Below are 125350 nucleotides of genomic sequence, written 5' to 3'. Positions count from 1 at the left end.
CCTAGCGCCATAACCTGGAATGGCGCCACAGGACACCTTGCGCCATAACCTGGGATGGTGCCACAGGACACCTTGCGCCATAACCTGGGATGGTGCCACAGGACACCTACCGCCATAACCTGGGATGGCGCCACAGGGCACCCACCACCATAACCTGGGATGGCGCCACAGGACACCTAGCCCCATAACCGGGGATGGTGCCACACGACACCTACCGCCATAACCTAGGATGGCGCCACTGGACACCTAGCGCCATAACCTGGGATGGCGCCACAGGGCACCCACCACCATAACCTGGGATGGCGCCACAGGACACCTAGCGCCATAACCGGGGATGGTGCCACACGACCCCTACCGCCATAACCTAGGATGGCGCCACAGGACACCTACCGCCATAACCTGGGATGGTGCCACAGGGCACCCACCGCCATAACCTGGGATGGCGGCACAGGACACCTAGCGCCATAACCTGGGATGGTGCCACAGGGCACCCACCGCCATAACCTTGGATGGCGGCACAGGACACCTTGCGCCATAACCTGGGATGGTGCCACAGGACACCTACAGCCATAACCAGGGATGGTGCCACAGGGCACCCACCGCCATAACCTGGGATGGCGACACAGGACACCTAGCGCCATAACCTGGGATGGCGCCACAGGACACCTTGCGCCATAACCTGGGATGGCGCCACAGGACACCTTGCGCCATAACCTGGGATGGTGCCACAGGACACCTACCGCCATAACCTGGGATGGCGCCACTGGACACCTAGCGCCATAACCTGGGATGGCGCCACAGGGCACCCACCACCATAACCTGGGATGGCGCCACAGGACACCTAGCCCCATAACCGGGGATGGTGCCACACGACACCTACCGCCATAACCTAGGATGGCGCCACAGGACACCTACCGCCATAACCTAGGATGGCGCCACTGGACACCTAACGCCATAACCTGGGATGGCGCCACAGGACACCTAGCGCCATAACCTGGGATGGCGCCACAGGGCACCCACCACCATAACCTGGGAAGGCGCCACAGGACACCTAGCGCCATAACCGGGGATGGTGCCACACGACACCTACCGCCATAACCTAGGATGGCGCCACAGGACACCTACCGCCATAACCTGGGATGGTGCCACAGGGCACCCACCGCCATAACCTTGGATGGCGGCACAGGACACCTAGCGCCATAACCTGGGATGGTGCCACAGGGCACCCACCGCCATAACCTTGGATGGCGGCACAGGACACCTTGCGCCATAACCTGGGATGGTGCCACAGGGCACCCACCGCCATAACCTTGGATGGCGGCACAGGACACCTTGCGCCATAACCTGGGATGGTGCCACAGGACACCTACAGCCATAACCAGGGATGGTGCCACAGGGCACCCACCGCCATAACCTTGGATGGCGGCACAGGACACCTAGCGCCATAACCTGGGATGGTGCCACAGGGCACCCACCGCCATAACCTTGGATGGTGGCACAGGACACCTTGCGCCATAACCTGGGATGGTGCCACAGGACACCTACAGCCATAACCAGGGATGGTGCCACAGGGCACCCACCGCCATAACCTGGGATGGCGACACAGGACACCTAGCGCCATAACCTGGGATGGCGCCACAGGACACCTTGCGCCATAACCTGGGATGGCGCCACAGGACACCTTGCGCCATAACCTGGGATGGTGCCACAGGACACCTACCGCCATAACCTGGGATGGCGCCACTGGACACCTAGCGCCATAACCTGGGATGGCGCCACAGGGCACCCACCACCATAACCTGGGAAGGCGCCACAGGACACCTAGCGCCATAACCGGGGATGGTGCCACACGACACCTACCGCCATAACCTAGGATGGCGCCACAGGACACCTACCGCCATAACCTGGGATGGTGCCACAGGGCACCCACCGCCATAACCTTGGATGGCGGCACAGGACACCTTGCACCATAACCTGGGATGGTGCCACAGGACACCTACCGCCATAACCTGGGATGGTGCCACAGGGCACCCACCGCCATAACCTGGGATGGCGACACAGGACACCTAGCGCCATAACCTGGGATGGCGCAACAGGACACCTTGCGCCATAACCTGGGATGGCGCCACAGGACACCTTGCGCCATAACCTGGGATGGTGCCACAGGACACCTACCGCCATAACCTGGGATGGCGCCACTGGACACCTAGCGCCATAACCTGGGATGGCGCCACAGGGCACCCACCGCCATAACCTGGGATGGCGCCACAGGACACCTAGCCCCATAACCGGGGATGGTGCCACACGACACCTACCGCCATAACCTAGGATGGCGCCACAGGACACCTACCGCCATAACCTAGGATGGCGCCACTGGACACCTAGCGCCATAACCTGGGATGGCGCCACAGGACACCTAGCGCCATAACCTGGGATGGCGCCACAGGGCACCCACCACCATAACCTGGGAAGGCGCCACAGGACACAGCGCCATAACCGGGGATGGTGCCACACGACACCTACCGCCATAACCTAGGATGGCGCCACAGGACACCTACCGCCATAACCTGGGATGGTGCCACAGGGCACCCACCGCCATAACCTGGGATGGCGGCACAGGACACCTAGCGCCATAACCGGGGATGGTGCCACACGACACCTACCGCCATAACCTAGGATGGCGCCACAAAACCCCTACCGCCATAACCTGGTATGGCGCCACAGGACACCTTACGCCATAACCTGGGATGGTGCCAACGGGACACATGGCACGTGCTATGTAACCTGATAGAACCATATCCTAAGGATATTGATCATACATTGAATATTCTCAGGAGATATGGAGTACCTGAGAGGTAAGCAGACCAGAGTTACTCTGTAATACTGAGTATGAGATGGGATCCTGAAAATTGAGACTATCCTACCGGTTCAGGTATACTTGGGAGGTGCGCTATAATACTAAGTATGAGATGGGATCCTGAAAATTCAGACTATCCTACTGGTTCAAGTACACTTGGGAGGTGCGCTGTAATACTGAGTATGAGATTGGATCCTGAAAATTGAGACTATCCTACTTACAATTGTCCTTCACACGTGACGGGGAAGGCAGTACCCGAACTAGTTAGCCTGAAAATTGAGACTATCCTACGGGTACAGGTACACTTGGAAGGTACGCTGTAATACTGAGTATGAGATGGGATCCTGAAAATTGAGACTATCCTACCGGTTTAGGTACACTTGGGAGGTACGCTGTAATACTAAGTATGAGATGGGATCCTGAAAATTGACACTATCCTACCGGTACAGGTACACTTGGAAGGTAGGCTGTAATACTAAGTATGAGATGGGATCCTGAAAATTGAGACTATCCTACCGGTTCCGGTACACTTGGGAGGTGCGCTAAAATACTAAGTATGAGATGGGATCCTGAAAATTCAGACTATCCTACCGGTTCAGGTACACTTGGGAGGTGCGCTGTAATACTGAGTATGAGATGGGATCTTGAAAATTCAGACTATCCTACCGGTTTAGGAACACTTGGGAGGTACGCTGTAATACTGAGTATGAGATGGGATCTTGAAAATTCAGACTATCCTACCGGTTTAGGAACACTTGGGAGATACGCTGTAATACTGAGTATGAGATTGGATCCTGAAAATTGACACTATCCTACCGGTTTAAGTACACTTGGGAGGTACGCTGTAATACTGAGTATGAGATGGGATCCTGAAAATTCAGACTATCCTACCGGTTCAGGTACACTTGGAAGGTAGGCTGTAATACTAAGTATGAGATGGGATCCTGAAAATTGAGACTATCCTACCAGTTCAGGTACACTTGGGAGGTACGCTGTAATACTGAGTATGAGATTGGATCCTAAAAATTTTAAAAGGGACAGTCGTACATTGTATAGGTTTTTAAGCCAGTGAAAGCCGGGTACCCAGTGTCTTATGTCTTTAAAGAAACACTATAGTGTTAGGAATACAGACATGGATCCCTAACACTAAAGTGATCGGCTAACTAGTTCGGGTACTGCCTTCCCCGTCACGTGTGAAGGACAATTGTGAGTTTACTTACCTTTTTTCCTTTGCCACGGTAACTTCTCTGCAGGCAGCCCTGCCTCCTTGGCTGAGGTCATCAATCTTGATGATCTCAGTGGATCCAATGCTTTCCATGACAACGACTAGAGGCATTTAAACCCTGCACTATGAACATTGCCGTTCCTGCAGGCTTAAAATTACAGGGACATGGCACATCGATTACTTAATTGAGATGACGTGGTCTGGGCATCTATAGCGTCCCTTTTAATATATAAATCATACTCTTTATGTCACATATCACCAGTGACGTTGTTTCCTCATTACCGGCATCATCAAAACCTTTTGCTAAATAATATTGTTAACCCCTTAAGACCGGAGGGCGTACAATTACGTCCTTTTTAAAGCGTCTCTAAACGCAGCAGGACGTAATTGTACGCCCTCCGTTTTTTTGTTACTTACCCGGTCGCCGGCGATCCCACGCCGGCGATCGCGGTTGGGGGGACTCCCAGGGAGCCCCCCGCGGCACCTCCGTCCTCTTCAGCCCCCCCGGGCCATGTGAGAGTGAGGTCCTTGCGAGGACCTCACAATCACATGGCCGGGATAGCTGGCTGCAGCAATGCCAGCAGGGGGACTAACTGTAATGACATTTAGTCCCCCTGCTGGCTGGAAATCAAATTAAAATAAGTTAAAATAAGTGTAAAAAAAATATATATATACTTAGATCATATATATATTATATATATATGATCTAAGTATATATATACACACACACACACATACACTGTCTAGGTGTATATTAATATATATATAATTATATATATATATTAATATCAACTTACACGTAGATTGATACTGATTAAATATATATATAATTATTGTTAAATATATATTTATATATAATATAAAAAAATATGTAAATACGTAAACAAATACAATTTAAAAAAAATTAAAAATAAAATATTAAAAAATATATAGATGTGTTTTATTTCGTTCTAACTGTATTGTGATATTAATATATATATATTTATATCAAAATACACGTAGAACGAAATAATATATATATCTATATACATAAATATATACGTATATATCACTATATATATTCCTATATATAAATAAAAATATTTTAAAAAAATTATATATATATATATATATACGTATATATACACATACGTATATATATGTACATATATTAATTCTACACATATATTTATGTAATATTTTTACATAATTAGGTATCCTAATTAATTACAATTAGCGTGACCTGCCTGACAACCCATGCCAAAAGTATAGGGAATTTAATTTGCTAGCACTATATTTAACCCTGTAACTTTCCAAGACACCATAAAACCTGTACATGGGGGGGTACTGTTTTACTCGGGAGACTTCGCTGAACACAAATATTAGTGTATCAGAACAGTAAAATGTATTACAACGATGATATCGCCAGTAAAAGTGACGGTTTTTGCATTTTTCACGCACAAACAGCACTTACACGGACGATATTATTGCTGCAATACTTTTTACTGTTTTGAAACACAAATATTTGTGTTCAGCGAAGTCTCCCGAGTACAACAGTACCCCTCATGTACAGGTTTTATGGTGTTTTCAAAAATGACAGCGTCAAATATAAGGCTTGTGTTTCATTTTTTTCACATTAAAATTCGCCAGATTGCTTACGTTGCCTTTATGACCCTATAGTAGCCCAAGAAAGAAAATTACCCCTATGATGGCATACTATTTGCAATAGTAGACAACCCAAGGTATTGCAAATGGGGTATGTCCAGTCTTTTTTAGTAGCCACTTAGTCACAAACACTGGCCAAAATTGGCGTTGTTTGCATTTTTCACACACAAACAAATACTAACGCTAACTTTGGCCAGTGTTTGTGACCAAATGGCTACTAAAAAAGACTGGACATACCCCATTTGCAATACCTTGGGTTGTCTACTATTGCAAATGGTATGCCATTATGGATGTAAATTTATTTCCTGGGCTACTATACAGTCTCAAAGGCAACGTAACCAATCTGGCGAATTTCAATTTCAAATGTAACACACTATATTTAACCCTGTAACTTCCCAAAACACCATAAAACCTGTACATAGCGGGTACTGTTTTACACGTGAGACTTTGCTGAATACAAATATGTGTATTTTATTGCAGTAAAAGCAAACAGTATTATGACATTGACAGTTAAAATGTCACGTAGAACTAAAAAAATTTAAAAAATCTTATTTTTTCCCATTTTTTTATATTTTTTTCATATTAAATTATGTTTCATAGCTAAATATTTGATATTAAATGAAAGCCCTGTTTCCCCTGAATAAAATGATATATAATAAGGGGGGGTGCATTTAATATGAAAGAGGTGAATTACGGTTGGACAGACATATAGCGCAAATGCCAGGTTCTGTTTCGTTCACAACTTGTACATGTGGCTGCGGTCTTAACCCCTTAAGACCGCAACCAAATGTACAAGTTGTGATCCAAAAAAAACGTAAACAAAACCTGGCATTTGCGCTATATGTCTGTCCAACCGTAATTCACCTCTTTCATATAAAATGCACCCACACTTATTATATATCATTTTATTCAGGGGAAACAGGGCTTTCATTTAACATCAAATATTTAGGTATGGAACATAACTTAATATGAATACAATATAAAAAATATGAGAGAAAATAAGATTTTTTTTACATTTTCTCAGTTCTATGTGACATTCTAACTGTGAATGTCATAATACTGTTTGCTTTTACTGCAATAAAATACACATATTTGTATTCAGCGATGTCTCACGTGTAAAACAGTACCCCCTATGTACAGGTTTTATGGTGTTTTGGGAAGTTACAGGGTCAAATAAAGCATGGTACACTTTTCAGTTTTTTCACATTGAAATTTGCCAGTTTGGTTACGTTGCCTTTGAGACTGTATGGTAGCCCAGGAATGAGAATTACCCCCATGATTGCATACCATTTGCAAAAGTAGACAACCCAAGGTATTGCAAATGGGGTATGTCCAGTCTTTTTTAGTAGCCACTTATTATTATTATTATTATTATTATTGCCATTTATATAGCGCCAACAGATTCCGTAGCGCTTTACAATATTTTGAGAGGGGGGGATGTAACAATAAATAAGACAATTACAAGAAAACTTACAGGAATAATAGGTTGAAGAGGACCCTGCTCAAATGAGCTTACAGTCTATAGGAGGTGGGGTATTAGAAACATTAGGATAGGAAATATCAAGTAGGAGTGAAGCAGAGCTGGAGGAGAGAGCAAAGCACTATCCCATAGGGACAGGTATGTAAGGGAGAGATTACTCTGGGAGGCCATACGCTTTCCTGAAGAGATGGGATTTAAGGCCCTTCTTAAATGATTGAAGACTAGGGGAGAGTCTGATGGCAGTAGGCAAGTTATTCCATAGGAGAGGAGCCGCCCGTGAGAAGTCCTGCAAGCGTGAGTTGGCCGTACGGGTGCGAGCAGCGGTCAGGAGGTGGTCGCGGGCAGAGCGGAGGGTACGAGGAGGGGCATACCTCTGGATCAGTGAAGAGATATAAGAGGGGCTGGAATTGTTCAGTGCTTTAAATGTATGGGTTAGCACTTTGAATTGACTCCTATAGGATACAGGGAGCCAATGTAAGGACTGGCAGAGGGGCGAGGTGTGAGAGGACCGACTGGATAGGAAAATCAGTCTAGCTGCAGCATTCATTACAGACTGTAGCGGGGCAGTACGGCTTTTGGGGAGACCAATCAGGAGAGGGTTACAGTAATCCATGCGGGAAATTACTAGAGCATGGACAAGCTCCTTGGTAGCATCTTGCGTAAGAAAGGGGCGGATGCGGGCTATGTTTTTGAGTTGGAACCTACAGGACTTGGCAACAAGCTGGATGTGAGACTCAAAGGTGAGACCAGAGTCAAGTATGACGCCAAGACAGCGCGCTTGTAGGGATGGACTTATGTGGATATCACTGACTTGAAGGGAGAGTGAGAGAGGAGGATCAGTATTAGGAGGAGGAAAGACAAGGAGTTCAGTTTTAGAGAGGTTAAGTTTGAGAAAGCGTGACGACATCCAGTCAGAGATGGAAGAGAGGCAAGCAGTGACACGTTGCAGGACGGCCGGGGAGAGGTCCGGTGAGGAGAGGTATATCTGAGTGTCATCAGCGTACAGGTGGTAGTTGAATCCAAAAGAGGCAACAAGTTTTCCAAGAGAGGCAGTATAAAGAGAAAATAGAAGGGGACCAAGGACAGAGCCTTGGGGAACTCCAACCGAGACAGGGCGAGGGGAGGAGGTATCCTTGGAAAAGGAGACACTAAATGAGCGTTGGGAGAGATAGGAGGAAAACCAAGAGAGGACAGAGTCACAGAGACCGAGTGATTGAAGAGTTTGAAGGAGGAGAGAATGATCAACTGTGTCAAAGGCAGCAGAGAGGTCAAGGAGAATTAATATGGAGTAGTGACCTTTGGATTTAGCGGAGATTAGGTCATTAGTCACTTTGATAAGAGCGGTCTCAGTAGAGTGGAGAGGGCGGAAGCCAGACTGAAGAGGGTCAAGGAGAGAGTTGGAATTAAGGAAGTGAGACACACGGGTAAAGACAAGTCTTTCCAAAAGCTTTGATGAGTAAGGGAGCAGGGATATGGGACGATAGTTAGAGGGGGAGGACGGGTCAAGAGATGGTTTTTTCAGGATAGGTATTACAGTGGCATGTTTAAGGTCAGCAGGAACAGTGCCAGAAGAGAGAGAGCAGTTAAAGATGTGTGTTAGGATAGGCACAAGACAAGGGGAGAGAGATCTGATGAGGTGAGATGGGACAGGATCAAGTGGGCAAGTGGTGGGGCGAGAGGAATGGAGAAGTGCAGCCACCTCTTGTTCAGTAGCTGGGGAGAAAGTCTGAAGGGTAGGGAAAGCATGATTTATGTGTGGTTGAGAAAGAGAACGGCAAGGAGGGGAGAATTGTTTCCTTAGCTGTTCAATCTTGTCAGTAAAGTAATATGCAAAGCTATCAGCTGTAAGGTTAGTTTGGGGGGTGGCCACAGCAGGGCGGAGAAGGGAATTAAAAGTGTCAAAGAGACGTCTGGGATTGCGGGAGCATGAACTAATGAGAGAGGAAAAGTAGGACTGTTTGGCGAGGGCAAGGGCTGCGCTGTACGAAAGCAACATGAATCTATAATGAAGATAGTCTGCCTGGGTGCGGGACTTCCTCCAGGAGCGTTCAGCACAGCGGGAGCAACTCTGCAGATAGCGTGTTGATTTATTATGCCAAGGTTGGGGTCGTGTTCTCCTCGTGGTGCATGTTTGGAGTGGGGCTGCAGTGTTCAAGGCAGATGTGAGGGTAGTGTTATATGTGGAGATGGCCAGTGAGGGACAGGAGAGGGAAGGGATGGATAGCAGTTGTGAATCAATGTCAGCCGACAGCTGCTGGAGGTCAATAGAGTTAAGGTTCCTCCTGAGCTGAGGGGGGTTAGGCTGAGGTTGTTGGGTGAGGGGGTAATTGAGAGCAAACGATAAGAGGTGGTGATCAGAGAGAGGAAATGGAGTATTGCAGATATTAGATAATGTACATGAATAGGAGAAAATAAGGTCGAGGGTATTGCCAGCTACATGAGTGGGAGAATTAGCCCACTGCAATAGTCCAAGGGAGGAAGTAATTGAAAGTAGTTTAGAGGCTGCTGGGGTTAAAGGTGGGTTAATGGGAATATTGAAGTCTCCAAGAATTAGGGATGGAATGTTGGAAGAGAGGAAGTAGGGTAGCCAGGCAGCAAAGTGGTCAAGGAAGAGGAGAGGGGAACCAGGGGGACGATAGATGACGGCAATGTTATCAGAGAAGGGTTTGAAAAGGCGAATTGAATGAATTTCGAATGATGGGAAAGAGAGGGAAGGGGGGGTGGGCAGGGTTTTAAAGGAGCAGTGGGGTGAGAGAAGAAAACCTACACCGCCACCTTTAATCTCCGCTTGTCTTGGATTGTGGGTAAAGTGAAGACCACCAAAGGACAGTGAGGCAGGGGTAGCAGTATCCGAGGGAGAGAGCCATGTTTCTGTTAGTGCAAGTAGGTTTAGGGAGTGTGAGATAAATAGGTCATGGATGGAAGTAGATTTAAAGGTGCTGCACACAGAGCGTGCATTCCAGAGGGCAGCTTTAAAAGAGGAATTAGAGTGAGAATTACATGGAATGGGTATTAGGTTGTAGTGGTTTCTGGTGTTTGAACCAGGTGGCTGAGTAGTGGAGGGACCAGGGTTTGGAGAGACATCACCTGCTGCTAGGAGTAGTAGGATGGAAAGGAAGAGAAGGTGCGAGTAAGATTTAAATGTTGGGGATGAGAGCTTGTATTTGAGGGATTTAGGAGGGGTGTGTGGAGAAAGGCTGGATAAATATGAGTAAAGTGCATGTGATGAATACAGAGATGAGGGGAGCAGAGAGGGAGCACTTGGTCACAAACACTAGCCAAAGTTAACGTTAATATTTGTTTGTGTGTGAAAAATGCAAGAAACTAATTTGAAAGCCAATTTTGGCCAGTGTTTGTGACTAAGTGGCTACTAAAAAAAACTGAACATACCCCATTTGCAATACCTTGGGTTGTCTACTTTTGCAAATGGTATGCCATTATGGAGGTAATTCTTATTTCTGGGCTACTATACGGTCTCAAAGCCAACGTAACCAATCTGGCGAATTTCATTGTGAAAAAACTTAAACGCAAGCCTTATGTTTGACTCTGTAACGTTTGAAAACACCCTAAAACCTGTACATGAGGGGTACTGTTATACTCAGGAGACTTTGCTGAACACAAATATTTGTGTTTCAAAACAGTAAAAAGTATTACAGCAAAAATATCGTCAGTGTAAGTGCCGTTTGTGTGCGAAAAATGCAATAAATTTCACTTTCCCTGACGATATCATTGTTGTAATACATTTTACGGTTTTGAAACACAAATATTTGTGTTCAGCGATGTCTCCCGAGTAAAACAGTACCCCCCATGTACAGGTTTTATGGTGTCTTGGAAAGTTATAGGGTTAAATATAGTGCTAGCAAATTAAATTCCCTATACTTTCGGCCTGGGTTGTTAGGCAGGTCCCGCTAATTGTAATTAATTAGGATACCTAATTATGTAAAATTATTACATAAATATATATGTAAAATTATTATATATCCACGTGTGTGGATATATATATGTATATATATATGTATATCATTTTTTTACAATTATTTTTATTTATATATAGGTATACATATAGTGATGTATACGTATATACTTAGGTATATACATATATATTATTTCGTTCTATGTGTATTTTGATATCAATATATATATATTAATATCAAAATACAGTTAGAACGAAATTACACACATATATATATTTTTAATTATTTTTTTTTATTTATTTTTTTAACGTATTTATATATTTTTTTATTATAAAATATATATATATAATTATAATTATGTATATATTTAATCAATATCCTTCTACGTGTATTTTGATATTAATATATATATATATAATTATATATATAAATATTAAAATACACTTAGTGTATGTGTAAATGTGTGTGTCTATATATATATATATATATATATATAAATGATCTATGTATATTTGATGTGTAACTGTAATTTATTTTATTTTTAACTTTAAGGGGTTAAGAGGGGAGCAGAGGGGCAGAGACAGTGTCAGCCAGTGATTTTACATCACTGGCTGACACACAGGATCAGTGATCACAGTGACAGGCTGTCACTGTGATCACCTCCTGCAGATCACGGTAATTGGCCACAGGGGGAGTGCCTGGGTGGCCAGGCATGCCCCCCACCGTGATCTGCAGGGGGATCCTGCCTGCAGTTACTATGGGTCAGCCAATAGGCTGACACATAGTAACCTCTGATCGCAGTGACAGGCGTTCACTGCGATCAGATCGCAGGGAGAGGCTGTCTCTGCATTCAGATCGCAGAGACAGCCTCTCCCTGCGATCATACTCTGCAGATCGCGGTCACTGACCGCAGGGGGACTGCCTGGGGGGCCAGGCATGTCCCCCGACCGCGATCTGCAGATTGAAAATGCCGCGGCTCCATGTGTCAGCCGATTTTAAAATCGGCTGACACATGGTAAATACCGATCGCAGTGACAGCCTGTCACTGCGATCGGAAGCTGCAGACCGCGGTCCCCAGGCACAGGGGGGCTGCCTGGGGGGCCAGGCATGCCCCCCGACCGCGATCTGCAGCGGCCATGTGCCGCCGGCCACGTGGGGGGTAAGACCGCCCAGGACGTACTATGCCGTCCTGCGGCGTTTAGAGCCGCCCAAATAAGGACGGCATAGTACGTCCTGCGGTCTTAAGGGGTTAAGGACCAAACTTCTGGAAGAAAAGGGAATCATGACATGTCACACACGTCATGTGTCCTTAAGGGGTTAAGGGGTTCAACTGAATAACACAGCAACAACAAGCAGGTTTGGAGTAAAAGATGGGAGTTCACCTTTAATACCGTTTGGTAACAGCAGCATTTTCTATGCAGATTTCACTAAACATGAATGCACATACATTTTAATCCTAAATTCATGTGTATTGTACTGAATGCTGTAAATTGGATTAAAAAATAAATACTCGAAGATCTTTCTTGGATATCATCAAAAGTGTCAAATCGCAGTAATTGTGTATCAGCCTTGCATTTCTTTTTTTTGTATTCATTGAAATAAGAGTTGTTTTTTAATGCTTAACCCCTTCAGGACGGAGTCAATAGTGCACGTTCTGATCAAAACAAAACGTAAACAAAAACTGGAATTTGCGCTATATGTCTGTTCACCCGTAGTTCCCCTCTTTCATATTAAATGCACCCACACTTATTATATATCATTTTGTTCAGGAGAAACAGGGCTTTAATTTCATATCAAATATTTAGCTATGAAACAATTTATTATAAATAAAATAAAAAAAAACTGTGAGAATTATTTTTTTATTTTTTTTATTTGTATTTCCGTCTGACATTTTAGCTGTGAATGTCATAATACTGTTAGGTTTTACTGCAACAAAATGCACATATTTGTAATCAGCGATGTCTCACGAGTACAACAGTACCCCCCATTAACAGGTTTTATGGTGTTTTTTGGAAAGTTACAGGGTCAAATATAGAACGTTCCATTTTCAAATTGAAATTTGCCAGATTAGCAATGTTACCTTTGAGACGGTGTGGTAGCCAGGAATGAGAATTACCCCCATAATGGCATACCATTTGAAAAAGTAGACAACCCAAGGTATTGAACGTGGGGTATGTTTAGTCTTTTTTAGTAGCCACTTAGTCACAAACACTGGCCAAAGTTAGCGTTCATATTTGTTTTTGTGTGAAAAAAGCAAAAAACTAATATTTGGCCAGTGTTTGTGACTATTATATATATAATATAATATACATATTATATATATGTAACATCATTCTAAGTGTATTTTAATACTAATATATATACTAATATTAATATTAAAATACATTATGTATGACGTTACATATATATAATATGTATATATATTATATATATAATATATATACATATATTATATATATATAAATACTTTTATTTTAACATGTGTATTTAATTTTGTTTTATACTTTCCTACCAGCAGGGGGACTGTCTAATATTTTAGACAGTCCCCCTGCTGGCAGATCCATAGCCAGCTATAGGGGGCCATGTGATCGCTCTTTGAGAGCGATCACATGGCCCCCGGGGGCCTCATTTGCCGGAGGGGGGCTGAACGCCGTAACAGCGTTAAGGGGTTAAAATATACTGTCAACAAAAAGTCTTAAAAATCTGTCTGTCTTCTTTTATGTCAGTGTGTTCAACCTGCCCAGGTAAGGGAGAGGCTAACAGCGCCCCCTGTCTGTGTCACTGTGTCACCCTGCAGGGGGAGGGACAGACTCATAGCTCCTTCTGTCTGTGTCACTGTGTCACCCTGCAGGGGGAGGGACAGACTCATAGCTCCTTCTGTCTGTGTCACTGAGTCACCCTGCAGGGGGAGGGACAGACTCATAGCTCCTTCTGTCTGTGTCACTGTGTCACCCTGCAGGGGGAGGGACAGACTCATAGCTCCTTCTGTCTGTGTCACTGTGTCACCCTGCAGGGGGAGGGGCAGACTCATAGCTCCTTCTGTCTGTGTCACTGTGTCACCCTGCAGGGAGAGGGACAGACTCCTAGCTCCTTCTGTCTGTGCAATCCCACGATTCTTCCATGTCTATTTATCTGGTTGGTAAAATTATATGGGTGTCTTTTCTTTCCCCATTCTTCCGGCTCGTTATATTTTGAGTTGAGCTCCAAGAAATTGATTATATACGTCGAGCTTGTTTCTTTCTTCTTATAAATGTCCAAGTGAGCGGTAATGGACAGTCCAAGATGACAGTAACCGACAAATACCATCGGCATCCAGACCATGCCGCGGAAGGGTGAACACAGTAAGATAGGGTGGGCTCATTCATTTTATTTTAAAAGGTACAGTCCAAGAAAACAGTATTAAAGAATGAAACCCTCTACAGTCGGACCATACCAAGGAAGGTGGACGAGCCATTGGGATCCACGCTGGCATTGTATCTGGGGATGTAAAGGCTGATAATATCTTCCTTCTCCAGCTGGAACACTCCTAGTGGAAACATAACAGAATCAGGAAGCATACTGTACAGCCAGAGTTCTACTTACTAGACATGTAAACCCGACATCTACTCCGTACAGAGAAGCTAGCCACCATCAAGTGCTCAATTTAGGATCAAGTACTCAATTTAGGATCAAGTACTCAATTTAGGATCAAGTACTCAATTTAGGACAACACCTATGGGGTGTGATTTGTTAATTGTTGAAATTGTAAAACCAAACCAAGAATTTGCCCTGTGTTTATTTTACAGTAATTTAAGGGTTTCTCTTCAAGTACATACTATACTTGTATTTTTTAAAGGAGAGAAGGGACTTTATTTTGCTATGCTATATGTATACCTACCTAGCATTACTTTAGTTATGAAAAAATGGGGGTTATTTATTTTATTTTATTTTCGGTTCAATCCACACATCATTGTACCAATACATATAGACAATAATACATAGTGTATACAATATTATTATACGTTCAGATAAGGAAGGTAAATATGCATTGTGCAAGTTAATCGATTCATTGAAATTTTTTTGTTATTTTAACATTAACTGTGAACAGAATAAGATATACAGTATCTGGAACGACTCTAAGTAAATTCCATACTATATAGACAGCTTGCCTTTTAATGTAAAAATAGAATTGAAAGAGCTAATCACAGCAAGTCCTGACTAAAAACAAGGAAAAATGGGGTCTATCCTCTAAATATCGCTCTAAAACAAGTCAAGGTGTCACCATCGCAGGCCATCTCATACAATTAAAATACAAATAACATCAGTAAAACTGATAAAACGGACCGTAGCTGATATGATAGATAACAAAACAAAAATAGGAAAATTAAATGAAAAACCAAATGCAATATAGCATTAATGGACTATAGAAGCACTGTGGGAAGATTTGCCAACGTGATACAAAGTGAATGTATACTGTAGCAATGATAAAAGCACCTCTTGCTAAATATTCTAGTACTTTGTATAAGAAATGTAACAAAATAGTACATACAATCCAATCCAATGAATGAAGGAATACACTTTAAAGCATATGATATATAGTGACTTTTAAAGGGACACTGTAGGCACCAAAACATATTTAGCTTAATGAAGCAGTTTAGCTGTATAGATCATGTCCCCTCAGTCTCATTGCTTAAAGGGACACTATAGTCACCTGAACAACTTTAGCTTAATGAAGCAGTTTTGGTGTATAGAACATGCCCCTGCAGCCTCACTGCTCAATCCTCTGCCATTTAGGAGTTAAATCCCTTTGTTTATGATCCCTAGTCACACCTCCCTGCATGTGACTTGCACAGCCTTCCATAAACACTTCCTGTAAAGATAGCCCTATTTAGGATTTCTTTATTGCAAGTTCTGTTTAATTAAGATTTACTTATCCCCTGCTATGTTAATAGCTTGCTAGACCCTGCAAGAGCCTCCTGTATGTGATTAAAGTTCAATTTAGAGATTGAAATACAATTATTTAAGGTAAATTACATCTGTTTGAAAGTGAAACCAGTTTTTTTTTTCATGCAGGCTCTGTCAATCATAGCCAGTGGAGGTGTGGCTAGGGCTGCATAAACAGAAACAACGTGATTTAACTCCTAAATGGCAGTGAATTGAGCAGTGAAATTGCAAGGGAATGATCTATACACTAAAACTGCTTTATTTAGCTAAAGTAATTTAGGTGACTATAGTGTTCCTTTAATCCTTTACCATCTATGAGTTAAATCACTTTTTTTCATGCAGCCCTGTACACATCGATCCAGGCATGGGACTTACGCAGCCTTCCTAAACACTTCCTGTAAAGAGTCATCTAATGTTTACACTTACTTTATTGCAGATTCTGTTTAATTTAGAGTTTCTTATCTCCTGCCCTGTTAATAGCTTCCTAGACCATGCAGGAGCCTCCCGCATGTAATTCAATTTCAATTTGCAGAGCAGGAGATACAAACTTTTAAAGTAAGTTACATCTGATTGAAAATGGAACCATTTTTCATGCAGGCTGTGTCAGTCACATCTAGGGGAGGTGTGGCTAGGTAGAAACATACCTAAATAATATTATATAAAAGGAAAATAATATTCTCTGTAGCAACAATAATTTATTGATGGTAAGAATAAAAATACACTCACAAGTGTAGAAAACAATATCACATTGCAGGGAATGCTGTTTTTTTTCCCCCGAATGCTGTTTTTTCGGCCCATCTAGTCTGCCCAATTTTCGAAATACTTTCATTAGTCCCTGGCCTTATCTTATATATAGAATAGCCTTATGCCTATCCCACGCATGCTTTAACTCCCTCATTGTATTAACCTCTACCACTTCAGCTGGAAGGCTATTCCATGCATCCACTACCTTCTCCTTAAAGTGATACTTCCTGATATTATTTTTAAAACTTTGCCCGTCTAATTTAAGACTATGCCCTCTTGTTGTGGTGACTCCCTAACTCACAAACAATGGAGCATTAACCCTATACACAAACAATGACATATTACAGGGCCTCAGAGTGTCTGGACTTAAGTGTATAGTAAAGGTTAGAGAATACTCAGACAGGCCAAGGTCAGGGTTGGAGACAGATTAAACCAAAGAACTAAGGATAATCGAAATAAAAAGCTAAAATCAGATACCAGAAAACTAACAATACAGAATGCACTCTCGGGCTACTAAGACCACGACAGAGCAAGGAGGTGATGTCACGGAGAGGTATAAATAGGCATAGGTGTGTGGTGACCGGCTAGGGAACGAGGCACAGTGTCGTGTGAGAACGCCCCCTAGCGTGCATCCGCGTGCGCGCGAACCCTTGATGTCAGCTGAATTTAAGGACGCAGCATGAGAGGAGAGCCAGCGTAGGGTGAGGCACGAGGACTGGAGTGGCGCTGGCTGAGAGGAGGTATGACAGCTGTCCCTTAAAAAAAATTCTCCCACCATGCCGGCTTGATCTATAAAAATGGGATGGAGGGTCCGTAAACTCCTATTTTAAGATAATTAAATTGTAAAAGTTTTTTTAATGTAATATTTACAAACATTTGTGCAATATGAAATGTGTGTAATATACATGATCCTTTGCTTTTGGTGTTTTATTGCACTAAGTGTGAAACATAACTTAGGTGTGTAGAGGAGGAGCTTTATGCAAATTATTATGCAAAATAGATTGGCGTCTTTAGCACTGCGACTATGGATGGATCTGCATACCGCTCGGATCCATCTTTTTCGTTCTGCAACCATTCTTACATTTATGTAAGCACTTTCAATTCTTGTTTAAATAAATTGATACCATTTACTACAATGTTGTTTTCTATCCTAATCTTGTCGCCTTGAGTGTGTTAATAACTACCAAAAATCAGTTTAGATCAGATATACATGAAGCATTTTTCAAGCAGGACTGATATATGAATCTATATTGAGTCATTTTTCTTTATTTGGAATTCATGTGTAAAAAGTGATCAAAGCAAAACTGTGATTAAAAAAGAAAATTTGGGGTAGACGTCAAGCTTCTGAGGCAGATGGACAAACTAACTGAGAGCTATGCACTGAACTGTTTAACTCACCTCTCTTTTGGGCTCTGTAACCCGATCTGGGTGATTAGTGGCATACATTTAGGTCTGTAGAAGCAATATGGGTTATCAGACCAAAAAAAAAAAGCTTTGCAAGCCACGGATGGGCTTGAACATCAGAGAGCTCCTGAGGCAAGCGAATGGCGTGATTGGACCCAAGATGGTCTCTTAGTCTGAGGCCTACTCTGAATTTCTGATGACCTGTCTCTTGGGGGTGAAGAAGATGACATATCTGTCATACCGACTCCAGGGCTGGCACCAACGGGTCTGGATGCTTCCCCCAGTGACAACAGCAGTTCTGAAAGAACTTTTGGAGGACCTCAAGAAAAATATATGGCAACACTTCACACAGATTTGCTTGACAGACCGACAGAGTTTTGGAGATTACCTCCAGTGACTAAGCTCACCAACTTGCCTTATTACAACAGATGGTACAGGGGTTACAGCAGCAACATGAAACATATGACCATCGCTTTGCGGCACTGGAGGATATGCAGCAAAGAAATAACTTAAAGATAGGAGCATCCAGTGGCAGAACTACTGCATCTATTATGACGCCTCCTATTCACCCTACCACCGCCAGGCTAAAACTGTGGGGCTGGATGCTTTCTTCCGAATTCCTAAGTTGCCCGGGACTCCAGCTACAGTGCCACAGGACTTGGTGGTCCTTTTCCAGGGCAACAGAAATAAGTTGCAGTATTGGCTACCATCAAGGAGCAAATGCCCTATAATTTCGAATTGATGTCACTTACCTTTTATGCAGACCTCTCTGGAGGTATACTAGTGGCAAAGGTTCCTTCTACCATTTACATCCCTCCTCAGAAAACACAGCATTCAATATGGCTGGTGAATGCCTCGCACACTTCTGGTCTTTAAGGGTGACACCAAGCATATGGTTTATGATCTTCAAGCACCACTAGGACTTCCTAAACCATAACAGGCTCCGAATGGCCAATTCTGTACTCCACCGTTTAGATCTGGCGACTGTAGACACATGTTTTGCCTCAAGACAGTCCACACCGGACTTATTTGACATGGGCAATTCGTTTTGGTCCAAATTTAAATTCGGACAAATTTCAGCAATTCGGAAATTCGGATGCTTCCGAATTGCCGAAGTGCCAAATTTTGGAAGTGCTGAACCGAACCAAAATGCCAAATTGCAGAAGTCCCGAAGTGCTGAATTTTGGAATTGTCGAAACAAACTGAATTGCAGTGGTGATGAATTTCGGAAGTGCTTTGGATTTCCGAAAAGTGGCAAAACAAGAGAGGAAGGGAAAATTAAGGGAATGATGACAGGAATCTAACCCTACTCCAAACCCTAACCCTTACCCCAACCTTCCTCTTACCCTACCCCTAACTCTACCTCTAATCCAAACCCTAACCCTACGCCTAACCCTTACCCCAACCTTCTTTTTACCCTAACCCTTACCCCAACCTTCCTCTAAATCTAACCCTACCTCTAACCCTGGCATGGGGAGGATAATACACAACGGCAATGACCCCCTCCCAGGGTCCTCCCCCTCCCGGGGGTCGCACAACGGTACAGGAATCCCAGTCCCTTTGTCTCCTGTTCCCGCCACTCAGTGCCCCCTACCAGGGTCCTCCCCCTCCCAGGGGCCTGTACGTGTGACAGGAACTCCAGTCCCTTTGTGCCAAGTTTCCACCACCCATCCTCATGGTTTCCCACCTCTGGAGACCATGGGTCTTCATCCCATGAGCCTCTGTACCTTCGAGTCCCAGCGCGGGATAGCTTCCCGCCTCTGTGACTCCCAGCCACAGAAATCCAGCCAAACCGCCATTGTTCCCAAGGGATGTCCCCACCATTCTCAGGGACCCCCAGAACAGTAATTGGCATGAACAGCCACCGTTCGCAGGGTCCCTGGATGAAACCAGGCAAGGGAAGCATCTCCTTTCGGGACACGAATGCTCCCCCTTGCCAACGTTCGTCTATACGAACGGCGGCCACCCAGGGAAGCACTCATTAATTACTTCACACTTATGTTGCAAGTTGCCTACGTTCTAATTGATTGGTGCGAACATTCCAAAGGGGTACTGGGGAGACAGAATTAGACGAGAAGCAATTTAATAACATAAAAGTAACATAAAAGTAAATAAAATGTCTATGGTCCTACTTACAATTGATAGAGCTTGACCTAGCTCTAGTCTGAATGGCATACAGTGGTACAATCCCCAATTATATGATATGTGAGACAGTGTAGGTAGGCAGATGTATCATCGGTATGAAGATCATAAAAAATATAAAAGAGACAGCAATAGTGCTCACAGTATAAAAGGTACCAGGAGTACCAGAATAGGTACTCACATTTAATTGGGCAGACTAACTGCTCAATGTGTAGGTGTAAGTGGTATAATACCCACCATGGATTCTTATGGAGTAGTCCTCACTGGAACTTAAAATCGGATGCCAGGTAGAAAATAATAAAAGGTAAAATGGCACACTCACAGTGGAAAGAGGCCAAAATATCTTTATTAAAATACAATGTAAAACAAAAAGTTAAAATATCCACAACGCGTTTCACCAAGCTGGCTTTCTCAAGTGGAGGTAGAAACCTTTCTAACTCTAAAGTGTGCCATTTTACCTTTTATTATTGTCTACCTGGCATCCGATTGTAAGTTCCAGTGAGGACTACTCCAAAAGAATCCACGGTGGGGATTATACCACTTACGCCTACACATTGAGCAGTTAGTTGTTTGTTTGTTTGTAGATATTGATGTATTTTGTTCTTACTTTTGGGTCAGAAACGTCAGATGGCAAATGTTAGTAAATTCGCTTAATTTTGCTTGTCTTTGGGCTACGGACTGAAACTTTATAACTTTGTGAGAAAAATAACATTCCGATGGGGCGGTGGGGAATAGCTAGAATGGAATCAGTGATTTGGAACTTTTCAGAGACATACACTCCTTATAATAACAGTTTAATTAAAGGCATACCATCACATGAAAAGTATCACTGGTAGATTTGTGGCCGGTATAGCTTTGGTATGTACAGTAGAGACGTGGTATCTCACCAGCACTATAGCATGTGTTATAAGCCAGAGTTTTGTTTGATGGCATACTCTGCAAGCAGCGAAGGAGAATCTCTCCGATACCAGGGTCACTGTCTGCTCTCCGTGTCACCAGCTGACCCATGACAAACCTGATGTCTGTGTACAGAACCTGGCAAAAAAAAGCAATAAATTGAGTGTCTAATAGGCAGGAGCTATGTATTGTACAGAGAGCAGCAAAAATGAATAACTTCTGTATATTGTATATTATATAGAGAGGAGCAGAGCGAGAGATAGCTGTGTATATTATATAGAGAGGAGCAGAGCGAGAGATAGCTGTGTATATTATATAGAGAGGAGCAGAGCGAGAGATAGCTGTGTATATTATATAGAGAGGAGCAGAGCGAGAGATAGCTGTGTATATTATATAGAGAGGAGCAGAGCGAGAGATAGCTGTGTATATTATATAGAGAGGAGCAGAGCGAGAGATAGCTGTGTATATTATATAGAGAGGAGCAGAGCGAGAGATAGCTGTGTATATTATATAGAGAGGAGCAGAGCGAGAGATAGCTGTGTATATTATATAGAGAGGAGCAGAGCGAGAGATAGCTGTGTATATTATATAGAGAGGAGCAGAGCGAGAGATAGCTGTGTATATTATATAGAGAGGAGCAGAGCGAGAGATAGCTGTGTATATTATATAGAGAGGAGCAGAGCGAGAGATAGCTGTGTATATTATATAGAGAGGAGCAGAGCGAGAGATAGCTGTGTATATTATATAGAGAGGAGCAGAGTGAGAGATAGCTGTGTATATTATATAGAGAGGAGCAGAGTGAGAGATAGCTGTGTATATTATATATAAAAGAGCAGAGTGAGAGATAGCTGTGTATATTATATAGAGAGGAGCAGGGTGAGAGATAGCTGTGTATATTATATAGAGAGGAGCAGAGTGAGAGATAGCTGTGTATATGATATAGAGAGGAGCAGAGTGAGAGATAGCTGTGTATATTATATAGAGAGGAGCAGAGTGAGAGATAGCTGTGTATATTACAGAGAGGAGCAGGGTGATAGATAGCTGTGTATATTATATAGAGAGGAGCAGAGTGATAGATAGCTGTGTATATTATATAGAGAGTGGCAGAGTGAGAGATAGCTGTGTATATTATATAGAGAGGAACAGAGTGAGAGATAGCTGTGTATATTATATAGAGAGGAGCAGAGTGATAGATAGCTGTGTATATTATATAGAGAGTGGCAGAGTGAGAGATAGCTGTGTATATTATATAGAGAGGAGCAGAGTGAGAGATAGCTGTGTATATTATATAGAGAGGAGCAGAGTGAGAGATAGCTGTGTATATTATATAGAGAGGAGCAGAATGAGAGATAGCTGTGTATATTATATATAAAAGAGCAGAGTGAGAGACAGCTGTGTATATTATATAGAGAGGAGCAGAGCGAGAGATAGCTGTGTATATTATATAGAGAGGAGCAGAGTGAGAGATAGCTGTGTATATTATATAGAGAGGAGCAGAGTGAGAGATAGCTGTGTATATTATATAGAGAGGAGCAGAGTGAGAGATAGCTGTGTATATTATATAGAGAGGAGCAGAGTGAGAGATAGCTGTGTATATTATATAGAGGAGCAGAGCGAGAGATAGCTGTGTATATTATATAGAGAGGAGCAGAGTGAGAGATAGCTGTGTATATTATATAGAGAGGAGCAGAGCGAGAGATAGCTGTGTATATTATATAGAGAGGAGCAGAGCGAGAGATAGCTGTGTATATTATATAGAGAGGAGCAGAGTGAGAGATAGCTGTGTATATTATATACAGAGGAGCAGAGTGAGAGATAGCTGTGTATATTATATAGAGAGGAGCAGAGTGAGAGATAGCTGTGTATATTATATAGAGAGGAGCAGAGTGAGAGATAGCTGTGTATATTATATAGAGAGGAGCAGAGTGAGAGATAGCTGTGTATATTATATAGAGAGGAGCAGAGTGAGAGATAGCTGTGTATATTATATAGAGAGGAGCAGAGTGAGAGATAGCTGTGTATATTATATAGAGAGGAGCAGAGTGAGAGATAGCTGTGTATATTATACAGAGAGGAGCAGAGCGAGAGATAGCTGTGTATATTATATAGAGAGGAGCAGAGTGAGAGATAGCTGTGTATATTATATAGAGAGGAGCAGAGTGAGAGATAGCTGTGTATATTATATAGAGAGGAGCAGAATGAGAGATAGCTGTGTATATTATATAGAGAGGAGCAGAGGGAGAGATAGCTGTGTATATTATATAGAGAGGAGCAGAGTGAGAGATAGCTGTGTATATTATACAGAGAGGAGCAGAGTGAGAGATAGCTGTGTATATTATATAGAGAGGAGCAGAGGGAGAGATAGCTGTGTATATTATATAGAGAGGAGCAGGGTGAGAGATAGCTGTGTATATTATATATAAAAGAGCAGAGTGAGAGATAGCTGTGTATATTATACAGAGAGGAGCAGAGCGAGAGATAGCTGTGTATATGATATAGAGAGGAGCAGAGCGAGAGATAGCTGTGTATATTATATAGAGAGGAGCAGAGAGAGAGATAGCTGTGTATATTATATAGAGAGGAGCAGAGCGAGAGATAGCTGTGTATATTATATATAAAAGAGCAGAGTGAGAGATAGCTGTGTATATTATACAGAGAGGAGCAGAGCGAGAGATAGCTGTGTATATTATATAGAGAGGAGCAGAGTGAGAGATAGCTGTTTATATTATATAGAGAGGAGCAGAGTGAGAGATAGCTGTGTATATTATATAGAGAGGAGCAGAATGAGAGATAGCTGTGTATATTATATAGAGAGTAGCAGAGTGAGAGATAGCTGTGTATATTATATAGAGAGGAGCAGAGTGAGAGATAGCTGTGTATATTATACAGAGAGGAGCAGAGTGAGAGATAGCTGTGTATATTATATAGAGAGAACCAGAGTGAGAGATAGCTGTGTATATTATATAGAGAGGAGCAGAGTGAGAGATAGCTGTGTATATTATATATAAAAGAGCAGAGTGAGAGATAGCTGTGTATATTATATAGAGAGGAGCAGAGTAAGAGATAGCTGTGTATATTATATAGAGAGGAGCAGAGCGAGAGATAGCTGTGTATATTATATAGAGAGGAGCAGAGTGAGAGATAGCTGTGTATATTATATAGAGAGGAGCAGAATGAGAGATAGCTGTGTATATTATATAGAGAGGAGCAGAGCGAGAGATAGCTGTGTATATTATATAGAGAGGAGCAGAATGAGAGATAGCTGTGTATATTATATAGAGCGTAGCAGAGTGAGAGATAGCTGTGTATATTATATAGAGAGGAGCAGAGTGAGAGATAGCTGTGTATATTATATAGAGAGGAGCAGAGTGAGAGATAGCTGTGTATAGTATATAGAGAGGAGCAGAGTGAGAGATAGCTGTGTATATTATATAGAGAGAACCAGAGTGAGAGATAGCTGTGTATATTATATAGAGAGGAGCAGAGTGAGAGATAGCTGTGTATATTATATAGAGAGGAGCAGAGTGAGAGATAGCTGTGTATATTATATAGAGATGAGCAGAGTGAGAGATAGCTGTGTATATTATATAGAGAGGAGCAGAGTGAGAGATAGCTGTGTATATTATATAGAGAGGAGCAGAGTGAGAGATAGCTGTGTATATTATATAGAGAGGAGCAGAGTGAGAGATAGCTGTGTATATTAAATAGAGAGGAGCTGTGTACATCATATAGTTATATAGATAGGAGCAGAGTGAGAGATAGCTGTTTGTAGGGTGAGAGATAGGAGAGTATGAGTTCTGTGTATCTTTCTGAATATTATTTATCTGTATACCTGGCTGTATATGTAGTAGAAACCAGCAAACTTAATTTTCACATTTTCATTTTTGAGCTCAAACGCTTTACCCCTATGGAGTGCCGCTTTCCATGAGACACCTGTAAATTCTGTTAACTCTGAAGAAGAGAGGTTAAAGGCAAAAGAATAAGTAATTAATTAATAGTTTATTATAATTATTTTTGGCATTTATATAGCCCCAACTAATCTCGCAGCACTTTACAATATTTTAAAAAGCGGGAAATTTTACAATAAATTAGACATTTACAAAATGTTACAGGAACAATAAGTTGATGAGGACTACAATACAATATTGATGGTTAAATAAATCTGTTAATGGTTTTGCTAGTACACCACTAAGCTCTTTAAATAACTTTGGGTGTATTCCATCAGGCCCCATCGACTCATTTGTCTTTACTTTTGACAGTTGAAATAGAACCTCTTCCTCTGTAAACTCACATGTAACAAATTACTCATCAGGCCCCAGGGAGAGTGCGCAGCTCAGCGGACAAGGACACATGTATGAGTGTGGGATGGATGAAACATGACTGTTTGTTATGTGTGGGAGTATGGTGGTGACAAATCAAGCTGACCTCAGTGCCACCTAGGAGCCGGGCCAGCAACAGTTTGAAATTCCCCCTGTTGTTGGGCCTGTTGGTGATCTAGGCCTGTGGTATGGATATTGAAGACATCCTGTCAGCCCTCAGGGCTGAAGCAGCAGTGGACAGTGGCTGGCAGCTCCGCAAGCAATTTGCTCACCTTCTCCAGCCCCAGCCGTCTGGCGGTGCGGTTTCCCATCCCAGCGGTGTGGCTCCCCCTGTTATCCCTCCCGCGGCATCCTCCCTGAGTGACCGCGCTAGCACGGGTCGGCGCACCTGCCCTCCGGCTCGGCTGAGCCCTGGTTCCTCTCCTCAGGCCCACTATAGGAGCCGCAGCCCGGGCCCGAGTCTGCAACAGGTCTGTGCACCGAAGCCATGTGTCGGCCTGTCTCCCCCGCTGCCCCTGGTGTCAGGGCAGTGGCATCAAGCGGGATTGCTTATGGAGGGGTTTGTACATGGGTTCTGGATTCCCTTCTCGGAGCTCCCGCCCTCGAGGGTAGTTCGGAACTTGAAGTCGGTGCAAGACTTTCCTTTAGGTGGTCCTGGACAAGCTCCACTGGGGCGTGTGGCGGGACCATTTGATGTCCCTCTGCTGCCCAATTTGCACGTGTCCCCCTTGGGCGCGGTGCCCAAGAAGGAGGCGGGGAAATTTCGCCTCATTAAGCGAAACTCAAAGGGGTTCAGTGAATGATGATATCTCTGCGGAGCTGTGTCGGGTGTCTTATGCTTCATTCGATATTGCTGTTCACATGGTCAGGGCGTCGGGCCCTGGGGCGTTGCTGGCAAAGGAGGACGTTGAATTGGTGTTTCGCTTATTGCCCATGCACCCGGACTGCCATCACCTCTCGATGGGTTTTTCCATATCCTGTTTTTAACTTCAAATGCTTCAGCACTTTTCTCGAGTGGGTGGTGTGGCAAGAGTTGGGGATCGACTCACTGCTGCAGTACCTCAACAACTTTCTGTGTGTGGGGCTGGCGAATTTCCCGGCATGTCGCATCTTCCTCGACATGGTGGAAAGGGTGTTTGGCCGCTTCGGCGTTCCCCTAGCACATGATAAGATGGTGGGGCCGGTGACGTGCCTTAGCTTCTTCGGCATCAAAATTGATTCGGTGGCCATGGAGTCCTGTTTGTCTAAGGATAAGGTAGAAGGGCTGCACCGGGATGTGGCGGTGGCCCGGGGCTTGCAGAAGATACAGTTGTGCCAGCTGCAGTCTATTTTGGGGAAATTATCTCCAGGTACAGAAAAACACACAATTTACAAACACCCCAAAAGTACCCCCAAGATCCATGGAAACCCCACAAGAGTCCTCGGATAGCCCTGATCTGGGTGACCAACATATCCAAAAAGCACCCAGATCAGTTCAGTGGTTTGGTTTTCCATGGAAGTCACTTTTTAACATGTGTTTTTGCAGCGCCCATAATCCTGGGGCAAGAGGCTGGCAAGCAGGCCCCTACAAGTACCAGTGGCAAGGTTACTTTCGTCACAATTACACAGTCTGTAATCGTGCTATAGTACACATCTGGACATCACGCAGTCTGCCTGTAGCTTACTACTACTAGCTGTGTGCATGGGTGAGAGCTATCTCCCGAGAGTGCATGGTACTGGCTGTGTGCATGGTGCTGGCTGTGTGCATGGTGCTGGCTGTGTGCATGATACTGGCTGTGTACATGGTACTGGCAGTGTGAATGGTACCGGCTGTGAGCATGGTATTGGCGGTGTGAATGGTATATGCGGTGTGCATGGTACTGGCGGTGTGAATGGTATAGGCGGTGTGCATGGTACTGGCTGTGTGCCGCGATACTGGCAGTGTGCATGGTACTGGCTGTGTGTGCTTTTAGAATGTATGTGGACAGGGCTGATGAGGACTGTAGAAGGGGCAAGAGGAAAAGTAGACATGGTGGAGAGGTAGCACTTGGAATGAGATTGACAATAGAATGTATTGCTTCTCAGTGTAGATAAAGGTGAAATTGGAGGCCAAGTTAGGAACAGAGTTTTAAAATAGACAAGATATTTGTGAAGAACTCACCATTGGAAGAAAAAGTCACAGGTACCAGGTGAAGAAGTACTTGTTTTCCTGAAATGAGAGAGAAATACTAAATAATCCCACACTTTTTTATTGCTTTTTTATTTTATAATAACATCATGCATTTTTTTTAAAATGGAAAGAAGCTCAAATAAAACAAACAACATACAGTAAATAACATAAAGGTAAAGGATGTGCCTATTGTACACAGAAAATTGTAAAAAAAAAGTCCACATTTTTCGAGCTTTACCTGGCGATGTAACTTAAGTTGAGAAGCTATAAACCATTCTTGGTTATATTAGATTTGAAATGGGAAACCTTTTTTTCAGAATCTGTAGTTCTGCACACAATGTATTTTTTACACTTAAAAAAAAACCCAACACGACACAGAGCGAGCTGGACGCATCTGAGTAGAGCTCCGCTCCGACCACACTGTTTAAAGCTCATATTAGCGCACCAAACCCAGCAAACGAACCAACACAATGGACAAGAGACCCGCTAAGAAACCCCCAAAGAAATCCGCGGAGACGGGAGCATCTGTGGCCGACCTGTTTGCCGCCTCCCGCCAAGGCACAGCGGGTCCGCAAGATGGCGGCGGCACGGATGCAGAGGCCTCGGCCTCCCCCACGTGGCATAACACAGCACCTGGGAGAGCACCCCGTACACCGGACACGACACAAATCCTGTCAAAGCTCTCAGAGGTCAGAACCTACCTGGCAGGGGAGATCGAGTGCTCCACCCAGGTACTCCGCGGTGAAATTCAGTCGATTGGGGAGTGCACCACGAGACTAGAGCAACGCCTGGAAACAACCATGGCGGCACATAACACAGCTATTGACCACGTGAACGTACTAACAAGCAGGCTGTCAACGGCCGAACTGGCAATAGAAGATATGGCGAACAGGTCTCACCGCAACAACCTGCGACCGCGAGGCCTGCCAGAAAAATCCGGGTGAAGCCCCACAGCGGACCTGGTGACATCAGTACTGAAATCGCTCTTGCCGGACATGCCAGACCATCTCTGGCATATTGAATGCACTCACAGGGCCCTACACACGCAAAGAACAGACCTCAACTCACCTAGGGACGTGGTGATTCGCTTCTTACATGTCCAGACCAAGGAAGCCCTGTTGAAAAGAGGCAGAGACGGTCCGATTATGTATCAAGGCACAGAAATCTCCTTATACCAGGACCTAGCACCGGCTACGCTCCAGAGGCGACGGGAGTGGAAACCAATAACAGACTCCCTGAGGGAAAACAAAATCCGATATGCCTGGGGATATCCCTTTAAGTTATTGGTATTCCAGAATGGCAGAACACACGCCCTGCAACCAGGGGACAATGCGGCAGCGTACCTGACCAGCCTGGGGATCCAGGCCCCTGCAAGCCTTCCCCCCACGATGACCAGTCCGGGTACATTGCAGGGCCTACCGCGGGAGTGGCTGACAGCAGGAGAGTAAGGTACAGAGCGGTAAATGTCCTTAATGATCACACACAGTACCGCGGGGGGGCTCCCGTTGGATTTGGGGGGGGGGTGAATGGGGGCATGGGGACTCAGGGTCTATGAGGAGGCTAGCATACCACACCTCCCAAGCACCTAGGGACTGGGGACTACCTGTCCCATTAACATGGAAAACTAAGTGGCACAGTTGAGGCTTGGGCGGGGAGCGGGAACGCGACTGGGGCAGGACTCGCCGCATTACGCGGCCCACTCGCATTCAGACACTACCCACAGGACCTATGCTCACACAGCGACAGAAGGGCTTCTACCCGAGCGGCACAGTACGGTAGCTAAGGCCCGGGATAGAGAGCCACCACATCGGAACCAATGTGTTGTAGCATACGGACTAGCTGCGCTACGCATTAAACACCTGGCGTAATATTTGAGCACTGAACATAACTAAGACCCACGGAGTCACATAGACCACAGGGTCAGCCCTAGGGGCGCATGCGTGGCTACTCACAGGGCCTAGTTAATGGACATGAAAATGTTCCCAAATAAGTATATTGTTTAACTATAATAGAAGGCAACGCTTGTTCATATTGTACATATATCACAATGCTAAGTTCCAAGCAGGATACACTGATGGGAGAGAAGGGGCGGTACACGCAGTTAGTAGAGGAAGATAGTACAGGGGTAAACCCATCAGGAGACAGGGGGGAGGCATGGGGGTGGCTCAAGGGAGGGACCAACATAGTGGGTGACAGTGGGCGGGGACATGAGTAGAGGACTCCGCACAGACTGCGAGGCGAGCCGACGAGTTGACCATAGAAACACGGCCGTCCGCCGCTCACATGGAGACCCCCCCAGTGCACATGCATGCCCACCCTCCGACCCAGCGACAAAAGACAGGGGAAACGGAACATGGGAGGGCAAGGAACAGATGCTGACGAAGACCAGCCCCTATCCCCCTCAGGCGGGTAGCACGGACAGACAACACAGGGACAACGGGAGACCCAGGAGCAGGCACGGGGGTACACGCCAAAAGGGTATAACGCATTTTGGATAAGGGTACAAGACAGGGTAAACCATGGCCGTGGGATCCACTAAAAGGTCACGGGGGATATTAGAGGAGTGGTATTTAGCTATGACTTACTAACAGAAAACAGGCAGCCCTGCAGTTGCAGGGAATGTTTTGGGTATTGTTGAGGTTTACAGTTCATTCAGTTCTGTACCAACTCGTATACTAGAAACGGTGGAGTCACACCCGGCTTTATGTACTCACATATCGTCACCCCGCAGTTAGGGGACGAGACCGGAAGCTACACCCCGTTTAATTCTGGCGATCAGTAAGACCAGAAACCATTCTTATTTCTTCTACCTATACTTTACTCTCTTTTCTTTTCTCCATATCTTCCCTTACTCCTCTTCACCGGGCCTGGGGGACGGAGTGCGCCATGGGACGCGGGCAAAGAAACGGACCAAAACGTGGGGGCGCAGGACGGGACTGAAAATGCACACCTTCCAGATCAGGTCATGGCTCTGAAAGTGGTGTCGATCAACGTCAAAGGCCTGAACGCTCCTAGAAAGAGGCGATTAATGTTCAAGGAGGTGAAGAGGATGGGGGCGGATGTCGCCTTTCTTCAGGAGACACATATGACGAAAAACACAACATTCACAGTAAGTGACCGCACATATTCAACATCCCACGAAGCCATATCGCACCAGAAAAAGAATGGGGTAGCCATACTCATACGCAATACATGCCCGGTCAATATATCCACTATAGATGCAGACTCTGGGGGGAGATATATCATCCTATCAGGGACAATACACTCACACACCATCCATATGCTTAACCTATACGCCCCTAACGCCCCTGACCGTAACTTCTGGGAGACGCTGACAAACAAGATTAAGGCCCTACCACATGGCATGTTACTAGTGGGGGGCGACTTCAACGCCGTGCCGTGTCCGGCCGCAGACAGGAGCTCCAAACCGGGTCAACTGAGATCTCAGGGGAGAGAACAACAAGATAAGGCTCTGCACGACTTTATCCAAGCTACAGGCCTAGTAGACATATGGAGAGCGCAGCATCCCAACGCCATCGACTATACGTTTTACTCGGCCCCTCACGGGACATATTCAAGGATCGACTACTTTTTGGTTAATGAAATAGGCGTAGCCAGATTGACGGACACAAAGATAGGGTCCATCGCTTGGTCGGACCACGCAAATATCTCAATAACACTAGGGAACCTGAGCACTTCGCCCCCGTGAAATTGGAGACTGAGCCCCAGCCTACTCATGGATCAACAGACGCAAGAAGAGATTAGGCAGGGGATCAAAGAATACTTCCTAGACAACACAACAGAAGATCTATCACCTGGAACCATATGGGCAGCACATAAAGCAGTAATAAGGGGCACATGCATAAAACTAGCTACCAGAAAGATAAAACAAAAAACACAGCGATTAAAGCAACTCTTGGAAGCATTACGTAACATAGAGATGAAACACAAGACGACACCCACTCCTAGTCTGGCTGAGACACTCGAGAGACAAGGAGATCAATTACAGAACTATTATTAGAAGACGCAGCCAGAGATCTCACATGGTCCAGGAGAACCTATTATGAAAAAGCAAACAAGTCAGACACCTTACTAGCAAGAGCCCTACGGCCAAGACAAAGAAGACCCCACATAGGAGCAATCAAGCATAACGACCGAACCATCAAAAACAACCCAGCGGACATAGCCCAAATATTCACGGAGTACTATAGAAAACTATATAACCACACGCCCAAAAATGATAACCAACGACTAATGGCGGAAGACATCATGCTCGCCTTTCTGCGGAACCTGAACTTGCCGAAACTAACGGGCGAAGCAACACAACACCTAGCGGAAGACATAACTAGCGAGGAAATCGACAAGGCCATAGCAAGCCTCAAGAGCCACAAGGCACCGGGCCCCGATGGTTTTGACGGGGGGGTACTATAAAACGTTCCGGGAGGAACTCTCCCCCAAGCTATCACTGCTATTTAACGACTTTATGGCGGGCGTCAACCCAGACAAAGGGATGTCTTTGGCGAACATAATCCTCCTACCGAAGCCAGGCAGGGACCCCATGCTACCAGCAAACTACAGGCCTATTTCCCTGATAAATCATGACATCAAGATACTAGCTAAAGTCTTAGCAGAACGACTCAACCCCATCCTGAAAACGCTAATACACCCAGACCAAGTGGGCTTTATACCAGGCCGTCAACTTTTTGAGAACACCAGAAGGAACATAGATATCATTTGGCGACATAAAACAACCTTAGTGGTATCCCTTGACGCTGAGAAGGCGTTCGATAGAGTAGAGTGGCCTTATCTCTTCAAGCTGCTAACATACCTGGGATTCCCGGAAAACTACGTAGCCTCAATACAAGCAATGTACAGAAACGTAACAGCCCAAGTAAAAATCACAGGCACACGACCCCAACCCTTTAGCCTTGGCAACGGCACGAGACAAGGATGTCCACTGTCGCCTCTACTTTTTGTGTTATCCCTGGAATCCTTACTACAGGCGATACGGGCCAGGAATTTCTAGTGTCTGCATACACAGATGATGTTCTCCTGACAATGACAGAGCCTAAGGAATCAATGGACGCTCTCACCGAGGTCATAACTCGCTACGGAGTCTTCTCAGGATACAAAGCCAACCCGGAAAAATCCAGTGCCATTCCAGCAGGTATGTCTGCGGCTGACACGGCGGCGGTGCGGGCAGCCCACAACATGTCTATAGCACAGGGAAACATTAAGTACCTAGGGATCTACCTACCAGACGACCCGGCCAAACTATATCACCTAAACTATACTCCACTGATCAGAACACTCACCACGGATATGGAAAAATGGCTAGACAAGCCCATCTCCTGGATAGGACGCGTACACGCAATAAAAATGAAATACTGCCCCGGGTGCTATTCCTTTTCCAGGCCCTACCCATTCCAATCACTAAAGCCACCCTAGCACCGCTACAACAAGCAATAGGAAAATTTGTATGGCAAAATAGAAGGCATAGGATCACTAGGAATATCCTATACAGACAAAAACACAGAGGGGGATTGGGACTGCCACACTTATACTTTTATTACCTAGCAGCTCAACTCTCACAGGTGGAAATGTGGCACGCCCCCCTAGAAGAAAGGAGATGGGTAGATCTCGAGTCCCTGATGACGGGGGTAGATCTCCCCCAATTCCACATGTGGGTACCAAAAGAGGACAGGCTCATCTTATGCACAAATTGCCCGGCGATCTTAAACTCCCTGAGAATTTGGGACGCCACAGCCCGCAAATACAAACTGATCTCTGTCCCATCCCCGCTCACCCCCCTACTGAGAAACAGAGCTTTCCCCCCCGGGATGACAGCGAGAGACTTCGCAAACCTCGAAAAAGCCGGTCTCCAAAGGATATGCCATATGTACAAGGATGATACACTGGTGACCTTCGATCATTTGCGACAGGAGACACACCTCACCCCAACTGACTTCTTCCGATACCTACAAATTAAAGACTACATGAAACACCCACACATCCAACAGGCAGCAACAGGGCACATGTCCTTCTTTGAAAGAATGTGTCTGAACGAACGCATGCCACCAGGCCTTATCTCACAACTATACGCACACATTAGCTCGGAAACAGAGGAATGGGGCACACTCACCTACACAGACACGTGGGAGAGGGAACTGGGAGAGGTATTGGAGGGAGTAGAATGGCGGGAGATCTGGGCGTGAACACTTCAGTATCAATATGTGTGTCTCTCCAAGAACAGGCTTACAAGACACTTTTTAGGTGGTACACCACCCCTGTTAAACTGTGCTAAATGGGGAAAACCCCTACCGACGATTGTTGGAGGGGATGTGGCCTCAAAGGCACATACCTCCACATGTGGTGGGAATGCCCCAAGGTAAAACATTTTTGGAAGGAAATACACGACCTGATCGTACACATCTTTCAAAGAGCACCAGACCTAAGCCCATGGACATACATACTTAATCGACCCCTAGAGAACTGGACGAAAAGAGAACAAAAACTAATACACAAAGTGACGTTAGCCGCTAGGAGAGCGTTAGCCCAATCCTGGCTGAAAATAGAAGTACCCCCAGTGAGCTCAGTCTTGTCCAATATAAAAGATGTATGCCTTATGGATAACCGGCAAAGGTGAGGGGGTCTATGTCACGGTTTGAGAAAATATGGGAACCCTGGACCTCTAGCGATCTAGCATAATGAGCATCTTAACAGACAGGAAGAGACCGTCCTCACACCGCCCCACCACGAGTTAAGCCCCTATAGGATCCCAATTCCAAAGGGACCACACACAATTCACACAGAGGCAGCGCCGCCCCCCGGCTCGGTGAACCCCCCCCTACCCCTTTTTGATCTCCTTCCTTTTTTCATTTCCTTTCTCACTTTCTCTTGCCTGCCTCTCTGGTAAAGATTAAGCACATGGGCCGACACCAAACGTCGGGTATATACGCATACAGGACCCGTCCCAGCCCGGCGGCAGCAGGGGAGGAGACGGAGGCCAAGTGCCCAACCAGAGAGGTAGACGTCTATATAAGCTTCCATAAACACTGGCGAAAAGCTATGTTACGTAGATTAAACATGATAGTTTTTGTGTAGTATGGTGTAGCGGAACCCCTGTTTGGCTATCCCATTTATCGTTTTATTTGTTGGCACTGCTGAGGTTTTACATGCCTGGATTATACAGAGTGACTTTGCACCAGCTATAAACATACTTTGTTCGGCATACGAACAAAGTACCAAACAAGCGGACCACCCTGATGTATATTATGCATGTAATTTACCTCCCTGTTCGGTTCTTTTATTCCCTTGGTTCATACAAATGTACTGCATGTCTCCTGGGTGGCCGCCATTTCGTTAGCCGAACACGTGGTGGCGGCCATCTTAAACTCCCGAACAGCGGTGTTTGGTCGTTGAGTGTCTGGAACTCAAAACGGACACTCGACTAACCGAACACCGCTAAGACCTCCAGGACGGCAGAAAGTACCGAAAGGAACCCACGAACGGCCCGTCATTCGGTAGGATGAATCCCACGAATTAGGGGATTCATCCGGTTACCGACCCCAATGTGTGTGATATAGTATTTCGGGAGTTTTGGGGCTCGAACAGAGACCGACCGCAGGGCCAGATTTTATGGAACTATTTTCGGCATCTTTTTCCATGCGGTCGGTCGAAACTTTACCTTCCTATAACTCCCGAACCCCTGGTCTGATCTGGGTGATTTTTGGATATGTTTCTCACCCAGATCAGGGCTACCAGGGGGTACTTAAAGGTATAGCATACATATTTGGGGTACATCCAGAAAGTGGGGAAAAATATGTACAGTATAATTATATCATCTGTTAAGCCAAGGGGAGGAGATGTGTGGTAGGTAACGACTCTATGATTGGTGCAATGTGTAATTACTGTATATCCCTCCCTTGCATGGGAGAATCTCATAAAAGCAGGAATGTTGCCAATAAATGCGAGTTCTACTCCTGATACTGTGTGTTGTCCAGTTATCGGGAAAGGTGATGGGATATCTGTGGATTATATTGCTGATCGTGTTATTTGTTTTGAATATATCTTTATTGTTTTCACAATATAAACGCATATATCAAACTGGTTTGTGGTAAAGCTAGTAGTTGCCCACGCAGGGGCATATACTTCAGCAAATAAAGGTGCAAACACTTGGTCGCTTACGCAGAAGCAGATGTATCATGTCTTGTATAGCATATCATAGTCAGTGAAGGCAATCATGTGCGCCAAGAATCATGGTATGGCGTGTTATTTAACTACATAACAGAAAATAACCTAAGCCTATAGTGCTGATAAAAGGGAGGCAATATGTTCTTAGTATGAAAGCGTATGAAAAAGCATTAACTGTATATTAGTTTCAAGTGTAGTACAGCGTATGAAAAAGCATTAACTGTATATTAGTTTCAAGTGTAGTACAGTCGATGCGGTTAGACGCCTACGTTGAGGCGTGCGTTTTAAAATTGTAGTTGGCATAAGGCAAACTTATTATGGTTTCATCTGACTAGCATGCGGTTTCCTGCGTAGAGGCGTGTGGGTCAATGTATGCACTTATTCACATATATTAGGTATACATAGGCTGTTCAAGTTTAGGCATCGCAAAGGTCATGCATTATTAAAATAAGTCAGTGCATGGTCAGGTAGAATATAAGCAGTACAGTTAAAGCTACAAACCTGTAGGACACCTTGTGATAGCCTGGCTTAATGTATAGCAAAGCTATTCGGTTGTCATGTAGCTGGCAGGAATTATGTATGCAGCAATAGACAGCAGCAATCATTGGCCCCTTAGGGCATTATAGCATAAACTATGTATTCCTTTAGTATTTTAAGCTAACGTAGTAATGACCAACTTGTATCGAATAGGCAAAGCAAGTAAAAACCAAATTTACGTAAAGAACAGTTACTTAAGCAAATCATAAAACATTCTCTTCATCCTTATCTGTCCTTTGTTGTTTTATTTGTTCCTTGCTTGGGACAGTGCTCAGGTGAAGTGGACCCGTAAATCTGCAATGATTGAGTCTCTCCGCTGGAGGTGGCCCAGTAGTGCCTGGCAAAGTTGGTTGGAGCTGCACAGGCTGCTCTCTGCCGTGGCCTCTGGTACGCCAATGCCAAGGGTGCCTCTACTGGCCAAGCCAGTCGGTTGTCGCAGGGTCTCTCTATCACCCCCGGTGCATCAGTCCCCCTCTTTTCCCCTCCAGGCCTGCTCCGGCCGTGCAGCCAGGGACACTGCGGTGCTGTGGGCACTCAGGGATGTCGGCAGTCCGGCAGACTCCCACCCCTGAAAAGTCCTCGGCCCCTTGTCCCCTGCACCTCCCCAGCTCCTGCAGTTCCCCGTCGGAGCTCCAGCCCCATGGTGCCTCACCCTTCTCCGGTCTCATGCATGTCGCCGGCGCTCGCCTCCCCGGCCACCGGTTCGCCGGGGGTCCAGCTCACCCCTATGACACAGGGCTCACAAAGTTGGGGGCATCTTTCCCTGGACCACCACCAAATCCTGGGGATAGGGCCGGCTCCGCGCCGACCATTCTGCCACCTGGGGGGGTCCATCCGCAGGATCCGACTCACCAGAGGGCCCAGGAGACCCCGCGTAACTCCCTGCAGCTTTTGCATGCAGTGGCCATCTTAGCTCTTCATGAGGAGGGATTTCTCATTCCTCTTGAAGGTGGACGGCTTCCACCTTATCAGCTCCCACATCTGCTGGCTGGCAGTGCTGTATGCAGCCTTTACCAGTATAGGCGTCCAGCACGTTGCCGAGGAGGGAGCTCCCGTCACGGCGCGGGCGGCCGCCATGTGGCCGGGATAACCCCCACCGGCCGGGGGGGGGGCAGGGCCGTGCCCCGGGCCGGGAGTTGCTCTTTGTCGGAGTGCTCCCCTCTTGTGGCTGCTTCAGCCTGGGTGCCTCGGCTCAGCGCTTCCCCGCGGCCCAGGTATTGGGCGCATGCGGTCGGGCTCTCAGCCGTTGGTAGGCCGGGGATGGCCGTCTCCGCTCATCTGACAGGCGAGGAGTGACATGCGGGTAGCGGGTGAAAGCTTAGGCCATTCTCCATGCATTGGTGTCGGAGGCTTCGTCTTTCAAGCGGTCAGTAACCATATTTCGTGCTGTCTTCATGAGCTCACAGCCGGAGCTCAAGCTGATGGCCTCCAGTCGGCCCGGCCCCGCCCCCCGCTGATCGTGTTATTTATCCTGTTGGATTTGTATTTGTTCCTGCATCCTCTGGACATATTGGTGGAGTTTAGCTGTGGGAAATCAGCTCTCCGCTACAATGGCAATATAAATATTTGTCAAGCGCTTTATCCTTAAATAAAGTATTTTTTAAAAAAATTAATAAAAAAAACAACACAATGAGATGGGTCTTTCCTCCCTCAAGTGTTACTACTTCAACGTTAATGGTGCTACCATCAGCTCCACCACGCAGGCTCGCTGCCTAGGTGATCTTTTTGACTTCCGACTTCTCCTTCACCCCTCATGTTCAGTCCATCACCAAATTCTGCCGCTTCCATCTCAAAAACATAGCTTGCAGCCGCCCCTACTTAAATCCAGATGCAGCTAAGGTGCTGGTCCATGCAGCGGGAACTTTCTGTCATTTCAGATCTGGACTGCCCGGAAGGGTGGGACCAGTCTGATATGTTTCAGAGATTTTCTCTCTGTAATGGCACTAGATGAGCTAAAACCAGCTTGAGATCTGAGCGGGGACCCACCGAAGGGCAGGCTATTTCAGCTGCTGCCTGTTTTCAGTATACTCCTGCGCCCCGTTTTTTTTGCTCTATATTTATAAGAAGAAAAACTACCTCAACAAGAGGACATAGTCTTAAATTATAGGGGCAAAGGTTTAAACATAATATCAGGAAGTATTACTTTACAGAGAGGGTAGTGGATGCATGGAATAGGCTTTCAGCTGAAGTGGTAGATGATAACACATTGAGGGAGTTTAAGCATGCGTGGGATAGGCATAAGGCTATCCTAACAATAAGATAAGGCCAGGGACTAATGAAAGTATTTAGAAAATTGGGAAGACTAGATGGGCCGCATGGTTCTTATCTGCCGTCACATTCTATGTTTCTATTGGTTTTATTTTATAGGTTAAACGATCCTTTCTATCTAAAGCTTTTACAGTAGTAATAGAGTGAGCAAGCTTATTTTAAGGGTAATTTTGTTTTTAAAAAACTTATTTTTTTAACATATATGCTTGATGATTAAAATCTTTAATATGAGACCAGCATCTCCTCAAACGTAAAAACGGGCTCTTAGGGATACTACTGAACTAGGAGCCATAATGGCAACTAGATTGGTCATTGATGGTGTTAGTATGAACCTCTTTAAAAAAATGTCAGAGTATTTATTTTATTCTCGTGAATAAAAATTAGAATATCTAAAAAAAGTATTTCCTTACAATTATGTTCTGATGTTAGTATATTCCCTCAATCATTAGAATTGAAAAAGTTTTACAAATATTTCAAATATTTTTTTTTTTTTAAATCATCAATATAACGATAATAGGAGACCAGGTTCGACTTCCAAGTATGGTCACCCCACATGGCAGTGGATTTCTAATCTGCCATGAAAAGGTTAGCACAGCTAGGAGCAAACCTGGTCCCCATAGCAATACCTTGTTTCTAAAGATAAAAAGGATCTAAAAAAACGAAAAAATATTATCATTTAAAATAATTTTACTACCTTGAATGATAAAATTAATATGTGGCTCATGAATAATGGTTTCAGGAATTAAGACCTTTTTAATAGACTCACCACCCTTGTCGTGTGGGATGGTTGTGTAAAATGATTGTACAATTGAGGTGTTCAAGAACTTAGAGTATAGGACTTAATTATTTTGACAGAGGGTTGTAAGAGAATATCTAAGTATTTGGATAAGTTTGAAAGCAGGAAAAAAAACCACCAGAAACGAATGGTCGAGCTAGAGGACATTTCTAATTTTCATGTATTTGACAGTGGAAAGTATATCACAGGAATTAATTAAAAATCTCAATGTATGCTTATGTAAAATTTAAAAAATATATCTCTTATATTAAGGGTAAGTTCTTACTTAATTATTAGAATAATCTTACACAACATTAAGTCCTGCACTCAAACTCCCACTACTCATGAGTGACAGTACACATCAGCCCCAATATATACAATAAAAACAAAGAACAGAGTTATGTGTGCTCTATACCAAATCCCTATGCATATTTAAACAACTGGAGCTTTTTCATATCACTCCAATGACCATTAGGTGTAAGCCCACCTGCAACGTCAAAGCAAACCTCTTAGGTAAGGCCTACACTAATAATTCACCTTGCTTCCTTCAGCTTCAGGTAAAAATAGAAGACATTCTTTAATTTTTTTACCTGAAGCTGAAGGAAGCAAGTGAATTATTAGAGTAGGACTTACCTAAGAGGTTTGCCTTGACTGAGATGAGCTTACACCTAATGGATATTGAAGTGAAACTAAAAACCTCCAGTAATTTAACCCCTTAAGGACTGAGCCAAATGCACACGTTTGTGACCAAATGGCTACTAAAAAAGACTGGACATACCCCATTTGCAATACCTTGGGTTGTCTACTATTGCAAATGGTATGCCATCATAGGGGTAATTTTCATTCTTGGGCTACCATAGGGTCTCAAAGGCAACGTAACCAATCTGGCGAATTTTAATGTGAAAAAAATGAAACACAAGCCTTATATTTGACACTGTAACTTTTGAAAACACCATAAAACCTGTACATGAGGGGTACTGTTGTACTCTGGAGACTTCGCTGAACACAAATATTTGTGTTTCAAAACAGTAAAAAGTATCGCAGCAATAATATCGTCCGTGTAAGTGCTGTTTGTGCGTGAAAAATGCAAAACACGTCACTTTTACTGGCGATATCATCGTTGTAATACATTTTACTGTTTTGAAACACTAATATTTGTGTTCAGCGGATTCTCCCGAGTAAAACAGTACCCCCCATGTACAGGTTTTATGGTGTCTTGGAAAGTTACAGGGTTAAATATAGTGCTAGCAAATGAAATTCCCTTTACTTTCGGCATTGGTTGTCAGGCAGGTTCTGCTAATTGTAATTAATTAAGATACCTAATTACCGTATTTATCGGCGTATAACACGCACCGGCGTATAACACGCACCTCATTTTTAGAAAGAAATTCCAGGAAATTTCCCCCCCCTCCCATAGTATTCCCCCCCCCCTCATCCCATAGTATTCCCCCCTCATCCCATAGTGTTCCCCACTTCCCCCCTCATCCCATAGTGTCCCCCCTTTCCATAGTATTCCCCCCCTCCCATAGTATTCTCCCCCCCCCTCCCATAATATTCTCCCCCCCCTCCCATAGTATTCTCCCCCCCCTCCCATAGTATTCTCCCCCCCTCCCCTCCCATAGTATTCTCCCCCCCTCCCCTCCCATACTGTACTTCCCCCCCCTCCCCTCCCATAGTGTACTTCCCCCCCTCCCCTCCCATAGTGTACTTCCGCCCCCTCCCCTCCCATAGTGTACTTCCCCTCCCATAATTACTTACCTGTCCTGAAGCGTGGGCCGGCTTCACAGCGCGCACCGCGGTACAGGAACTTTAATTTCATGTTCCGGTTTCCGGCCGGAAACCGGAACATGAAATTAAAGTTCCTGTACCGCGGTGCGCGCTGTGAAGCCGGCCCACGCGTCAGGACAGGTAAGTAATTATGGGATATCGGCGTATAACACGCACCCACGATTTTCCCCCTATTTTCAGGGGAAAAAAGTGCGTGTTATACGCTGATAAATACGGTATGTAAAAATATTGCATAAATATATGTGTAGAATTAATATATGTATATATACGTATGTGTATATATATATGTATATATATATAATTTTTAAAAAAATATTTTTATTTATATATAGGTATATATATAGTGATATATACGTATATATTTATGTATATAGATATATATAATTTCGTTCTACGTGTATTTTTATATAAATATATATATATTAATATCACAATACAGTTAGAACGAAATAACACACATCTATATATTTTTTAATTATTTTTTTTATTTAATTTTTTAACGTATTTACATATTTTTTTTATATTATATATATATATTGTGACCGAAAGCAAGGAATTGTGCTGGAGGGAATCTATATACCTCCCCAGATTTGGCAAGGATCCTACTTTGTGTAATTAGCCCCAGGGAAATGTGTTATGTTATAATGAATGTTGCACTTTAAATATGTGTATATTTGGGCCCTGGGGTGGAGTACTTGGAGAGTAGGGTGGGCCAGTGCTCCACTCCACATTTTGGAAGTTGCTTGTAACCTACAGGTGAGAAGTCCAGTTCCAGAGTTTGAATCCTAATTTAACTCACCTGAAAAGGATTGCCAATTACCGGTGCTATTAAGTACTCCCCTGCCAAGGAAGGAGGGAGATTGTGTTTGGTTTCTGTGAGTGGAAACAGAGAGCTGAAAACCCTGAAACAGTAAGGTTGTTTATGTTTATGTTGGGAAATGGACAAGCCATCCAACCCAGTTAGCTGATTATTTTGTTTAGTTAGTGCTCAGAAGAGCAAGGCTTTTGTTTTATATATTTTTGTTACCTTTATACCTTACTGTGCATTTATTTTGGAACCACAATAAAAGAGCAAGTCCTTTTACCTCATCCAGCGTGTGAAGTGTCTCTAAAGCCTGAAAAGACTGTGTGTAACACCCCAATCCAGGACAAGGTACCAAGGGAAAGGAGTACTTTTGTCACATATGGTGGAGAATACGGGCAGCACACGGCAAAGTCTGTAAGTAGGAAGAAAGAGACTGCTGAGAAAATGGAGGATGTCATGAAAGCTTTGCTCCAGTCCACTGCTGATCAGCAAGAGACAAACAGGAGGACTGCAGAGACTAATGCAATACAGCAAGAGAGCATTTCAATACTGCAGCAGCTTGTACTGGCTCAAAAGGAAAATACAGATGCTTTATTCAAGCAAGTTGAAGCAACACAGGCAGCAGCTCATCAATTGCTCAGAGAGGAGCAGCAGCATGCCACATGTGTCATACAGCAGGAGATCCAGAGTCTATCACAAAGGCTGGCCAGGGATGCCACAGAATCACCACAATGTCCAAAGGTGATCAGAGTGAGTCACTACTTGCAAAAGATGGTATCCACAGATGATGTAGAGGCCTAACTGATGGCATTTGAGCGAACCGCTGAGCGAGAAGGTTGGCCTGAAGTGGAATGGGCAAGTCTGCTAGCACCATTTCTTACTGGTGAACCCCAGAAAGCATACTATGATCTGGAACCAGCGGAAGCCAGTGACTACAAGAAGCTGAAAGCAGAAATACTGGCACGCCTGGGGGTGACAACAGCCGTCCGTGCCCAGAGATTTCATTCATGGACTTACAGCCTGGATAAAGCGATTCGTTCACAGATGTTTGACTTGATAAACCTTGCCAGAAAATGGTTGCAGCCAGAGATCAACTCACCCAGCCGCATTGTGGAGCAACTGGTGATGGAAAGATTCCTAAGAGGCTTACCTATTGGACTTCGTCGGTGGGTCAGTCAGAGCAATCCCCAAACAGCAGACCAATTGGTTGAATTGGTTGAACGGTATATAGCAGCGGGAGAACTGCTTCAACCTCCTGGCCAAGAGAGACCCAAGAATCCGAAAACCTACAGCCCCAGCAAATCTGGTAAGACTGTTCCAGGGAAAAGGGGGTCTTTTGATGAGAGAACAGGGTTTTATTACCCAAGAGACATTGTTAAAAGAGAAAAAGACTTTGGGAGTTGGGAAGAGCCTACAAATGAATCAAAAAGTACTAATTATGGTATAAAATGCTTTAAATGCAGAAACTTTGGACATATTGCAAAAGACTGTCCTGAAAATGTTGAACCAATGGAGTGTAATTTTGGTAATAATTGGGAAGGAATTGCACTTTATTCACAGGTTGTATGTTCTGTGGAAAAAAATGGTTATTTGAATAGTCACCCTGGGTGTACCGTGAATGTGGAGGGAAAAAATATACAGGCATTGCTAGATTCAGGGAGTATGGTTACCCTTCTAGGCCAATCCTTATTACAGGATACTCATATTGTTAACTCTGGAAAAGTTGATATTGCTTGTGTGCACGGGGATATACATAACTACCCTACTGCAGATATACTTGTTAAAACCCAGTGTGGACTGTAAACTGCAGAGTGGGGCTGGTACCAAAACTGGCACATGAGATGATTATTGGAAGGGATTTTCCCCATTTTCTAGACCTATGGGCATGTTTTGAAAACCCATCAGGTGAACAGAATGATGAATTTCCTTTTGCAAATACTCTGGCAGATGAGAGAGATCATGATGATGAGCCTAACAATATGCAGCACTCCTCTATAAAAACATTAGTTGGTGAAAACCCAGAACAAACTAATGCGGGACCTTCTAGAAGCTCTGAACCAGATATAGAGTTAGTTGATTTAGAGGTTAGGCCTGGTAACTTCAGAAGTGCACAGTGGTCTGACCCAACATTATTGGTAGCCAGGAATAATATTTCTATAAGGAATGGATCCCCTGTCAATCCAGGGAATTCTCTTACCCTTATTTTGAAGTGGATAATGATCTGTTGTACAGAGTTGAGAAAAAAGAGTCCGTTATTACAAAGCAGCTATTGGTACCACAAGCCTATTGGCGCACTGTGTTAAACCTTGCACATAGCCATGTTTTGGGGGGTCACCTAGGGGTTGACAAAACAAGAGAGCGTGTTTTGAGGAGGTTTTATTGGCCTGGAGTAATCGCAGCTATCAAAAACTACTGTTTGTCATGCCCTTAATGTCAGGTCACTGCGCCCTTTACGGCTTACCGTAGCCCTTTAGTACCCTTGCCTGTTATTGAAGTGCCTTTTGAACGTATTGCTATGGATTTTGTGGGTCCTCTGGTAAAATCCAGTAGGGGGCATCAGTATATATTAGTAGTACTAGACTATGCTAACCGTTACCCTGAGGCAATACATATGCGCACAACCTCAGCAAAGTCCATTGCTAAAGAGTTAATGATGATGTTTAGCCGGGTTGGGATTCCCAAGGAGATCCTATCAGATCAGGGTACTCCATTCATGTCCAAGGTTACAAAGGAACTCTGCAAGCTCCTTCACATTAGACACCTCAAAACCTCTGTTTATCACCCACAAACCGATGGTTTGGTTGAGCGATTTAATAAAACGTTAAAAGCTATGCTGCGCAAAGTAACTGATAAAGATGGGAAAAACTGGGACTTTCTATTGCCCTATTTAATGTTTGCCATTAGAGAAGTACCCCAAGCTTCTACGGGTTTCTCACCTTTTGAATTATTATATGGCAGACACCCCAGGGGATTACTTGACATAGCAAAGGAAACTTGGGAACAAGAAGCTAACCCACATCGCAGTGTAATAGAACACATAACTCAGATGCAGGAACGTATTGAAGCCATTATGCCAATAGTCAGAGAACACATGCAAAAGGCTCAACAAAATCAGCAGAATAGCTATAATAAGAATGCTAGAATTCGAGTATTTCAACCAGGAGACAGAGTATTAGTCCTGGTTCCCACAGTAGAGAACAAATTCCTGGCAACTTGGCATGGGCCATATGAGATTATTGAAAGAGTAGGAGAGGTAAATTATAAAGTAAGGCAACCAGGTAGAAGAAAGGAAGTGCAAATATACCATGTCAATTTGCTAAAACCATGGAAAGAAAGGGAAGTTCTGGTTACTACAGAGGCTTCAACCTTCCCTGATAAGTGTAATATTGACCCCGAAGTAAATATCTCAGAGACCCTGTCAATACACCAGACAAGGGAAGTTAAGGAGTTTATTAGATTAAATAAAGAGGTATTCTCCCCAGTCCCAGGAAGGACTAGTGTGATTAAACATGACATTTTGACAGAACCAGGAAAAAGGGTCAATCTCAAACCATACAGAATACCCGAGGCTCGCAGAGAAGCTATCAGAGCAGAGGTTAAGAAAATGTTAGATCTTGGAGTCATTGAGGAGTCACAAAGTGACTGGAGCAGTCCAATTGTGCTGGTACCAAAGCCTGATAATACAGTACGGTTTTGTAATGATTATCGCAAACTGAATGCTATTTCTAAGTTTGATGCATACCCCATGCCTAGAGTTGATGAGCTAGTAGAACGACTTGGGAGAGCTCGGTACCTCACTACACTAGATTTAACCAAAGGTTATTGGCAAGTACCGCTCACAGAGCGAGTAAAAGAAAAGACAGCATTTTCTACTCCTGATGGCCTATTTCAGTACAGAGTTTTGCCTTTCGGCTTGCATGGTGCCCCTGCCACTTCCAAAGAATGATGACAGAATACTAAAGCCGCATGTGCGCTATGCAGCTGCATACTTGGATGATGTTGTAGTACACCGTGAGGATTGGGAATCTCACCTTCCAACAGTACAGGCTGTCCTTAACTCAATACAAAATGCTGGCTTAACTGATAACCCCAATAAGTGTACAATTGGCCTAGAGGAAGCAAAATATTTGGGCTACTCTACAGGGAGTGCAGAATTATTAGCCAAGTTGTATTTTTGAGTATTAATTTTATTATTGAACAACAACCATGTTCTCAATGAACCCAAAAAACTCATTAATATCAAAGCTGAATATTTTTGGAAGTAGTTTTTAGTTTGTTTTTAGTTTTAGCTATTTTAGGGGGATATCTGTGTGTGCAGGTGACTATTACTGTGCATAATTATTAGGCAACTTAACAAAAAACAAATATATACCCATTCCAATTATTTATTTTTACCAGTGAAACCAATATAACATCTCAACATTCACAAATATACATTTCTGACATTCAAAAACAAAACAAAAACAAATCAGTGACCAATATAGCCACCTTTCTTTGCAAGGACACTCAAAAGCCTGCCATCAATGGATTCTGTCAGTGTTTTGATCTGTTCACCATCAACATTGCGTGCAGCAGCAACCACAGCCTCCCAGACACTGTTCAGAGAGGTGTACTGTTTCCCTCCTTGTAAATCTCACATTTGATGATGGACCACAGGTTCTCAATGGGGTTCAGATCAGGTGAACAAGGAGGCCATGTCATTAGATTTTCTTCTTTTATACCCTTTCTTGCCAGCCACGCTATGGAGTACTTGGACGCGTGTGATGGAGCATTGTCCTGCATGAAAATCATGTTTTTCTTGAAGGATGCAGACTTCTTCCCGTACCACTGCTTGAAGAAGGTGTCTTCCAGAAACTGGCAGTAGGACTGGGAGTTGAGCTTGACTCCATCCTCAACCCGAAAAGGCCCCACAAGCTCATCTTTGATGATACCAGCCCAAACCAGTACTCCACCTCCACCTTGCTGGCGTCTGAGTCGGACTGGAGCTCTCTGCCCTTTACCAATCCAGCCACGGGCCCATCTATCTGGCCCATCAAGACTCACTCTCATTTCATCAGTCCATAAAACCTTAGAAAAATCAGTCTTGAGATATTTCTTGGCCCAGTCTTGACGTTTCAGCTTGTGTGTCTTGTTCAGTGGTGGTCGTCTTTCAGCCTTTCTTACCTTGGCCATGTCTCTGAGTATTGCACACTTTGTGCTTTTGGGCACTCCAGTGATGTTGCAGCTCTGAAATATGGCCAAACTGGTGGCAAGTGGCATCTTGGCAGCTGCACGCTTGACTTTTCTCAGTTCATGGGCAGTTATTTTCCACACGCTTCTTGCGACCCTGTTGACTATTTTGAATGAAACGCTTGATTGTTCGATGATCACGCTTCAGAAGCTTTGCAATTTTAAGAGTGCTGCATCCCTCTGCAAGATATCTCACTATTTTTGACTTTTCTGAGCCTGTCAAGTCCTTCTTTTGACCCATTTTGCCAAAGGAAAGGAAGTTGCCTAATAATTATGCACACCTGATATAGGGTGTTGATGTCATTAGACCACACCCCTTCTCATTACAGAAATGCACATCACCTAATATGCTTAATTGGTAGTAGGCTTTCGAGCCTATACAGTTTGGAGTAAGACAACATGCATAAAGAGGATGATGTGGTCAAAATACTCATTTGCCTAATAATTCTGCACTCCCTGTATTGGTAGGGGACTAGTGAAACCCCAAGTTGCTAAAATTGAAGCCATACGAAATTGGCCGAGACCACTGACTAAGAAACAGGTGAGAACATTTCTTGGCCTCATTGGCTATTACAGGAGATTTATATCCAATGTTGCTACAATTGGAAGCCCATTAACTGACCTTACTAAAGCTAATGCTCCATTAGTGTTAAAATGGTCCCCAGAGACTGAACAAGCATTCAGAAAGCTTAAAGAAGCCATTTGTGCCCAACCAGTGTTGGTAACACCTGATTTTTCTAAAGAATTTATTTTACAGACAGATGCCTCTGATGTAGGACTAGGTGCTGTTCTCTCTCAGGAAATTCAGAGTGAGGAGCACCCCATATTATATTTAAGCAGGAAGCTTAATCCCCAAGAAAGAAACTATTCCATTGTTGAGAAGGAGTGTCTGGCTATAAAGTGGGCAGTAGACACACTTAAATACTATCTCTTGGGACGAAAATTCAGACTAGTGACAGACCATGCACCCCTTACTTGGATGAGCCAAAACAGGGAGAAAAATAGTAGAGTAACCCGCTGGTTCCTTAGCTTGCAACCCTATAATTTCTCCATAGAGCTGGGAGTAAACAGGGAAATGCAGATGGTCTTTCGCGGATGCACTCGCTAATGTCCATGGTCGCTCGACCCAATAGGTCTGAGCTGGGGGGGAGGATGTGTGACCGAAAGCAAGGAATTGTGCTGGAGGGAATCTATATACCTCCCCAGATTTTGCAAGGATCCTACTTTGTGTAATTAGCCCCAGGGAAATGTGTTATGTTATAATGAATGTTGCACTTTAAATATGTGTATATTTGGGGCCTGGGGTGGAGTACTTGGAGAGTAGGGTGGGCCAGTGCTCCACTCCACATTTTGGAAGTTGCTTGTAACCTACAGGTGAGAAGTCCAGTTCCAGAGTTTGAATCCTAATTTAACTCACCTGAAAAGGATTATCAATTACCGGTGCTATTAAGTACTCCCCTGCCAAGGAAGGAGGGAGATTGTGTTTGGTTTCTGTGAGTGGAAACAGAGAGCTGAAAACCCTGAAACAGTAAGGTTGTTTATGCTTATGTTTATGTTGGGAAATGGACAAGCCATCCAACCCAGTTAGCTGATTATTTTGTTTAGTTAGTGCTCAGAAGAGCAAGGCTTTTGTTTTATATATTTTTGTTACCTTTATACCTTACTGTGCATTTATTTTGGAACCACAATAAAAGAGCAAGTCAATTTACTTCATCCAGCGTGTGAAGTGTCTCTAAAGCCTGAAAAGACTGTGTGTAACACCCCAATCCCAGGACAAGGTACCAAGGGAAAGGAGTACTTTTGTCACAATATACATATAACAATAATTATATATATATATTTAATCAGTATCAGTCTACATGTAATTTGATATTAATATATATATATATAATTATATATATATTAATAGTAAAATACACCTAGACAGTGTATGTGTCTGTATGTATTTGTGTATATATATATATACTTAGATCATATATATATATATATAATATTATATATATTTTTTACACTGTTTTAACATTTTTTTATTTGATTTTCAGCCAGCAGGGGGACTAAATGTCATTACAGTTAGTCCCCCTGCTGGCAATGCCTGTGCCAGCTAACCCGGCCATGTGATTGTGAGGTCCTCGCAAGGACCTCACTCTCACATGGCTGGGGGGGGTCGGAAGAGGACGGCTGTGCCGCGGGGGGCTCCCTGGGAGTCCCCCCAACCGCGATCGCCGGAGTGGGAACGCCGGCGACCGGGTAAGTAAAAAAAAAAACGGAGGGCGTACTATTACGCCCGGTGGCGTTTAGAGCCACTTAAAATAGGGCGTAATAGTACGCCCTGCGGTCTTAAAGAGTTAAATACAGTGCCTTGCAAAAGTATTCACCCCATTTACTTTTTTTTTTTTTACCTATTTTGTTACATGACAGCCTTAATGTTCAATGTTTTATTAATCTGAATTTTATGTGATGGATCAGAACACAATAGTCTAAGTTGGTGAAGTGAAATGAGAAAAATATATACCTAAAACTATTTTTTAGAAATAGAAAACAGAAAATTGGCATGTGCGTATGTATTCACTCCCAATGTTATGAAGTCCATAAAAAGCTCTGGTGCAACCAATTACCTTCAGAAGTCACATAATTAGTGAAATGATGTCCACCTGTGTGCAATCCAAGCGTCACGTGATCTGTCATTACATATAACCTTTTTTGAAAGGCCCCAGAGGCTGCAACACCTAAGCAGGAGGCACCACTAACCAAACACTGCCATGAAGACCAAGGAATTCTCCAAACAAGTAAGGGACAATGTTGTTGAGAAGTACAAGTTAGGGTTAGGTTATAAAAAATTATACAAATCTTTGATGATCCCCAGGAGCACCATTAAATCTACCATAACCAAATGGAAAGAACATGGCACAACAGCAAACCTGCCAAGAAACAGCCGCCCACCAAAACTCACGGACCGGGCAAGGAGGGCATTAATAAGAGAGGCCGCACAGAGACCTATGGTAACCCTGGAGGAGCTGCAGAGTTCCACAGCAGAGACTGGAGTATCTGTACATAGGACGACAATAAGCCGTACGCTCCATAGAGTCGGGGTTTATGGCAGAGTGGCCAGAAGAAAGCCATTACTTTCAGCAAAAAACAAAATGGCACATTTTGAGTTTGCGAAAACGCATGTGGGAGACTCCCAAAATGTATGGAGGAAGGTGCTCTGGTCTGATGAGACAAAAATTGAACTCTTTGGCCATCAAAGAAAACGCTATGTCTGGCGCAAACCCAACACATCACATCATCCAAAGAAACATGGTGGTGGCAACATCATGCTGTGGGGATGATTTTCAGCAGCCGGGACTGGGAAACTGGTCAGAGTTGAGGGAAAGATGGATGGTGCTTAATACAGGGATATTCTTGAGCAAAAACTCTGTGTGTGATTTGAGGCTAGGACAGAGGTTCACCTTCCAGCAGGACAATGACCCCAAACACACTGCTAAAGCAACACTTGAGTGGTTTAAGGGGAAACATGTAAATGTGTTGGAATGGCCTAGTCAAAGCCCAGACCTCAATCCAATAGAAAATCTGTGGTCAGACTTAAAGATTGCTGTTCACAAGCGCAAACCATCCAACTTGAAGGAGCTGGAGCAGTTTTGCAAGGAGGAATGGGCAAAAATCCCAGTGGTAAGATGTGGCAAGCTCATAGAGACTTATCCAAAGCGACTTGGAGCTGTGATTGCTGCAAAAGGTGGCTCTACAAAGTATTGACTTTAGGGGGGTGAATAGCTATGCACAGTGACTTTTTCGGTTATTTTGTCCTATTTGTTGTTTGCTTCACAATAAAAAAAGTTGTGGGCATGTTCTGTAAATTAAATGATGCATATCCTGAAACTATCCATGTTAATTCCAGGTTGTGAGGAAACAAAACACGAAAAATGCCAAGGGGGGTGAATACTTTTGCAAGGCACTGTATAATGTATTGATATTAAATGGGAGGGCATACGCTATACATTATAATTAGTTTTATCCCTATTTTTTTTTTTTACACACTACCTACCCTCCTCACCATTGTGTCTTTTCTTTCTTTTCCCTGGAAGGTCTCTCTTCTGTCTTGGACATGACCTCTCCTCGATGTTCGAGTGTCTCCTTACCTACAGTAAAATAAAGACAATATATACAATGTAATAGCAAATACGTAACACCTACAATAAAATAGGGGTATTTAAGCTAAACAGTTGTGCACAACTATGGGAGAAATATAAAAAAACTAAAACAATTACATTAAAAATAAAAGGTAACACATAATAATAGGTCGACGGTTTCTGGATTGACCAGTTTAACTCTGTGATTAAAAAAAAAACTCAGTGAGAATAAACCACACAAGTAACTAACACAAAAACAGAGCTTAAAGGTACAGTCAACAAGTACAGTAGAAGAAAAACCTGGAAGCCATTCATTAAAAGAAAATACGTCAAGTTGTTATGTTGCCCAGAGTGTTCTTTAACTGCAATCCAATCACGGATGATTCCTATCCTGGAGCTGCTACACCTATTCTGAGATCATCGGTTCAGAAGATCTCAGTCCAATCCAATACTTCTCAGGCAGACATAATGACCAAAGCCCTGTGTCTGGTTGTGTATGCGTCTGTGCCAGTCTGACTAATTTTTTTCTGTCTGTCTTCCATTTTATTCTACCATAGTCCCATGTATCTGGTCAATGCAGGAAACATTGTCACTTCAGAACAACTCTGATCAAACTGAGAAAGACGGCTCCGGTTGCAATAAAGTATTTAGAGGTTTGGAAATGTCCCGGACGGACCACTAGGTTTAATTGTCAGTTCCACGTAAAGTAATAAAAGTGACATGTCAAGTTCGTTAAAGGGACCCAATGTAAAGAGGCATAGTGGAAAGATGTTTAATTTTTGCTAAACTACCCCAAAATGACAAAAAAAACTATTCATGATTCAAGTAATCCAGTACTAAGTCTCTAATATACATGTCCTGGGGTTTTTAGTGAGGTCAATGCAAAATTAGGAAAAATATCTCCAGCTCAACTCTATAAATTATGAAGTTCCCTTGAAGCCAAAACGCGTAAGCGTCATTGTGATGGTATCTTCCACCCCCCCCCATATTGCACAGTGCCAGCCGTGAATTTTAAAATGGTTATTTTGACCTTTAATTTGAAACTCACACGTTAGTAAATAATAACTTTAGTAAATAAGTGAATAAATTCTTCAACCGTAATACCATACATATGAAAAAACTAAACAAATAAAAATAAAAAGATGAACTATAAGTAAAATTTAAAGGACCACTATAGTGCCAGGGAAACATACTCGTTTTCCTGGCACTCTAGTGCCCTGAGGGTGCCCCCACCCTCAGGGACCCCCTCCCGCCGGGCTGGATGGAGAGTAAAGGGTAAAAACTTACCTTTATTACAGCGCCGGGCGGGGAGCTCTCCTCCTCCTCTCCACCTCCGATCCTCCCTTTCGGCTGAATGCGCATGCTCAGTCTATGGACGCTTGAGTGCTCTCACTGTGAGACAGCCACTAGAGGATTTGGAGGCTGGATTAACCCATTTATAAACATAGCAGTTTCTCTGAAACTGCTATGTTTATAAAAAAAAAAAGGGTTAATCCTAGAGGGACCTGGCACCCAGACATACTCGTTTTCCTGGCACTATAGTGCACTAAGGGTGCCCCTACCCTCAGGGTCCCCCTCCCACGGGCTGGATGGAGAGGAAGGGGTTAAACTTACCTCTTTCTCCAGCGCCGGGCGAGGAACTCTCCTCCTGCTCTCCTCCTCCACTCCGCCTCCTCGGCTGAATGCGCATGCGCGGCAGGAGCCGCGCACGCATTCAGCCAGTCTCATAGCAAAGCATTCTCAATGCTTTCCTATGGACAATGCTTTCAATGAGACAGCCACGAGAGGCTGGCTTAACCCTAATATAAACATAGCCGTTTCTATAAAAAGGGTTAAACCTAGCTGGACCAGGCACCCAGACCTCTTCATTAAGCTGAAGTGGTCTGGGTGCCTGTAGTGGTCCTTTAAATTTAAAATTCACTTTAAATTCTTACTTTAGTAAATAACTCTGTGAGTTTGTTACTGGTATTCCTTTTTTAGGTTTTACGCCATTATTGTATTGTTTTAAAATATACTAAACTATATTATCAAATTCTCCTTTTCTTTTATGTTTGGCTTGGAACTGTTATTTACACTTAGAAAATATTATTGCAGTAAAGTGTGCCACTCCAGTTACCATGGCCGGCCTTAGGAGTGTGTGAGCTGGGCGCCATGGCATTAGGGGGCGCCATGCAGTCGGCATAGCTCACACATGGCCGGGTTACAGGAGTGCAGGGAGGCTAAAGAAGGTAACCAGGTGGTGGATTTAATTATTTTACACCCGTGACTAATGTAAAAATAGCATGGCAGTGGGGGGCAGAGCTTACAGAGCAGCAGGGGCGGGGCTTGCCGAGACGCCGAGGCGGAGCTACAATGACAGCAGGGCAGAGCTAAAAGTGCCCATTAGCCAATGGCTTGTAACTGCTGCACAGGACGGGGGAAGCAGGAAGGAGTCTCTGCTTCCTAACAACTAATCTCCAGGAGCTGCACTGCCTTCACTCCCCCTACCATCCCATAATGGAAAGAGGTAACTGTGTGTGTGTCTGTCTGTCTGCCTGTAACTGTGTGTGACTGTAGTGTGTGTGTGTGTGTGTGTGTGACTGTCTGACTGTGTGTGTAACTGTTACTATGTGTGTGTGTAACTGCCTGCGTGTAACTGTGTGTGACTGTACTGTGTGTGTGTGTGCCTGTAACTGTGTGTGTGTGTGTGTGTGACTATCTGCCTGTAACTGTGTGTGACTGTAGTGTGTGTGTGTGTGTATTTGTGTGACTGTCTGCCTGTGTGTGAGACTGTACCTGTGTGTGACTGTCTGCCTCTACCTGTGTATGTGTCTACCTGCCTGTATGTGTGTGTGTGACTGTCTGCCTGCACCTGTGTGTGTGTGTGACTGTCTGCTTGTAACTGTGTGTGTGTGTGTGTGTGTGTGTGTGACTGTGACTGTCTGCCTACAACTGAGTGTGTGGGTGTGTAACTGTCTGCCCGTACCTCAGTATGTGTGTGTGTGACTGTCTGCCTGTAATGCAGGGGAGGCAGTCTGGCACCTCTGGCTTGCACTTCTGTTGGCTGCAGACCATAAGTAGCTGTCTTCCGCGCTCTGGCCAATTAGTGCATTGCCACGGATTACAAGAGGAAAGCTCTGACACTGTAAATGCCTGAGTTCGCAAGACAGTAACTCATGTATGTACGTAGTGGGGAATCGCGATGCAGCCTAGAACAAAATCTAACCCCATTAAACCCCCCAATAACGACAGACCACTTAGTATGGATGAAACAGGCCACAGCATTTATTATCACAACTAAATTACTGCATAACACATCCATAACTTTATTTATTAAATCTCTTCTTTTCTGTAACCAAAACATTAGACATAAATAAGCATAAATTAACATATATACATATATAACTCCACCCATAGTGTTATACAGTGACCCAACCGTCCTTGCCAATAAAAACATGGAGTGGTTCCTAATCACCACTCCCTCTCACCTCCCCCCTCGTCATAAAAATCCTTCCAATGCCTGCCATCAGCCGACCTTATCCACGCTCGATGGGCACGAGACCTCAGGCAACCTAAAGTTAAACCTTTAGAGCAGGGGAGGTTTGAGACCTTAAAAAACTTGTTCATCTCATTCCATCTGCTTAAACGTAACCTCAAACTCAATTGGCAAGGACATACCCCCGCCACAACCCCGCTGTTTTACGCCTAAATCAGCGGGGGACCCCACCACAACCAGCCATGGCCTGTTCCACCACTTCACGCAGCGCTAGAGTAACAGAGGTCAAGTCCGACCTCCAGCAAGCGCACCCCTCCCTTCAAGATACCCAGGCCACCTTTGGCCAAACCCAAAAGGCGAACTGGAAGTGTTCATGTTTTAGTTATTCATTTTGTCCGTTATACGTTTAGTCATTTTTGTTATGGCCATGACAAACCTAGAAACCCATCCATTCTGATGACCGACGGCAGCGCACCAGGGCACTCACATTGCGGAGTGCACTGCCAACAGGAAAGGGCGATAGGCGCAGCCTAGCCCCTGGGAACCTCAGGGAAGAAACAGAATGCGTAACATGTCCCGATCGAAGAGCACCCAAGTCCTAAACCACCACCGACCCACGTCATTCCACCCAGGGATGACAAAACCCCTGGTACCCCATGAGGCGGGGCAGCTGACCCCGTATGAGGAGGAGCCACACCCCCTTCACGTAGCCGGAGCCAGACCACCGAACCTCCGCCATTCGAGCCCTCTGAACCATCGGCGCAGGCACGCCCAGCCTGGCTGTGTCTGTAGCCGCCCCCAACCAAAATAAATGCCCTTTGAATTCCCCACCATCCCTATCCAGGAAGTCGAGCCCCCAAGAGGAACACCCCAACTAGATGGACGCGGGGGTGAAAAAACCCATCTACGAGAAACAATCCGGGGAGGAGGCCGAACAATCCCAGGGACGGAACAGTACTCCCAACGAAAACAGGCAAATGACGGAACCCTGCACCGCCCCCGATCGGAACGGTATAATACAGACCATCCTGGAAACCCATTACAGCTTGCCAGGACAAAATACAAACAGTATATCTACATATGATACCTCCAAATTAGTGACAATGGCATCTAGATATACCCACACTTATCTGGTGTAGTTACAACAGCCTCTCAAGGTCGTGGCCCAGTTCCTGACCTTTTACAACATATACATAGACACAGAGGGGAATGAGATACGGCTGTACATAATCTAAAACAGGAACAGAAAAAAAATTAAAAAAATAAATTACCTAGTGTAATACCGCAAAAGAAAAGATAATGCGCTGAAACAAGATTGCACTCACAATATCAAAGTGAATAAATCACCAGAACATGTGCCTGCCCGGATAAGCTTGGGCGGCTGGACGTCTCCACTCTCCACTGGAACTCCAAGCGGACCAAAAATGGAATGAGACTTCAATAGAGGTAGGTAGAGACTTCCACAGCTTGGTAGGAGCCCAACCATAACCCCGTGCATCCCACCTACCCCAGGAGGATGCAGAAAGTCAACCCTGCAACATCCAAGAATTGCACAGATTCTATCGATGAAACAGCCAACCTCAACCAACTTACCCTTCCCAATGACAACAGCCATCGAGCTGCGAAACCTGAAGGAAGTCCATTCCAACGCTTACTCAACGGAACCAAACATGTATATGAGCAGTCAAATCCCGGAACCCAAAAAGAAACGTACCCATCCGTCCCGAACCCTCCAACCTTACTGGAGCGGGCCCCACGCCGCCCCAGAGATTGCCTACAGACCAGCTTCAGCAGACCGCTGGACCAAGTGACCACACCTCCACTGCCATACAAATCGACCCGTGACACCTCCACCCGAGTACGCTCTATAATGAACAAGACAGAGCATCGGCCATCATATCGGTAACCACCGGACAAACCCTGACCAGCCGCCCCTGGCCTCAAACAGCACCGAGCCAGAGTACCAGAGTACCTCCGGGGTATAGGGTACTGTAACATGTGAAAGACAGCCAGCATCACCCCACGATGGTCCCCAGGGAAAACCCACCCCCTTGTTCGTGAGCTGGGTACCACATGCCTACCATGCCACCAGAAAGGGGGACCTCCAAGAACACCAGCGTCCGCCAGAGCCAGCGTATTGGCAAGAGGCAGCACACCCCCGAGAGCCCAAATGGCCCAAAACCTGCTGCGGCGGCGAAACAGTTGGAAGCCAGCAGAAAAGGACACAGGGGGCCAGATTGCACAAGCCAGCATTAGAGGAGGCCCAGCAGGAACCCCATACAGTCCCAAGGGCAACCCCAACAGGCAAAGCCCAGCGTACCCCGGAGAGCCCACGGGTAGCGCAGCCGAAACCCACAACGCCCCTCCAAGCCCCCGACGCCTCCTGCCTGATGCCCCAAACCGCAGCCAGGGGCACCGGCGTTTCCCTCACAGGAATTGATCCCACTATCCAGGAGACAAGAGCACACATCCCGACCCACGAATAAGGCCTTGGCCACGGAACTCAGAAACTCCAAAACACTATCCCAAGAAAACCACTGCAACAGCAGAGTGCGTACATGCGACACTGACGGCCCCACATAAGCGACATCGGGAGCAACTTACGTGGAGGCACATAGCCACCCAATTCTGACTATCAGAACACAGCCTAGAAACAACAACTCGACGGGCGTACCGGCAGCAGCCGGAAGACCAATTCCACCGCCGCCTTCGTCAGCAAGGCCCCAGGCCCCGCAGCCCCACCCACGCATACCGCTGCGCCGAGCCAACAACTCAAACCCAGCCCCCGGAAGGAAACGGGCACCTATAACGATTGGGAAGTAAGCTAATCGAGCGGTCTTGGGAAACTGGACCCACACCACCCGAAGGAGCTCTCCCATGGACTGGGGGTCCAGCACCGAGAGCACCCACGTCCCCATCCCGACAGATCGCAGAGAGGACGAAAAACGCACCGTGCTGAGGCACCAGGTGAGACCTAAGCAAAACCAGAGGCTGGAGCCCATCCGGCCCCAGGCCAAGAAGGGTTGCACCGCCAACTAAAGTGCAAAACGTACCTCCACCAACCCAGCTCCTCCCACGGACGATACACGTCCGGAAAGTGTCCTGACCGCAGAACCATGCAGCGCATGCCGGGGAGTGTAACCGACCAGATGGGGTGTAACCGACCAGAGCATGCTCCCCACGACCCTCCTGGAGCCCCTAATGTCCCTCTTAGTCAAGGGACCCCCGTGGCAGGAGGGAACGTCCCTGCAATAAAAGCCCCTCCCCACCATCTGCTCCCTAGCATTGCGCGCAAGCCAAGCGGGCCATATAAGCCCAGCAACACCCAGAGTCACACGAACTCGGGACGCTGCAGGAAAGCGCACTGAAACATACAATGCATACTGAAATTCAAGGGGGAGGGGGAAGCGGCGGCCATGCACCTAAGTACTTGTATTCTATTTCAGTTGTTTACTTCCGTTTCGTTCTTTTTTTTTTTTTTTTTATAATTGTTGTTTTGCTGTTCTTTTATATATGTTTTGTTTTTTATTTCTTTTCAGTTTTCTTCTTTTTTTTTTTTTTTTTTTTTTTTGAGTGTGCAAGAGGACCAGACTGAATAAAGGAAGGAACAACGTATGCACGCGAAGCGCGAAAAGGAGGGGGGAAGCGTACTCACCGGTCGCAGCCTGGCGATCCAAGCCCGGCACTGCGCTCACAGAAGGCTGAGGCGAAGAAACAGCAGTCCCAGCATCCACAGAAGACCTCAGCTGTGATCCAGGCGCCACCTGCTGGACGGTCCATGAACTGCAGCAGTATCCTGAGAAGAAGCAGCAGAGAAGATGAGAGCCCACGCCCCAGAGGAGATGGCCGAGGTAAGTGACCTACACAGGGTGGGGGGGGCAGGCTAGGAAGGGGGGGGGGGACAGAGGGGAGGCAGACAGGGAGAGACAGAGAAGGGGGGGGGTTAAAGCAGAACAGGGGGGACAGGAGGGGGAATGAGAGCAGATGGGGGGGGGGGGGAAGGGGGCCCCCGGGGGTAGTGTGGAGAGGAAACCAGGCAAGAGGAGGGGGGGGGGACCAGCCAAGGGGCCCCCCAGCGGAACGGACAGCCCAACAGGGGAAAGGGGGGGGGGGACCAGACTAGATAGAGGGGGGGGACATAGAGGGGTAGACAGAAAGGGAATGGAGACCCAGGGGAGGGGGAAAGAAAACATAGGAGAGGGAAAAAAGAGGGGAGAGGACAGGCCCACTAGAGGAGAGGGGGGGGAAGGAAGCAGAAAAAGGGGACGAGGAGGGGGGACCAGGGGGCCCAAGACAGGGAAAGCTGGGTCCCCTGGGAGAAGAAGGGGAGACAGAGCCCTGGGAGCCTTCCTCATTGGCAGAGGAGGCTCCCGATAGGCAAAGAGACCCCCCCTATCCCAAACGGCGGTACTAAGGTACCCCGCGCGGCCCGCGGGGGCCTACTCACTGCCCCAACCCCCCGCCGGCCGCGGGGGGACCTGGACTGGTGCCGGGCGGCCGCCCGCCGCGCTGAATCCGCCGCCCACCGCCCCCGGCCCGCAATCCAGCGCTGGCGGCCGGGGCGGATGGTGTGGTAGGGGGCCCTTGTGTGTGCCGTGCGTCAGACGCCCCAGGTGGTCGCGCGGCATTAGCAGGCCGCATCCCCGGCCTTTCAGTGAGGGCCCGCGCGGCTGTGGACACAACAGGCCGCGCGGCGGTAGGAGGCCGCATCCCCGGCCTGGGAGTACCAAGCCGCGCGGCAATGGATGCGGCAGGCCGCGCGGCAGTGGCAGGCCTCGTGGCAGAAGGCCGTGCCACGCGCGCGGCCGCAGAAAGGCCGCAAATCCAGGCCCCAGTTGTCAGGCCGCGTGTCTGGGGGGTCCTGTTGATGCCTCGGGCCCGGGTTCCACCTCAGCAACCGGGCCCGAGGAGTGGGATCAGGGGACAGTGCTGTTGCGGCCCCCAGGGGCAGGGACCGCATGGGAGGCAGCAGGGGAGGCAGGCCGCGGGGGGGGCCCACACCGGTAGCCATACCTTTATTAATGCTTGCCAATTGTCCCCACAGGTGCCGGCCACCATCCACGCTGCAGCAGCCCTGAGGGAAGCCAGAAGCCTCAACCATCAGGCTGTGTAACCTGCAGGCCCAGGCAAACAGGAGCAGGAGGACAGGAAGCTGTTTGCTGGCCCGAATCCCAAGTGGCACTGAGGTAAGACCTCCCCCACACTGTCTTACACAGAACATAATCACACCCACAAATTCTTCCCAACCAATCCCATGCATCTATCCCCACACTCCTACATGTGCCCTTGTCCGCTTAGCTGCGCTATCTCCCCAGGGCCTTAGTCTGCACCTGGTGAAGGGGCTGACCAGATTCCCAGCACACTGGAACACCAGAAATCTGCATTCCCCCCCTCACTGCAAGGTAACAACAGGGAAGAGGGAATGAATATTTGTTTTTAAATAATTTTCCTGTAAACTGAGATGTAATGTAATAAATCCCCTATGCAAACACAACACTCCGATACACACACATACATAGATGAAGGTGTATGACCGGTGAGGATGGGGGAGGGAGGCACAGGGCGCCTAATGTCCTAAGGCCGGTCCTGCCAGTCACAGCAGGAATACGGTAATGGGGCTGTAATACACTTATTCTATACATAAATTCACAATATATTTTACTATTTATTTTATTTAGCAGCGCTACTCTATAGATTAGTAGTGCTTTGTATCATTCATTAGGTCACCTTACAAAGAACTGACCATTTAATTAATTAAATTGATATTCTAGGCACCCAAACCGGTTCATATTAATAAACTGGTTTTGGTATATAGACAAGATCCCTGCAGTCTGGCAATTTGACCATAAAGATGGACATCCACTAGAGATGTTTCCTCATTAAAGACCTTCACCTTTCAAAGGTCTTCATGGTTGCCAAACACTGTGGATATTTCTTAGAGAGCAGAATCAAAACTGATTGGCTTAGTGAGGTGATTATCGCGCATGTGCCATCAATACCCAGTGATTTCTGTGAGAATCATTGGACTGGACCAACGTCATCCAACTGGATGGTCTCATGAGAAGCAGAATGACTGCCCAATAGAGTTCATTCCAGCTGCATAACAAATGAGTTTAAATGTTTTTTTTAATTTTAACTATATTTGTAATCTTAGAGTGTTCAACCCATTAAACATGTCACTGCCATTAGGTCACTGTGCATGGACTTTTTCTTTAACCCATTAAACATGTCACTGTCATTAGGTCGCTTTACATGGAATTGCCCCTTTAACCAATTAAAATGTTCAACCTCTCCATTTCCCTCACCCTTCAAACATGCAACTGTAACCCCAATTCTGAAAAAGCCCAGCTTTGACCCCAACTCCCCATTCAACTACCGCCCTATCTCGCTACTGCCATTTGCCTCCAAGATCCTCGAGAGAGTTGTGTACACCAGATTGACAGACTTTCTCGAATCCAACTCTCTGCTTGACCCCCTTCAGTCTGGATTCCGTGCTAGTCATTCTGTCGAAACGACTGTGACCAAAATATCCAACGATTTAATTGCTGCTAAATCCCGCGGCCATTACTCTATCCTAATTCTCCTTGATCTTTCTGCTGCGTTTGACACTGTTGATCTTCAACAGCTTCTTTGCATTCTCCGTAATTTTGGTCTACGGGATACTGCTCTTTCCTGGTGCTCCTCCTACCTCTCTCAGCACTCTTTCAGTGTTTCTTTCTCTGACTCTGCCTCTTCCCCCCAACCACTCTCTGTCGGCATCCCCCAAGGTTCTGTCCTTGGTCCCCTCCTGTTCTCCATCTATACTGCCTCCCTTGGTAAACTCATCAGCTCCTTTGGCTTCCAATATCATTTCTATGCAGATGACACGCAAATCTACCTGTCCTCTCCTGATCTCTCTCCGCCCATCTTGACTCATGTCTCTGACTGCCTCTTTTCTATTTCCGACTGGATGGCTGCTTATTTCCTTAAACTCAACCTGTCCAAAACAGAACTTATGGTCTTTCCTCCCTCAAGTGTCACTACTCCCGTGTCTGCCTCCCTCCAAGTCAGCGCTACCATCACCTCTACCTTGCAGGCTCGCTGCCTGGGTGTTCTTTTTGACTGCAACCTCTCCTTCACCTCTCATATCCAATCAATCACCAAATCCTGTCGCTTCCATCTCAAAAACATAGCGCCGGATGCGGCTAAGGTGCTGGTCCATGCTCTTGCTCTCTTTCGCCTTGACTACTGCAATACCCTTCTCAGTGGTCTTACGTGTTCCCAGATTGCACCGCTGCAATCTATAATAAATGCGGCAGCGTGGCTCATTTTCATGTCCGCTCGCACCTCCCATGCCTCCCTGCTCTGTCAGTCCCTGCATTGGCTTCCAGTTAGATATAGGGCTCAATTTAAGATTCTGGTGCTTGCTTACAAGTCCCTACATAATGCTGCTCCAACCTACCTATCCTCCCTAATACACAAGTATGTACCGTTGAGGCCCCTACGTTCTGCCAAAGACCTACATATATCCTCTATCTGTACTCCCACCTCTAACGCTCGCCTCCAAGATTTCTCCAGGGCTGCACCTCTTCTGTGGAACTCCCTTCCCTTCTCTGTAAGACTTTCACCCAGTCTTCACTCATTCAAAAAATCACTGAAAACTCACTTATTTTTAAGAAAGCATATCAATTAAACTGCTAGCAGGTTTTTATTCCCCACCCCCCATGACTCCTCTCCTGCAAGTGTCAAAAAATTACCTATTAAGCCCTCAGTGAATACTTTTATAACAACCTACTTTGTACCCCTACTTTTACCCTTTGTGTCACTATACCCCACTCCCTCTAGAATGTAAGCTCATTTAGCAGGGCCTTCTACTTCTCTGTTCTTGTACGTCCAGTTGTCTGGTTACAATTACATGTCTGTTAGTCCACCCATTGTACAGCGCTACGGAATCTGATGGCGCTTTATAAATAATAAAATAATAATATTGATAATGTCACATTCATTAGGTCACTTTACATGTACTGTCCCTTTAACCCATTACACTTGTCACTGACATTAGGTCGCTCTACACGGGACTGCCCCTTTAACCCATTACACATGTCACTGACATTAGGGCACTTTACATGGGCTGTTTCTTTAACCCCTTAACACTGCCGGGCATGTTGTGCCGTCCTGAAAAATGTGGGCTTTAGTGCCGCAGGGTGGTATAGAATGACCAGTGGACTGCAACCCCACCTTACCCTTCACAGCAATCTGGTTCGTGGGGGATTGCCTGGCAACCTAGGCAGCCCCCCTGCTGCCAGTCCAGCCATTCTGGGTCATATGATCATTATAGTGTCGCAATCACATGACCAGAACAGCAGTAAGCTGTGCTGCCTGCAGGGGGACTGCCTGGGCTGTGAGGCAGTCTCCCAAACTGAAAAGTAAAGTTAATACAAACTTTAAAAACAGTTTATTAATAATCTAGAAACTCAGTTAAAATACATCAGATAAGTACATATATACAGGCACACATACAATTTAATTCTAAGTGTATTTCAAATATATATACAGTTGTAATCAAAATTATTCAACACCCATTGAAAAGGTTTATTGTTAACATTTACAGACCTTCAGCTGTTTGCAATGAACAAATCAAACAAAAGCAATTGAAATAGCCCAACACAACAAATGCTTTTCCAGGGGTTTCTCCAAATTCACCTGAAAATGCAACTTATAAAGACTTCTCCAGTCTTGAAATTATTGAACCCCTCTGTAGAATTTTCCAGTTTTGTTGTATAGATCATGCCCCTGCAGTCTCACTGCTCAATTCTCTGCCATTTAGCAGTTAAATCACTTTATTTATACAGCCCTCCCTGCATGTGACTGGCACAGCCTTCATAAACACTTCCTGTAAACTGAGATGTAATGTTTACACTTCCTTTATTGAAAATTCAGTTTTATTTAGAATTTCTTATCTTCTCCACTTCTGATAGCTTCTAGACCTTGCAGGAGCCTCCTGAATATGACTCAAGTTTAATTTACAGAGTAGGAAATTCAAAACGTCTAAGGCAAGTTAACTTCTGATTGAAAATGAAACTATTTTTTTCATGTGGCTAGGGCTAAAGAAACAGAAACAAACGCAACTTTACTCCTATATGGCAGTTAATTGTTCAGTGAAACTGCAGAGGCATGATCTATACACAAACAATGCTTCATTAACCCCTTAAGGACGAGTGACGGACGAGGTCCGTCACTCAGGGGATTGTGTTAATGACGAGTGACGGACCTCGTCCGTCACGCGGTAAAATTAACCCAAGATCGCCGCAATCGCGGCGATCGCGGGGTTAATGGTGCTCCGGTCTGCCTCTGTATTAGAGGCAGACCGGGAGCACCGGATCAGGCTGTCCCAGTACATGTGCCCGCTCTGACAGCATGTCAGAGCGAGCACATGTGCTCTGTATACTTACCTTCCGCCTCCCTGCACTTCCGGGTTCACTGTGAAGTGCAGGGAGACGGATCAGTGCTGATCCTGCCCCCTGGTGTAAAAAAAATAAAGTTAATTTAAAATCCCACCCCCCTTTACCCATTTTAATAAAAAAAATTAACCCCTTCCCTGCCAATTGATCACTGACTACAGTGATCAATTGGCAGGGATTACATTTTACTATGATCTGATTTATTTTTTAAACCCTGAGGGTTAATTCTTTTTTTTTTTAACCCTCAGGGGTTAAATTTATTTTATTAATTAATTTAAATATTTTAAAATTATACATTTAACTAGCTGGGGAGGGTGGAAGTTAGTGGGGAATTGGGGGATTTAGTGTTAGGCTAACTAGGGGTGAATGTTAAAAAAAGTTTTAAAATAAGCTTTAAAAAGTTAAAAAATTAAGTAAAAAAAAAAGTTTTAATAACATTTAAGTAAAAAAATGGAAAAAAATAAACCCTTTACCCAGTCCAAATAAAAATTAACCCCTTCCCTGCCAGTCGATCACTGCCTACAGTGATCAAAATACAGATCACAGTATTATACTGTGATCTAATTTTTTTTTAACCCCTGACGATTAACTTTTATTTATTTTTTAACCCTCAGGGGTTAAATTTATTTAATTAACTAATTTAAATATTGTATAATTAAATATTTTGCTAGCTGGGGTGGGTGGGAGTTTGGGGGAAATGGGGAATTTACTGTTAGTGCTGCTTACTGCTAGTTAGGGGTTAACGGTAAAAAAAATTAATAAGCAAAACAAAAGTTTAAAAAATAGTTTTAAAAAGTTTTAAAAAGTTAGAAAAATACATTTAATAACGCTCATTACCACTACACAGTATTTTTGTACTCAGCAGACATAGCTGAGCAACATATGAAGTATTATAGAGTGGTAGTACACATATGGTTTGCAAAATATACTGTGCAAACTCACTTTGTGTGTCAAAAAGGCAGAAAAAACGCTTATTACCACTACACCTGGTACAAGCTAGCGGAAAAATTATCCCACACTAAGGTTCAAAATATGCCTTTTGAAATACCCTGGGATGTCTTCTTTAAGAAATGGTATGGCTTTATGGGGTATTTGGATTATATAGCCTGGTAAAATACTCTAACATGGGACATGGGCACAGCGTAAAAATGTAAAGTTTGAAAACAAATGGAATGGCTGTGTCCCAAATGTGCCCCTCCGATGTCCACATATACCTGGCAAAGGTACATACGGGGGTATTTTTGTACTCAGCAGACTTAGCTGAGCAACATATGAAGTATTATAGAGTGGTAGTACACATATGGTTTGCAAAATATACTGTGCAAACTCACTTTGTGTGTCAAAAAGGCAGAAAAAACGCTTATTACCACTACACCTGGTACAAGCTAGCGGAAAAATGATCCCACACTAAGGTTCAAAATATGCCTTTTGAAATACCCTAGGGCAGAGGTAGGCAACCTACGGCACTAGTGCCATGCACGGCACTCGAGGTGCCTTTGCATGGCACTCAAGGCTGCTAGAGACAAATAGGCTCTGGCCTATCAGGAGTCCCAGTAAAACTTCAGATATCTGCTAATCCGAAAAGGTGGTGAAGGACAATCCTCAATTTATGCATTGCAGCACGTAGAGGAAGTGATCTCAGATCACTTCCTCACAGCACTTGTGAATGGGAATCCACACTGTGGTAGAGCAGCCCACAGCGGATATGCCCTTCACCTGTACCTGGCCAGCCTGGTCTCCACTGGAACCTAGGGAACCAACCCACACTGCTAGATATACACAGGAACGCAGAATCCTGCATTCCTGTGTAATCCCTCATACAAATAGTACGGACAGCCCACACACAAACATACACATAATCTGCACAAATGCAACACCACTAACAATCCACATACATGCACACAACCCCACATGCAGTCTCTCACATGCAATACCTCAAACAGCCCCCACACACACACTACCAAACACACAATGTGACATATCCATTCATACAATTCCACAAGCAGCCCCCATACACAACTCAGATTCATATGTATCATACACAATACCATAAACTACTCATGAACATATACAATATAATAGCTAATATACGCAGGGCCGTCTTTAACGTGGGGCAAACTGGGCAGCTGCACCGTGAGCCCCGCTGGCCTCAACTATTTCTAACCCCCGGCTGGTAATCCGCACACTAAGGAGGCCCACCAGATGGCCCGTGCACCCGGTGGGCTTCTGTCAGCAGGGTCCCGGTGGCGCACTGAGGCGCTTTAACAGCGCGAGCAGGCCCCTTGCTTTTTGGCAACAGGCTGGGAGGAAGTGACGGCCGTGCATCACTTCCTCCCACAAAGAGAGGAGCGCGCGGGAAAGCAGAGTAGGCAGAGTGGAGGGGGGCTGGCCGAGAGAGCCAGACCCCAACTCCCAACACCTTCAGCCACCAGCAGGAAAGGTAGGAAACTGGAGGGTGGGTTTAAAAGTGTAATTTTTGTGTGTGTCAGTATATCTGTGTGTGTGTGTGTGTGTGTGTATGTCTGTGTCAGTATGTCTGTCAGTGTGTGTGTTAGTATGTCTGTGTCGGTATATCTGTGCAGGGCCGGCCTTAGGCATTTTGACGCCCTGTGCGAAAAATCTTCACAGCGCCCCCCCTCCCCCCCCCCGTCATCCATGTATGCTGTAATGTTTGTGTTGTCTGTGTATGTGATAGTAGGTGTGATGACTGTGTGTGATATGTATGCTATGTGTGATATTTGTAATGGGTGTATTAACAGTGTGTGATATGCGTGTATTGGTTGTATGTGACACACACACACACACACAGAGTCAGACGGCCATACACACACACACAGGAAGACATCCAAACACACACACAGACACACAAAGGCAGACAGTCTCACACACACACACACACACACAGGCAGACAGTCAGTCATACACACAGACACAGACAGTAATACACACAAACACGCAGACAGTCATACACACAGACACACACAGGCAGACAGCCATACACACAGACACACAGAGGCAGACAGCCATACACACAGAGGCAGTCATACACACAATCACACACACAGAGGTAGACAGTCATACACACAGAGGCAGACAGTCATACACACGGAGGCAGACAGTCATACACACAGAGGCAGACAGTCATACACACAGACACACACACAGAGGCAGACAGTAATACACACAGACACACAGTGGCAGACAGTCATATACACACACACACACACACACACACAGGCAGACAGTCTCACACACACAGACACACACAGGCAGACAGTCTCACACACACCGACACACACAGGCAGACAGTCAGTCATTCACACAGACACAGACACACACAGAGGCAGACAGTAATACACACAGACACACACAGAGGCAGACAGTCATACACACAGACACACACAGAGGCAGACAGTCATACACACACACACAGACACACACAGGCAGACAGTCATACACAGACACACACACAAGGGGCAGATAGTCATACACAGACACACACACACAGGCAGACAGTCATACACACAGACACACACAGGCAGACAGTCATACACACACAGACAGTAATAAACACAGGCAGAGAGTCACACTCACCTGACAATCCCACAGTTACCTGTGGAGTTCATTGTGGAGGCAGTGCAGCTCCTGGTGACTGTTTGGTGGGGAAGCAGGGACTCCTTCCTGCTTCCCCTGCAGCAGTTTTCCGGCGCTTTTAGCTCCGCCCCCGCCGCACGGTAAGCTCCGCCCCCGCTGCAAATTTAAAAAAAAAAAATAATAATTTTTTTTTTTTAAATCCACGGCGCCCCCTGCTCCATGGCGCCCTGTGCGGCCGCACAGCTCGCACACCCCTAAGGCCGGCCCTGTATCTGTGTGTCAGTATGTCAGTGTGTGTGTGTGTCAGCATGTCTGTCAGTATGTCTGTGTGTGTGTGTCAGTATGTTTGTGTGTCAGTATATCTGTGTGTGTGTCAGTATGTCAGTATGTCTGTGTGTGTGTGTCAGTATGTCAGTATGTCTGTGTGTGTGTGTCAGTATGTCAGTATGTCTGTGTGTGTGTTTCAGTGTGTATATATATATATATATATATCTCTGTGTGCGTGTATATGTGCATACATCTCAGCATTCACACACTAACAGTACACACAAATACACCCCTACATTCAAATTTCAACACTACGTACAAACACATGTCTGTGTTACACACCAAAATTATATGTAAATACACCCCTGAATTCAAAAACCAACACTACACAAATACATGCTTGCAGTCACGCCAACACCACATACAAACATATTCCATACAAAAACCTGTTTACATTCGAACACACAAAAACCTCTTAGTGGTAAGACCTGGAAACATGGGTAAATGGTAGAGCCCCAGCTGTCAATGCATTACTGGAGTTGCACGACAGATGGGGATCTACCTTTTAATCACTCGTGCAACAGGGAGGCCCAAAACAATTCTTGCACCTCTCTACTTTAGGTCCGCCACTGCGTTGAGGTGGAGGACATGATTGCACGCCTGGGGAGGGGGGACGGGGTCCAGGGGGCCCCAAAAAAATGCTTTGCCCAGGGTCCAGTCAATATTAAAGATGGCCCTGCATATATGCACAAATACAACGATATAAAGCAATTACAGTAAAAATAACACAAGCAGGATACGGCAGCATACACACCTCATTTAAAAAAAAAAAAAAAATAGGACCGGCACGCTACGGGACATCACAATCCTATATCGGCACAGTGCTGCTAAAAGGTTGCATACCCCTGCCCTAGGGTGTCTACTTTAAGAAATGGTAGGCCTTTGTGGGGTAGTTTGGGCCCAGCGTCAAAATTCAAAGTTCGGTAAAAACTTATATGGCTTGGTCTCCAATATGCCACTGTAGCTTCACGAAATAGTGCCAAAGACATTCATTGGGGGTGTCTTTTTACTCAGAAGACTTAGCTGAGCATAATTTGGGGGGTTTGAACTTAGTGGCAGATATGAAATATACAAAATGCCCAGCAAAAATGCAATCCGTATGTAAAAAATGCACAAAATTATTTTTTACCACATTTTATGGCTATTAGGCTTACAAGACAAACATACCAAATTCTAAAATCGCTCCACATTAAAAGTTTATTTTACTCCTTGTGCTTTGTGACCTGTAACTACCAAAAAAAACTTAAAATCCCAGACACATTATATATTCTGTAAATCAGAACAACTAAATGAATTTATTTTTAATTACTTTCCTTAACCTGCACTCATTGTGCACACATTATTATTGCAAAAACTGTAAAAAAAAAACAAAAAATGTTTTTTTTTGCATTTTTCTGTAAGCATGTATATATATTACATCAAATTAAAGCCCTTTCTGTCCTTTAAAAAACGGTATGTAATATGCGTCGGTGCAATAAATTAGTCGAATGCAAATTGCAGTTGAACGCAAACAGCAAAAAATGCAAAAAATGCCGTTGTCATAAAGTGAAAGACAAGCTTTCAAAGCTCTGTCCTTAAGGGGTTAAGCTAAAGTTGTTTTGGTGATTATTGTGTCCCTTTAACCAAGTGGTTCCCAAATTTCTTAGCTTCAAGGTGCCTTTAACCCCTTAAGGACACATGACATGTCTGACACGTCATGATTCCCTTTTATTCCAGAAGTTTGGTCCTTAAGGGGTTAATATTTCAATATTTTATCAAGGCATCTCAAATCAAAACAAATTTGTAGGTTGCAATAATAATAATAATAATAATAATTTTCATATTCCCCCTCCCTTCTTTCCTTTGCCGGGGAGGGTGGACAGTACTAATCCCTGGTGGTGCGGTGGAGAAGCCCTAGTGGTCCCAGTGGTGAGAGTGAACTCTAGCAGCTCCAATAGCTAGAGATCACTCGCAAAAGGAGAACCCGGTGAAACTGCAGATTAGAGGTCCCCGGGTCCTCTCTCCCTCCCCTGCCGGCTGCCAGCATTACAGTGCTACCGGGCCAGTGAGGGAGATCTCTGATGTCCCCTCTGGTCCTGCAAAGCCAGCAGGGGAAAGCGAGTCACAGCGCAATTTTTTCGGTGCTATGATCATATGATCATAGCACCGGGGAAACCTTATGCGGTGCCCCTGTGTGTTTGTAAAGGGCTTTAGCCCTTTAAAATGTCACTATCATTAGTTCAATTTACATGGGACTGTCTCTTTAACCAATTAAACATGTCACTGTCATTAGATCACTTTACATGGGACTGTCCCTTTAGCCCATTAAGCATGTCACTGTCATTAGATCACTTTACATGGGACTGTCCCTTTAACCCATTAAAAATGTCACTGTCATTAGTTCAATTTACATGGGACTGTCTCTTTAACCCATTAAACATGTCACTGTCATTGTGTCACTTTACATGGGACTGTCCCTTTAAGCCATTAAACATGTCACTGTCATTAGATCACTTTACATGGGACTGTCCCTTTAACCCATTAAACATGTCACTGTCATTAGATCACTTTACATGGGACTGTCCCTTTAAGCCATTAAACATGTCACTGTCATTAGATCACTTTACATGGGACTGTCCCTTTAACCCATTAAACATGTCACTGTCATTAGATCACTTTACATGGGACTGTCCCTTTAACCCATTAAAAATGTCACTGTCATTAGTTCAATTTACATGGGACTGTCTCTTTAACCCATTAAACATGTCACTGTCATTAGGTCACTTTACATGGGACTGTCCCTTTAACCCATTAAACATGTCACTGTCATTAGTTCAATTTACATGGGACTGTCTCTTTAACCCATTAAACATGTCACTGTCATTAGATCACTTTACATGGGACTGCCCCTTTAACCCATTAAACATGTCACTGTCATTAGATCACTTTACATGGGACTGTCCCTTTAACCCATTAAACATGTCACTGTCATTAGATCACTTTACATGGGACTGTCCCTTTAAGCCATTAAACATGTCACTGTCATTAGATCACTTTACATGGGACTGTCCCTTTAAGCCATTAAACATGTCACTGTCATTAGATCACTTTACATGGACTGTCCCTTTAAGCCATTAAACATGTCACTGTCATTAGATCACTTTACATGGGACTGTCCCTTTAACCCATTAAACATGTCACTGTCATTAGATCACTTTACATGGGACTGTCCCTTTAAGCCATTAAACATGTCACTGTCATTAGATCACTTTACATGGGACTGTCCCTTTAAGCCATTAAACATGTCACTGTCATTAGATCACTTTACATGGACTGTCCCTTTAAGCCATTAAACATGTCACTGTCATTAGATCACTTTACATGGACTGTCCCTTTAACCCATTAAACATGTCACTGTCATTAGATCACTTTACGTGGGGCTGTCCCTTTAACCCATTAAACATGTCACTGTCATAGGGTCACTTTACATGGACTGTCCCTTTAAGCCATTAAACATGTCACTGTCATTAGGTCACTGTCCCTTTAATACACCAAACGTGATGGTTTTTACGTTTAAACACATTTCCATTACACATATCATTGTCATGAAGTCACTTTACATTTAACACAATAAGCATGTCACTATTAGTAGCTCTCACATGGTGTGACTGTCTAGCCCATTACAATGTCCCTTACTCTTAAACATTTCATCGTCCAGAGGTCACTGCCCTCCTTATGGGTATCCAGTCTGTGTCGGATCACTCACCTCCACTCTGATGTCTTCTTTTCTTTTTTGAATTTCTGAGAGTTCCCTCCGCAGGTTTGAAAGGTGGAATGACTGACATACCAGAACAATAAGGCAAAAAATAACTCCCAGCCAGGACCCTGTTCCCCCCCATAGTCCTCGTGCCATCTTTACCGGCCCATTTACGGCTAACACATGGGACATTCTGTCTCCCTCTTCTGCTTTTTTAATTTGGGGAAAAAAGAGAGAGGAAGAGAGTGAGATAGAAGGCGTGACAGTGCCTTGGAGATTATAGGATTATTGCATCATCGTGAGATCAAGAAAATAAAAATACGTTAGGAGAATCTATGGAGAGAGAGAGGAACTGAGCTCGCAAAGTGCAATTGGTGTCCCAGTAGGTCCTCGGGTCAAGAGATATGTAGGCAGGTTTGAAAAACACCGAGCAAAGGATTCATCTGCTGAGTTTTCGGAGAGACAAAACCTACGTCTGATGGGACAGTGAAGGTTGTGGAGAAGAGAGAGAGAAATCTGGAATAGAATTCGGGGAATCCTGAGCTGGGTTCAGAAATGGAAAGAGAAAAAAATAATGTATTAAAATTAGAAAAATGAAACTGAAAGTGTGCTGCAAGAGAGGGATTTGCTACGGTAAGATGGTGAAAGTGTGCAGAGAGAGAGAAAGTTAAAAAGGAAGGAATTATTGTAAGATATATTGAAAAAGATGACCTAGGGAGGTTATTGGAGGGAGCAGTTTAAAGAATGGAATAATATCAGGAGTGTCACGCAGACACCTTGGGGAAGTATAGTAGTTGTCTGTAATTTACTGATTATCTCACATTTGGTGATATCAGCCAGGGAGTTAATCAGCATTCGGAGATTCTGGCGAATTAAAAGGATTTGGAAGAACATAGAACCAGGAAGGATATTTGCATATAAATTGGTCAACGTGATGGGGAAAAACCCACGGCCTCTCCTGTGCCAACTGACTGTGTGTGAGAGAAATGGACCCAGTCCTGCTCGAATTATTCATCTGAATAGATCTGCAGGGTGAGTACCCAGTCAACTCCTAGATAAACTGTATATTTACCGGCAGAGTGTCAGCTCTTGGAACAAGTGTCTCTAACTACCGTCTGCAACTTTCACCTATGTACACATCAGTACAATTTGTTATAATCTAATCCTTCACTTTCAGATGGACATTGTCAGGATTGGACAAAGGTGGGCAAATGCATCTCCCCCCCTAAAAAAAAAAATTAAAAAAATCCTTTAACCTCTTAAGGACACAACTTCTGGAATAAAAGGGAATCATGACAGAATATTTCCGTCATGTGTCATTAAGGGGTTAAACTTTGATTTAAATGGTGTAGATTTTGGCTGTGCCTCCACCTGGATTTTCTGCAGGTACTCCTGCTTTTAGTATGTCACGTACCTAATTGCCTGTCAGTAGATTGTAGTTTCATACTGTATTGATTTTTCTCCCCTTACCTTTTTGTGTCACTATACCCCACTCCCTCTAGCATGTAAGCTCATTGAGCAGGCCCTCAATCCCTCTGTCCCTGTGTGTCCAACTCATCTGGTTACAAATACGTGTCTGTCAGTCCACCCAGACCTGTGGAATCTGTTGGCACTTTATAGATGATAATAATACTAAGAAGAAATACACGTCAGTTTTACACCAACCAGTCTTCATGTGTTATTTCAATTTGCCATGTAAAAATCTCATGTCCATTTAAATGGGTATATTGTGTTATTTATTCGTAGAGCTAAACATGACATTTAATTGTCAGGAAATTGTCAGGAATTCTAAGTGAGTCGTTTTTGAGTACAATCGCCAAAATGAAAACAATGTAAATGTAAAATTCTCAACAATTCCCTCGATAGTGAATAACTATGAATATATTTTGCATGTTAAACGACCACTGAATACCCATAAAGCATTGAGGCTTGCGGACATGCTTTATGGATAAGGAGTATCTGTCTTTAACCCCAGTTTATGAGGAATCAGCACTTTTCTAATGAAATAGTGAAATACTGTGTGCTTCCTCCTTCCGCTCGCTCCCCTGAGGGCACCTACCTCACCCTGCATACATCTTTCTCCGACCTAAGATCTAAACGCTGTGCAGTGTGCATGCGCAGTGCAGCATTCTTGGATGGAACGCGTCAGTCTTAGGCTATTTCCCATGAAGAAACTGTTAGTCTTTTCCAGAAAAAAAAGGGAAGGGCTTGATAAGGTTGGAGTTCATAAGAAGTGCAAATGTTGCACGCTCTTTAAAGATATACCCCCAATGAATACTAAACAGTGAATTATACTTTTTTTTGCCAGTTTGATACTGACATACACTAACTGACAGATGCACAGTCATTGACACACACACTGTTTAACCAATGACACACACACTGTTTAACCAATGACACACACACTGTTTAACCAATGCATCTCTACGGGGAACGTTCTCTGACTCCATGCAGAGCGTGAAGATGCTGAACGTAATGTTCAGCACTGGACTAGAAAGCACCTCTAGTGGCTGTTTCTCTGAAAAGTCTGTTTACATTAAAAATCCTGCAGGGACAGCCTATGCACACCAGAACAACTACAATAAGCTGTATGGGTACTGGAGACTATAGTATCCCTTTAAGTGAGGTATATATTGGCAGATAGTCCCTGCTTCACATGGTCCGCTATGTAACAGCTATTCATGCACACACAGCTTCAACCACCACAGGGACTCAGCTCTGGCTGCAATTCAAGATACTGTCAGGACCAGACACATATTTAAAGGAACACTGTAGGCACCATAACTGCTTCAGCATATAGTGCCTGGAGTCTGCGCTCTCCTGACGCCATAACCATGTCAAACATTTGAAGTGGTAATGGTGCCTACAGTGTCCCTCTAAGTTCTCTCCAACTACTGCAGCGAAACATGGGAGAACGCTCTAGCCATTCCATCCCACATGGCTTCTGGCAAGCTTGGACAGACTGACACACACCTGTCACTTACTGCCCTTCCTGTCCTGCATGCACATCTTCTAATAGAGGAGGTATGGCATAGAGTGACTGTGTGCATGGCCAGTTTACCTCACTGTGAGTCCCAGGCGTTTAATACACTGACGTATCTTTAAATCCACATGTCACTTTATTACCAGATTAGATGAATTCCTTCCATATTTACTTACAATAAGGAAGTTCCAAAAATAAAACGTTTTTTTTCCTCCCAGCACAAATAAGATTTCGATATAGTTTATGACTGGAACAAAACGTTTTATTCATTATAGAAGATGTGAGACCCTGCCAAAGGCATTGTTCCCCAAATACTGTTCATGAAACAAAGTGGCCGTTGTTTGATACAAGAACTACCTCGTGTCTTCTTTTGGATCAACAGCAAAAAACAATGCGAGGAAGGCTGAACTCGATGGACGCAAGTCTCTTTTCAGCTATGTAGCTATGTAATACTAAAAATGAAGAAGCAAATGCAAAACATACACATGGCATTTTTGCAGTTCCTCAACGTTTTTAAACTCTTTTTGAGAGTGTTTATTTGTACCTTAGTAGATTCTCACAGATGACATCTATGCAAATAAAGTTCCAAACCTTTTTCAAAACCTCCCTCATCTTGATTTATAAATCCCGGAGTCAGTAAAGTGCAGTTTTTGTGTAAAAAAAATGTAAAAAACACAAACATGATCGCTAACTTTGGCCAGGGTTCGTGACTAAGTGGCTACTAAAAAAGACTGGACATAACCCATTTGGAATACCCTGGGTTGTCTTTATTTTCAAATGGTATGTCATGATGGGGTTAATTTTCATTTCTGGGCTTCCATATGGTTTCAAAGGCAACATAACCAATGTGGCAAATGTCAGAGTGTAAAAACAGAAATAGGCAAGTCTTATGTATGACCCTGTAACTTTTTAAAACAACATAAAACGTAGACTTGGCAGGTATTGTTGTAGTCATGAGATATTACTGGATATAAACGTGAGTGTTTTATGGCTGTAAAACATATTGATACCGGAGAAACTGACGGAAGCCAAGCACAGAGAGATGGACACAGGTTTCTTCAGGAAGGAAGAGATTCTTTATTGGATCACCGATCGGGACTCAGAGGGACTAGCGTCACCAAAATACAGCAAAGTCTGAGTACTGAATACATAGAGTACATTCCTTATATAGCACTGTAGCTCCTCCCACAATTAACTACACCCACACATACCCTTAACCTATTTAATAAATAGAGTCTAAACTCATCCATCCGGTCTAACCACGTGGCTCATCTGATACAAAGGAGAGGGACGCGTAATTCCAGTTCTTACATTCCTGCACCTGGTCAGTACAGTGATGACAGTATCTTAGCTACGTGTTATTAACTAACTGATACTACAAACACATATACATACATATGCCTTGTGGCAATCTTAGCCTGCTAAACTTGTATTTTACTGGAATTACATCACATTCCCCCCTTTGATGCCTCTGATATTTCACAATTACTTGAGGCATCACTTAACCTTGGTTTGCATATACCTCAGGTTACCATGAACCAGACCAGACTTATCTTATGATGTGAATCTTCAACATTCATCTTCTTGCATTGGTTCTCCCTGATCTAGAGCCTTATACTTATATATCGCCATTATCTGTGCAGCAGCCTTCCTCTCTGCTATACTTCCTATCAGGCTTTGCACAGACCTAACTACTAAGGGTATAAGACACGGTAGGAGTAGACACAACAGTAAAATCAGTAGGACTCCACCTACCACTGCCTTAAGCCCTCCAAACCACTCATACCAGCTACCAAACCAACTACTTGGATTGTACCCTTTCCATACCTGAGTAGGCACATGCACTAGTTTAACCATATGGCTAGTAAGCTCAGCTATTGCTTGCCCTTCGTCATCTATTTGAAGACAGCAATTGCTCAGGTTAAACTTCCCACATACACCTCCCTCTACTGCCAAAAGGTAATCCAAGGCTAATCTATTTTGGTAGACTGCTGTCCTCATCCTGGTGTTATGCTTCGCTAGAAGATTGAGCGCTTGTGATGTCTCATTTGTGATAATCTCAACCACCGCCTGTAATCTTATAATACGGTTGAGCATATAAATTGGGGTTCTATAACCAAAGGTACCATCTTCTGCCCACGTGGCTGGCCCATAATAATCTATGATACGCTGGGGAGGCCATTCATTATCTTCCCAGGTGCCTATCTCTAAGGGTCCCCTTTTCTTCCTATGATTCACATCATACACTTTAACACCTAAAGTCTCACCTGTTTCAATCGGTAACAAGAAGAAGGATGGTTTGAGCATACCCAACACACATGCCCCTTCCCAGTCCTGTGGCAACTCCGAATAGGCTTTCTTACCACAGATCCAGTACAAATTTGCTGGGGCTCTCCAGGTAGATGTGATGGATAAATCAAACCACACATCCTTTAAACTGGCATATCTAGCAAACGGGTTAGATGGTTCTGAGACATTTGAAGCCGACCACCAAGTTGTATTTTTAGTATCATCATCATAAGCTTTTTGCCCTAGACAAGTTAATTCTCCTACAGAAGTATTATACATTATTCCTTTCCTTGCTATGCAAACATAACCTATGATGGAGGTCTTTAATCTCCACTCAGATTTACCTCTAACACTCATATGATAATCGGCTTGTGTAGATATTAATTGGTCAACTGCCTCAGAACCGGACATTACCTCCTTTGCTTCCCAAGGCCATTGGTCTCCCATGTTAGTACCTCCACACACATAGCAGTTGGTAACATTAAGACTACCGGCAATACTTTCAGCTAAATCGATGAACAGGTTTTTAGCATTATGGGGGATCTTATTATCTATACTCATCTCTTCGTAAAAGGAATGGTATACTTGATGAGTCTGGGAGGATACCGTATCAGTCTCTATTCCTATAAACAATAATGTCCCAGGATCTAAACCCGTCCCGTATATTTGAAACCCAAATAAATTTCCATACTTATCTAAGAACTTGTCGGGGTTATTAATGAGTATATGGACTGGGTTGCATTCCATAGACTTACAATAAGGGCTAGTCGGCAACTTAGTCACTATCATGTCTTTATCTACTGTCTGTCCCCAAGTTGCCCACCCCACACAAGACCAATATGGACAAAAGTTATAATCTCTATTTGGGCATCTAGGACTTACATATTTATTTTTACTACTGGGACAAATATATTTATCATTAGACCCATACGTCCTCTCCCATCTAAGATCCCCACATACATTCCACGGCTTTCTACCACTCGATATCGCTTTACACGCATCAAATAGCAGAACACCCGAAGAATGTACGGATTCTAACACCGTTTTATTAATTAGGGTCCCCTGAGGATCTCCATTCCTGAGAGTCAACCAGATTGTACGAGGTTGATACTCCGGACTGAAGCACTTAGGTTCTCCTACTCCTAAATGGCACACACTATAATCTATATTTAAGTATCTACATCTCGATACATCTCCTTTACACTCGTATTGTGAATGCCAAATTAGGGTTTGGGAAATATGGTTACCTGTTCTCGTAGTCTTAATGCATACCTCACAGCTAGGAGTGTCGGTACCTCTACCTTCCTGAATATAAAAACACATGTAAATAAACACAATCAAAAGCACATCTTTCGCCGTCATCCTCAGTCTTCGTCCGTGCGATGGAACCTCAGCTTCCAGGATGTGAGGGCTGCAGGGAATGGAGTTCTGCTCGTCTTCACAGGTGTCCCTTCGAGACTTTCCTGGCTTATACACTATGTGTTGGTAAGCGGACAGGCTTTATTATGGCCTTCTCACTCACACCTGTAACAATAAAATTTGTAATCCACAATAATTCCTCGTTACTCCGACTGAGTAGTGCGTTTTAACCGGATCTTGCAGGGATTCTCTGGATCTACTGTAATTTGCCAAGAATCGACTGCTGCTGGTTTAACCCTGGAGTGATGTATCCACGGAGTTACTTCGGCTACTTTTATCGCTGTAGGGGTAGACAAAAGAACAACATAAGGACCTCTCCACTTGGGCCCTAACGGTACATTATTCCACTCTTTAATCCACACTTGGTCTCCTGGATGATAACTATGAACAGGGGGATAAATATTCACAGGTAATCTATCTTGTACCCATTTCTGTACCTCCTCCATAGTCTTACCCAACTCTACAACCTGCTGCCGGGTAATTCCTTCTCCCAACTGACTCAAGTCCCCCCTTAAGTTACCAAGTACGGGAGGTGGTCGCCCATACATGATTTCAAAAGGAGAGAGGCCCATCCTTCTGGTAGGGGTACTGCGGATTCGCAATAAAGCTATGGGTAAGAGAACGTTCCACTTAAGTTGGGTTTCCTGACACATTTTAGCCAACTGGTTCTTTATAGTTCTATTCATTCTCTCTACCTTACCAGAACTCTGGGGTCTATATGCAGTATGAAGCCTCCACTTTATACCAAGCATATGAGTCAGTTGTTGTAGGCACTGATGAACAAAAGCTGGACCATTGTCCGATCCTATAGAACAGGGTAGTCCATATCGGGGTATTATTTCTCGTAGCAGGAATCTCACAACTTCTCCTGCTTTCTCTGTACGAGTAGGACATGCTTCTACCCAGCCTGAATAGGTGCACACAATTACCAGCAGGTAACGATGTCCACCCGATTTAGGCATCACTGTAAAGTCTATTTGTAGATCGGACATGGGGAGTCCCCCCATAAACTGAACTCCTGGTGGCTTTACTGGTCCTTGTCTTGCATTATTCTTAGCACACGTTACACATCTGCGTACAATGGCCTGAGTCAAGTTGGACAATCTTGGTATGTAGAAATGTTTCCTGAGAGATTCTTCAGTACTGAAATTCAACAAAGAAAAGGAAGTGAGGAAAGTTCCCCGTGAGAAACGGAGCTCTAATCTCACGACCGCTACCCCCAATTTACACTGTCAAAGCAGTTAAAACTAAAAATAACAAAAACTTTAATAGAACACACTTAATAACACACTAACACACCTAGTATATTACCCCAAAATGTGAGGGTTTAAGAAAAAATACTAAAAAAATGAAACAATGCGACTGTAGTAGTACAGTGGCGAGACAGTACGGCAGAAAGCCTTGTGGGGTAGGGACAGCAGTAGCCTTCACATAGATGCAGTTTGTTGCTAGAGCATTGAAACAAAATTGCAATAGTGAGGAAACATAGTTACTGACAAAGACCTCCCACAAGGCTACAACCTACTTATAACTCGTTCATATCAAGAAGCAAGGAAAAAGAACCTTCAATTCTCCTACTCCAAGCTATTCTTGGTTTTCTTATACCTTCCGATAATCCTAAGGAGTATATGCTTAATTGTAGCCAGGTAAAAAAATCCCTGGTCTATCTAATGCAATCAAAGGAAAATAAATCGAAAGGATAGCGAGATAAGAGATAGAGGAAAAGAAAGTATGAAAATGGCTGAGTCTAAACAGAGCTAAACAGAAGGCTAAATCGCCATAAATGCTCCTAACCCAGAAACATGGTAATCACTCTATTGAATCTCAAAGACTGCAGGGTTTCCTGCAAGCTGTCCAGGTAATCGACAAAAGTGCTATCCAAATACAGGATCGTTTCAAGAAACAGTGAATCAGGCTGCCCAACGCGCGTTTCGGCGGTCTAACCGCCTTTCTCAAGGGCAAATCGTGCATACTGAGCCTCTCCTTACCTCCCTTAAATACCCAGGAGTCCCTACCTGTTCAAAAGGGGCGGGGGTCCATAATTTGCCGCCAGCCGAATATACTTGATTACGGCTTAAGATATGCGCATGTCCGTACTTGATTCCAGGCGCATGCGCAAGGACTTTAGTTTATTTCCTCGTAAGTATTCATCCAGGCATGCGCCTGGACTTATTCTCTGGACATCAGATTATTCCACTACGAGTCCTCGTCCGGATGCCAGCGCATGCGCAGGGACTTTGTTTTCCGTATGCGCATGCGCGCGGACATAGTCGTCAAGCGGAACGATCGGTCCCCTAAAGAAGGCTGATCCGCTTCTAGTAGAGAGCGGATCAGCCCCGTACAATGGGATATTTTGGTAGTCATTGCAAGGACTTAAGTCCTAAAGGGAATTAGCCTCAGTTTATGTAAACAAGGGCTGACAACATGAGTATGATTCCTCAATCAGAGCTCTGTCGGCCAAATCATGTTTGCTATTGGGCATCAATATTCCCTGTCATAATAAGACAGATAGTTTCATCAGTCATCCCAAAAAAGCAAATATAAAAGGGGGTGGCGGATATGTAAGGTAGGGTATTACTCCTGGTATCGTCTATTGTAGACGCTCAGATAGAGAAGGGGAGGCAAAGTTTATGGTCTGTAGAGAGAAAAAGTAAATTAAAGTAGTTCAGTCAGAAGTTATACATTAGATTAATATGTACAGTAAAAGAGTGGTATATACAAAAGGAAAGGCATGGTTCAAAAGAGGACCTGCACAATTGGTCTCTATCCGAAGATAGAAAATGAGACAAAATACTTATCAAATAAATGGGGCAAAGGAAAAGCCCTCATTCAGGCCACCAGGTTGGAGTGTCTTTAACCTATATATCCATTTGGATTCTCTCTGCCTAAGGATTCTGTCAAAATCCCCACGTCTCTGATTCCTCTTGACCAGTTCGAGGCCACAGAATCTGAGATTATTAGAGTCACCATGGTGGTGTTCCTTCAAATGTCTAGATACAGGTGTTTCTAGGCGGTTCCTTGGGGACCTTACATGCTCCAAGATTCTTTCTTTGAAGGCCCTGAAGGTCTTGCCCACATACCTCTGTCCGCAGGAGCATGATAGAAGGTACACTAGTCCCTTGGTATTACAATTAAAGAAATCTTTAATCTTTATAAAGTCTTCCCCTGTGCTGTCACTTATAGTTTTTGAGCCTTTGGAGATGTATCTGCAGGCGACACACCTACCGCAGCCATATGAGCCGCAAGGTGGGGTGCCCAGCCAGGTTGCTCTTGATTGTACTGGGGTAGAAAAGTGACTTGGTACCAACATATCACGGATATTGCGTCCCCGTCTGGCCGTAATGTCAATGTGGGGGCCAAGGACGTGTTTAAGATGGGCATCATTTAGCAGTAGAGGCCAAAATCTGTCCAAAGACTTCCTAACCTCGGGCCAGCCTGCGTCGTATGTTGCAATCATCCGAATTTTGCCAGCTTCCGTGGTTGTATCTTTGTCGGATTGGTCACAAAGAAGTGTACTTCTCTGGGTACCTAGTGCCCTTTTATACGCCCTCTTCAAGCAGCGGTTCGGGTAGCCCTTTGCTTTAAAATGGGCTCTGAGTTGTTGTGCTTTGAGTTTGAAATCCAAAGTATCGCTGCAATTCCTGCGGAGGCGGAGGTATTGGCCCGTGGGGATGCCTTCTTTAAGTGATCTCGGGTGATAACTACTCCAGTGGAGAAGCGAATTTGTAGCCGTTGGTTTTTTATATAATGTAGATTGGAATGTACCTCCCTCGTCCATGGTGATGGTCACATCTAGAAAATTAATTGAGCGTCCCCCAAATTCGGATGTGAATCGCAGGTTCTCTTCATTTTGGTTAAGGAGAGATACCAGATCAGAGAATTCCTGGGGGGTACCTTGCCAGACGATTAGGACATCGTCAATATAACGACCCCACCATAGAATCTTGGGTGAGTATTCTGCCAGGTTCTCAGATGTAACTATCCAGTGTTCCCACCACCCCAGGTGAAGGTTCGCATATGATGGAGCACACGCCGTGCCCATAGCGGTACCCCTCACCTGGTGGTAGAACTTGGAATTGAACAGGAAATAGTTGTGTGACAGAATAAAGCCCAATAGGCGTAAAACAAAGGTTGTATGAGAATCATCTTTACGTGATCTCTGATTGAGAAAAAATCCTACATGTTCAATCCCCCTCTCATGAGGGATGGAGGAGTAGAGGGATTCTACATCCAGGCTACAGAGATTAGCTGTAGGTGGAAATTTGAGCTCTGATAGTCTGTTTAGGGCTTGTTTTGTGTCCCTAATGTATGAGGGGAGGGCCTCCACAAAGGGTCTTAGAATCTTATCAACGTACAAGCTACCATTCTGTGTGAGATTATCCACACCGGAGACGATTGGACGTCCCGGGGGTTGCTCTTGGTTCTTGTGAACCTTTGGCAGGCAGTAGAAGGTTGCTATCTTGGGGTGACGATTAAGGATAAAGTCATATTCGTCCCCCGACAGCAACCCTCTACTGCGGCCGTCATCCAGAATTTCCTTGTATTTCTGGAGATAGTCGTTAGTGGGGTCAAATTTGATATTTTTGTAAGTCACAGAGTCGCCCAACACCCGTTCTACCATTTCAACATATTTGTTAACGTCCATTATTACGACATTACCCCCCTTGTCCGCTGGTTTGACAATGATATCACTATCGTCTTGGAGTGATTTCAAGGCCCGCTGTTCCTTTTTATGGAGGTTGTCATTTGATCGAATGGAGAGGGATCTAAAATTGATTTTTTCAATCTCGTTCCTTGCTGCTTCAAGAAAGAGTTCTATATTCCTGAAGCCAGCAAAACTCGGTGTGTACCTACTCTTAGGTTTTAGGTCGGTATATTTGTGGGTGATAGTTGGGTCGTTCTCATCCAGGAGAGAGAGGAGGGTAGTCAGGCACTGATAGTCTTTGGTCGTGAATCCAAGATCTCTAGCCTTTTTCTCATTCTGAATTGAATGGAATTTGTGTAATGCCAGTTTGCGAATAAAAAGGTGGAGATCTTTGATCCAACTGAATCTGTCAAATGGTGGGGTCGGTACAAATGATAGTCCCCTTCCAAGAACCCTAAGTTGGTCTTGGTTCAATATGCGAGAGGACAGGTTCATCACTTGTGACTCAGTTTCTGTTTTTCGGGTGGCTTCTAGTACCTTCTCCTTCGCCCCCCTCCCCTTGGGTACCTGGTTTGGTACCTTGTACGTTGACTTGGGAATTCTTCCTGGTTGCCCATGGCTAAAAAATTAACCCCTTTCTTAAGGATCCCCCTTGGATTTGGAGCCATTGTGGAGGTAGATGGTTGTGGTTGGGACTCAGCTGGAGTTGTTTGACTACCTGAGTCTGTATCAGAGGAGTCGTAATCAGATGTCAAGGCATTATCTGAGGTGCGTCTAATTCTTCGATTAAATGATTTATAGATGTTCCCAGTTTCATAGTCATTTAAATCCCTCAAAAATTTGTCATGTTTCCTAAATTTTACTATGTCCTGGTATTTATCCAGGTTTTGTTTTAGCCTGGATTCCATGAATGCAAAATTAGGATCACTTTGAAATTGTTTAATCGTGCTGATCTCCTCATCGAGACTAGCATTCACTGTCTTGAGTTTGTCTTGCTCAAATTTACAGATTATATTCATAAAGGTTTTAGAACAAGTTCCAGCTGCACACTCCCACTCCTTCATTAGCTCAGTGTTCTCAGAGTGAGATGAGGGAGTATTTCTCACCCTAAGGCCCCTGGGTATCATTTCTCTCTTTATGTAATTTTCAAGAGAGGAGACCTCCCAACAGGTCCGAATCTGACTCTTGTATAGACTTTGGAGTTTGTTAAAAGATTTATTGATATCCGGGGTCATAGCATTAGGGTCTAGTTTAGTGTTTGAAAAGACATTATCTGCATCCTTGCACCAGATGCTACTGTCCAGTTTGTTGGATAAAAAACCTGCCATAATTTCCTCTTTAAATCAGTGTAACCACTCAAGTAACCCAGGTATTGAAACCAGAAAAATATAAACAAATAAGTTCTCAGTCAAGGAATAAACCCTGACCAAAAAGCTGAGGAAGGGTTACAGGGGTAGTATAGGGCTTAACCCTCTATGTATAGAAATTCAACAAAGAAAAGGAAGTGAGGAAAGTTCCCCGTGAGAAACGGAGCTCTAATCTCACGACCGCTACCCCCAATTTACACTGTCAAAGCAGTTAAAACTAAAAATAACAAAAACTTTAATAGAACACACTTAATAACACACTAACACACCTAGTATATTACCCCAAAATGTGAGGGTTTAAGAAAAAATACTAAAAAAATGAAACAATGCGACTGTAGTAGTACAGTGGCGAGACAGTACGGCAGAAAGCCTTGTGGGGTAGGGACAGCAGTAGCCTTCACATAGATGCAGTTTGTTGCTAGAGCATTGAAACAAAATTGCAATAGTGAGGAAACATAGTTACTGACAAAGACCTCCCACAAGGCTACAACCTACTTATAACTCGTTCATATCAAGAAGCAAGGAAAAAGAACCTTCAATTCTCCTACTCCAAGCTATTCTTGGTTTTCTTATACCTTCCGATAATCCTAAGGAGTATATGCTTAATTGTAGCCAGGTAAAAAAATCCCTGGTCTATCTAATGCAATCAAAGGAAAATAAATCGAAAGGATAGCGAGATAAGAGATAGAGGAAAAGAAAGTATGAAAATGGCTGAGTCTAAACAGAGCTAAACAGAAGGCTAAATCGCCATAAATGCTCCTAACCCAGAAACATGGTAATCACTCTATTGAATCTCAAAGACTGCAGGGTTTCCTGCAAGCTGTCCAGGTAATCGACAAAAGTGCTATCCAAATACAGGATCGAGATTCTTCAGTACTGTCTCTCCCAGAATGTGTCCCGTTGTGATAATTTTGGACAATTTCTACCGCTAGTGATGCTGGTATGACTATTCTTCCATCTTCTAGCTGATACCACTTGTTCTCCAAATACTTTCCCGGTTCAGTCTTTAACCACTCCTCTTCTTGAGCTGTATAAACTGGAGTCCATTGGGACAGTGGAGTTGGTATAAGAGCAGCTATATGCCCCACATACTCCTGTCTTCCTGATTCAGCAGCACGCTTAGCTGCACTATCTGCCATCCGATTTCCCTTGGTTACATCACCATCTCCTCTCAGATGCGCTCGACAATGTATGATACCGACTTCTTTCGGCTCCCACACTGCTTCCAATAGTTGTAGGATTTCAGCTGCGTACTTGATTTCTTTGCCTTCTGAATTCAGTAGTCCTCTTTCTTTATACAAAGCTCCGTGGGCATGAGTGGTTAAAAACGCATACTTAGAGTCCGTATAGATATTTACTCTTAAACCTTCAGCCAATTGTAACGCTCGTGTTAGTGCTATTAATTCTGCCTTTTGTGCTGATGTTCCTTTCGCCAGTGGCCGAGCTTCTATCACCTTGTCTATGGTTGTTACTGCATATCCTGCATAGCGGATCCCTTCTTTCACATAACTACTGCCGTCGGTGTAATATTGAACATCGGGGTTCTGGATGGGAAAATCACGAAGATCTGGTCTACTTGAAAATACTTCATCCATTACTTCCAAACAATCATGTTGACTTTCAGTAGGTTGCGGCAAAAGGGTAGCTGGATTTAAGGTGTTTACAGTCTCTAAATGCACTCTTGGGTTTTCACACAACATTGCTTGATACTTGGTCATACGGCTGTTACTAAACCAATGATTTCCTTTGTAATCCAACAACGTCTGTACTGCATGTGGGACTCGTACATAAAGTTCTTGACCCAGAGTGAGTTTATCGGCTTCAGCTACTAGCAGGGCGGCTGCAGCTACGGCTCTTAGACAAGGTGGAAGTCCGCTGGCCACTGCATCCAATTGTTTAGACATGTAGGCAACAGGTCTTTGCCATGATCCCAAGTACTGTGTCAATACTCCCACAGCCATTCTTCTTTGCTCGTGTACATACAGGTAGAATGGTCGTGTGTGATCAGGTAGACCTAATGCTGGGGCACTCATCAAAGCCTTCTTCACATCTTCAAATGCCGTTTGCTGTTCTTGGGTCCATAAGAAGGGGTCGTGCTCTGTACCTTTGATGGCTGCGTACAGAGGTTTTGCCAGTATCGCATAGCTGGGAATCCATATCCTACAGAAGCCTGCTGCCCCCAAGAATTCTCGCACTTGTCTTCTATTCCTGGGTATTGGTATTTGGCAGACAGCTTCTTTTCTCTCTGGCCCCATAATCCTTTGACCTTCAGAGATATGGAATCCCAGATACTTGACAGTTGGCAAACACAACTGAGCCTTCTTCCTGGACACCTTGTATCCTGCCTTCCAGAGAATATGTAGTAGATCGTGCGTTGCTTGCTGACAGATTTCTTTTGTAACTGCTACTATCAACAAGTCATCTACATATTGTAACAATACACACTCTCCTGGGATGGACTCGAAATCCAATAGATCTTGACTTAGGGCTGAACCAAATAGGGTAGGTGAATTTTTAAACCCTTGGGGCAGTCTTGTCCAAGTCATTTGGCGTTTTGAGCCCGTTACAGCGTTCTCCCATTGGAAAGCGAAAATACATTGGCTTTCTGCGGCAATTCGGAGGCAAAAGAAGGCATCTTTGAGATCTAAGACTGTGAAGTAAGTAGCCCCGCCCGGAATTAAAGCAAGCAGGTTATATGGATTGGGTACAACTGGATGTATGCTAACAACCGCATCATTGACTGCTCTTAAGTCCTGCACAGGTCGATACTCATCTGTGCCGGGCTTTTGAACAGGCAGCAATGGGGTGTTCCAGGGGGAAGTACAGAATTTTAGGATACCATACCGTATGAACTTATCCAGATAGGATTGGATGTTCTTCTTAGCCTTCTGCGGAATGTGATATTGTCTTAGGCTCACTGGATAAACCCCATGTTTCAGTTCAATTTTTATTGGTGGAATATTGCGGGCCAGTCCTGGTGGGTTGTTCTCTGCCCAAACTCCTGGTATGTTAAACAATGTCTCATCACTCCTAGGGTTTTGGCTAGTCAACACTGTATAAAGTCGCCACTCTTCTTCCTTTGGTACGGATAAAGTCATAATACCTGAAGGTCCATTAAACTTTAAAGATGTTGTTCCATCTGGTAGGAACGTAATCTGCGCTTGTAATTTGGATAGCATATCACGTCCCAGCAATTGGACTGGACATTCAGGCATATAAAGGAATTGGTGTTTTACTACGTGGCCTCCCAATGTACAGAGTCGACTTTTAAGAACCGGTTTTTCAGCACTTCTTCCAGTTTAAAAGATCGGTTGTGGTAAATGGGACATATACGAAGACTGGGTCAGCGTGTGCCATTTGACCTGCGGCATCGATATAAGCTGACCCGGGATTTAAGCGAAGAGGCATCTGATAGTGCTTTAATTGTTGGGCACCAGTCAACTGTCGGGTTTGGATGGGGCTACGTAGGGAAGCGTCAGTCATGGGTTCCGGTCGGGGAGAGATAGGGTATGGGGATGTGGGAGGTTGGTTTTGGGAAAAGGTAGTGAATAGAACACTTCGGGCCGAGCTAGATGAAGCTTGACCGGAAGTCTGAAGTGGCGCCAAATCAGGATATTCATTTTTAATGGAGGTTGGTCTATCTGGTTCCGGAAGGGGGGATTTAGTACGAGGGGGGGTGGATCCTGCACTGGAGGAGGAAGCGGAAGTGGATGGGGGTAGTGAGGGAAGGGTTACAGGACTTCCTGCGTTTGCGTCACTTCTTCTTAACGGAAAGTAAGGGGGCGGCAAAGGGATCTCGGACTCAGGGGGCGTGTCCAAAATGGGCCTAACACCAGTCCTAGTGGACGAGCAAGTCCTAGCTACCATGAGGCGACACTGCTCCTCGTGGCATGTCTGGAGCCATTTTGGCGAGTCATTTACGGCCTGTCTCCAACAGTCAATATAAGGAAACTGGCCGTAAAGTTCAGGCCTACCCGATACAGCCACGTGTAAGCGCTGTACCAGAGTTGGATCCAAACTGCCACGTGGCGGCCATGCCGCAACCAAAGTAGGCCACTCCCTAGTGCACAAAGTGACCAAACGTACAGGAGACATCTTTACCCCAAAATCACAAACTTTGAATCCCTTTTTAAAATTCTTAACCATACATCCTAAGGGATCCGGAATCGTTGACTGCGACGCACCCATACTTAACAATGGAACGTCGTCGACAACGAATACTATACACGCGTACTATTCAACAGTCACACCCGTTTCCTCTGGCAACAGCACCACGTGGTACGGTTACCAAGTGAAACGTACACAATAACAATAAACACTCAGGGAATTCCCGTACACACACAGCTGCTACACCAGTCACTATATAATCAATATTATGCCCTTTGGCGTAACTACACAGTCACCCACGCTATAATTCTCTATATACGAATTACCCGTCTATAACACACCCCAGTAACATCGTCTTTTACAAATAGCGGTTACAGTACGGTTAGCATAGGTCAAAGCACAAGTTAAGGTCACAATACAATTATTAGTGGTTATGGTGTTAAACATGCAATGGACGACAATGATTAGTACTTATTATATAATGTCAGTAAATATACAGGGTTATGGTACCGTGCACTATAATACAGCAACACACTATTAACACTCTCGCTAGACGGCTGAGCTCGCGCTATCTAACAAGATATACACTTTACTAAAACAATCGTTAACACATTTACAATTCCCAACTAAACTATTGGCCAGTACCTTGAATGGACTACCTAAAACTATATACACCCGTTTTGGTTAGCCACACTGCCCAATCACCACATATACATAGCGAGCTAGAGAACCGAATTTACACAGGCGCCTCTTAGTCGCACTATACAACGAGCTAGAGATCCGAATTTACACAGGCGCCTCTTAGTCGTACTATCAAAAGTCTAGTGGGTTCCAAATTTACACGCCTTCCCACTTAGCCCAGATAGGATGAGAACTAGCGAACCGAATTTACACAGGCGCCGCTTAGTCTCCCGGTCCCTCCGACCTAGCGAACGTAATATACACCCTAGAACGCTAGTCTAGACAAGACACCGGTGTCCGGCTAGGGCTATCTTACACCAGGACCCCGCCTGACTAACCAAATCAAACGGTCTGACTAAAGAGCGTTCGATCGAGCGGTGCGCCTTCGCTCCTTCCCTCCGACAGAGGGGGCAGATACACTGATTCAAAACCCCTTTGGGCCTACCGCACAATCGGTATACCCCTAGCGGGTCCTGCCGTCTAAAACAGCAGTTATCTTACCTCCTCGTTCCTGAACCTGAGTTCACACTCATCGACGGGGACACCCCAGCACTTCTCACGTAGAGGCCGATGATCTCCTGGACAACAGACCAGTGGCGCCGAGACGAAGGGAGGTCCACGCAGAAGTTCAGGGGTGCAGCCGTAGAGAACGTGGGCAAAGATAGACCGTCTCACGCCTCTGCCTCTCAGCTACCGTTGAACGATGAGCTTCCCGGCCAATGCACCAAATGATACCGGAGAAACTGACGGAAGCCAAGCACAGAGAGATGGACACAGGTTTCTTCAGGAAGGAAGAGATTCTTTATTGGATCACCGATCGGGACTCAGAGGGACTAGCGTCACCAAAATACAGCAAAGTCTGAGTACTGAATACATAGAGTACATTCCTTATATAGCACTGTAGCTCCTCCCACAATTAACTACACCCACACATACCCTTAACCTATTTAATAAATAGAGTCTAAACTCATCCATCCGGTCTAACCACGTGGCTCATCTGATACAAAGGAGAGGGACGCGTAATTCCAGTTCTTACATTCCTGCACCTGGTCAGTACAGTGATGACAGTATCTTAGCTACGTGTTATTAACTAACTGATACTACAAACACATATACATACATATGCCTTGTGGCAATCTTAGCCTGCTAAACTTGTATTTTACTGGAATTACATCACAATATAATGCTGATGATATAATTGGTGAAAAGGCAGTTTGTGAAAAATGGAAAAAACTAAAATGAACACTAAAGTTGGCCAGTGTTTGTGACTAAGTGGCTACTAAAAAAGACTGGACATAACCCATTTGAATACCCTGGGTTGTCTAATTTTTCAAATGGGATGTCATGATGGGGTTCATTTTCATTCCCAGGCTACCATATGCTCTCAAAGGCAACATAGGTCCAGCAAAGCAATCTGGCAAATTTCGATGTGTAAAAAGTGAAATGGGGGAAATCCCTAGATTTCACACTGTGACTTAACAAAACCCCATAAAACCTGAACATGGGGGGGTACTGTTGTACTCATGAGACATTGCTGAACACAAATAGGTGTATTTTATTGCAGTATAGTTGTTATGTTATGACATTATTAACGGTATTGTGACATACAAAACTAAAAAAAATAACATTTCTTAATTCCTCACGCTTTTCTTTAGATTTTAATGATAATAAATGTGGGTGGTCTTAATATGAAAAAGGTCAATTATGATTGAACAGACATATAGTCAAATTCTAGTTTGTTTTGATCTTGTTTTGATCAGAACTTGTACAATTACCTCTGTCCTTAAGGGGTTAAAACATTGCCATGGGAACAGTATGTTTTAAATGTCAACGTTGCTCATAGCAACACCATAATGTCACTATTTTCACCATTGAAAATAGCAATGTTAAGAACAACACTACCAGGGGGGTGGTTGGGGAAACGTTTTTTTAGGGATCAGTTATGGTTAAAGGGACACTATAGTCACCTGAACAACTTTAGCTTAATGAAGCAGTTTTGGTGTATAGAACATGCCCTTGCAGCCTCACTGCTCAATCCTCTGCCATTTAGGAGTTAAATCCCTTTGTTTATGAACCCTAGTCACACCTCCCTGCATGTGACTTGCACAGCCTTCCATAAACACTTCCTGTAAAGAGAGCCCTATTTAGGCTTTCTTTATTGCAAGTTCTGTTTCATTAAGATTTTCTTATCCCCTGCTATGTTAATAGCTTGCTAGACCCTGCAAGAGCCTCCTGTATGTGATTAAAGTTCAATTCAGAGATTGAGATACAATTATTTAAGGTAAATTATATCTGTTTGAAAGTGAAACCAGTTTTTTATTTTTATACAGGCTCTGTCAATCATAGCCAGGGGAGGTGTGGCTAGGGCTGCATAAACAGAAACAAAGTGATTTAACTCCTAAATGACAGTGAATTGAGCAGTGAAATTGCAGGGGAATGATCTATACACTAAAACTGCTTTATTTAGCTAAAGTAATTTAGGTGACTATAGTGTTCCTTTAAGGGTGTGTAGTATGTATGGTAGGTAGTCCACCCATTGTACAGCGCTACGGAATTTGCTGGTGCTTCATAAATAATAAAATAATACTAATAGATATAGGGCGCTTTGATTTTAGGAAAATTAGGCTCTTCTAGATTCTGTGGACTATAACTGTCTGAGAGTGGTAAGAGTTACAATCTTGCTGACATGTCACATCTACCCTTAGGTTCCCCATAACCACTACCCTATGACCCCCTAACCATAACTACCCCTTTACTGCACATCATTAAACACCATGTACTGCCGTTTATCCAGTAATGACACTAATCATTATAAATGGGACTACAATGCTCTGTGCTTTGCAGTGTGCTGACATATCTTCACTCAATGCTATATGACATTTAAATGTTAGTATTTGTAAAGTGAATAATATGCATTTTATACGTTTCTTTGCTTCCAAATCTGATAATCTTAATGCCCTCAAGGTCTCCAATAGAAAATGTTTGTAATCTTCTAATAAGTAGCTACATTGCTGCTAAAGTACAGGAAATATAGGTTAAAGTGCTTGATGGTCAAGTAGGATCCACCACTTATTAAATCGAAATATTCATGTAATACACAGGAAACAGCATCCATTCATGTTATAATATGGAAGACCGGTCATTACAATGTGATTGTTAATAGCCACATACATTACACCGACCCCTGTATAAAATATACTTTTATTATGGAGTGACAAATATAAGGAGTTAAAAACCATCACACAAAACCCTGTAACAATAGTCCATCTTATTGTTGAGATGTGATCCCTATTTCTTGTTCTGGGTTTGCAGTCACAGTTCCACAATCTGGATTTGCAGCCCAATACTGGAGCCCAATATTGACCAAGTCTACCCATTTAACAGTTTGCATTACATTCTGGAGAGTGAGGTCTTTATTACTGAGCCTGGATTTATACTCCAGTGTGGACCTTCTCGGCCATGTAACTGATTCTGTTTTTAGTGTGATATGGAAAGCATTGTCCCCATTGTGGATTCTGGACTTATGCTGAAGTGCAAAGGTAAGTCCATATTGCTGCTTCTTGATTCGCGATGTTTGGCACAACATTCGAGATTCTCCAGTTCCTATTGCTCAGTCTGGATTGACAGATAATATTTGGCCTGGGTTGTAATTGACGGATTTTGGGATTGTATTGCATTCTGGAGCCTGTTGTCTCATTTACCGTTTCTGTATTTGAAGAACATTCTGCAAATTGTAGTTCCTATTGCACATTTTGGATTTCTAATGCATTTACTGGTTTTGGATTTTCAGAGCATATTTGCTCCTGTCCCATTTACCGATCCTGGATTCCATTCAGTTCTGCAGTCTTTAGTCCCATTTTAGACTCCAGAGTAACAGTCCTTTCTAGATCCTCTAGTTCCATTTAATTATAGAGTCCACACCTCAGCTTGTAACATTGCTCATGTTTTTGCATTGGTTCCCAATCTTGATGGCAGCCTCTGGAAGCTGAAAAACTCTGGAATCACATGTTCCTACTGCTTCTGGACACATATTCTTACCTTTGTCTGGAACACGTTTTCCAATGCACTCTATTCCTGATATGTCTGTGAAGTGAGGCTTTCATCATATTCAGAGCCCTTACCATCTGCTTTTTCTCTGGTCCTGGATGAAACATACATAGAGACATGGTCTCTATTTGTCCCAGATTTTGTTTGCTATTCACTTTTTTGTTCTAGATCTGAAATACAAGGGAACATCTGCTCTATCTTGTACCCCATCAATCGTATCTCTTGTTTTTGGTTTTGTAGTTAAAATACACAATGATCCATATAGGTTTTTGTCTTTGTAAGGAATTTGTCCTTTATACTCAATTCAATAGTTGATTGATTCTGGAATTTACAGCACCCTCATTCTGTATCTCATAGTGCTCTGATTCTGGATTTCAAATGGCTTGCGCTAATTAATTATAGTTAATGCAGTTTGGGATTAAAGAGACACTTATTTTGCTCTACATGTTAAATGCATTATGGACCCTTAGCAGCTTGCTTTCTACCTCTTCTAGATTATTATACATCTGGACCTTAAAAGGTCTGGTGATGTCTCTCGTTTTCTGGTTCTCCAAGTCTTTCTGGGCTGTATAGTAAAAGTGGTGTCTTGATTTGTAGTTTTGCAGTGAATTCTGGTGAAGTAATCCAGATTTGATACAGTAGTTCAGTTTGGAAGCAGTGTCATACTGGCTGCTCCCACCCACATTCTGGGTGATTCTTTCAGAACTGGTAAACTCAGTGGACCTGGAAGAGGCCAAAGTAAGTAAGGAAAGACTCTGCTCTCAAGCTAATCTCGGGAAGTGTCTGAATACGGAGGGAGGAACCAGGGCGTAGAGAGAGGAGGCCAGAGACACCACAAGTCTTCCTCTCAGATTCACGGATGCTGGTGGCAGTAGCAGAGAATTCTTGCAGACAGCGGAACTTCAAAAAGCCATCGAGAAGGAGATCTAACTTGATGTAGATGCTGTGGTCATTAAAATGCACCTAAGAAAGGGACAAAGTCACTTTAAAAAAACTGTGTACAATTATTCACAAGGTTCGGCAACCTTCGATGCTGCAGATGTTGTTGACTACATCTCCCAAGAAGCTTTGCCAGCATGATGGCTGTAAGAGCAATATGGGCTATGTATTCAATGCCACCTGGAGTGCCTAAGGTTGGCTAAACCTGACTTACTCTTGAATGAAACCAGATTTCCTAGTTGGTAGACAAAGTGGGAACTTGCGAGGACCTTTGTAGTTCTTTGGCACCATAATCTCTGTAGCGAGGTGTATTGATAATTGATTGGATTGTTACTTTTAAAAGGTCATTCCAAGCACACCGTCTCATTCCTGCTATAACGGAGCTGAAGCCACGGCTGTTCACTTTAGTGGACCTATCTGTAAGGTGAGAGCAGCCGCTATCTATGTATCCCATAATTCTCTTCTCCAAATGTTTTTTAGATATGCTCAGTAGTCAGTACCTTCACTGAAAAAAAAATGGGTAAGCTATTATTGGCTAACAAGCATCAGCCCTTCCTAGTCTGGCCCAAGATTATTGCAGGAAGCGGAAAACTTGTGGGATTTGCAACAACGCAGGAACTTCTGATGTAGAATACGTTTTTTTTTTGTTTTTTTTTATAAATCATTTTTGTTTTTTTAGGGGTGGCATGTTTAAATGCTATATATCTGTATGTTATATCTGCCATGACAGGTCTTACAGTGCCCCCTGCAGGTAGGTGGCAGCCTGGTTTGTCCCTATGGACAGAGTGCGAGGAGGCCCAACTTACCTGACAGTACAGATAATATAATCCTCTGTGGTCCACAATAAACTCTCCCCGTTTATTATCATAATGGACCGGGCTGCTGGCATTCAAGGGCACTTCAACCCAGTTGCGGACTGTACCATTTGTGTCTGCAATAAGGGTAAATTATTATGTGTTTCATGTAAAGAGAGGAAGGTGACAGGCCAGTTTGTGTGCATGACTTACCTGCATTCGTCTGTAGCACGCCCTTGGATAATCTCACTGCAAACACAAAATTGGAAATATACAATGAGGTTTGGTATTTCATCACCTGCTGTGTTAGTGAGGACATGGCTTTAGTATAATAGAATACCACTAGCTCCATCTATTAAAGAATGGACCCACTTTACTGCATAGGCTTATATGGAGTAATAGGAGGAGTTATAGGGAGAGGTTATATGGAGTAATAGGAGGAGTTATAGGGACGGTTATATGGAGTAATAGGAGGAGTTATAGGGAGAGGTTATATGGAGTAATAGGAGGAGTTATAGGGACGGTTATATGGAGTAATAGGAGGAGTTATAGGGAGGGTTATATGGAGTAATAGGAGGAGTTATAGGGAGAGTTATATGGAGTAATAGGAGGAGTTATAGGGAGGGTTATATGGAGTAATAGGAGGAGTTATAGGGAGAGTTATATGGAGTAATAGGAGGAGTTATAGGGAGGGTTATATGGAGTAATAGGAGGAGTTATAGAGAGGGTTATATGGAGTAATAGGAGGAGTTATAGGGAGAGTTATACAGAGTAATAGGAGGAGTTATAGGGAGGGTTATATGGAGTAATAGGAGGAGTTATAGGGAGGGTTATATGGAGTAATAGGAGGAGTTATAGAGAGGGTTATATGGAGTAATAGGAGGAGTTATAGGGAGAGTTATACAGAGTAATAGGAGGAGTTATAGGGAGGGTTATATGGAGTAATAGGAGGAGTTATAGAGAGGGTTATATGGAGTAATAGGAGGAGTTATAGGGAGGTTATATGGAGTAATAGGGAGAGTCATAGGGATGGTTATACGGAGTAATAGGAGGAGTTATAGGGAGGGTTATATGGAGTAATAGGAGGAGTTATAGGGAGGGTTATATGGAGTAATAGGAGGAGTTATAGGGAGGTTATATGGAGTAATAGGAGGAGTGATAGAGAGGGTTATATGGAGTAATAGGGGGAGTTATAGGGAGGTTATATGGAGTAATAGGGAGAGTCATAGGGATGGTTATACGGAGTAATAGGAGGAGTTATAGGGAGGGTTATATGGAGTAATAGGAGGAGTTATAGGGAGAGTTATACAGAGTAATAGGAGGAGTTATAGGGAGGGTTATATGGAGTAATAGGAGGAGTTATAGAGAGGGTTATATGGAGTAATAGGAGGAGTTATAGGGAGGTTATATGGAGTAATAGGAGGAATTATAGGGAGAGTTATACAGAGTAATAGGAGGAGTTATAGGGAGGGTTATATGGAGTAATAGGGGGAGTCATAGGGAGGGTTATATGGAGTAATAGGAGGAGTTATAGGGAGAGTTATACAGAGTAATAGGAGGAGTTATAGGGAGGGTTCTATGGAGTAATAGGGGGAGTCATAGGGAGGGTTATATGGAGTAATAGGAGGAGTTATAGGGAGAGTTACACAGAGTAATAGGAGGAGTTATAGGGAGGGTTATATGGAGTAATAGGAGGAGTTATAGGGAGAGTTACACAGAGTAATAGGAGGAGTTATAGGGAGGGTTCTATGGAGTAATAGGGGAGTCATAGGGAGGGTTATATGGAATAATAGGAGGAGTTATAGAGAGGGTTATATGGAGGAATAGGGGGAGTTATAGGGAGGTTATACGGAGTAATAGGAGGAGTTATAGGGAGAGTTATATGGAGTAATAGGAGGAGTTATAGGGAGGTTATACGAAAATAGGGGGAGTCATAGGGAGGTTATACGGAGTAATAGGTGGAGTTATAGGGAGAGTTATATGGAGTAATAGGAGGAGTTATAGGGAGGGTTAAATGGAGTAATAGGGGGAGTTATAGGGAGGTTATACGGAGTAATAGGAGGAGTTATAGGGAGAGTTATATGGAGTAATAGGAGGAGTTATAGGGAGGTTATATGAAAATAGGGGGAGTCATAGGGAGGTTATACGGAGTAATAGGTGCAGTTATAGGGAGAGTTATATGGAGTAATAGGAGGAGTTATAGGGAGGGTTAAATGGAGTAATAGGGGGAGTTATAGGGAGGTTATACAGAGTAATAGCAGAAGTTATAGGAGTTATATGGAGTAATAGCAGGAGTTATAGGGAGGGTTATATGGATTAATAGGAGGAGTTATAGGGAGGTTATATGGAGTAATAGGGGGAGTCATAGGGAGATTATACGAGTAATAGGAGGAGTTATAGGGAGGTTTATATGGAGTAATAGGAGGAGTTATAGGGAGGTTATATAGAGTAATAGGAGGAGTTATAGGGAGAGTTATATGGAGTAATAGGAGGAGTTATAGGGAGGTTATATGGAGTAATAGGGAGTGTCATAGGGAGGTTATACGGAGTAATAGGAGGAGTTATAGGGAGAGTTATACTGAGTAATAAGAGAGCTATAGGGAGGGTTATATGGAGAATTAGGAGAAGTTATGGGCAGCGTTATATGGAGTTATAGGAGGAGTCATAGGGAGGATTATATGGAGTTATAGGAGGAGTTATAGAGAGGATTATATGGAGTAATAGGGGGGGTTATATGGAGTAATACGAGGAGTTATAGAGAGGGTTATATGGAATAATAGGAGGGGTTATATGGAGTAATAGGAGGAGTTATAGGGAGGTTATATGGAGTAATAGGAGGAGTTATAGGGAGGGTTATATGGAGTTATAGGAGGAGTTATAGGGAGGGTTATATGGAGTTATAGGAGGAGTTATTGGGAGATTATACAGAGTAATAGTATGGAGTAATATGAGTTGGTGTTATAAGGAGGGCTGTGTGGGGTAATAGGAGGTGTTATAAGCCCCCAGGAGGTGTTATAAGGGGCTGTGTGGGATTAGAGGAGGTGTTATAAGGGGGCTGTGTGGGATTAGAGGAGGTGTTATTAGGGGGCTGTGTGGGATTAGAGGAGGTGTTATAAGGGGGCTGTTTGGGATTAGAGGAGGTGTTATAAGGGGGCTGTGTGGGATTAGAGGAGGTGTTATAAGGGGGCTGTGTGGGATTAGAGGAGGTGTTATAAGGGGGCTGTTTGGGATTAGAGGAGGTGTTATAAGGGGGCTGTGTGGGATTAGAGGAGGTGTTATAAGGGGGCTGTGTGGTATTAGAGGAGGTGTTATAAGGGGGCTGTGTGGGATTAGAGGAGGTGTTATAAGGAGGCTGTGTGGGATTAGAGGAGGTGTTATAAGGGGGCTGTGTGGTATTAGAGGAGGTGTTATAAGGGGGCTGTGTGGGATTAGAGGAGGTGTTATAAGGAGGCTGTGTGGGATTAGAGGAGGTGTTATAAGGAGGCTGTGTGGGATTAGAGGAGGTGTTATAAGGGGGCTGTGTGGGATTAGAGGAGGTGTTATAAGGGGGCTGTGTGGTATTAGAGGAGGTGTTATAAGGGGGCTGTGTGGGATTAGAGGAGGTGTTATAAGGAGGCTGTGTGGGATTAGAGGAGGTGTTATAAGGAGGCTGTGTGGGATTAGAGGAGGTGTTATAAGGGGGCTGTGTGGGATTAGAGGAGGTTTGTAATTTATGATACAGAATCCTGGTTTGTATGAGAAACAAGTTACCATTTTTTACCTTCATAATGAGCTGCTGAAACTAACGTGGGTTTGCGGTTTCCTTTGTTTTTTTTATTTCTCACTGAAAAAAAAGACAACGTGCTGTAAGAAGCCTTTAAGCCACTTAAAGTCCTAATACACAATTACACAATATGTGTGTTATTATAGCTGAACTGTCCCGGGAATGCCAAGAATAATGCAATATTGCAAGTTTCTCTGAAATGTCAATGTTTTATGCTGTCTGAAAACGGGACAGGGTCTGTGCACCATAACCACTGCATTAAGATGTATTGTTTCTTCAGGGATCTGCCACACTGCTTCCCAGCCTGGTCTCGTGTTCATAGGAGATGATGTCAACACCCTTCAATGTACACGAAAGTAAAGCCGTGTAGGGAATCATCACATGTTTACTGGGAGGCTTAAAGGGACACACTTCAATGTTTTATGTGTGAAGAGTGTGTGCTCTTTTTTTTAATTTTACAAAAAGAGCAGATTTCAATATAAATGGACACTTTTCTAAATAAACCTTGTTATACCCCCTTGACTGTCAATCACACAACCAGTCCTGTTACTTCCTGGTTTGTTTAGCTCAGTGGAACTAAACTCAAGAGGCAGCAATTGCCCAGAGCACCTGACTTGCAAAGACTTCTCATTGAGCTGTATTGGGAAGTCTGTGATTGGACAGCCACAGAAAGTCTGGGCAGGGTTAGAAGGGGAGGGCTTTCAAAGCCTGCATACAGGAGATCTGCGGCTTTTGCAAGCTGTTTTTAGGTATAACTCCAATTAATATAATGCATAATTAAATGAATAAATGTTTTTAATGGGGCATATCTTCTAAACTGTGATTGTTTTATTACAATATATTTATTATATTTTGGCAGTGGAGTGTCCTTTTAAGAGACCGTGCATAGCACCTCAATGTAACATAATATTTTTTGATATGTGAATGTGATGGATCTCCAGGGGACCGGGCAGGTTAAATCCCTTAGTTCCTCGATGTGATCAGTACGATTTATAGTACCAATAGCAAACTCAAATGACCGCGTTTAACCATAAATATGAGACAAATCAGCACTATACTCTTAATGTGGATCTGTCTCCCATTCACACTTATTACATTCATTTCAATTTGCCATTTAATTTGCCATTTATTACTATAATAGATCAAATCGGTGCTGGAAGCAGTATTGAAATGCTGCGAGGTATGTATTCATACCATTGTAGAGCCTCAGCCAGGACTGAAAAGGTGCAGAGAATACTGACATTTACACGAGACTATTGTCCTTTTAAAGTTACCTGAGCGTTTGTGACGATCTTTTTCCTCCCTCAGTTTCTCATATAGAAATTGCTGTTTCTCCCAAACATTTTGATAAAAGTTCTGAAAATAAAATAAGATTTTTTTTTTCCATTATTGCAGATGTAGGGTTTATTTGAAGGCCAAGGTCTCTAAGCCCAATCAGTAGCTGTAATTAGATTCTTGGTCTTACGTTCCATCGACATTTTTACAAGTAGCATTTGCAGAACTTACATCACGTTACTGACCGATACTCATAGGCAGCACATTTGACCATTTCCTATGAATTAATTTTATTGCACCTATTTTAGAAAACAACAATGCTATTTCTGCTTCTGTGCTAATATTTTACAACCTGATTAAAACTTTGTGATTTAATTGGTACCCTGGCGCCCTTATGGTCACAGGGCAAACCGTTTTACAATGGTCTGAGCTTCTACCTGCGCCGCGCCGGGCACCGAGGATCCTGTTCAGCAGAATCATAACAGCTGGCTTCTGCTGATCCAGCAGCTGAATGATGGGCTCTGAGCGTCAGCTGACCACACTCTGAATATTTTTTGCAGTGTGGCAGGGTGCATTATCCTGCTGAAAGAGGCTACAACCATCAGGGAACACCATCGCCATAACTGTACGTGTACGTGGTCTGCAACAATCTGTAGGCAGGTGTTATGTGTCAACGTAACAGCCACATGAGTGCCAGGACCCAAGGTTTCCCAGCAGAACATTGGCCAGAGCTTAACACTGCCTCCACCGTCCTGCCTTGTTCCCATAGTGCATCCTGCTACCATCTCCTCCCCAGGTAAACGACACACACTCACCTGGCCATCCAACTGATCTAAAACAAACTGTGATTCATCAGACCTGGCAACCATCCTACATTGCTCCATGGTCCAAATCTGCTGCAATTTAATTGCAAGCCACAATTTTTATTGACCTCCTTAGCGATTAAAATAAGGTGAAAAGTAGCCAAGCTGCCAATCCTTCGGACGGACAGAGCCAGTGACATCTTTGTATCTCTGGCCAGCCCACTATTTCCCTCCTCCTACCCGATGATGGAGTTGGAAGGTATGTATAGCTATCTGCTATGCTATGGCCTGCGTCTTCCAAATATCTCAGGCAGCCCAGGGAGGATAACTGTGGATATCTGTACTATGAATATGACACTGAGCACTTCGAGTAGCTGCAAATCACATAAATAAATAAAAATCTTTAAAATGTCAAGTGGCTAGACCTTATTATTGTAGTGTATGGGCCTGGAGCATCCGTTAAAATGGTCCCTATGTTAACAGGACCTGTGCATATAAATTGCTATAATAATAATAATTACTTACTGCGGGCAGACCGTCCTGAAGGATGAATTATGTTTATATATCATTAGATAATTACACATGTTGTTCCCGTAACATTTCATTATTGGCTCATTTGTTAAATTCCCCTTTTAATGTAAGGCGCTATATAAATACCAATAATAATAATGTGAGATCACATTCACGCACCCTCCTGTGTCCTAGAGAATTTAGGACAGGAAACAATTAGTAATTAGATAGATATATGGCAGCCTGTTGGCACGGTTGGTTGGTATTTTGTTCTTTGCAAATGTACCTATTGTAAAATATTTCTTCCAGTCGATCTCTTGGACAGAGATACCCAAAAAGCAGAGGGTCCCTTCAGGGAAAAGTAGAAAGGGAAAACCCTCTCTCCCCAAGCACAGGTGAAGCAAACTGTGATTTGATTCACCGCCCAGGATGCTTAATAATAAGTGGCCCGAACGATTGATGTCACAATTTGTTAACTTACCTGCGACCCTGTCTTTGGTTCATAAATGGAAGGATCCTGAAAACAAGCGACAATATGGTTAAAAACACAATATTCATCAGCATTCAATTCATCCTAAGTACACGGCACTTCACCATACATTATCACATCTACTAGATATGTTATTCTATCTACTAGATATGTGTTATTGGATGGTGGATAACATTTGTGAGTCTGGACCTGCTAGGCCTCACTAGACAGGACCTAATAGATGAGAAAGGCCTCACATTCTTCCTTACTGCAACCTGCTTGTATATCTTATCACAATACCTTCACAATCACGTAAACTGAATTTTACTTTCAGCAACTTTTTTTAATGTGTGCGTGTTTGTGTCTGTGTGTGTGTATCTATATTATCTGTGTGGGTGTATATCTGCTGTTTGTTTCGTATGGGTGTGTCTGTGTCTGTGTTCCATTGATCGGCAGCTGGAATGGCAGAGAATAGATAATCTTTGCCACTCCTGCAGTGCTGCCGTTGAGCAATACGTTAATAAATAAAATAAATCGATCATGTTATATTAAAATACATAACTGTGGAATGTGTGTTTTGGCATCACATATTTATGAACGGCGCTCTGTCTATTCTTCGTCAGATGCGACCTGAGCATGTTACAGGGTTACTCCAAACACCATGACCACTTTATTGATTTTAAGTGGTCATGGTGGATGGAGTCTACAGGGGATACTTGAAAAATTAGAACATCGTGCAAAAGTTAATTTATTTCAGTAATGCAACGTAAAAGGGGAAACTAATATATGAGATAGACGCATTACATGCAAAGCAAGATAGTTCAAGCCGTGATTTGTCATAAGTGCGATGATTATGGCTTACAGCTCATGAAAACCCCAAATCCACAATCTCAGTAAATAAGAATATTGTGAAAAGGTGCAATATTCTAGGCTCACAGTGTCCCACTCTAATCAGCTAAGTAAGCCATAACACCTGCAAAGGGTTTCTGAGCCTTTCAATGGTCTCTCAGTCTGGTTCAGTAGGAATCACAATCATGGGGAAGGCTGCTGACCTGACAGTTGTGCAGAAAACCATCATTGACACCCTCCATAGGGAGGGAAAGCCTCAAAAGGTAATTGCGAAGGAAGTTAGATGTTCCCAAAGTGCTGTATCAAATCACATTAATAGAAAGTTATGTGGAAGGGAAAAGTGTGGAAGAAAAAGGTGCACAAGCAGCAGGGATGACCACAGCCTGGAGAGGATTGTCAGGAAAAGGCCATTCAACAGTGTTGGGGACTTTCACAAGGAGTGGACTGGGGCTGAAGTGAGTGTATCAAGAGCCACTACACATAGACGGATCCTGGACATGGGCTTCAGATGTCGTATTCCTCTTGTCAAACAACGTCAGAAGTGTCTTTCCTGGGCTAAAGAAAAACAGACCTGGTCTGTTGCTCAGTGGTCCAAAATCCTCTTTTCTGATGAGAGCAACTTTTGCATCTCATTTGGAAACCAAGGACCCAGAGTCTGGAGGAAGAATGGAGGAAGAATGGAGAGGCACACACTGCAAGATGCTTGAAGTCCAGTGTGAAGTTTCCACAGTCTGTGTTGACTTGGGGAGCCAAGTCATCTGCTGGTGTTGGTCCACTGTGCTTCATTAAGTCCAGGGTCAATGCAGCCGTCTACCGGGAGATTTTGGATCACATAATGTTTCCTTCCGCAGACGAGCTTTATGGGGATGCGGACTTCATTTTCCAGCAGGACTTGGCACCTGCCCACACTGCCAAAAGCACCAAAGCCTGGTTCAATGACAGTGGGGTTACTGTGCTTGATTGGCCAGCAAACTCACCTGACCTGAACCCCATAGAGAATCTATGGGGCATTGCCAAGAGAAAGATGAGAGACATGAGACTGAACAATGCAGAAGAGCTGAAGGCCTCTATTAAAGCATCCTGGTCTTCCATAACACCTCAGCATTGCCACAGGCTGATAGCTTCCATGCCAAGCCGCATTGAGGCAGTAGTTGCTGCAAAAAGGGCCCAAACTAAGTACTGAGTCCATATGCATGCTTATACTTTTCAGAGGTCTGATATTGTGCTAGGTACACTCCTTGTTTTATTGATTTCATGTAATATTTTAATTTACTGAGATTGTGGATTTGGGGTTTTCATGAGCTGTAAGCCATAATCATCGCACTTATGACAAATCACGGCTTGAACTATCTTGCTTTGCATGTAATGCGTCTATCTCATATATTAGTTTCCCCTTTTACGTTGCATTACTGAAATAAATTAACTTTTGCACGATATTCTAATTTTTTGAGTATCACCTGTATATGTGCAGTGTTTTTGTTTGAAATGCTCTGTATGCTGCACATACAGAGTAATCAGCATTTGTGTGCTGGGGGCTAGTTACGTCCCCAGCACACGTGACTTTGGCAGCTGGGAATCTGCTTATCCCTTACAGACGGAGTGACTTCTCTCCGTCTCCCTCCCTCCCTGAGATAAACCCTCCCCACCTCTCTACCCCTTATTTGCTTGTTCTTTGGTTGTTGTTTTTTGGTTTTTTTTTTAAAGCCCCTACATTCTTCTCCCATGTAACTATATAGAGGGATTGGAATTTCCCATTTGATGGCTACCCCCCTAGCCTTACGCCAACATAATGCTAAAACAGCCAACAGAATGTTAAAAAGGATAATCTCAGCCCAGTACAACTACAGATCTTCTATATTTCCTACATGGCGACAAATCACCTACATATTAAGCAGAGTAGGGGAACGGTCACTTTCTGGATTTTTTATATTATGTTTTACTTGTTCATATATTTAGCAACTAAGTATTTGAGAGGTGTGAAAAATATCATTAAAACGTAGAATGAATTGTGCACCTCTTTACCCTGCAACTGGGCGGCTACTATAAGCTCTGTCCTTTGTACGTGACAGTCCCTGTAGAGACAGCACACAGAGCAGAAGACAAGTCAAACAACCTTGCTCGTTGCCTCCTCATTTGCAATGTGTGATTGTGATGTCATTTGCTAAATCTTTTTCAGTGGTGTAAATGCCCTAGAAGAGGCAGTTCCCTGTTAACCTCTGCTACACTGGCACATCACCTGAAGCTAACTGCAGCTTAACCCTATTGGTGTTGCAATGTCAAAAGAAAACCAATATAAATATATAAAATACATTAAAAGTTCACCATTAGCACCACAACTACTTCAAGCACCCGATAGGAGCTTCTTCTGATGTAAGTCCTCCAGTGCAGGGCTAACTCGCTGGCTGAGACCATCAACTGATTACTCTCAGCCAATGAGTTACGCTATGCACCGCCAGGCTAGGCTTCAGGTTAAAGAGGATTCCAGCGGATCCCAATTAAGAAGTTAAACCATTACCAAGCGGGATGATAATGTCAATGGTAATCCATGACATTGAGATACTACAGATGGAGTCCTGGAGAACTGGTCAGCCAACAGTATCTCTCCAGAAAATAGAAGTTATATCATTACATATCTCAAACAATCCTTTTGATGCGAGTACAACACTGCAATCATTATTAAGACTATCTAGTGGCGCTAAGCTAGCGATCGCTCCCTGACTTAATGGAAATCAAATGGTGGCACAGGTTGTCCATGGGAAGTAGTCTGAAATAGGCATTGCACAGTATGTAAGATGCAAATATAAAAATGTAAAGTTCATCAATCCAATCTCCCTAGCCATGCTGATTTCAGTGGATTCCGATTTTCGCCTCCTGTCTCCAATTTTGGGGACATCAGGTAACTGTCTCCAAAAGCTAAGTGTGAGCGTATCATTACACACTCTCGCTCTATTATTATCATACTTCACTCCTCAAAATAATCTTACTTTGCAACCCTCTGTAGCTAGCTATCCTTTATAGCTCACAATCCAAAACACCTTTCTATATCCTGAGCCATGCCAAACAGCTTCAAAGCCAAGACTTGTCTCCTGTCTTTACCTCTTACCAACTGCCAACTCTAGATCTTTGACTTTGCTGCTCCTGTTCTCTGGAATTCTTCATCTCGTTCTTGATAAACACCCGTGTGCCTGTAATCCTGTTTATGTTGTGCAAGCACTGCAGAATCTTCTGGTGTTCTATAAACTATAAATATCATACAACTGATTGCTAATGGAGAACAGTCCTTATCTACTGTGCCCTACACAATGAAACTCTGCAATTTGTTTATTAAGGCTATCAAAGCTGGAATTACAATTACAATTTGGAGCAGTCCGGTTTGGCTAAAATATGACCCGTGCAAAGATACATATTCCTTAAAAAAGTAAAATAAATCAAGAAAATTATCAAACCCAACCTGACTGCCAATGGCTAAATTTTAACATTAGGTCATGCTTTCAAAGATTTCTCATCCCCGATTTGTTTGTGTAGGTTGAGGGGGACACAGAACTATGTAAATTTCACCTACAGGTTGCACAAACAGTTACCACTTATCTGATTGATAGGACTGTTAGACCCCCTCCAATGAATTGTTAATTAATTATAAATGAACTTTTCACGCACTGAATGGGGCTTCTCTAGGCTATTTACAGACCAGTAGGCCCCCACATTCATTTAATAAGCTCTCGCCTCTCAGTATGGGATTGAACAGATGGATGTGCAATTTGTTAGCCTTCATGTGCCTCCCATGGTTTAACGGAATTCATGGTTATCAATATGGGGGCACTGGGGGCACTGGGGGCCCTCTATGTATTATGACTCCTAACTAACTCATGAGCTGGGGCTGTTCAGATTCATTAGAAGGAGCTACGATTCCAGGATAATCCCAATAAATGATAATAGCATTTGGGAATTATCTCCACAATGCTGAGAATTGTATTTACTAGTAAAATGCAGGTTTCAGCAAATAACCCCAATTTATTCTGCAATCAGTTAGTTGTATGCTTTGTTTAATAAAATGCACAGCACTGCAGAATCTGTTGGTGACACCATAATAAATGGGGGTTCGAGTTTCTGTTGGCAGCAGACAGTCCTGCGTGAGCACGCATGCCCCATCCATTGCCCTATCTGTGTCTGTAGATCATGCCAAGCGTGCAAATTATCTGGGAGGGTGGTAGGGGCAGACATTGTTAAAGCATTCTCAAGAACTGTTTGACTTTACACGTGGCTATGCAAAACAAACACTCAACAAGAACAACAAGCATTATTTCACGTGAAGAGGAAATGGCACAGACAAGTATAATAAGTGAACTGGGAAATGAGCAGATTAAAGCAAAAACATATTCCTTGTCATGGCACCCGGGGTGCTTCACTCACTCACCGACGCCACGTGTTCCTCAGCATCCCGGTGGTGGGAGACACGCTGCTCCTACCTCCCGGCCGCCTGTAGTCCATGCCAATATGCAGTGCCAGGCGCACCATCCCCACTGCAGTTTCCCTAAACGCTGCGTCCACACTATGTGTGTCGTGGCATGTAAAAGTGTCCCCACAGACCTCACCTGTCCGCCAGTGTGTTTCCCTTCCAGTGGACGGAGCAGGTGACATGTGTACCATGACCCACACGCTGCCCCAGGATTCTTTTAAAACTCTTAGAATCCCGTGCACCCTAGAATTAGTTACCTGGAAGCAGTGTGGAGGTCAGTGGGTATACAAACGGACATAGCGTCCCACACACATAGGAGATTTGTCTCACCTGACCACTGGTTACCCTGTCTCCTTATATAGGTCCTTAGACCCCTCCTCATGGGAGGGCCCTTATTCCCTTTCCCCTATTAAAGCTCAGCTGTTTTGTTCATCCCTAGGAGTAACTAGCCATCTCCTAAGGCATATTGCCTACCTGTGTTTATGGAAAACCCCATGCTGTGTATCCTTGGATTAACCCTTGCAATGCCGATTCCCCTTTAACCCCTTAAGGACCAAACTTCTGGAAAAAAAGGGAATCATGACATGTCACACGTCATGTGTCCTTAAGGGGTTAAAGGACTTTTGCATATTTGATCTTGCATTGGATTAACCATTGCAATGCTGATTCTCCTTTGGACTGCCTTACCTAGTGAAGTAACTCTGGTAAAGGACTCTATTTTCTTTAAAGACCTTTATTTGCACATTGAAATAATTATCTTTATTTTCTGCATATGAAACCTGCAATTACGTTATAAATAAAAGACCTGTTCATTTGGTGACTGTGCTCGCCTCCATCTCTGCATCCTGAGCAGGGGAGGGCTGGCAGCCTTAGGCCTGGGGGGCAAAACCAGTCAAGTGGCCCATTGCGCCACCAAATCAGTTCACCATCCATGCCCACCTTTTTCTGGTTTTATAACGGATATTGATGTTATGCTAATCAGTAGCTCTTTGCCATACCCGCTCCTTCACGGCTCTGACTTTCAATGTTGTCAGAGCACAGGCTGAGAATCTCTGAGCCTGTGCTCTGACTCACTAACTGAGCGCCGGAACCACGAGGGAGAGGATATGATCTGACTGCACCTACTGCTGGTGCGCACCAGTGGACCACCAGCGAATCGTTTAAATTAAATATGCTGGTGTACCCAACTTGTGAGCTGTGTTGGCCGCCGGGCGCCTCTGTTGTCATGGCACCCTGCATGACCGCACAGCTTGCCCACCCTAACGGCTGGCCCTGCTGACACACACTGATGTTACTACTTAGACATCCCTCAATATTAATACAGAGATGAGAGTAAACACCTATAAACTGTGGAAACAGAGCTGATCCCCCCAAATTTATAAAGGTTTGCTTAGAGGATTTATTCAAGATTAAATCATGCCTCCTCCTCTCTCCCCCATGCACTGCTCTGTAGGCTGGGAGGAAGTGAAGAGTAATCACAGTCTCCCAGAACAACGCCATCTGTGGCTGCATGGGGAACAGCTGTTTAATGTAATGCTTGCAGGACGGCCAGCTGCCGCAGAACCTCTTTGTTTCCGTCTCTGCAAAGGGCTCTAGGCACTGCTTGTTGTGAGTGTGAGCCACTGTAAATTAGGGGCAGAGGGCACTTGCACTGCGGTCAAGACGGGTCTGGGCAGGAGTAGAGTGCAGTGCAATCAGTGCACTCCCCTCCTGTGGGTCACCAGTAGACTGGTGCACCTGCCCAGGATCAGAGCCGGTGCAAGGATTTTTGCCGCCCTAGACAAAATATTAATTTGCCGCCCCCCCCCCATGTGACATCACAATGCCCTACCCATATGATCTGCCATATGAACTAACGCCAGTGCTGCACACAGTGTGTGTTTACATTAAAAAGCCTGCAGGGACCAGCTATAGACACCAGAACCACTTCATTAAGCTATAGTGTCCCTTTAATGTGAGGTAAATTATAGATTAGTGTCACTAATAATATACTAGATTGCCTACTTACAATTAGATGAGGATGATGATGGGCTGCAGTTTGGCTCCACTGGTCTGGTGTAGAACAGGACCTCTGGAGGCTGTTTGCAACTGTGGTCACAAAATTCAACGTTCTGGGAGAATTGGAAGCAGCTCCATTTTTTGGGGGCCTCTTACACAGCTCAAGGTCTGGGCCCCAGTGCCTGACGGTGAGTATGCCCATAAGGCCCACTCATAAGTCCACTTATATGTTCCACCCACCCATGAGCTCGCTCACAGGGAGTGGAGTGTGTAGGGGATGTGTTATGTGTTATCTCATATGTGTGCTTATGGTATGTAGTGTATAGGGATACCAGTTTGTGCAGGTGATGCAGTGTGTTTGTGTGTAGTGGAAGCAGTGTGTATTTGTGTATAAGGGATGTATTATGTGTTTCTGGTTGTGTGTGAAGGATGCATTGTGTGAATCTGTGTTTGTATGCATAAGGGATGCAAGGTGTGTGTCTGTATGTGTGTGCATTGAGTGTAAGAGATGCATTGTGTTTCTGTGTGTATGTAAGAAAAGCAGTGTGTGTGTGTTTGCATGTGTGTGTAAGGGTTTGCATTGTATGTTTCTGTGTATGTGTGCAAATGATGCATTGTCTTTGTGTGTAAGGGTTGCATTGTGTGTGTGTGTAATGGATGCATTGTGTGTTTCTCTGTGTGTAAGGGAAGCATGTTCTGTTTCTGTGTATGTATAGGGATGCATTGTGTGTTTCTGTGTATGTATAGGGGTGCATTGTGTGTTTCTGTGTATGCATAGGGATGCATTGTGTGTGTGTGTGTGTGTGCGCGTAGTGTTAAAGAGCTCCCTGTCTTGCCCCCTGTCCTATAGAGCTGTCCCTTCTGTCCCTTAGATCTCTCCCCTGCCCCTTAGTGGTCTCTCCTCTCCCCCACCCTCCCCAGGCGGTCTCTTCTCACACTCACCCACCCTCCCTGTGCTCTTCTCATCCCCCCTCCACCCTCCCTCTGTGTGTTCTCACCCCCCCCTGTGTTCTTCTTACCCCCCTCCTCCCTGTGTTCTTCTTACCCCCTTCTTCTTATTACTACCCCCTTCTTCTTAACCCTCCTACTTCTTCTTACCCCCTCTTCTTCTTCTTACCCCCTCCTTCTTCTTACCCCCTCCTTCTTCTTACCCCCTCCTTCTTCTTACCCCCTCCTTCTTCTTACCCCTTCCTTCTTCTTCTTACCCCATTCTTTTTCTTACCCCCTTCTTCTTACCCCCTTCTTCTTACCCCCTTCTTCTTACCCCCTTCTTCTTACCCCCTTCTTCTTCTTACTCCCCCCTCTTCTTCTTACTCCCCCATCTTCTTCTTACCCCCCCTCTTCTTCTTACCCCTTCTTCTAATTACTCCCCACTCTTGTTCTTACTCCCCCCTTCTTCTTCTTACCCCCCTCTTTTTCTTATCTCCCCTCCTTCTTACTCCCCCTCCCCTCTTCTTACTCCCTCTCTTCCCTCTTCTTACTCCCTCTTCCCTCTTCTTACTCCCCCCTCCCCTCTCTTCTTACTCCCCCCTCCCCTCTTCTTACTCCCCCCTTCTTCTTACTCTCCCCCCTCCCCTCTTCTTACTCTCCCCCTCCCCTCTTTTTACTCTCCCCCCTCCCCTCTTCTTACTCTCCCCCCCTCTTCTTACTCTCCCCCTCCTCTTCTTACTCTCCCCCCTCCCCTCTTCTTACTCTCCCCCCCTCCCCTCTTCTTACTCTCCCCCCCTCCCCTCTTCTTACTCTCCCCCCTCCCCTCTTCTTACTCTCCCCCTCCCCTCTTCTTACTCTCCCCCCTCCCCTCTTCTTACTCTCCCCCCTCCCCTCTTCTTACTCTCCCCCCTCCCCTCTTCTTACTCTCCCCCCTCCCCTCTTCTTACACCCCCCCTCTTCTTACTCTCCCCCCTCCCCTCTTCTTACTCTCCCCCCCTCCCCTCTTCTTACACCCCCCCTCTTCTTACTCTCCCCCCTCCCCTCTTCTTACTCTCCCCCCTCCCCTCTTCTTACTCTCCCCCTCCCCTCTTCTTACTCTCCCCCCTCCCCTCTTTTTACTTTCCCCCCTCCCCTCTTTTTACTCTCCCCCCTCCCCTCTTTTTACTCTCCCCCCTCCCCTCTTTTTACTCTCCCCCCCCTCTTCTTACTCTCCCCCCCTCCCCTCATTTTTCTCTCCCCCCCTCTTTTTACTCTCTCCCCCCCTCTTTTTACTCTCTCCCCCCTCCCCTCTTCTTACTCTTCCCCCCCTTCTTCTTACCCCCTCCCCTGTAGGTGGCCGAGCTGCACTCCGGTCCGCGGTTCCGGCCGGAGTGATAGGAAGGTGCTCAGTGTGCACCTTCCTGTCAGTCCGGCCGGGTACAGGAAAGAGAAACTCCTGTTCCGCGCGGAACAGGAGTTTCTGTTTCCTGTACCCGGCCGGACTGACAGGAAGTGCACACTCAGTGTGCACCTTCCCATCACTCCGGCCGGGACCGCGGACCGGAGTGCAGCTCGGCCGCCTACAGGGGAGGGGAGAAGCTGCTGCAGCCGTCTGAGCGCTCTGTAAAGAGCGCTCGGCGGCTGCAGCATTTAAAGGGCCGGCCCGCCGCGGCCGGTCCTAAAATAATTTCGTGCGGCCTGGGGGGCAATTGCCTCCCTGCCCCCCGGCCCAGCCCACCCCTGATCCTGAGCTCATTCACCCAAACCCGTGACATTCCTACTTAGAATTTTCGAAAGAATAAGCCAATTGATCCAAGGATTGGTTGAGGGATACTTGGTTCCAACTACCTTGTGTGAAGATGAGTCTAATGCCACTCGCTGGCACCTGCATCTAGAACCATTCAAGGCTGGATCATCATATAGAACCCCTAAAATTATAGGCCAATAGCCCAGTTGGTGAAGGGAAAGGAATAAGGCATACAATCGTATAGTCCTGAACCAATCTTGCTTACTTACAGGCCTCGTTAGCAAGAGTGTGCAGAGCTAGAACTTCTGGAGTAGGCCACAGCAGCCTTCTTACCTGGTGTAGTAAGGCGTGCGCCTGGCACAACTTCTGTCCCCAGATTGTAGTCGTCAGTATCAGGTTTACCGATGCCAAGCAGAAAGCTGTACCCCCCAGCACCAGTGCCACAAGAAGCAGGAGAAGCAGGGTGCCTCTCCTAGCTCCCTTCTTCCGCCAACGAGACATTGATGATCTTTTATTTTTCTCACCTCATTTATCTGCAAGAGTTTTCAAGAAGGGGTAGAGAATTAAAAAAAAAAAAAAAAATGTAAAAAAAAAAGTACACCTGTGCGAAATCCCCAATAGTGACTTGATTGATCAATAAATTCTTAGATTGGTTAATCGGTCAGCTTGAGATCGAAATTCAATGCCAAATAGAAATGGGATTCAAGGAAAAGGCTGTACATTTCAAGTAAATGCCACAAATACAGAGCAATATAACATTGTCGCGTTCTTCGGCTTTTAATCGGCTGATACTTCTAGCAGTTGTTAAAAATGGTCGTTCAAAAGTGTTATATGAAGATTTTACAATATCCAAAAGCAGGTCTTCTAAATATATCCAGACTGTTTTCCCACGTTGGATTTACTTAGCTTTTCTTTTCTTTTTTTTTGTTAACCAAAACGCAAGTAATTCTTATACTTAAATGTATCTAATAAATATCCTTGCTGGCGTCTTCAAATGAACTAAATAAAATAAGCAGAGTCTTAAAAAACGGCAGAAATCATACAATCCTGTGGAACGATGGCTCATCCATGTCTCAGCATCCCGTGTGAAAGAGATTCAAAAATATAAACAAACAATATCTAAAAAGAAACAACAAATTTCTGTTACACGCCTTCTTCAGTTTCCCAGTTTTGTCGTACAGAAATAGTTACATGTTTTTTTTTTTGACAGAACACTGACCATGCTTTTGAAACCCGTGGGTCTTTTCCAGGAAATTTTAAAAAAAAGAAAATAGATAAAAAATGACATAAGTATAAAAAAAGCAATGCAAAGCAAATAAATTATGAGCAAAAAAAAATATTAAAAACTTGGGCGTTTGTTATTCTTTTTGTAAGATTTTTCTGACAGCTATTTGGAAGTTGAGTACAGTGGCAGCATATCTTCCCTGCAGATAGTTACAGGAGACAGATGTTGGGGTAGTGGTTTAAAGAGGCGAGGAGATAGCAACCCTAAGATCGGAGGAAGAGAAGGAGGAAGAGAGAACAGGAGGAGAGCTTGTATTCAGCTGGTCGGAAATGTGTGTTTTTCTAGTTTCTGGGCCAGTTCCAGAGAGAAGTAAAAAAAAAAGAAAAAAAAAAAAAAGAATGACAGGAAATAGAGAGAAAAAAGGGAGGGGGAAGAGAATGGGAGACGAGGGAGGGAGGGACAGAGAAAAAGTGAGTGATAGAGGAGAGAAAAGATGGAGACAGAGGAAAGAAAGGCTGGGAGAGAGTAAGGAAGATAATGAAAGAATGGAAATCTAAGAGCACATGTGCCAGTAACAAGCAGACAGAGAAGAAACTGTTACAGAAAAACAAAGACAGACACAGAGATAAAGATACTATTACAGACAGATAGATAAAGAGATTTATAAGATACAGTTGCAGATGGATAGAGATAAATATAGAGTTAGCTAGAGAGATACAGATAAATAGATTATTATTATTATTATTATTATAATACAGAAAGAGGTGGAAGGATGGAAGGATAGACGGATGGACGGATCGGATGAAAATAGCGACAGTCTTACCAGCAAGGTGCACGTTGCATTGAGTGTGCGTCCTTAGCACCTGTCCTGTGCACAGAGTGTTCTGAGAGGTCCATAACATGACACAAACATCATGAATCTGGCATATGTTCTGTTACCTCTCCTATATATATACATTCATTGATGACATGTCCAACCTTCATAGCGTGCATCCCAGCCATTTCCTGTGATTGGGCAGCCTTGGTTGGGGTGAGATGATATCACACACTCCCCGTTGGTTCTAGTGTAATAGGAACCCATGGGAACTTGGTTCCCTTATTGGATTAGCAGAGGGAACTGAGTTGCAACACTTCCTACTGTGAAAGTATGAGCAGTGATTCCAGCAGAGGACCTCTCATACCATGAAATTGGCATTTTAAAGTTTCCTCTCATTAGGACAATAGCTGTGAATTGAGCACTACACAATATTAAATACACAATTCTGTGAAATTGGTGTAACTGTGGTGGAATTTCAGTGAATGTAAATTTAGTAGGCCGAGATTTCCACGTGGCATATGTGTATGTTGTGTCAGTTAGTTAGTTAGCTACACATAGCTAGGATACTGTCATCAATGTATGGAGCATGTGCAGGAATGCAGGAACTGAAATTGCACTTATTTCTCCTTTGTCTTGGATGAGCCATGTGGTCTGACCAGTAGTGATGTCGCGAACACGAAATTTTTGGTTCGCGAACGGCGAACGGGAACTTCCGCAAACGTTCGCGAACCGGGCGAACCGCCATTGACTTCAATGGGCAGGCGAATTTTAAAACCCACAGGGACTCTTTCTGGCAACAAAAGTGATGGAAAAGTTGTTTCAAGGGGACTAACACCTGGACTGTGGCATGCCGGAGGGGGATCCATGGCAAAACTACCATGGAAAATTACACAGTTGATGCAGAGTCTGGTTTTAATCCATAAAGGGCATAAATCACCTAACATTCCTAAATCACAATGGATATGGATTGACACCTGACATATGACATATTGACACCTTGACATATGGATTGACACCTGTCCTCAGAGCCCCTGATACACACTGACACAGAGCAGAATAGGGACTGTTCACCCTACATAGGGTCACTTGGCAGGTATGGATTGACACCTGTCCTCAGAGACCATGATACACACTGACACAGAGCAGAATAGAGACTGTTCCCCCTACAAAGGGTCACTTGGCAGATATTGATTGATACCTGTCCTCAGAGTCCATGATACACACTGACACAGAGCAGAATAGGGACTGTTCCTCCTACATAGGGTCACTTGGCAGATATGGATTGACACCTGTCCTCAGAGACCATGATACACACTGACACAGAGCATAATAGAGACTGTTCCCCCTACATAGGGTCACTTGGCAGATATTGATTGACACCTGTCCTCAGAGACCATGATACACACTGACACAGAGCAGAATAGAGACTGTTCCCCCTACATAGGGTCACTTGGCAGGTATTGATTGACACCTGTCCTCAGAGCCCCTGATACACACTGACACAGAGCAGAATAGAGACTGTTCCCCCTACATAGGGTCACTTGGCAGATATGGATTGACACCTGTCCTCAGAGACCATGATACACACTGACACAGAGCAGAATAGAGACTGTTCCCCCTACATAGGGTCACTTGGCAGATATGGATTGACACCTGTCCTCAGAGACCATGATACACACTGACACAGAGCAGAATAGAGACTGTTCCCCCTACATAGGGTCACTTGGCAGATATGGATTGACACCTGTCCTCAGAGACCATGATACACACTGACACAGAGCAGAATAGGGACTGTTCACCCTACATAGGGTCACATGGCAGATATGGATTGACACTTGTCATCAGAGACCATGGTACACACTGACACAGAGCAGAATAGAGACTGTTCCCCCTACATAGGGTCACTTGGCAGATATGGATTGACACCTGTCCTAAGGATCCCTGATACACACTGACATGGAGCAGAATAGGGACTGTTCCCCCTACATAGGGTCACTTGGCAGATATGGATTGACACCTGTCCTCAGAGATCATGATACACACTGACACAGAGCAGAATAGAGACTGTTCCCCTACATAGGGTCACTTGGCAGGTATAGATTGACACCTGTCCTCAGAGACCATGATACACACGGACACAGAGCAGAATAGAGACTGTTCCACCTACATAGGGTCACTTGGCAGATATGGATTGACACCTGTCCTCAGAGCCCCTGATACACACTGACACAGAGCAGAATAGGGACTGTTCCCCCTACATAGGGTCACTTGGCAGATATGGATTGACACCTGTCTTCAGAGACCTAATTGTGTAATAATGGTAATACTATTACCTATTATATAATATTGGCAGGGGCAAGGAAATTCCCTCTAAATAGATGGGTATAGGCAGAGAGTATGGAGACCGGAGTGATAAAGTGTCAATAAGATGATATAAAGTTAAATGTATCACAGACACACAGCCACCCTTTCTCTTAGCTAGTTTCCAGAAATGCTGGATAGGTAGAAGGGCTATAAAGACCCAGAGAGGTCTAAGAAGAATCCTCTAAACTAGCCCTAATCTCCGTAAACACCTTCAAGGGTGTTCTAAGCTAAAGCTCAATCTAAACGTTTAGATGACTGCCTGATTTCCCATCACAGATGCTGGCTAGGAATAACAGTGTGCAAGACAAAGAGTGGGTCTAAGTGCCCATAGTGCAGTAAAGTGTCCCTAGTGAAGTGAAAAAGAGAATAACGAGCTGGCGCCCAAGAGAATAACGAGCTGGCGCCCTATCAGGGGACGTGTATATGGCATCGATTTTAGGAACCGGGAGATGGAAAAAAGATGCTTGGTCGGTCCTCCTACTTCAAATTTGGGGCACTGCGCGTGCAATCTAATGTGCCACCAGATAGGAGTGGTGTGTTAAGTAGTAATATTCCTATCAGTTTAATCCCTGTTATGTGCCTTTTTTTTTTGGTTTTGTTTTTGAAGCCACAGTGCAGCACCAGAGGGCTGAAAAATTAGGCATGTACACATGCCTGAAAAATTAGGTATTGTTGCAGCCGTTGCTGTAGCAGCGGCCATAAAAATTGATGTTTGTTTCCCAGGCAGAAAGTGCCCTAAAACATTGCGGCTTGAACCCTAGTTGGTGGCGGATAAGTCACGCAAGTCAACCGGCATTCAGAGCTAAAATACAGCAGCGTGTGGACCATTTTTAGCACAAGGCAGCTCATCTCATCAGGCCCCAGCTCCCAGCTCCCCAGAGGCTGTCCTAGCACCCCGGTCATACAAATATTCATTAACGGCTTTTTCTTGTTGGAGCAGGCGGTCGAACATTAGGAGTGTTGAATTCCAACGTGTCGGGCTGTCGCAAATCAAGCGCCTCACTGGCATGTTGTTTCGCCGCTGGATATCTGCAAAGTCCGCCATGGCCGTGTAGGAAAGCCTGAAATGGCCACACACCTTACTGGCTTGCTTCAGGACGTCCTGTAAGCCTGTGTACTTATGCACAAAGCGTTGTACGATCAGATTACACACATGTGCCATGCACGGCACATGTGTCAACTTGCCCAACTTCAATGCCGCCAACAAATTTGTTCCGTTGTCACAAACCACTTTGCCGATATCCAGTTGCTGCGGAGTCAGCCACTTTTCCACCTGTGCGTTCCGGGGCGGACAGGAGTGCTTGTCTGGTGTGACTCTCTGTTTTCAAGCAAGTCAAACCCAAGACGGCGTAACACTGCCGTATCCGGGATGTGGAATAGTACCTGGGGAGCTGGAGGGGTGCCGTTGATGTGGAGCAAGACGCAGCAGCAGAAGAGGACTCAGCCGAGGAGGTTATGGAAGAGGATAGAGTAGGAGTAGTAGAGGAGGTGGCAGCAGGCCTGCCTGCAAGTCGTGGCTGTGTCACCAACTCCTCTGCAGAGCCACGCATTCCATGCTTGGCAGCCGTCAGCAGGTTTACCCAATGCGCAGTGTAGGTGATATACCTGCCCTGACCATGCTTTGCAGACCAGGTATCAGTGGTCAGATGGACCCTTGCCCCAACACTGTGTGCCAGACATGCCATTACTTCCTTTTGCACAATCGAGTACAGGTTGGGGATTGCCTTTTGTGCAAAGAAATTTCGTCCGGGTACCTTCCACTGCGGTATCCCAATAGCCACAAATTTTTTGAATGCCTCAGACTCCACCAGCTTGTATGGTAAAAGCTGGCGGGCTAATAGTTCAGACAAGCCAGCTGTCAGACGCTCGGCAAGGGGGTGACTTTCTGACATTGGCTTCTTACGCTCAAACATGTCCTTGACAGACACCTGACTGTGGGCAGATGAGCAGGAACTGCTCAAGGCGAGAGACGGAGTGGCGGATGGTTGAGACGGGGCAAGGAGGACAGCAGTGGTTGACATGGCTGAAGATGCTGGACCAGGAGGAGGATGGCGGCTTTGAGTTTGTGTGCTGCTTGTACTCATGTGTTGATCCCATAGGCGTTTGTGATGTGCGATCATGTGCCTACGCAAAGCAGTTGTACCTAGGTGGGTGTTGGACTTCCCACGACTCAGTTTCTTTTGGCACAGGTTGCAAATGGCATCGCTTTTGTCAGAGGCAGACACACACAAAAAATGCCACACTGCTGAGCTCTGCAATGACGGCATTCTGGTGGTGGACACAGCATGCGTTGATTGGCATGCTGTCGGGCTGACCCCGGGTGCCGATGCATGCTGTCTGACTGTGCCACTAGCTCCTTGCGACGACCTCCCCCTGCTTCCAACTCATCTCCTCCTCCTCCTCTCTGTCTCCCCATCTGAACTTTCGCCCTGTTCTTCTTCTTGCTGAGCGGGCACCCACGTGACATCCATGGACGCATCGTCATCATCAACCGCTTCACTTGTATCTGACAACTCAGCAAAGGAAGCAGCAGCGGGTACAACATCATCATCACACCGTACGTCCATGTGTGTAATGCTGCCTGACTGAGACATATCCCTGTTATCTACATCCTACAGTGAAATTTTTTTTTTTGTTTTTAAATGCAAGCTTAAGCTATTGTGACACCAGATATGAGTGGTGGCACTGGGAAAGTGGGCACAGTATCCACTGTGAGCCTGACACAGAAGCTGGCAGACAACTAACTGCTATTCAATCTATTACAGTGAAAAAAAATGTTTTGTTTTTAAATGCAAGCTTAAGCTATTGTGACACCAGATATGAGTGGTGGCACTGGGCAAGTGGGCACAATATCCACTGTGAGCCTGACACAGAAGCTGGCAGTCAACTAACTGCTATTCAATCTTAATTCGGTACATCACTACTGACCAGATGAACAAGTCTATACTCTGCTCTTTGATTGGTTAAAGGTATATGTGGGCGTAGCTATTAATGGGAGGAGTTATAGTACTATAAAAGGAATGTACACCATGTATTGGCCTCTCAGATCTGTTTTGGAACGATAGTTCATCTGAGGCCCGATCGGTATGTTAATAAAGACTTCTTACTTCCTGAAGACCTGCATCCATCTCTCTGTGTTTGGCTTCTGTTAGTTTACTTGGTAACATAATCTTTATCTTATAATTTGTATGTTATAATTTATGTAAAAACAAGTCCATATGTGTAGATATATGTTTTATTGGTTATGGTCGGTATATAAAATGAAAAGCTAAAGCGGTGGTAATGTCCTTTGTATGGGTGTGCACCCTCCTTGCTTTCAGGGTCAAGTCCACCGACCTCAGACTACGAGGACACTACATCCTAAAGATTAGGCCTTTCAGCTTGATACTACCGTCACTCTAACTATTTGCCCCTGAGATTGGGGTACACAATGCGCACAAGAGTAATGAATGACTAAGGATTTCTGTTTGGCTGATGACGAGAACAATGTTTGATGTGCACATTCTGTGTTAAATCTGGAGAGGACCAAAACAGGGGGAAATGAAGCTGCACACAGCGGCCTAATGGGGCCTCCTGCGGGACAATTCCCAGTGTTTTACTGCTTAGCCATGAAATGTAGCACGTTTGTCATGTGATATCTCCTTGAATCCAGTGCTGACTCACAGATCTCTCCTCTCCTCCTCTCTCTGCGTTCTATTTAAAGTACATGTGTTTAAAAAACCGCGGCTGCTTTACTTGTCAAGAAAATAAAAGTATTCACTTTATTTGTTCCTTCAGAAGAAGCCTGGAAATGGCATCCAGCCCCCCTCCATAAACGCTGACCCCGAACAGAATCAAAATGGATAAAATATACTATACCAGTAGTACTCCTATACTTTCCTTAAAGAAAAACAGTCACTATATATTTGATTTATGTGATTTATGTGATATATTGGAAATCACAACAGATGCACAACATTTGGTACAAAGCCGCGGTTTTCACAGCCGATGTGGTCTAAGCTAGTGTGACCGTATACTCCAGTAGGAGAGAGATGTTCGGTCGGGTAATCACGTGAAATGGCTCCACTCAGGGCCAGTAAAATAACAAGCAACGAGAAGCAAGCCATGTCAGCTGATGTTTGAAAGGGATTTTTCATTTTGTATGTTTTTTTTTTTTTTTTTTTTTAAACTTGGTTCAAGTATATTTGTGGTCGGGTTTGACAAAAGTGTGAATTTCACATCTTCGATCAAATTAGCTGAATTTGAAAAGAGTTTCCAAGGCAGCTATAGGCTCCGTTCAGCCAAATGAGTATGAGAATACGAGCTACAGAGTTTAAAAAAACGATATTACACATGGGGTGACAGAGAGATCAGTAAGATATAAATAAATCAAGTTAAAGGGACACCACTGACCCCTAAAGCACTTTAGTTTGCTGAAATGTTTTATGTGTGAAGAGTATATCAAGTTTTTTTTCATTTTACAAAAAGTAAAGATTTCAATTGAAATTTGCACTTTCAGAGATTGTCCTGCTAATTCCTGGTTATTTTGCTCAGTGGAGCTAAACTCAAGAGGCAGCAATTGCCCAGTGCACCTGCCTAGCACTTTTCATTGAGCTGCATTGGGAAGTCTGTGATTAGACAGACACAGCAAGTCCGAGTGGGGTTAGAAGGGGAGGGTTTGCAAAGGCTGCAGACAAGAGATCTGCAGTTTTTGCTAGCTGTTTTTAATTTGTCCCGGGATCCAAGGACCAAGCAGCTTCCAACAGGTCTGAAGACTCTGTTTCTGGGATCCACAAATAACAAACCAGAATACCCATTTCCAGATGGAACTAACACACAATACTTTATATAGAACAAGGACTAGCCTTTGCCGATCTGTCCTTAAGCATGTGTTGAAAAACATAGAAATATAAACAAATATATATAACTTGAGAAATAAACAATATAATACTGCATCAAATATGTATTACAATCACAACTTTCCAAACTGTGGAAAAACACAGATATGCATATGCACATGGTCAGTGTTTTTGCACTACCCTTATTTGCATATTTTGATAATACAAATCAATGCATTTTCCAGTCTAACCAACAGAGAGCAATTGAGAGCCATCACAAGTTTGGAAAAATCCCCTTTTAAAATAAGGGTACCCCAACCTTGCCAACCCAAACTAGGGGGGAAAGCAGTCTGAATGGCCCCCGTGTACTTGCCTCCCAAAAACAGGACCCCATTCCAGCCCACCCATAGTCATTGGGATGGAGGCTGACCTGCAGTACTCTCCAAGTACCAAAGTAACAGAGGATTCCATTCCGTTACATTTTTTGAATCACCAAATATAACCCAACAGATCATTTTGTATTTTCCTTACATCATTTCCCCATTTCTTTCTATGAAGTCCTTCTCGTGATGTAGTGGTTATAAGAACTGCTCCTTATTTCCTGGGAAAACTGTCATCATTATTTTTCAATTTTGAAATAGTAGATTGCATGTATTGTTGACTCTATGTATTCTTACGTAATTCATAAAAATGTAAATATTGTATTACAGTGCATCTTCTGACTTAACCATGTTCTGTGGAAGCAGCCATTTTTAAGTCCGGTTTGGTCAGAAGCACCACATATCTGCCAAGACCAGGCACAATTTGAACATCTAAAGCCAACTCAGATAGAGTTTAATGAAGTGCAATGTTCATATGCATGACATCAAAATGTGTGAGTTTATTTACCTGCGCTTTCGTTGGTTGGATAAGTGGTGCTTCCCACCAAAGAGGATTTAAAGATGATCGCACCCATGGAACAAGAGTAAGCCAGGAAACGCTCTAAATGATGGGATATCTTACAAAGTTATGGTATAATAATACATTGTTTAAATTATGTGCAAGCCTTTAAATTAAGTAATAATAAAGATTTTTTTTTAAAACAATAACCCGCACCTCCCATGCTTCACCCTTCTGTCAGTCCCTACATTGGCTTCCTATAAAATATAGAGCTCAATTTAAAATTCTGGCTCTTGCTTTCAAATGTCTACATAATGCTGCTCCCACCTATCTATCCTCCCTTATACACAAGTATGTCCCGTCTAGGCCCTTACGATCTTCTGAAGACTTACGTCTATCTTCTGTCCGTACTCCCACCTCTGATGCTCGCCTTCAAGACTTCTCGAGGGCTGCACCGTTCCTGTGGAACTCTCTTCCCTCCTCCATTAGATGCTCACCCAGTTTCCACTCCTTCAAAAAAACATTAAAAACCCACTTCTTCATAAAAGCGTATCAATTAAACTCTTAATAGCTCCCAACTGATTCCTTTTCTGCAACTGTCACTAGTCTAATACTATCCTTACCTTTTGTGTCATTTTACCCCACTCCCTCTAGCATGTAAGCTCATTGAGCAGGACCCTCAACCCCTCTGTTCCTGTGTGTCCAACTTGTCTGGTTACAGCTACATGTCTGTTTGTCCACCCATTGTAAAGCGCTGCAGAATTTGACGGCGCTCTATAAATAATATAATAATAATAATAATAATAATAATAATTACCTTGAAGTGATTTACTATGAGATTATTTAGTAAACAGTGATATGTGATTAAATGAAGCATTATTGGGAGAAAAAAATGAGATTCGGCTGTTTTTACCTGTTTTTTTTATCTAATTTGCATTGCATTTTGGAATGTTCTTTTTAAATTGTTCCAAATCACATTGTATTTTAACGTATGTATGTCATGAGCACTGACCTCATTTCTTTATATATAAAGGGGAACCGTTGTTGGCATGTGGGGGTGTTTCACACACTGTAATAAAGTGTAATGTTTGGTTAAATTCCTCTTTTTAGCTGACTTATTGGTTAGTCATAGGAGTTTGTCAATGAACTTATAATAATGTGTCTTTTTGTGGCAGGTCTTCCGCACAGCTTTGTTGAAGATGATTGAAGCAGAATCGGATATATATTTATCAGACATTTTAATAGGACTTCAAAAAACATGCATGTACAGTAAAGACCAGGAGGCCACAGGAAATAACGGCAAACATACCTAGATGTTACAAGAATGGAGACATTGGGACAACCTCAGAAACAAATACAATGACCAGTGAGAACGAGGCAGTAGGAATATATAGAAACCTGCTGATTGCATTGGCTTTCATTTTTAGAACTTGCTACAAAGTAATCTTGTATACATTTCCACTTGACATCAGAACATTACAGTGATGGATTTAAATGGACACACTAGACACCTGAAGTGCTGAAGTGCTTTATGTGTGAAGAGTGTGTGCTCTTTTTTAAATTTTACCACATGACAGGAGGCGAATATTTGCAAATCTTTCTTTACTGAAAACTCCAGCAGCATAGAAACATAACAACCAATCAGAAAAAAGTTATGGTGCCCATAAAAGGCCCTGTCTGTGATATCACTTCCTCTTTCTTTGCTGCTCCAGCCTACAACAGGTCAGAGTATTTTTACCTCTCTGGTATATTCCTATATTTTTACTCTATATTCAACTTTGTACTTAAAATTTATCCCTCTGCTGCACCTGGTTCTCTATACCTGTCTCCCTTTCTCCCCATATTCAGTTTTCTCTACCCGTTATTCCACTTAATAATCTGTTCCTTGTCTGGCGGCCCGCGGGCGTCACGGCTGTCCGTGCCGCGCTCGCCGCGCGGACCTGCCCTGCTGATATTCAGGGAACTGTGTGGGGACGGGTGGAGGGGGGCCGGGTCGGTATTTAGCTTCTATCCGCCGCGTCTTTCTTACTCGCGACCGTTCTTGAGTACTCACCATCACACGCGGCCGGCGGCCATCTTGGATCTCGCCCTCCCTAAAGGCACACTCATTCATTAATAAAATTATTTTTTATTTTTCTGCTGTGAACTGACACATGGATATAATCCTCACATTGTGCCTTACACTGGATAAATGTATGTTGAGCATGCAAACAGTCTGAATGAATTAGTGTACCCTGCACAAGGCCATACTGTATCACTATTACTATATACTAAAAGATATGTCAGTATATGTCAGTTTCACATATATGAACTAATAAACAACCCACTTGCTGGATATTTGAGCATGCAAATCATTAAAGGAGACTGAGTGTATTAAAGATTGCCCTGCACAGGGATACATATATATTTACTGTACCTAGTGTACGTTCTAAACGTGGGTGTCCTCTGGGTATTTTTTCATGGCACACCACCCGATCTGCACCTTAGCATTGGTTTCCTTTCTCAGGATTGCCTCCACAGTAAATCAGCTCAGCTCAAACTGATCTCCACATACATATATGGATGTTTAAACACTGCCTGTCAGTTTTACATTAAAGTAACAGTACCACTCCACTTGCTGGATACGATTTGAATGCAGGATCATTAGGGAACTGAGCGTATTGCAGAGTACCCTTCACAGGGATACATATATGTATATTTACTGTACCTGGTGTACATATTGAACGTGGGTGTCCTCTGGGTAATTTTTCATGGCACACCACCTGGGGTGACCCCCAGATATGCATGCAATGCTTGTAAGGTGCCAATAATTATAACGTGGGTGTCCTCTGGGTAATTTTTCATGGCACACCACCTGGGGTGACCCCCAGATATGCATGCGATGCTTGTAAGGTGCCAATAATTATAACGTGGGTGTCCTCTGGGTTACCATGGCACACCACCTGGGATGAACCCCAGCCGAATGCACGAGGGTCCTGCGGCTGCAGACCTTAAGGAGACAGGCCCCACACGCTTCTATAATAAGCCTGATTGTTAAAAACCGTGCATACAGCTCTGGCGTACATTTGTGGTGAACCCAGCTAACCAGACCAACACCACTACCAGTCAGTCACGCCTGCACCACGGCTCTCAGTAGCCAGATTAAACTAATAGAGGTGACCCCTCTACACTTGGCACAAGTATTCATACACTCAGACAATCTAAAG

The 125350-nt window shown here is 44.2% G+C and overlaps 2 protein-coding genes across 4 annotated transcripts; both read right to left on the bottom strand.

Moving 5' to 3' along the window:
• Positions 1 to 14023: 14023 nt before the first annotated feature.
• Positions 14024 to 72658, bottom strand: TNFSF13 (TNF superfamily member 13). 3 transcript variants are annotated; one of them, XM_063449707.1, is made up of 6 exons: positions 72002 to 72658; positions 51336 to 51429; positions 27690 to 27737; positions 25063 to 25181; positions 21144 to 21368; positions 14024 to 14646 (listed from the first exon to the last, which is right to left on the bottom strand). In XM_063449707.1, exons 1-6 carry the CDS (start codon positions 72182 to 72184, stop codon positions 14482 to 14484), a joined length of 834 nt encoding a protein of 277 aa, XP_063305777.1. In that variant the 5' UTR covers positions 72185 to 72658; the 3' UTR covers positions 14024 to 14481. The 3 variants fall into 3 exon arrangements, with proteins under 3 accessions (XP_063305777.1, XP_063305778.1, XP_063305779.1); XM_063449708.1 differs by having other exon boundaries at positions 51345 to 51429; positions 72002 to 72656; XM_063449709.1 differs by having other exon boundaries at positions 21221 to 21368; positions 72002 to 72653.
• A 20981-nt stretch (positions 72659 to 93639) lies between these two features.
• Positions 93640 to 113794, bottom strand: TNFSF12 (TNF superfamily member 12). Its single transcript, XM_063449704.1, has 7 exons — positions 112376 to 113794; positions 102096 to 102131; positions 100301 to 100382; positions 99024 to 99086; positions 95477 to 95512; positions 95276 to 95400; positions 93640 to 94493 (listed from the first exon to the last, which is right to left on the bottom strand). Exons 1-7 carry the CDS (start codon positions 112541 to 112543, stop codon positions 94245 to 94247), a joined length of 759 nt encoding a protein of 252 aa, XP_063305774.1. The 5' UTR covers positions 112544 to 113794; the 3' UTR covers positions 93640 to 94244.
• Positions 113795 to 125350: the final 11556 nt, after the last annotated feature.

Source organism: Pelobates fuscus, chromosome 3 (genome assembly GCF_036172605.1).
Source record: "Pelobates fuscus isolate aPelFus1 chromosome 3, aPelFus1.pri, whole genome shotgun sequence".
Taxonomy (NCBI): Eukaryota; Metazoa; Chordata; class Amphibia; order Anura; family Pelobatidae; genus Pelobates; species Pelobates fuscus.
This window is presented reverse-complemented; position numbering and strand designations above follow the sequence as displayed.

Bases quoted from the DNA above. Each gene is read 5' to 3' on its own strand.
- TNFSF13 (XM_063449707.1), bottom strand. From the start codon at position 72,184: ATGTCCCATGTGTTAGCCGTAAATGGGCCGGTAAAGATGGCACGAGGA. The intron at 51,430-72,001 runs GTGAGTGATCCG...ATTTTACTGTAG, and splicing joins AAGAAGACATCAGAGTGGAG to GTAAGGAGACACTCGAACAT. The intron at 27,738-51,335 runs GTAGGTAGTGTG...CTCTCATTTCAG, and splicing joins AAGACACAATGGTGAGGAGG to GAAAACAAGTACTTCTTCAC.
- TNFSF12 (XM_063449704.1), bottom strand. From the start codon at position 112,543: ATGTCTCGTTGGCGGAAGAAGGGAGCTAGGAGAGGCACCCTGCTTCTC. The intron at 95,401-95,476 runs GTAAGTCATGCA...CCCTTATTGCAG, and splicing joins CGTGCTACAGACGAATGCAG to ACACAAATGGTACAGTCCGC. The intron at 94,494-95,275 runs GTAAGTTGGGCC...TCCCTTTCTTAG, and splicing joins TATATTATCTGTACTGTCAG to GTGCATTTTAATGACCACAG.